Consider the following 118679-nt stretch of genomic DNA (forward strand, 5'->3'; position numbering starts at 1 on the left):
TAGTAATACATTTCTGTGTGTTTTGGATTTGAAATTTCACATTCTGGATAATAAAAAGTGGTACTGTCAGGGTGAGGAAGGCCAGGATGAAGCCAAGGTATCATGGCAATTGCTTGGCAGCTTGCCTCAGAGACCTTCAGCTGCACAAGCCTCGTGGTGTGCTCTGTCTGGGGTGAAATTCTCAGGTGTGAGTAGGACTTTGAACTTTTGTACTTCTGTCTCAAAATGAAATCAGGTCTCAAATGAAACCAGTAAAGCCCAGACAAGTTTTCAAGTTGGTTCCTGCTCTTGGGATTCCCTGGCACTCTGGAGTTTGAAAGCCTCAGCATGAAGGGAAAGCTAATACACATCAGTGGGAGAAAGGGCAGTGTTTTCTTCAGTGGCTCCAGACAAACGGGGGAATCAAACTCTTCTGAAGATACAGACGGAGTAGAGTGTGGTGATGGTCTCTTTGTAAAAGACAGAAATAGAAGTCTGCATTCAATTCAGTGTCTTCCCTAAGGACAGCCATTCAGAAAGAAGATGCTGAATTCTACGGCCTCCCTTCAAAGAGACAATAGACTAAAGCGGGACTGAAATGATGAACTGAAAATTAGATTTACAAGAGGTGCAAGAGGCAAGCAAAGGCTTAATTTTTGAGAGCAGAAGATAGTCCAAAATACAGCTGTGCTGCCAAATGGCCAGGTTTGGATATGTGTTTGACTCAGGCTGTCATTAATTAAGGTAGAAGATAAGAAAGCCTTGCGGGATTTGTCCTACTATTTGTGAAGACAACCCGCTGCATTAAGTGACTGACTAATGCCAATTAAGGGAAGGAGCAGAGCAAAGATGCAGTTCTGAGGGAAGAGGAGGCCTTTACAGCACTCTTTGACAGTGCTACACAGATAGACCCCTATAAGGGTTGAAAACTTAGGCTCTAGCACTGAGCTGTGTCTGGGATCTAATTACGTGGAGGAAAGGGAGAGAGGAGGTAATACCTTTGCAGTCAGCGTTGTAGAGCTTCTATCCATACATGCCTTCTTTACTTTGGTCATGTCAGCATCACACTGAGCTCTCTGCTGGAATTTGTGTGCATGTGAACTCTTCAAGAGGCTGAGGAGTTCAGGAGTTTTACCATTGCATCACATGACATCTGGTGCTTTCTTGGCGAGTAGAGTTGGTATTCTCATCTGTGGACATGACAGCTTGAAAGCTGTTCCTATTACTGATTTAGTGACGTTTTACAAAGTTGGTCTGCCTTTATGACTGCACACATTGCTTTCACCATCCCTGCTGTTACGGATGTGTTGTCTCTGTACATCGCTTTTTCAGCGGTGTGCAGTTTTATTTTATTACTTTGGTGCCTTCTTGCTTTTGGGTGCTGGCCTCATTTTGCCACTTGTCATATAAAATCCTTCTTTTTTTAACATTCCCTTTTTGCCTTCCTCAAAACTTGTTGCATTTGAAAAGATGTGATTCAGTGCACGCTTAAAAAAAAAAGAAAAATGATAATAATACAATCTCATTCAAGATTAACCTCAAAAACAAACCAATAGTTAAATGACTATTTGAGAAAGTCAGCTATATCTTGTTGAGTCCTGCAGCCCTTCTTGGTGCAAATATCTGGTGCTAGTAGTGCTGAAGACTGAGCGGTTCCCATTAGCGCTACCAGCTGTACAGTGGTTCCGTGACACAGCCCACACCTCCACAACTTCGGTCTAAAGAATCATGAACAGAGTTGGATAACGTGAAGCAGGGATGTAAGTTATGCAGCGACACAAAAGCTGTTGTATGACACGAAATGACAACACCAAAGCTGAAAATAGCTAGGTTTTTTTTCAGCTTTCTTCTCTATCATTTCTTTAGCTCTGTCATTTAGGTAACTTGTAACTCATTCTTCAACTCAGTCCTGCAAGACAGACTACTATATGAACCCGTAAGCAATATCCATATGTAATGCTGCTGCTCTCAAGTTTTCCTTGTAGGGGAACAGTGTAAATAGCTTGCAGCATGCAAAATTTTCTTGTTCAAACAGTGATAGCAAAATGTTCCTTTCATCTCTCCGAAAGCCTCTAAATTTTAAAGCTACTCAGCATGCTGCATTCTTTAGTATTTTTTACTCTGTCTTGCATGGCTTTAGCATTATGCATAACATGATGGCAGGGAGAACATCCAGCATTGGAGACAAAAGACTTAGCTCTTTCATGTAAGGACATTTAACCACAGTTGTGCTTAATACAATAATCTGTATTCAAGAACTGATTTTTGTGGTTCGATTAAGGTTAATGAGAGCTAGAGTCAGGTTTATTTCATTTCAGATTGAACTTGTATGCTTTGTTTTTGAGGAAGGAGGTGAGGTAGATTCTTACCCACCTGTTCTGCACACAGTGCGTACATTCGGCATGAGGATGTTTGAAAACTTGCTTGCTTTCTCTGCGAAAAGCCTGATGGTTGATATCACACAGATGACGTTGAGACAGGTGAAATGATGGGCATATTTCTGCCATGTACGCTCAATTCTGATTTCATAGGCGCGTGAGAACACTCTTCAGTTCGCATGACTCAGCCCTGTGCTGGGGGGGGAGCATGAGACAACCACTGGCAGTGTTAAGTTCCTCCTCTTTTACTGTATATCTCACAACAGCTCCCAGAAAAGACAGTCGCTGTCACTGAGATGCGTCCCTATGAAGGAAGACAATGCACAAGGGAGAAATTAAGAGTACCCAGCCACACCTGCTCTGGTAAAACGCAGTGTTTGGATAATCCATTCTGCTGTGTATGTGAAACTGAAGATCTCGTGTGTTAAATGGGTGCTGGTTTTTTTTTCAGTGCTTATGCTGTATATTCTAAAATTCTCATGGGTTTTCTCCATCATATATACAAGCGCTGGATTACATAATGTATATTATCCCTAAATTATAACCTGAAACAACAAGCAGAATCTGCATTTATTTTTGTGGTGCTGTGACTTACACAATAATCAAAGAGCGTTTGCTGCAGCTTCCATTCCATTCAAGCTGTCATATGTATTTTATCCTTTTCTTTTTTTCTTTTTTTTTTCTTCCTTACTGCTGCAGTCCAACTTGAGGGAAAAAGTGCAAACTTACAGACTATGCTCAAACCGAGATGCAAACATAGTGTCATCTGTTTTGCCTTTTAAGTTAAAATAAGACATTAGAGCAGGCTGCCCAGGGAGGTGGTGTGGTCACCGTCCCTGGAGGTGTTCAAGAGACGTGTGGATGTGGCACTAAAGGACATAGACAGTGGGGGTGATTTGGTGGTTGGAATGGATGATCTTAGCAGTCTCTTCCAGCCTCATTGATTCTATGATTTTGTGATATATACAATACACTATGTTGAAGCAGAGAAATAAAGATGTTTGTATACGCTGCAGGAAGATACATGTTGCGAATCAAATCCCAGCCTGGATGTACACGCTCATTCAATATCAGCTGGATTCCAGCAACAGGTCGTTGCTCCTGGGATTGGAGTCCCAGTGTGATGGTGTGCTGATAACTTTCTGTGATGATGTTACATACATCCCATCCTGCTGTCGGGGAGAAGTGGCACTGAGGGACACGTTTGGCCTTCTCATTACCAGAACTATCACCAGCCTGTGGTGCTGACCAGTGGAGCTGACATGAGAGCCTGTTCTGCCCCCCTGGACTCTTACACTGAGTCCAGAGATAAGCATGTGACAAAGCAAGCTAGGATAACATCTTGTGGCTTCCCAATAGATCAAAGCATTCATTTATCACCACTGTAATTCACCATGTTTGGGGCACCATGCCAGACTCCAAACTCCCAATAACTTCTCTCAAGAGATTTGCATGCCCTTTTTCTTTCCTGATGCTGAAATGACCGAGTTGTGGTCAGTATGAAAAATGTGGGGTCAGAGAACTAGTCAGTGTGACCTTAGTTCTGTAAATAACCATTAGTGCAGGTCTGGATGGACATAAAAAAAAACAAGATCTTGACTGTATCATCTGAATCTTCATCTCTAGATCTGACTACAGAGGGACTGGCGCTGTCCCAAAGAATCGATAATGAGATTTAGAGCCTCCCACTGCCCAGCTCAGGTTCAGCCACAGGCTGTCAGGACTCTGTTGTTCTCTGAGCTCAGTGGAGCTGCCTGAGAGCTTCCAGCTTAACCTGGGCTGGAGAGTGCACTGTGCTGGCAGTGGCCAGAAGTACAGCCCTGGTATCCAAGTGGGTGAGATTCCGTCCCCACGTCACTGAGGTTGGCATGAGTTTGCACCCTTCCCCTTCTGCCTGCAAGAAGGTGAGGGTGGCCGGGTGGCTATAAGGCAGGTTGATGGCAGAGCGGATGCTCCATGCCCTGTCCTGCTGACCCTGTGCTGTGCCACACTATGGGCAGCGTATCCCAGCCAGCCCGGTAGCTTTTATGGACGCTGAGACTATCTTTAAAAGTGGATGTAAAACCCTTTTATCATTTGGTTGCTTTTCCGAAGTATTACACAAACCCTCCAGGAAACCGTACTGTTTACCCTCATAAAAGTAGCTCTGACATTAGTCTGGGGATGTTTATTAACTAAAACCGAGCCTTCTAAAGAAAATCAGCTTTCATCTCTCTCTCTTTTTGTTAAATAAAGCAAAGCTTCAACCCCCCCCGCCCCCCTCCCCACACACGCACACGCACACACACACACTCAGTACTACTTTTGCTCTCCTTCATCCCGCTCTCTCGCAGCCGTGCCCAAACACTCCCGAGGTGCGGACACCCTCACGGAAGGGGCTGCGCGGGGCCGCGGCGTCAGCCGGGGGGTTCCGCGAGGGGGTGGGCCGGTGGGGGGCCGGCGGAGGAGGGCGCAGCGCCCGGCTCCAATCGCCTCCCTCTCGCACCCGCCGCGATAGCCACGGGCAGCGCCAACCCCGCGCAAAGCCCGCGCACGCCCCGCGCAAGGCAGGCGGCGCTGCGCCCCGCGCAGCCGGAGGCGGGAGCGAGCGGCAACGCTGCGCGGAGGAGCCCGGTGGGTCCATACGAGGAGCGGAGAGGCGTGGGGCGGCGATGTGAGGGCGCAGCCAGCGAGCGGGGCAGCCCCAGCGCCGGGGAGGCAGCCCGGAGCTCCTGTGCGTAGCAAGGTAACGCGTCCGGTCCTCAGTGGGGCTGCTTTCTGCCGTCTTTCCTTCTGGCTCAATGTTTCCCCATCTTTATCTTGTCTGTTTCTTCTCCCCCCGTCCCCCTTTTTTTTCCCCTTCATTTTCCTTTTTTCCCCCTCTCTTTTATATTTTCTTCTATTCTGTTTCCTTTTTTTCCCCTTTCTTTTTTTCTCTTTTCTTTTTTCCCCCTCTTTCCCTCTCTTTCATTTTTCTTTTTTTTCCTCTCTTCCCCCCTTTTCTCTCTCTTTCCTCCTTTTCTCTCTCTCTTTCCTTTTCTCTCTCTCTTTCCTCCTTTTCTCTCTCTCTTTCCCCCTTTTCTCTCTCTCTTTCCTCCTTTTCTCTCTCTCTTTCCCCCTTTTTCTTTCCTTGTTTTTCATTTCCCTTGTTTATTTTATTTCTCCTCCTCCTTTCCAGCCCCCCTCCCTTCCCAGTCTCTCTCCCAGGACTGGGTTAGGGGCAATCCCACCTCGCCCCGCTCCGGAGCTGCCCCGGGACGCTCCCGGCTGCAGGTGCGGCGAGAGGGGAGGGGGAGCCCTGGGGAGGTGCATCGAGGACACTCGAAGCCGGAGCGTGGGCACGGAGCAGCCGCCTCCAACTTTCCCGGGGCACGGGGGTTTCTGCGGAGAAGGTGCGGGCGGTGCGCGGCGAGCGATGGGAGCTGCCCCCGCCGGGGCTCCCGTGTAAGCAGCGAAGCCCCCTGGAGGGTTCCGGGCTCGGTGGGCGCTGCGGGAGAGGCAGCGGGCGCGGGGGGAGCGGGGCGGGTGAGCGGGCGCGGATGGTAAAAGATACGGAAGGAAGAACCCCAGTGGCTGGGACATAAATCAGGCAGAATATATGGGGAGTTGATGAGAATAGGTCTTTTCACCCTTAAAAAAAAATAGCCACTCTGGAAGAGAAAAAGGAGGCTGATTATTGGCATCCAGCTCCGAATCCCAGGCAGCTGATGCTGAGGGGAGCCAAAGGGAGCAGTTCTTCTTGGTTTAAAAACAGCAAGACAGTCTCTGCCAAAGATTGCTGTAAACACTGAATAAAGATTTCATTGTGGCTCGGTGTGACTAGAATAATTAGGCGGTTAATTGTTCATTCTGATCTTAAAGTGCAGCAATCAGTGGTGCACAGTAGGAAAAATACAGGGGAAAGAGAGGAAAAACAGCAATAGGAAAATGATAGGAATATGTATCACTTTTTCCTCTCCCGCAGGTTTTTCTTTTGAGACTGAGAGCACGTGGGTGCTGGTCTGTTTAGATAGAGAACACCTTTGTACAGCCAGGGCGTAATTGTGCTTTTGCAGCCACTGTGTCAACATCACTGTGGGCTGGACCAAATCGAATTATGAGACTTAGAGAAATCTCATTTTATGGAAATGAAATCTGAAGATGCCAGGAGAATGAATGTCTGAGCTCGGTTGACTGATAGCAATTAATGCATTTTACTTATGTGTACACTTTATTGCCAGCTCAGCAGGGATGCAAGCTAATGGTGCCAGCTTTTGTGCTGCTCCAAGACATTTTTCAAGCAGGCACACAACGTTTTATTGGTAAACCGTTCAGAGTTTTTAATGCTGTGACTGTGCCCCCCTTCAAATCGAGCTCCTTGCAGCGCTGACTCTTCTATGGTCGTCTAAGGAAAAGCTCTCTTGTTGCACTGCGAGCTGTTCCCTGTGAGGCAGTAGGAAAGCGCAACCTGCTTGTGCTTGTGCTGGGGGAGGCTGTAAGTTGTTGAGCAAGACGTGCTTACTAGCATTAGAATAGGACTCACTGATGGGAACTGAAAGATGGCACCACAGGCAAGAAAGGTTCTCTTTCCTATGCAGAATGCTTTTCCATATGTGTTAGTTCATGTCAGAGAAGCATGCTAATGGGTTGTCAGAAAAGAAGGAAGAGTGCTGTGTTTAAAAGAAAGAAAGCTTCGTAAGTTCGTAGGCATTTGAGCAAAGTGGAAGAGAGTTTAAAAGTCTGATTGTAAAGGAAACACATTCGTCCCTCACATGATTTCATGGACTTTAGAGAAGTTATATGAAAGATTCGGTCTGCTCAGAGACATCCATGTAGCCTGCCCATCCATCGTAAGAAAATACATAAAGGTGGATGGGTCAGGCAAGAGAAGCTCAGTTAAATATAATTTTCTGTCACTGCCCATACAGGAAGCATCGTCAAACAGAAACAGACCTTTCATTCAACTCTCAAAAGTAGAACAATTTGTCGTATATTGTTGAATGTTGAAGGTTTCAATCTGAACTTTGCTAGATTTCTGTGGGAAGAAAGGTGGAGAAAACACAAAGTGTACTGTCTTTCCAATGGTACAAAAAAGACACAAAACACTGCAGCCTTTTCTCCGGCCACAGAGTTTAGGGCAGCCAGGACAGAAGGGTGACTCCAGAGATTCGTCCAAAGTGATGGCAAAGAAAATCAAGGGGATATGCAAGTGCCATGGTTTAAATGTGCTTCACAAGCATTTTTATTAAGCTGTTGAACATTCGTTGTCCAACCATAATGATACTGGTATTCTGTCCGTGAAGAGTATTCCTGATTTAGTTGCAAGGTGTATTGACGGAAACTCTTCCAGGTATTTTGCTTGCTAGTACAGTCTGGAGAGGGATGTTGGTAGCTTTATTTCCACTGCGAGGCACCTTAGAGTGTTCTGCTCTTGTTAAAGCAGTTCCAAAAGCACAGTGATCAAGTGGTCACATAGGAGACTGCTCAAGCTTCTTCTTGTGATGTTCTAACAAAGAATGTTTCTAAAGGCCACGAAGAGATTTTCTTCTACAAAGATGATGTTAAATTTTAGAACAAAACATTTAGTACAGAACCATGATTTTGAGAGAAGTCTGAGGTGTATGTTTGTTTGTTTTTTCTTGCATTCCTAAATACAACATTTACCAAATGGCTCCTCTTTTCTTTAATAACATGAGATGAAAACATATTTTGGGCATCACAGTAAGTTGGGGAAGAAGCCTTTCTTGCATTTTTACAGCACGTTTAACAAAATACACAGAGAATTATACACAGATATTCAAGGAAAACACATGCCATTGAAATTTAGTCAAAGACTGAATAGTACCTTATACCTAAAAGTTGTTTGAAACGGACAGTACATCTTCGTAATAAAATTGCATTGTCACAGACGTAATTGTTATTCATAACAAGTAGTCTCACAAACAGATTCCATCCCTGTAAGTATTGAGTCTCAGTCAGGCCAATTATGACTAAATTACTGCATGTTCTCTGCTGTATCAACTAATTAAAGGGTAATTAATAAAATGATAATTTCATTCTATGGCAATGTCTACATCTGGTTGTCATAGCAGAGTTTGTTTGACATATGGTTAAATGGTCAGATACTACCTTGTATGAATGCAGCATTTGCATAGAACACCTGGCAAGCCTGAGGAATTTTAACTCTTAACACATTCATATCAAGAATCTGTATCCATGCACTATTAGATTTGCTTTCTCATTCTTTTCACCTGGTCTTCTTACACATTTAAGAAAATTTGGTTCTCCAAGTATATGTGAGTGACTCCCTTTGGTAGGGGAAGAGTGGGAAGTGAACTTGGGATGTTAGATTGGGAAAGCAAGGTAATATAGCACCGGATTGTCACTGCAGGAAACAAACTTCTGGTAGCAGACTCTCCATAGATCCCAGTATTCATGGGTGCACCCTCTAGGGAAAAGTGGGCTGGAATTTGCACAGAGACAAAATTATCTCTTTTGGTAGATTCAGTTGTATGTCGGAATAAAGGCTGAGGTTGTGGTCATGACAGCATGGAAAAATCTGCATTGCAGGCTTCCCACACTGTACCTGTCATCTACAGATACAACAAAACTTCTCTCCCATGGGACAGTAACCATGAAAGTCACACATCCTAAAAAAAAATATGAAAATGAAACAATCTTTTATCAAGTCAACAAACAATTCTGGTTTAGGCACTTGATGCTCAAGATCCTGCCTGCACATCTTCTGAAATACCAGTGGTTGAAGTCTTCAGGGCAGTCCATGCATATTTTCTCATACCTTTTTTTCTTTGTAAGTTTTATTTTCAGGGAAAATACGTATCTGAAGCCCCAATATTGCTGTGAAATATTACAACCAGTATTGTTTCAAAGTACGCAGAGGAATGCTTCTGTCCTTTAAAATGTAAATAGTAGTACTTAAACATGGGTTAAATTACTGTTTCTCATTGTGCTGGGTCAAGCTGGATCCCTGATAGAACTAAGGATGAGACAAGAAGTTGCAGACATAATGTTTTCCTTCTCTTTATGGAAAAAAATAATATAAAATGTGGGGAAATAACCAGTGCTTTTTCAGCAACTGAGCAAGGCAAAAAGGATGTAGTAAACTGCAGGAAGGCATGAAAGTCTGTCTTTTCCTATGCAAATGATCCTCAGAGAACAGTTCCCTCAGTGAATAGTCAGGGTGGCTCATCACCTCATGCCGTCAGGTGCAGAGTTTGGCCAGTGATGCTTATAAAGCTCTGTTTGTCTGTCTCTCTGAGAGTCAGAGTCCTGCTTCTTGAGAATTTCCAAGTGCACAGATATATCTCATTTTCATTCTACTCATGGAACTCATTAACACCTGGAAAATCTTTTATAGCATTTAACTGCATCAGATGCACTGTCCGGCACATGTTTTCTTAATAGTGCTTTCACTGTGGTATTGTCAAAGAACCCTTATGTCACAGCTGGGAACATGAATCTGTCGTGTCAGTACTGTACCCTGTTTGAGACAGGAATAGTGTATGAGTGTGTTTTATGGAGGAGCTGAACATGCCCATATACTGCATTAGTGGGAAAGAATGCAAAGCTTGTTCTCCTAAATAACGATTCAGGCTGGTGGTAGTGGAGTACTTTGTGCTATTTAAACACTGCTGCCTCTAAGGCATTGTACCTAAGGAAGGGGAAGTTTGAGGCGTGCAAGACACTCATAGTCTTCTAGTGGTGCGCATCATTTACATTTCATCGGGAAAAAAAAATTGCCAGGGGTTTCTAATTCTGCCGTGGCAACTTGTTTGAAACTGGAAGTTGATATGAAAGTCCTCACCCTGGGAATATTTGTTTTTAAAACAAGTTTGATTTAAATATATTTGGCAATATAAGAAGGAGGGGAAGAGAAGTAAATGTTTTCTAATTCTATATGCTTTTCATGCCCATTAAATCACTGTAAAACCCAGTTTTAAATAGTCTACTTTGTAGCTCTTTAATCAGCATGCCTAGGGTAATTAAAAAAGATAGAACTGTGAATACTGGCTGCAGTACATGTGGAAGACCTACTTTTTCAGAGGAATTTTTAACATAGTTACATACGTTTCATCGAAACATTAAATGCTTAAAATTCACCAGCTCTGACACTACCAGGCCTGTCACAACGATATGCTCCTTTGAAAAGTATTTGCAGACTTGAGCGACCATCACTGTTGTGAAGGTGCTAACTTGGGCCCTCACGTAAAGAATTTGTGCATGAAAGTGGCATTTTATGTAGTCATAGGAGATACTGGATTTTAAAGTGCTTGTCTTACTTTGAAAACTTAAGTACAGTTCATACGCTAAGAAATGTGCTTGGGCCCTGTCCCTGTCACACAGAGCAGAGCTCAGCGCTGCCCCTCCGCTCCCTGTGAGGCGCTGCAGCTGCCACCAGGCCTCACCTCAGCTCCTCTGCTCTGCGCTGAACAACCCAGGGACCTCAGCTGCTCCTCACATACCTTGCCCTCCCGACCGTTCACTATTTATATAGCCCTCCTTTGGATGCTTTCTAATAGTTCTTTGCCCTCCTTATATTGTGGCGCTCAGAGCTGCCCCCAGTGCCCTTTTTTTTTTTTTTTCATCAGGGTGGAAGTTTTCATGCTTTTGACCTTCCCAATAAATAGGTAATTGATGGAGCAAGCCCGGCACCAAACCGTGTAGGGCTGAAGTATGCAGCAGCCAGCAACACAGCCCAAGAGGTCCTGACAGTTTTCAGATTGACAGCACACTGGGGATGACTTATTCTACGTGATTCCTTTAAGCCTACTACAGTAGCAAATCAAAGGTAAAAAAAAAATGAGTCTACATAATTAACCTTCCTGCCTTGGTATTGTGACACGTAGTTAAGAGGCCTTGCAGTATGTAACTTAGTTACAGAAAAGCGAGTTAAGGATTGAGTGAAACGCTTAACTATAAATTTCCTTGCTTGTATGAATTTAATTTAGGATTGCCATCGTGATGTAGCATAAATTAAAATAGTGATAGCAGATCACTACTTGGAAAACCTCTTAAGAAGAACTTAGGTTCCTCACGAGGTTATTATAAATGGAGCGCCTTCTGTGTATTTAGCCCATTGCTGAAATTAGTCTGTCCTTTAATTTTAAGATACTCTTGAAAAGGAGAGAGGTGAATTAACAGGTGAAGTTTCACAGTGAGAATTAGGAGACCAACTTCTGGAAAAAAGAAAAAGAAGGAAAAAAAAAAAAAAAAAAAAAAAAGGCATTTCCAAAATGGTTTAGAAGTGTTTCCCAGCTGAAAATCCGAACTTATGTCCTCCAGTCCAAATGCTATGTGGAGGTCATTAACCATTCAAGTACATATTACTTCTTGCTTGAGTTGAAGGTCTTGCTTCACAGGGAAAACACTTCACGTGTTTAAGTGACAAAGAAGTATAAGAGAAATCAGCATGCCTTCTCAAGGGTGTATGAAACTACTTAGGGCAGAGATATGCCTTCCAAGGAAGGAGATTTGGGGAAGAGTATGGATCAGTGGTTTGTGTCTGTTTGAGGGGTTTTTCACCACTGTATGTGTCTACCACTACCATATCTCTTGAGAGGATCCATTACACTTATCTGTTTGGTTTGTGTTTCCCATTCGGACTTGCTGTACTCCTGTGTCTCCTTCAGGAAGTAATATGGAGATGCGCAGACTCCATGCAAGCAATTAGGGGTGCCAGCTCTTCATGAGCATCAGTCTCTAAGGCAAGGGAGAACAAACACAAGCTGTTAAATTTATTCTGATGGGAAGCCTGCTCCCAAGCACCCTATTTAAGGGCACCCCATGAGCAGGTAGGGTAGATCTTGTCAAGTGAATAGAAAGCATCTTTAATAGTGACAACAGGAAGAGCTACCAGACTCTTGGGAAGTCATCGGTGAAATACTGACCCAGACCAGTGCCTGTGGATCACAGTCTTGCACACGTTCCATCCCATCAGCCCTCCTTGGGTGGAAGAGCCAGATGCAGCAGACAAATTGCCCTGGTAGAACATGCTGAATGCCAGGCAGCTGTAGCAGAGGAGGCGCATAGGCACAGTGCTGTAAGGAGAAGCTGAAATCAGCCTTCAAGCAGATAACAAGAGAAGATCTGTCAAAGCAGCCTTTAAGAGTACAGAGAGCACATTGAGAGAAAACGATGATAATAGCAACAAAACCTTGCAGAAACTGAACAGAGGAAGAAGCTGCAGGAAAGCAAGAAAGCAGAAGATTTGAATAGTGAGGCAGAAAGAAAGAAATGGCAAATGTCTTAATAAAATAACAGACAGTAAGGGACAGATTGGATCAGTGACAGGTATGGAATTTGGCAGTGACTTGGAGAAGAACTAATACAAAAGGAAGACAAATAACTTGCAGGCTTGTGGACAAGCATGGCAGAAAGCAGAGCAGTTTGTGGTAATTAAGACAGGCAGAACTGCACCTAGATCTCACAAGAAGCTTCTGAGGTGAGTACTTGATATTGGAGGGGTTTTATAAGAAAATCAGGTTCCTTGTTTTGTGCATGAAATTTCAGGTAGTTCATCAGTAAGCCAAGAGAAAGGCATCTGTTGCCAGAGTGTTGTAGATACTAGAGTTGTATACATTAGAAATGGAACAATTGTATAGAAGTTCTGTACTGACTCATGGCTAAGCTCTTCCTGGTATTCTAGACTTTTGGAGGGTTAATTCTCATTAGGGGTGTTCAGGGGCACTGCTGTGGGCACGGTGGAACTGCATTCTATTACGTATGCTATGATTGAGGTATGGTATTTGTAATGACTCATGTATGTACATGGTACGTCTCAACATGAAAGATGTTAGACTCAGATTGGTAGAGGAGCTAATGATCAAAAGAGCCCAGCAAACCCACTCAACCAGCAACTCAGTTGACTGTCTATCTTTTTCTTGCCCGTCTGCCTGATATTGATCTTTAAGTGCCATCTTGCGTTTTGTCAGGCTGCTCTGTGGCAGTGGAAGGAGATTCCATTGAAATTCATTTATGTCATGATGACTACTAAACACTTGCCTATTAGTGAGATAATGAATGAACCATGGTTCTCAGCAGCGATACCCTGCAAAACTATTAACTTCCCCACTAACAAATCCGTATCTCCACAACGTTTGCTTTCTACCTCTGGGTTCTCCCAGAGAATTCACTCTTCACTGGAGAGGAGCTCCATTGTATTACCTCTGCGGTCTCTTACTGGGTTGCAGAGGTGTTTATACAGAATAACCATGCATAATGATGTGTGGCAGATAGGTATTTATTTTTTAACATGTATTCCACTCCTGAAAAATGCATTTTGAGTAAAATGTGTTTCTAGTTTTATTCCTTTAATTATGAGGTCCTTATTTTGCTGGAGCTTCAATAGTTACATCAAAAATAACTTAGAGAGTGTGCTACTTGTTTTCATGTGTCAGTTTAATAAAGCATTAGTGAAATGGTTCTAGATAACCATTTGAAATACTTTTTATCCCATTGATCTCATTCTTTGCTGTGATATAACTGCTTCAGTGTTAATATCTGCACAGTGGGCAAAATATGGTTTCCACAGGAGTGCATGATGAGTATTTTTGAAGCTACTATCGGGTCTGGACACTATATTCCCATTATTTTTAATGATCACTGAGCATCAAAATTCCTAAAGTAGCTACAGTTACTCACCAAATTGTCCTCAAAAAGTTGGTGGACCAAAACTGTTTTTATTCTGAGATAAATTACCTTCTTCCTCTCTCCAGAAGCTTACTAAGTTAATTATTGAAGAAGCAATTATCAAATGTCATAACATATTTGACTTGCTAGCTGTAAATATCCAGTCTATCACCTGTTATGTGCATTTATAATTTTCTTAGGTCCATTGGTCTTTCTTTTTAGGCTCCACAAGAAAGGGAACAAACCACTTCATTTCTGATATAAAATACCATCCCATGCAGGATAATTATTTCCTAGGAAGACCCCCCCGCATTGCAGGGCTTGAGAAGAGTAAGAAGAAAGTCTATCTTCCTATTTTCTCATATGTCAGTGATTGGTGTCATCTCTACCTGAAGAGATGGCTTTGGTTCTGTATGCTCACAGGCTATTCAGACACATGTCTGAAATCATTGCTTTGATGAACTTCTTTCTATGGTAATTTACTCATCAGGGTACCATTTTGCAATGTCAGACTGTTACTTGAAGAACATTTACATGACGTAGTGAAGTAGAATACAGATTAGAGTGATATTTTATACAGAGATTTTTCTTTACTCATTTGCTTTACTGCATATGTAGAGACCACTTGAAAAGCTTCCTCCTGCTGCATAATCCCACTGCCAGTCGTAACTTTAGAAATAGCCATCCCGTTCTCCTTCAGCAGGTTGGTAGCAATCTCTGTAAGGATAAGAAACAGAGCAGTGTAATGCTGCATAATCTACATGTTGAGCACTGAAAAGATCTCTCTGTCATCAATGAAAAAAGGCAGAAACTGTTTTTCTTGAAAGCTCAGTACTAGGTGAAAGTATTTAGAACACAGATAATATCAGAAAACTGCAGAGGAGGATACATTTGAAAGTTCTAGCCATATTGACCAATAAACAATTCATGGAAAGAGCGCAAACAAACCGTTAGAATATTTTAAGACTGTAGCTTCTGACAAGTATACTTTATTTATGACTTTGCAGAACAATCTTTTCCAGTACTGTTTATAGGATGTAGAAAAGAAAGAGAGGGGGAAGAGGGAGACCCAATGTTTTATGCTCTTGTACCTAGTCATGTGTGAGGTATTATGAACATCTGTAAGATAATCTCTATATTCCTACTTCACAAACCACTGGAACTAAAAGAAGCACAAAAATAGTGTGTTGAATGAGTAAAGAAACAAAGAAGAAGGAATAGTTCTGCCCTATCTGAAACTTGAATGATACCTATGCCAATAAATGAGAGCCTCAAGCAGAGGAAGCTGAGGCTGGAAAAGGAGACTGGGATGGAGTGGGAAAAGGGCCCAGCCTTAGCACAACTTCTGCCATTGCTAGACACGCTGTTAGCAAAAGTCAGTTCACTTCTGGTTGCATCATATATAAGGGCAGAAATGAGTTTGTTCTCAAGAGATTCTGAGCCAACAGGGATTCAGGTTACTTTTGGCTATACAGTGGATCTGGACACTACATGGGTTTTAGGTTTATGAGACTGGGCAGAAATAAAACTTTTATTAATAAAACTGTTACTAATAGCTATCATTTGTGTCTTAAAGGTGCCTGCAGGTGCTACATGTGATACAGACAGACTGCTGTGCTATACAAACATGTAGAAGGGCTTGTGATCCACATACCAGAATTGGGAGATGATAGTTCTGTTCTGCCAAACCTTAGATTTCAAAATCATCACGTTTGAGAAAGAAACCAGAGCCCTTAGAAAATGTTCAGACAAAAGAGCTGTCAGAGTATTTACATTTAGGAATGAATAGGTCAAGTTTTTGAACATGTTCTGGCCAGCACAATAAAAACACAAGGCAGAGAAATGAAAGAGCAGTCCCAGAAAACCACATGGGTCACCAGGGAGCAAAGGCAAGGGATGCTAACACTGGATTCAGGCCCTGGTTCCTACACCCATGCTACATCCATCTTCCTTGCGTGAACTGTTTCTGAGCCATGGGGCACAAGCCCTGTGGTGCAGGGGATGGCAGTGCTCTTTGCTTTGGAGACCCACCAGTAATGATGCTCTGTGTGCAAGGCCCTAAGGAGGCCGATGCAACCCCTGGAGGCCCTGGCACCATACTGTAGCCAAGGAGGGCTCCTTGTGTGGGGACACCTTCTTCCATCTGAACACCACTTCCTAGGGCAGCACTGCTTCCAACCCACTGCTGGAGAAAACACCGCTGGGGAAGAATGATACAGGAATGAACCCATCAGGAAGATTGTCACAATATCGTTAAGATTACTGGGAAGAGCATTCTTGCTTTAACAGAAACTTCAGCAGTGTTGGTTCACTGGATGAGTGTGCTTCTAACAAATCTGTCGAGCATGATAAATGGTACTCTCTTAATATTCTAATTTTACTGGATCTGATGAGCAGCTTTCGGAGTTCAGAGGCAGAAAAAGACTACTTGAAAGATGGTTCTTACAAGAAGCTAATTGCATGCAGGGCTTTCAGAAATAGTAGGTCAGTTCCTGTTCAGAAGTTGGGTGTCTGCACTTCTTAGTGGCAACAAAATTAATTCTTCTGGACTTGGGGGGGAAAAAAAAGGAGTACTTTGATTTTCACTGGTTAATGTACTGTTGTGTCTTACTTCAAATAACATTTTTAAGTTTTAAGCCATTCCACAAAGGAGGGGATATCGTTTCAAAGACGAAGGTTTGGTATAAAATAATTCCAGCAAAATTGATTGTATTATACTCACTATGTTTATATGGCTTTTGTAAAATACTGCTCTTTTAATGCTAATATTTCAGCAGTACGAATGAAATATTGCAGCTGAATTCTCTTCTGGACACATACATAAAAATACCATTTACACCAGTACAGCAGTGAAGGCAATTTGATTTAAGTGGGTTCAGATCCAGCCCCACAGGCCAAATTCTAGTTTTAATTACACCCTATCTATCTTAAAGATCCAGGATTTACTATCTCAGGACAGACTGGTGGTCTAATAGCTCTGGCGTCTTGTCTGGAAAAATGACCCATGTCAGATATTTCAAAGAAAGATGTAAAAGATCTTTACAACACAGCAGTATCTATGTTATTTGGCTTTAATACACTGGGTTTCATGGGATTGGTTACCCTGGTGAAATCAGAATTAATTTCACCAAAGGAGGGTCTTTAATAAGCAACTCATTTCTACTGGCTTGATGACTTCTGTTGTTATTTTTTTAATTAGCTTACTGTTATTGCTGTGTTACAGCGATGACCCCCCCCCCCCCCCCAGCTTGGAGGTTCCATCCATCAGAGCAGATCTTGCAGAGATTCCTGAGGAGGTTTCTACCTTTCTAGAGGGGTTACGGGAAGGTGTTTATACCCGATGTGCTTCTTGATGTCCAGGTTTAAAATAATTTTTGAAACCAACGTTATTGTGAGAAGTACGGTACACAGGGTTGCTTGTAGACAGTACTTTAAAAATCTGCTGTTTTGAAGAAAGATTAATCTGAAAAGATTTTCAAAGGCGTTCTTTAGCTAGACATCACACTGAGTCACTAGCTTGATAATAGTGTTCATACCAGGTATTCTGTCTTGATAGTCCCACTCAAACGATTCAAAAAACAAGCTATAATAAACAGCTTGGTTTGATCACAGAAGTGTCAAATCAAGTACTTTCCTGTTGGAAAAGGAGATTCATTAAATTGGAAAAGATTCTTAGTGAAAATTGACCTTCTGGCAAATTGTTCTGCAAAGGAAAATGTGGCTGACATATATTTTGTATTTGGGATGGGATTTTGCATCGGTGTTAAGCATCTTGAGGGTGAGATTGTCATGGTTGGTGGGGCACTAAGCATGGCTGGGGAGATGGATCCATGGGTTAGACAGAGACAAGTGAACCAAGAACATCGTCTCCCAGACACATCCCTTTAGATGGCACCAAGGAGTGATGCCACCACAACCCTCCTGCCCCTGGCACTCAACATTTTATTTCAGAAACTTCACAATGACTCATTTCACAGCAATTAAATGTTTGCTTCTTAAAACTGATTTGTTTTTAATGTTTATAGGAGGAGAGATTGCATTATTTTTGCATTTTATTGTGACTTGGGAAAAATACCAAATACCATAACTTCTTGTGAGACAAAAATACTGTTTTTCAATCTGATATAAAAATTGTATGGCCATAGTAAATATCTGTAATTTTTTTGTAATAGAAAAAAAATAATATATGCTGCTACATTTCTCTTCAAATGGTCCTTGACTAACTTAGACTTTACTGTGATAGTGAGGCTGCAGCTATCACTGTGTGTGCACGCATACAACTGGAGAGATCCTTGTCATCTGAACCCATGGATTCTCCTTGCGATGCACAAGACTGTCTCCAATATTAAACCCCTCCAATATTAGCATCTTATAAAAGGGAACTCTGGGAAATGTGTAAATTTAACATATAATAGAAAAGAGATTGAAGTAGCCCTCTGTAGAGGCTACTTTGTGATTGCACAAAGATTGGAGGGCTTCAGAATCAGCCCTTCCCAAGAGATATGCTCTTCCAGTGGGGTTAGGAGCCAGAAATTCCCAGCATTTCTTAGCTTCAGGACAGCAGAAGTGAGGATCTCCCATGAAAGAGGTCCTGTCTTTTTTGTTCACTGAAGTCTCATGTAACTAATCCATTAGTGCTATTTTTCTTTTTCTGTTGCTGATGTGAATTAAATCCTTACGTTGCAGTTCTGCCATATAACCATCTTCTTTTCATAGCCTTCTGTTTTTCTGTTTCCTTGTCTTACTTGATTATAGCCATAAAGTGGGCTTGCTATTATGCATGCTTTAGCATGAGATCATCCGTAGCATTCAACTGCAGAAGTAATGCTTCATGCAACCTGTGGAGAGAAAAAGACACAAGGTAGCAAAATGGCATTGGATTTGCTGTCCTTTGTATACTTCTTTCCTGATCTTTACTGGAGACATACAGTACGCTTTGAGTGTTTCCTGAGGGTTCTTGCCCCTCTGTCAACACATTTGTCCACTTATATGGTTCAAAACTTACATTGATTCTGTCTTGTCATTGTTTGGACGTAACCTATAGATGATACAACATTAATCAGGAAAAAAAAAAAAAATACAACTCAATGGAGTAGGCTTTACTGTGTATCGTGCCAGCATGTAACATAACAGAACAACAGGCACGTGATTTTGTGGGAGGGAGATGTGCTCAAAGTGGAGCTAGAAATAATTTTGCACATGAAAAGATGTGATTCCAGTGCATTATCATCTCTAGCTCCCTGTGACGACTTGTTTAGTTTGCACATTTCTAGCAACCATGATGAGGCTACAGTTTTTGTAAAGCCACCCCGAGACCTTGGCATTAATGCCCTCAGAAATAACGGCCATCGCAGACCTCACCTTCTCCTTGACAAGCAAAGCGCTGCTTTTTTATTTGCCTAACATTTGGCAGCATGTAGATTTAAAACAACAGAGTCCAGCCAAAACAAAACACCACACTGCATACCCAGTCCATCTTGTAAAGAGGATGAGAGGGACAATGCACCCCACATGGCAGATGTTGGTTGTTTAATCATCTGCAGGATGACTCTCAGATGCTACAGTGATGTATGACCCCATGGGGAACAGAGCAAAACAACCTCCATGCCCCCCAGCAGTGTGAGAAAAGGGGCCCATCTGAGTGTGGAAATGGGAAACCTGAAAATGCAACTAGGAGAGAATGCCTTGGTGATCCTACAGTGTACACATGTCCCTGTGCTCCCAATTGCATGGAAGAGCGATTAAAAGTGCCTTACTGGGTACAGATTCCATCCCTGTATGTGTGTGAGCATCACCCAAAGCATCCCAAGCAGTGTAAAACGCAGAAGTTCAAAGCTCTAGGATTCCTCTTCATTGCTTTTCTAGGTGCTCCCTCTGATCTTGGCTTTTCATCCCTGGCTTTATTTTGAAAAATATCTCTCCTGTTTCTTCACGTGTCAGGTTGAAGGCAGATTCCCTGTCATGATATTGAATGTCCATCCGCCTTGCTTTGCACATAGTTTACGTCTTCCTAGTCCGTCATGAAACTGAGACTTGAAGGAAAAGCCTTTCTCTTTAGCTGTCATGTCTAGTTGTGGCAGCAAACTGGTGTTTCATTGTAAAAGATGTTAATTTCAATCTGAGCTGTGGCTGTGCTGAGAGAAGCATAAAAGGAATTCTTGATTATCTGTATCAGTACCGTTGTCCCTGGGGACAGGCTCTGAATCTTCAGATCACATATGGCAAGAGTGCTGTGATAAAATATGCATCAATAAAACTTTGCAATTTATGATAATAAAGGAGTGGAAAGTTTTATACACTGTGATAATTATTCCTGACTGGTATTTTTTCCTCCCTTTCATTCTTCTGTACTACTCTGTTTTTAAGCCTTTTTCTGCTTGTTGTAGTACTGACTGCACCGTTGCAACTGTGGGTTCAAAACAAACAGGGGAGCTCTCCTCCTTCCTGGGTCCCTGACCTCCATTAGGCATCAGTCTGCTTGCAGGGCAGGAGGAATTTGCCCTCTCCAGGAAGGACCCGCAGTTCTACTCTGCACTCTTCTCATTCTGTAGTGGATGCAGGCACACGACATCTAGCATGAATTTCCAAGTAGCTTCTGAAAAGGATCAAATTATATTCCTCTGATCTTCTTTGCATATCTCATTACTGTAATCAATGAGAGATGCATACATTTGCATGAAGGTAGGCTTTATCCCATATTGCATGTCACCTGCATTGTTTTAAATGTATTTCATTTAAATGATGTTTTTAATCTTTTGAAGTAGGAAAAATAATGATGTGTTTACAGTCCTGGGAAGTAAACACTGGTCTATTAAATACCTCCAATATATTATCTGTGACCTTATTTTTTTTCCACAGCTGACAGTATTTTTGGTGGCCGCGGTATGAGAGACCTTGTCTTCAGCTTTGGCATACTTGATAGCAATTAATCATTTACCTTGCAACATGTCGCTCCACAGTGCAAACTGTTTGCATGCCTGGATTCTGACTGACTTCAAAGGGACTTCCACGTGTCGTGTTTACAGGCAACGCTCCTCTACTCAACACCCTCTCTGACATGTTTGCACAGCACCCAGCACAGTGGGACCTCCAGTTTGCTGGGACATCTAAGTGCTACTGTAACAGTCATTAGTACTGCCAGTCTTGTGCTTTCCCCTTTTGTTGTACCTTTCTCAGTAGTTTTCTTCAGCTGGCCTAACAGCAACAAATCACTTGTTTTTATCCTTTTTAAGGCTTTCTTTTCTCCACAATTAAGGATGAGCAGGGAAGCTACTTATGGGAAACAGTTTAGCTATCAAGAATGTGTTCGTTACTGACGCTTACTTGACTAAATTGTGTGCTCCGGTGCGATGGTGGCAAAGTACTTATCTTGAAGCACATGCTTATTTCCTATCGACTTCAATAGCACTTAATCACCTGCCTGAGGTTCAGCACGTGCTGAAGGGTTGTGCACACTGGGTTCCAGAAATCCATACTGATTCAGTCCTTCCCATTCAGCCTTTTTTCAAGCTTCTGCAGGTGCTTGAATTTCATCAAAGACAATGAGACTTAGATGTTTCGCATAAGTGCTTACGTGGACTTCCATGTCTTTAAAGTTTTGCTGAATCTAGACTTGCCTGATTAAAAGGTGCTCAAATGTTCAGCCGAAAGATCAGATCGCTTGTAGTATAGTAAGGCTACTTGCAGGTACTTTCTCATGCAGCTGAAGCACAAAAGACAAAATGTAATACTATCAGTTCTACTTTAAGGAGTGATGAGAGATTAAGGGTACCAAAATAATCATTTCTAATTATATAAATGGAAGGAGGAGGAGGTTAGTAATGAAAAGAAAGGATCTTGGGGGTTTTTTTTCTGCCTCTGTATTTGTGTGAATTAATAGGAACTGGAAGACTATTAGAAAGTTGATTGAATTTTGTTTCTTAACTTTGCTCTTTTTCATTAGGGTGATCCTAAAAGCAGGTGGCTTTCAATTAGTTTTGTTGACAGTGCTGGCTAATGTTGTAATGATCCTTGGGAGAGGGAAAGAAACGAGATTTATTGCGGAAGGGATAAGCTAGGCCAGGCAAAGAGACAGAGTACATAACCACTAATTAACTCATGTAGTCATTAAAGAGAAAAAAGAAAAGAAAAAAGGAGAAAGGAAAAACAACAGGCAACCTGAGAGAGGACTGTAAAGCATTTCTTCACTGCAGATCAGACCCCTGAGCTTTCGTTACACTGTGCATATCATATTAGATGGTATATGTGCGCCAATTGCATATAAATCACATTCTCCCAATCTTGCAAGTCCTTGTCACAGAGCATATTTAATTTAACATGGTAATATTTATTTTCTAAAGTTGTAAGTAGGCCAAAACATATCCAGTAAAATGAGCGTTCTGCCACAGCACGCTGCCTGACCTACGCTCCAGCAGAAAATTAACCCTAATTCATCTTCACGGTGACCCTATGCCAAATAACCATTTCAGATGCTCCATTCCTGCCCTTCGCTGACTTTGCTGAAGCAATTTTGCCTAATTCAGTTTGGATTTTTAATTACATCTATTCCATTCATTTGTTTCCACTTAAAACCATCGTGTTGTGCTTGGGCGACTTGTAAGCAAGCTTTGCTTGGTCTTAGTATCCTTTAGGGACAGACTCAAGCCAGAATGCGCATATGTTTGCTGAAACCATGTCAAATGGGAACGCTAATTCACATTTGAACCAGAAGGCTTTGTTTTCTGACACAAAGGGTCAAAGTCTGTGTGCTTATTGCCATTTGTCCCTTCCCTCCCCTGCCCTCAATCTCATCAGGATTATTTTAAATTCACATTATGGATGAGCATTTGTGCGCATAGTTGCAACTCACTGGAAAACAGAGGCCCTTTATTCTTCAAAGCACCTCTCCAAATGATGTGTTTGGGGCATCCCTCACAACCATCAGCACTTCTGTAGGGCTGATAGGGATTTTAGCCAGTCTGCAGACAAAGTCTGTTTTCAGATAGCAGGTAGAGAGACTGTGAGAGACATTACTGTCCAATTTTGTTATTCTTGATAACAATTAATAGGAATTTATTAAGACTGTATTATTTATTGCATCTGTTATTCGACTTACTAATGCTGTATTTTTTTCATTATAGCACAATATAGCTGGTTCTTCTGCTCTTCCCAAGTTTAACAGAGATTGTATCTGAATTCCATAGTGCTTTCTGCAGTTGTTAGAACTGGGCATATTTGGAGAGCAGTAAGGATGTGAAGTGGGAAGGCTGCAGAAAGGACACTGAGATAAGGCAGTCTGTGTCTTCTCACTGATCTCCTGCCAGGCATAGATCAAAATGTTTCATGACAAAGACTATCAAATTTCATTTATCTCTTGAATTCAAATTAGTCCTAAGAAGTTAAGGTATGGGAGGAAAAGGTGAAATGTATTTAAATTAATTTACCTTCTTTTTTTCCCAAAAAACTGTATTTATCAAATTCAGGTGACTTCTGGTTTTGATATTACACGGGTAGAGCTCAACTGTCATTTCTTAGCTGTAATACAATTCTGCTTGTGAACAAAACTTGGCCCATATGAGAACATATGGGAGAAGCAGAAGGTTAACGTTGGAGGGAAAGCACCTCTACAGGTGGCATTGTATTTAACTCTGCTGTGCATGTGCGTTGCATCCTGGCAGGGGACAGGAGCAGGGTCCCCCCTCTCAGAGCCACCTGGGGGCTGCTCCCAGAAGCAGTGAGGACAGGGCAAGGTCAAGGGCTGTGCCTCCGGCCCCTGTGGAGCCTGGGCAAAGTGTTCCACGGGCAGCAGGTGGAAGTTGACTGTCTGCAGCTTGTTCTCACCCCAGCACCATCCCAGCTCCTGGCTCTGGCATCTGGCAGTGGAGAGGGAGCCATGCTGTGGCCTGCTTTGCCTAGCGTCATAGCCTGATCAACTTTGCCTCACCACCAGCTGCCAGCTCCCTCTCCTCATCCAGGGTGCTACTAAAGGGATGGTGGGTCCTGGCTCACCATGGGGCTTTGGCACCTGTGCTGCAGTATTTGTGGCAGGAGCTAGGTGTCTGTGCAAGGCACATCCCTGTACCCATCTCCTCCATACATCTCACCATTCTCTGAAACTGTGCCAGCCTTACCCTGAGCATTCTAGCCTAAGGAAGGCAACAAGTACTGAAGAGAGAACGAATACAAAGAGAGTCACATACCAGGGATGTTGAGCGAACTAATGGTGCAAGTGTGCATCGGGCTGTGAGCTGTGTGAAAGTCAGGAAATTAGGGGAGAGCGAGGATCAAGTCAGGGCAAAGAGCTGGATCCATGCTGCTCCCCTCAGCACGGCCCTGTGCCTCTGGCCAAGGTGCAGGAATATGGATAACTGCATAAGTAGATGTGAAATTACAGGAGCCACCACAATCAAAATGTGCTTACCTTGGAGAAGATTCGAAGCTTTTGTGCAGCTTTACTAAATACAATTTGCAGAAACAGTGCAATGTTTTAAAATAATTGATGCTCACGCAATCACAAGCTATGATTTATCCTTAAGCATTCTCGTTCAATCAGGCTGCTTTGTGACTGACTGAAATATCCCCATATTGTTGCTACAAGTGTTTCTGTTAGCCTGGGTGAGAAATTCACAAAAATTCTTGTATTTTTTGCTGGTTTGTTTGTTTTATTTTATTTTTATCTCGACTATCCATCTTTCTAGCAGAAAGTTATTCTAATGTACACAGTGCTGGATTACTAATGCCTGCCCTAATGCTTTAATGCTTTTTTTGAGCACACAGTCTGTATTCATTCTTAGCTATGCATGCATCTTCTGGTCACATTAGATGATCTATTTTTCTTTCCTTTTTTTCTTCACGCTGAAGATAAAGTGAAAAGAAAACTGTGAGCATCCTGTGTATTTCATTGCGGTTCTTAATGACTGTACTTGTATTACTTTGCTAGAAAAAAAAAGAAAAAAGTGGTAGTACTAATTGTAAAAAGCTGTCTGGCTGCAGCATACAGGATGAAAAGTGTTATGCATTACGGCATTCGATTCTATTACACTGCTTGGTTGCAAAATTATATACTAAGTACATTAGTTTAGAATTAGAGCAGAATGTAAGTACCTAAATATTGAACGAGTTCTCACCCTATTTACTTCTTGTGACAAAGAAGTGGAGTTTTTTTACAAGCATCCATTAGATGTACTCTGCTGTAAAACTTCTGAGTTCTTAAGATGGAGGTAATTTTATGAGGTGTCATGTCATCAAGCACTGCAGGCGGTCTGCACACAAGGCATCACTGAGGACACACAGTCCAGCCTCCTCCTATTGGAAGGCGCTTATTGCAACTTTAATTGTGTAAGCAACGTTTCTAAGAGAAGATAGTAACTGTTGTAGGACCAGATGTTATAGCTGAACACACATTTGGACCCATAACTTTTATACATCTGCACCAGCCTATCTAATGAAGGATATTAGTTCCGCTCACAAGACTTGTTGCATGACACCCGTGCTACTCTCTCTTACTATACACTGCACTCTTCTGACAAGTTCCTGCAATAACACTGAAATCCTTCTGTGGGGACCTGGTATACATGTCAGAGTTGGGACAGGAAGATAAGACAGGTCTGCAGAAGATAACAATAAGGAGGGTTTTTTAAGTGACGTGGTTTATTTTCTCTTCCAAGATCAGTTGCAGGGTTTGAATGAAGAGTGTTCAAAATGAAGTTTTTCTAGGATAGCAATTCCACCTTGTGCTACTAATAATGGCCGGTCGTGGATCGTTGATTTCACTTAAGCAAAAAAGGACCTCTGAAATGTGTTCAGCTTTGCCTCAAGTGTTCGGGGGTATTTATTCCCAACTTACTGAGTGCATCTCATAAAGATGGATGCTAGTAAAACCAGTTACGTTGTGGAAGTGACTGGTAGACTGCAAGGCAATATATATTTTTTCAACTGGTTAAATGAGATAGCTAGATACCCTGACCTGTACATTGTATCAGCACAGGTAACCTATTGCAGTTCAGACTAATGGGTGATTCTTGCCTCAGAAAGGTAGCAGCGGGAACCGTAGGATCATTTGTGCTTCTTCTTCTCAGTGTCCTTAGCAAGAGAATGCCTTGAAGACATTGTGAGGAAGGACCATTACAGTGGAAGTGCAGAGAAGTCTCTTTTAACGGCAGACTTCAGTCATTGCCACTGACAGTCTCTGAACATGAAATGTTTGCTAATAAAGGTTGGACTGAAAATTATCAAACATATCTTAAGCATCAGGTCTGAATTCAGCTCCGCTGAGTTTGATGGGAATTTCAGCAATGAATTCCTTTGAAATATTATGCCCACTAATATAGGAAAGAGTAGACGATATCAGTGCATACTGTTTTCCAGGTAGAAAATTAGCTACCCTACATCCTGTGCTCCTATTATTTATTATTAAGGGCCGACTCTCAAGGGGTGCTGGTACAGAAACATACAGGAAGAAAAACCCTTTAGCAGAGAGCTTTAAACTGGCCAGTGACAGGCCCCTGTGGAAAGCTTTTTCAAAGAATTAACAACTTCCTACCGTTTTTGACCTGTCCAGAAAATAGTCCTAGATCCTCTTGTCAGCTTCCATATGCCACAGAAGCAGGTGTGGTGCATTCTTCCTCCCAAAAGCTTTGTATCCCAAATGTAGAGTAGTCCTATTTTTTACAGTACAAGAATAAGATTTATTTAAAATGCTATTAGATTATTGTGTTTTCTTTTTCTTTTTTAATTAAGACTTAAGAACTGTTTGTAAGAGATGCTGGGGATAAATTTAAATAATACTGCTTTTGAATTGCTGCAGGGGTCACCGTCTTGTTCGTGTATCATCACTTAGTTCTCCCTTGCAGTGCTTTATTACTGTTGTCATTAAATTCAGCAAACACGTAGACTGGTGTGGTGCTGGAATAAAAAAATATAAAAGCATTGGTAATGTTCCTATGAGCTGAGAGCCTGAGTGGATTCTGTATTCAGAAAAAGTATATGGGAAAGAGAAGAGTTAGGACAGCAACATCTCATGGTAATGATATTGTAATACTGGTAATGTACTCCATAGTAACATAATGTATTTTTTTTCCTTGAAGACAGGCACCTGAGGATAAATAGAATATGTTTAGATGCCTGTTAGGCTCAGTGTTATTAGATGCCAATGAGCAACTGGAAGTGAGCCCGCAGGAGTTATTTGACTGTAAACTCGAGTCTGCCCTAGAAAGACATTTCTTGTGTGAGCCATGGAGACGGCTGTGGGGGACCAGATTATGTGTGGTCCCAGGCTAACAGGGAAATATGAGCTGTGCACATGCAGAAAATGGGAAGTTAATAGGAAGACAGAACATTTTAGAATCTTTTAAGGCATGGGAAGATTCTTGATCACATCGTGCCTTGAGCATTGGCACTTTTGCATAGTGAAATATGTTAACTGAGACCAGGATATTTGATTCGGGGGCTAAAATGAACACCCTACGTTACAGATAGGTTTTAAAGAAAAATGGAAGATGTGGCTACTTGTCCTGATCACAAAAAGCAGCCTTTTAAATTCTGCTTCTTGCTGCAGAATTAATGGGCATGCACATATCTTGCTAGAATACTTTGAACTATATTGAAAGACAGATGTTTTATTAATCTAATTTTCGTTAGATGACTTTGAACAAAGTTGTAAAGGAAATACTGAAATATTTTTAATGAGATTATAATAATTTACCTAAGTAATATTAGTAAAGCAATAGATAATGGTGACAAATTACCATGGAATCTTTAGGTAGTAGAGATGAGGCTCACAAGAATACTGAATGAAGTCTCTAGGGACCACACAGGTAAAATAAATTCCTAACTTGCAGATGCTGAGAAGTATCCCATGGAGAGATGTGAGAGCTCTGGGACTTCTGTCATATAATTTCCCAGTAAGAAGTAAGCAGAGAAACAGTGAGTGCCACGAAATTTAAGAACCAGTTGCTGCAGGAGCAAAGCAGCTAAAAAAGCCTGGTGTCCTCAGATTTGTTTTCTACACTCATGGATGCCTGTTCTTCTACAGTACCCCTGTTACCTCTATTTTGGCTCCTATAGTCAGGGTCAGCCCCACAACATCTCCTTTTTGCCTCCATGTCCCCATGAGCTTCCAGACAAAACCAGACCCTTTCAAGGCCCCCAGAGATGCAGTCTATGACAAGGTCCAAGCCACTCATGTGCTAGACTGCTGGCCAAGGATCAAAGCATAACTAACTGGGGAGAACTACCTACAGATTTTCTCTCCATGGGACATCCATTCGAGTTTCTCTTCTCTTAGTTGTATTTTTACATTATATGTGCAGGACCCTCATAATTTCCAGTTCTGTCAGCTCTGAAATAAGCCAGCTGAAACTGGCTGAAATAGCAGAAATTGAAATAAGCCCCCGGGTTTTAAACTAATTATGTGCACCCTGGAAGGACAGACATAAATACAGAGCCACGTCTTAAAGAACATGCTGTGAGTACATAAGCTCCCATGGCCTCAGCTTTGGAAAGCCCATAGAGACCCATCAGTCAGTGCTAGGATTGTGCTTGATAACAGAGATGATCCTGTATTACACAGTGTTGTATAGACAATCCAATCCCAGATCTCATATGGGAAAACCTTTTGATAGGACAGGTATTTTCTGTGTTTTTGTGGCAGCAAGATGCTTTCACAGATGCTCATCACCCCAGGCTGCTGCATATCCAGGAGCTGACTGCTGTTTGCTTGCAGATAAGTCGACCGTGGGCTGTAAATCTGATGTACTGGGCTGCATCTGCAGAGAGACTGTGCCCACCATGGGCAGCATGCCTGCCCAGACCCTACCACACAGGCACAGGGCAGTCATTCTCCTCACGTAACACATATTTATCCAGAATAGTGGAGGTTTCCATTCAGCACTGTCCTTCAGCAGTCATATGGTCACTCTGTCACAGACAGAGGGATGGCTAAAATTATATTGTTTCATTATGAGACCATGCTTGAAATGGTGCAAGAATTGAAAGGGATAATATTTCCAGAAGGATGAGGGAACAGAGATCATCAGCAAGGCAAGAAACCCCTTACTTAAACTGAAGATGAATATTCCCCTTCTCTGTCGTAAAATGGAGTGAATTCAGGACTGGACAGTTTAAAAAATGAATGTGACGCGAGTCTCCCATATGCAGTAAAACTGAGACAGAAGCCTGACCCTGTTTTTCACTAGCACCCCATCCTCCGGCACTGTCTCTGTTCAGTTAAGGACACGCTTAATAAAAGATGCACGTTTCTGCTGTGGTGAATTTAATGGTGCTGAAGTCCATCCCACTGCAAGACGGTAGTTAAGTACCTGCTTAACTTTTAGCAAGTCCCCGAGTACCTGCTGTAATCCGCTCCTGGTCATCATCTCAAGTACAAAGACATCTGCCTCAAATGAAAGTGCATTCAACTGTGTGTTTCATTACAGATATTTAGGAGGTCTAACTGTTATGCAGTTAACGGGATAATGCACTACTTCATCATTTATTAATTATTATTGGATAACGGTACAACTAATGCTTACCCATAGTTACAATCTCTGCAATCTCAGTCGATTAGAATTGTGCTATACATTGATGATGCTGGAAAAGCTTTTGTTATGTAAGAATATGTGTTGCCAAAACTCAAACAATACCGTGGTTTGTTTTCCCTTTTCCAAAACTCGCAAAATAGTGCAGGGAAAGCAAAGCCTCTCCAACAACCTCATTCAATTATGAAATACTACGGAGGAGGTGTGGGAGGAGAACAAGAAGAAATACTTCCTAATGCTCTCGGTAATTAATTTTTTAGCCTCGAGATGAAGCCCGAAGTCCCTGACTTGGATTTGATGTTTGTTTAAATAGCGATTGCTTTTGTGTCCTAGAAATGATGCAACGTTATGTTGCCACATAATGCCCACAATCCAAAAATGACAGAAACTTTTTCAGACTGCTCACCTTAGCTTGTCCCTTTCAGTGACCATCACTTTCCTTCCTTTCGGGAACTCGCCTTGCCTCTCAGATAAACAGCCAAGTTCTCTCCAGAAAACATAGGGCTGAGTCATTAACTTCTTGGCATCAGTGACTGAATGCTCACTTGCTAGGCTCACAATAAGCTGGTGTACAAAGCTTTTCCACTTAGGCACTAAAGTCAAAGAATAGGGTATTCAGCTGATCTAATTACCTGTCTAAACAGGCCTAACTGTGTAGAAAAAAGACCAAGGGTTAGGTTTGGATCTGTGTTAAGCTGCTGAAAACTTAAGGGCAATCAGTAATGCTGCTTCATATTTAAATCTGGTTCTGTGTCTGCTTACCGCATTAGTCTGAATCGCAGAATCTGTAATCAGCAACCTGCAATTAACTTGCTGTGTTTGTGCCCTTCTGATTAATCATAACACTCCATATTATTATTAATGCAAACAGTTACCATAAAATATTTCTTCATTAGTTCTAGCTGGTCGGCTTTTTGATTCTTCCCTTTCCTACTGGAAAAAATAATTAGCCAGGAATAATACAATTAAGAATGATTTAAATCAATTCTATTAACTTGCTTTAATCAGTCATGTGTTCCTCAGTCTCCTTTAAGTCTCCTCAGAGAAGCTGCTTCTGCACCAGTGCTTCCTCAAGGACTGCTGCCTACTCTGCCTGTACCCCCTCCCCCTGTGACTGCACAATACAGAGATCAGTGGGGGCAGAGCCATGTAAGGCCCTGACCTTTAATTGGGACAAGGGACTTGGCCGGTCGGTGCTTGGGTTTGAATTACAGCCAGTCCTATTAGGCAGCCCCAACCTGAGCTACATCCTCCCCTTGTAATGCTTCCATCTGGCATCATCAGGCGGTGCGGCTTTGCAAAATGCCACAGTGTTACAAACCCAGCATGCAAACGGGCAGGAGCAGCCCCTTGGAAAGACAAAGGTTCGTCCTTCTCCTCTGTAATGGAAGGACGGTCAAGACAGAGAGCTGGATTTTGCTGGAGATGGGTGCAGTGCTGGTACCTGGATGGATACAGAGCCCAGAGCTAGGGCTTTTCTATTATAGCGCTGTAAATTCATACTATGGTGGCAGCATAAAATCATTGCGTTGCAGCACTTACATTTGCAGAGTGCAGACTTTGTCCATCAAACTTCTTCATTAGCTTGGATTAAAGTGCTCCCTTCCTTTTTCGCTTTACCCATTCTCTTGTTCCCCTTTCCTTTCTTCCCTTCACTTTCATATTTTCCTTTTCTCTCCACATAAGGTGAACCTAGCATATGGCACATCTATATGGACAATAACTTTATTTTAGAGGTTGTCAGAAGACATAAACCCTCTCACCTAATGTCCAGGGGTTCAAACACAGGCTACATAAAGGACAGAAAATAATGGTAGCCTTTGCGTGATGCATTTTGTCATTAGTTTTCAATTGGTTAAAAATTAACTGGTGTAATCAACTGGCTAAACTACTGTCTCAGTCACTGTTAGAACCGCCGCTTGCAACACTGGAGGCCTGGGTTCAAATCCCCCCTGTGGTGCAAGGGGTAGAACTGCCGCTCTGCTACAGTAGAGGGCTCGAATCCCGGGAGTTGGACTTGATGATCTCTAAGGTCCCTTCCAACTCGCACGATACTGTGATACTGTGAAGCATGCTGGCAGGACCACACAGGAGAACATGACCATCTTCTGCAAAGCCATGGGTAGAGCCCAAGACCCACATCCCAGCTTCTCAGTGGTTCTGGTCAGATCTGGCCCCTCAATAGTCCAGCAGGAAAAGGTCGAAAGGAAAAGCATGGCTAATCTTCTTATAATAGGGAGTGTGACACAGCAGAGGATGAAAACAGGGGTGGAATTTGCTTGATGCCTCCTCATGCCACCACCCAGGGATGTTTGCTTGGGAGAGTATTCAGTAGTTCTTCAGGGATTCTGGGGCAGCAGGCATGGAATAGGAAGCATTTTCTTCATGTACAGACAAAGCCACTTCGTTGCTGCTCTTGAGGGCTCCTAGGATTTAGGTTAAGACAGTGTCTTTTGTGATTATTTGAATATCAGTAGACATAGCATTTGATTTCCAGGAATTAAAGCTCCATTGCTGTTCAGGCAGCCTCCTGTCTTTTGTCTCAACAGTTTCTAAGTAGGACAGAATCCTAACTCCATTAATGTCTGGAGAAAGAGTTGTCTTTTGAGCCTATGCAATACTCTGAAAGCTTAGGGGCAAGTTTTGCTCTCATTAAACTGAGCTAAAGCAAGATTACTTTGTTTTCACGGTTGTTTTATTTCCCTGCACTTTACTTCCTTCACTCTTCTTGCTGGTTAAGTCAGATGTTCCTTGCTGGGAAAATGTGAGGTTAACAGGACATTTCCCAGAAAAAACATAGCAATTTGATAGAAGGCAGCAGAGAGAGAACGAACTGTGTGACTGAAATGAAATGGGTTAAAGGCTTTATTTCTGAGGAGAAAAAAAAAATGCCAAAAATTATAATCTTTCCCCATCACGGTGGAAGACATAGACATTATTATTGCTAGTGACATATGAGTATAGGAAGTTTGTAACTGGAGGCTTGCTGCAGCCAAGCTAAAAATACTGTTACTTAAGCAATTGCCTGTGGAGGGAGAGGCAGAAGCAAGCAGTAGCATTTTCATCTAAAGCAAAGTAGTCCTGCTGGAATGTGAACATAAGAGTACATCCCCTGCCTTGATGCTATAGTGGTCTGGTGCAGAGACAGAGCAGAGTGAACCCATGGTTAGGAATAACGTGGGAGATGGCTTCTGGGGGCAGTGTTACAACCAGCACCAACATTTTGGCTTTTCTCTCAGAGCATCTTTGCTGTATAATTCCAGAAAGAGTTCTTAACACCAAACTATGCTGCTGGCTCTCATGGCAGACTTTGCTGTGGAAGGGCAGCTAAGCAGACAGTGATGAGCCTGTCTCCACAGTCACTTGGCTCTCTTTCATTGTGCCCTCTTCTTTAGTTTTTCCTGCCTTAATTTCTTCTTCTGTAGCTTTAAGCTTATTCATTTTTGCCTTGAGGCCTGGCATTTCCATCTCCTTCTCTTTGACTCTGACATTTTCTTTTCTCTTTGCTTCAAGCCTGATTCTTTTTTTTTTTTTTTTTCCTTTATCACTTCCTTCAGCACTGCACTGCTGAAGGCAGGTTTTCCTGATGCTCAGGCAGCAACACAGTTTGTGTTGGTGATTCACAGTTGTTCCTGCTGTCTGCTCCCTGTCCCCACATCCACCATCACTGCTGCTACTGCTACAGGCTGCGCTCAGTGTCCCCATTCCCTTTTGCTGCCCTGCAGTGGCTGTCCCAGCTGCCCGCTGGCACTGTTCCTTGGCAGTGCCTCCTGCTGTCAGATGCAGAGGAGAAGGCTGATGGCCCTCCAGGAAGCCCTGACACCACACATGTCTCCCTGAAAGCAGACTTGCCATCTCACCCATGCTCATTCATCAGCAAAGGCAAAGTTTCCTTGCCTGGGGCAGGTAGGGGTTTGGGAGACTCATTCACACCAAGGCCTCTGGAAAATAGCTTCTGCTCCTTTAATACACCTTATTTTGGTCTTTTCTGTAGCAATGTTAATGGTTTGTTTTTCTTCTCACCTCTCCTGTGGAGACAGTCCTCTCTCCCATTTTGTCTCTGTGGGCTCTGCTCCTCCTCGCAGTGCGGCGGCTTTTTCATTTTGGCTTTCTGCCCACTTTCTCCACAGACACCTGTAAAAGGAGATATTTTATTTTCTTTGACCTGCTTGTGTATTTCTTTTTCCCTCTTCTCTTTTTGCAACCTTTCTCATAGAATCTTGCCCCCAGTTTTTACATGTGCTAAAGCCAGGAAACATTCTGCAGCTTAGGGTGAGGTGCAGCTCTTCCACTTCTGATCATAGGTAGTTTTGAGGCTACCTCAGCCCTGCCACAGACAGAACATAGAGCCTGGGGAAACTACAGCTTCTCTAGTGGTAAGGGCTTTGATAATAAATAACCCAAACAACAGACAGAAGATTTCAGAGCAAGAGATTTGAGCGCTCTCTCTTTAGACTGACATTGCAGTACTTCAAGAAACTGCCCAATGGGAGACCTCTCCATGCATCTCTGTACTGCTGTGCATCAAGTACAGCTCCTCTTCTACCCCTCCACTTTCACTGATATCTCTCCTGAACCTCCAAGCATCTCCATAAGCATGTCTTTTCCTGCCCCTGGAAATGTGCTACAACCACTTTTGCTTTTCTTGCTGCATCCTTCCTTAAATTCTCTTGTCAGCTGAGTTAACTTAATGATGCATAATAGTCAGGGGAAAAGGCTGCCTCCTACTTTTTTTTATTCCTTTCCCATCTCCTTCCACCTTTATGAGCGTCTTTTATTATGAGTTATTTGTATCAGCAATGTATTTCGTCCAACAAACTCACTTGCTCATTTCAAACGTGCTTTGATGATGTTGTATTCTTGTCATGTCAGATACAGTAATCCAGTTTGCATTCACGATTAGATTAGGAAAGACATGAAATACCTGAATTTGCAAAATTAGTGTAGATACTTACCATTTGGCAGCTTGTTCCCTTACTTCCTCCCCATCTCTCTGCTGGAAGCCCTTAATCCACAACTCAGATGCATCAGCTGATGCCACACTGTGAATCAAGAAAATGTCTTTCTGCATTGTTAATTTCTGTGGCATGATCACACCTCATGTTGTCTTCATAGACGTTTGCCATGGCATAACCTGATGAGATGTAACCTGTGCTCCAATCAGCAGCAGGGAGTCAGCATGCTGATAGAGCCTCCTAGCAGCCTGTCTGCAGAGAGCCTTGGGAAAGGGGAAAAAGGGAGAAAAGGCTGGCTCACCGGGTTCTGAGCTGGCTATGTTATTTGTGTGCTTGAAGCAGTCAGTGGGTTTTGGGCTTGGAGGCCTCAAGCTTTACCTGGGTTTAAATTGACTCCATTCCTGATTTACAACATCTTGTAACAGATTGTTAACAAGCTACCCAGAGAGGCTGTGGATGCCCTGACCCTGGATGAGTTGAAGGCAAGGTTAGAAGGGACACTGGGCAACCTGATCTTGTACTTGATCAAGTGGTTGGCAACACTGCCTGCAGCAGAGGGGCTGGATCTTGAAGATCCTTGAGGTTCCTTCCAACCCAAGCCATTCCATGATTCTTTGCTTCTATGATCATGTATTACAGGAACTGTGAAATGCTTTCTCATGCTTTCTTCTCTTTTTGGTTTAAATAAATAAATAAATTTGAAAGCAATCTTCCAGTACTTAAACGAAGCTTATAAGCAGGAAGGAAATCAGCTTTTTATGTGGATAGTATAGATAGTGATTGGACAAGGGGGAATAGTTTTAAACTAAAAGACAGGAGATTTAGATTAGATGTCAGAGGGAAATTTGTCACCCAGAGGGCAGTGAGGCAGTGGCCCCACCTCTGGAGGCACTCAAGGCCAGGTTGGATGGAGCCCTGGGCAGCCTGAGCTGGTGCAGGACACCCCTGCCCGCAGCAGGGGATTGGAAGTAAATGGTCTTTGAGGTCCCTTCCAACCTGAGACATTTTATGATTCTGTGATTCTATGATGTACCTAATCAGGATTCCCTGAGCCGCCATCCCTCCATTGAAACCCTGAAGGTTCTTCCACAGCGGAAGGTTCTTCCGCTGGCTATTTTCACTATTAAAATGCAGATACATTTCTGCTTTCCAGCGCTTTTGTATGATCGTTTGCAATAGAAATGAGCATAGCCACAGAGTTCCACCATATACCAGGAGATCATTCCTGCAGCTTTGTTTCTCACCTACATTTCTGCAAACATGATCTCTCCTTCCCACAGCCCCCCAAAAATTCTTGCAGCTCATATTCTGATCTCTTCCAGCACACTCCTTCCTGGCTAGACAAGAGTCCAAAGGCAAAAGTGAGAGAGGAAAGCCATGCCTCGTGCCCAGACCTTGGCTCTGTTCGCAGTCAGCGCAGAATGAGTGGATGGGGCACGCAGCATTAACCAACCATTAGTGGAGGGCTTCCACGGTGTTTGTTCATCAGCAGTAGCCAGGGACTGTGCATCTGAGGCTGTAAGTCTCTCGGGACTGCAAGTATTTCTCCTGTGTTTAATCCACTGGGATGCCAATCTGAGCTGCATTCGATGTATTATGGCAATACCATCCCAAAGTTGCAAACCTGTATACTGTTCTGCCAAGGAAGCGTTTTTTCCAAATATGCAGAAAGCTGCCAACTAGTTGTTTGTGCAGCTTAGTAAATTCTAGGTAATTTTCTTCTTAGAAGTGGAAAGAAAGTAGGGAAAAACAGTAAAGAAGAATAATCTGCAATTCTCCAGGCATTATGTAGGAATATTCCTTAGGAAAAGCAACAAGGGCTGCTCCTCACTGTCTGCAAAGCCCCTAGCAGGCATTGGTGGCAATGGTGAGGGAAAGCAGTGTTCCCAGGGGACAGCTTCTCTCAGCTGAGGATTCAGGATCAGGGCACTTGGCCAGCGTGCCCCAGGGTGAAGGCACAGTTGCCTTGAGCTCTTTGGTAGTAAAAAATGCCAGATGAGAGCTGGTTGGGACCCAGTGTGAGCAGGTGGGAGAGGACTGCAACAGACACGCTGCCCCCACGAGCCCCTGCTGCTCCTGAAGATGCATACAATGGGAGGCATCCTCTCCAGCCTGGGGGACACTGCTTGTCTCCATGTTTCCCAAGGGTCTTGGGGATACCCTGTGCAGCATGCAGCCCCAAGTTGTCACTGGGTGCAGAGGGTGAGGGAGTGATGAGGGCTGAGTGGAACCTGAAATAAAGGCCTCTCTCCATTTTCATATAGCTGTGTTGATACACAAAAGCTTGGCAACAATTTTTTTTTAAAGGGACTCTGTTACCTATTAAATTGCAGAAGACTGAATCCTTTGGTATTCATGAGGAAGAATTCATGAATTCTGTAGCAGTTAACTTAAAAAATGCAGCAATATGCTGAATGCTGATTACTGAGCTGTGTAAAAAAGGGGGCAAAATCAGAGCAATACTTCATTCTTTTATTTTCATTCCAAGCGAGTTTCATTACTTTAGCAGGCACAGAACTAACAGCCTCAGCCCCACACCTGATTTTATGGATTCTGTCCCATGTCCCGCTCTGTCTTCACTCACTGCAGTTTTCCCATACTACTACAGCAGAGATTGTAGGACTAAGCTGTGGAAAAAAAGCAAGGTGAGAAGTGGGGAGCCAGGCACATAGGTATGGGTTAAAGCATGTGGCTATGGTGCTCCTGAGGTGCGCTGAGTTATTCACACACCCGCTCTGCCACTTGGAAGTCGAGGGTGGTAAAAACAAGATGTTCAGAACCCATCTGGATGATTTCTCAGGGGGTGCTGTGTAAATGTGATAACCACCGCCAGTGAGAATAAAGCAAACGGAAGGAAAAATGGGGAAAAAAAAAAAAAAAAAAAAAAGAAAAAAAGAAAAAAAGAAAAAAGCAGGCAGCCTGGTCTTTGGTGGATTCACTGTGAGCCTGCCGTGTCAGGAGCCATTGTACTTATCGGCTGAAACCCGGCTGCCAGCCTTATCCCTGCTCTCCATCAGCCCTGAGACTGCACTGAGCAAACTTCTTCTGAAGGATTGTCGGTTTGTAGCCAGCGCCGGCAACGCGTCTCTGTCAGGAACAGTAATGCGTGTCGACAAGTGCACATTAATTTTAGATTATTCATCCTGACAAGGCTGTTGATTTGGAGGTTTGCTGCAACTGTTGGTTTAAACAGGCACAGAAGAAAGCTGGAGGCATGAGCGAAACCCAAAAGGGGACTTCTGGGAGGGGAGCTAATATCCTGATGGAAAGTCTTCCTAAATTTGTCTAGAGCTCAGCTTTGAGCTTGGAAAGCTGAAGTGAAATAGAGATGTATTTCAAGGTCTAGCAGCACAGGAGAGGTAACCATGGCAATTTAACCTATTCAGGCTGAGATAGGAAGAAGCAGGATAGAGTTCCTTCGGTCTTTTTATGCAGACAATGTTTCATGTGTGATAAAGTAAAGGTCGTCAGCAAATGAATAAAGGAAATGAATGAAGTGCACAAGATGAAGGTTTGTCCTGTGCTCCAGCACAGCTGGGGGGGTGTCCTACACAGTCCCTACAGCCAGGGATGGCAAAAATGCTATGTCAGATTTCACCCAATAAAGTTAAGGATAGAAATCCCTCCTGCATGAAGGAACCTCTCAGCCCAGAGCAGCTGCGGATGCTCCATCCTTGGAGGTGTTCAAGGCCAGGTTGGATGGAGCCCTGGGCAGCCTGGTCTAGTATTAAATGTGGAGGTTGGTGCATGCGGCGTGGGGGTCGAAGCTTCATGATCCTTGAGGTCCCTTCTAACCCAGGCCATTCTGTGATGCTGTGTGAATAAAGGATTTCAGCTTACATTGCCAAGATGAGCTCTGTGAGGGACTTCTCTCACAGAAGCATATGGAGAGAGGCAACTTGCTGATAAGTTCCGATCAGTGAGTCCAAAGGATTCATAGTATGCTGCAGAATAAAGTAGTCTGCCATCCTCACAGGTAAGAGGAGAATCTGTACAAGAAAAAAAAATGAGTGGAATAAACTGTGCATTCAGTTTCCATTGTTATTTTTGAGAAGATGCAAGCAAATATCAAAAATACAGGTGGCTGTGATAGCACTGGTTTACCTTGTTCTTACAGCGATGAGGAATTTCACAGCTGTGTGGCAGGAGGATGAGCAGAGCCTTGGTTCTGTACCTGCTGTCATCAAGCATCCCTACTTGCTTTTCTCTGAAGATTACATTTTTAATGCACGTAGCACAAGTACAGGCAACTCTTCCTTAACATTATCTTTTGATAACCACAGCTTGATGGCCGTCAGATTCACATAATCAACCAATAGTTCTCATCATGCATAAACTTTTCTATTATTAAAATAAACTTCCAGTAAAAAATGCACACTTTGAGACTTTCACACAGCAAGGACAAAGAGCTAAAACCACCATCCTCTTTGAAACTTCCCCAGCAAGGAGATGCAGCTTCAGACATCTTAAGTATTTAACGTCCTCCTAAAGAAATGTTTTAGCTCATGGACTGTTAATGCTCACAGTAATCTAGGGGTTTTCTTTGATAAGTACAGATCTGATCATTCCAGACATTCAAGTCTTCACCTCCAGCTTTCATTCATTCTTACAAAAGTGCTACTTTCTTGTACTGGGTTTGCAGGGAGAGATGAGGATGGTGTGCTGGCTTTGCAATGGAGGTTAGTAAATGTCAATGCTGTACAGTCTAGCAGAAATGACAACCGGTTCTCAAGAGACTGATCCTTCTGTGATTTTGGTTCTCAGTACCAAAACTCTCAGCAGCGGTCAATGATAGCAGGGTGTTTTCCCAGAGGTTGTGATGCTTCTTGTTGAGCATGCCCCTCACCTGGAGCACCGGTACTGCTTGAGCTCTGCAGCAGGAACAGTGCCAGGCACTGAGGTGGAGGAAGGGACAACTTCACGGGTAAAATGGTTACATGATAGCCATCTCTCTTCAGCAATGAAATTAATATTGGAGGCAGAATGTAAGCTAGTTCTGCCTTGGTGAAGGACATGAAGGAGGTGCTCTAGTTTAGGTGTGTATGGGCTGCTAACAGCCGCACACAGCTGAATGCCTGCAAAGACAGGCAGCATCTCGAGCTGGGTGGGCTCTCAGAGCAGCACTCAGAGCAGTGTCTCTGCATCTTTCTCAACAGAGCATGAGCGGCCCAAGTGAATAATCGGTTAAATACCATGAAATCCAACGATCCTCAGTCATCTGAATTCAGGTGAAAAACATGGGCTGAGCTAGTGAACCTGCTGCTGCTTCCAAGCAGTAACGAGCTTTCCCTTGTGCCAGGTTACAGAAATTACTCATGGCAGCCTGTGATGAAGCACATTTCCCCCAGTTGCTTATTCTCCTTTGCACACTGAAGTTTGTACCCAACTCCTCCTCCCCTCTCTTTGCCCAGCATGCCTCGTGCAGGCACTGGGACAGATGCAGGAAGGCCGAGGCCTTGCCACAAGCTGCACTTTATACTCCATTTGGAAGGCAGTTCCCCCTCAGATTGCAGCAGTAGTGGCTTTGGCTAGACCAAGAAATCTGTATTTTAAGCCCCAGCCCACTACAGCTAGCTCATTGTGAATGATTACAGTGTAAGAATGTGCTAGAAATTCAGGGAGGGGCAGAGTAACTGAAGATGATACATGTAAGGTGGAAGGATGAGGCTTGTGAACCCTTCCTTTGCTCCCAAGGAAAGCTAAAGGTAGAAATAGAGACTGGAGCTGCGGAGGGAAGGAGGTCTTGTAGGAAGGCCCTTGAAATCAGATAAGGGTAAAACTCCAAGTGAAATGTGAATTAAAAACTTCACACCCATCACCATTCTGTGTCCCAAATGCCTTATGAGCTCTTTAACATACCAGTGCTAGCAGAATTTTTCGTTTTCCTTTAGCCATAGCTGTTTCACTAAGATTAAAAAACTCTGGGATTTTCTAATATTTGAGTGTGTTGTAATTTTAGTGGTCATCCTTAATCTTTTTTTCCCTAGCACAGCTCTTTCTCTCATCAGCTTAATATTTAAACTGGATTCATTTTTAATGCTTTAATATGCAAACACATTTATGTCAAAATTGATTCAATATTTAAACTTGTTCAGTTTCAAACACATTTTATGCTTCAGCTGCTCCAACTTGTAGATTATTTCAAACGTGGAATTGATTCCAAAATTAAGCAGGTTTAAATGTTCAGTCAATTTATTTTAAAGTATGTGTGTGTTTTAGAGACCTGTATTGAGAAATGATAATTTTCTTTCCTGGTGCTTTTGCAGTTCACAGTGTGTCAGCAGTTTGAAGGCACGTACGGCTGGGTACGATTTGCTCAGAGTCTTAAGCGAGTCTTGCACAGGATGTACAAAATGGCAGGTGCCCACCGTGTGCACAGAGACAGTGGGCAGATGTGGAAAGAGAAACCATTTAACCTCAGAAACATGTTTGTGCCTGTCCAAAAATGTTTGGTGACAACTAGGATGGAAAACTTGACCTTTTGGCTCTGGAAGTCCTGTTTGAAATCCCTTATTTCTCTGTTTCAAAGCAGAGGTTTAAAGCCCATTTTCCCACTTATTCAAGTCCACATGGAATGTTCCAAAATGTATTATTAGAGCTCTAATTTTTATTGGTTTGCCTTTTATTTTTTATTTTTTTAAAAGAAAAAAAAAGCTTAAGGACCACTGAAATCTCTCCTCAGTCAAAGCATAGAGAATGGGAGGAGGAAGAGTAAAGTGAGATGTTTTGATTGATTTTTGTCCATTTCAGTGGTGAGGAGTGCAAAACTAAATGTGGCTTGAAGTAGTTCTTTTGTTTTGGTTTGTCTGTCGAAAAAACACCCTCAGTAAAACTTGATGTTTTGTAGCTGGCTTTTTCGTATAAAACTAGAAGAATATGTCCAGCTTTTCAGCTGGCATGACTTTCTCTGCAGTCTTATGAGAGAGAAAAACATACTGAGTGTTTGCAGAGACCTTTGCAATTTGATGCACAAGTGATACATCTTCATGGTAGATGGAGAAAACCATTTACTTTGCTGGCTGGTTTGTATAGATGACCAGAGGTGCTCCACTTCTACTGTTACTGATCTGGTATTAAAAACAAACAAACAAAAAAACCTAAAAAAGGTTTAGAATGTGGCTTGTTGACTGCTTGCAGCATTGCTAATGTTTTGTAGGCAGACTTTTCCTTGCAGCAGTTATTTCCTGCCCTTCAGAGAGTGCTAATTTTGCACATGCTGTTAAATAGTTCAAATCCAAAACAATAAAAGCTCAGGTAAACTACTTCTCATGTTGGTTCTAGTGTGAGAATGAAGAAATTAGTTAAGAGTTTTGGCTGTTTCTCAAGACTCCTATAATTTTAGTTCTTTTCTTCAAAATGAAATGTTGTGTAACAGAAATTAATGATGTAAATGAGCTCTTTTTTTTTTTTTTTTTTTTTTTTTTTTTTTCCCCATTCTCTTCAAATTTAAATCTCTGAGTTTTGAACATCTGAGTGCTGCCCAGCGCACATGTATTAGATGGCTGTCATTTCAGAATGGAGCACGTGAATGTATTATCACTATAATGGGCTCACACTAAGAGCTGACAGGTTATATATACTTGCCATCATCATCTGTAAAAAATAATAAGTAGGTTTCGCGTTTGCATAACTTTCTAGATTTGCATAAACTCAGTTCTTTTTGTGTCAGACACATTTTGCCTGAAGTTATATTTTAACAAAACCACAGGTAACAGAAGACAATTGCATGGATTTCTGAAGAGCTTAGGGGGTTTCAGAAGAACGCGTGTGCACACCTTCCCTGAATAAGTTACTGTGCCTTATTTATTTACAGCGTTTTGTTTTTCCTGCGAGGGACAGCTGCACCAACCCAATGAAAATATTCTGATGTTCAGTAGTACTGGAATCTGGGGGGAGATTAGGGGCAGCTGCTAAAGGGAGCCTGAGGCTTTTTCTATCCTACCTAGTTAATCATGCCTGGGGCTGCTCTCCAGCACTGAAACCAGTGGACACAAAAGAGCTTGTGAGACTGGGGAGAGTTCTTAGAATCCTAAAAGATGGGTGACTATTAAGCCCCATCATGACGTAATTTACTGAGGTAAAGATAGCCAAACATCTTACATTCTCAGAGCACACCCCCATAACTCCAACAGCAGCATGTGGTACCATGGGAATTTACTTTATTTTTCCAGAAGCGATATAAAGGCTCTTGGACTAGTAGCTGCTGTTCCCTGCAGCTCCCTTCTCCAAGGGTGCTGCATTGTAGTTCTGCTTGCAAATGGACTGCATCCAAATTCCCTGCGATATGTATATATCCTGCATCCAGCCTTCATGGCTGTTATACCCAGGAGCAGCTCAGTTCATCCAGGATATAGGCATGGCCTTACTTTGGATTTTCAGCACCTCTTGATGGAAAGCAATGGGTCAGCTCCACAGTGTCACGGTAGACCTCCCAGATGTACCCAGAACAAGGAGGAGAACGGGAGTGTCTTCATCCAGGAAAGAGTGAGTGGAATGGACTTGTAAAGATGGAAAGACTTTTCCTGTCTGTGGCAGGAAAGGCAGCCACTGGAAGCTCTGTCTGGGACTTGGTGAAGAGCAGTAGTCTTGGTTTCATGCCCAAATTCTCTTTTGCTGGATAAGAAGAATGTCAGTACTCAATCTGTCAGGAGGGAAATGTAACTAAGATGTATCCTGAAGGGAGATGGGAAAGCTACCTGGGTGTGAGTGCTTTGAGAAATTAGAAAAGTGTAAAACCTGCTGACAAATCACCGTCTGATGTAAAATTCCCATGAGGGGAAAAACAACTGAATTCTGTGTGGGTTTCAGTGGGTTAATGGGTCCAGAAATGCAGTGATGTTAACATGACCTTGTCACAGCTGATCATTAGACAATTAAATACACTCATGTTTTGGACAGAGAAATCTCAGTCTGCATAATACCATGGTAAACAACTAGCTTAAAATTCTATCATCCTTTATTAAATATGCAGAGTAAGAATAGAAAAATATTAATGCATTTGACATATAAACAGCAAACTAACTTAGTTTTAGCAGTGTACCCCATTTCCTTAAACTTTAGCTGTAGAAAGACCATTTGGGAAGCCTTTGGCTGATATTCGAGATTGTAGTAATTGTTTTTGTTAAGGAAAGATAAAATGTCAGGTGAGCTAGAGTGGAGCTGTTTTGTCATGTCTTGGCTCCCTGAAGACAAGGAAAAAATCGGATAAACAAGAACCCAAAGAAGACACAAAGGGCATCAAAGACAGCGAAAAATGGTTTTCGTTTCTGAGATGGGCTGTTGCTTGCAACGGCACTTATAGAGTGGTATGCACAGCACATACTCACATACTCTTCTTGGCCAGTTTAAGAGCTGGTGTCTTTGGAATGCTGTTAAGCCAATTATTTGGTAACTCCTTTTATACGCAGTGCAGCAACAAAAGCTCTCCTCTTAGCCAAGCACATTAAGAGTCACACAGAGAGACAGAGGCACACCAAAGTGCACACAAAGTATGTAAGAGTGTCCAGATTACACGGAAGGTAAAAGGAGAGTAAGGAAAAAGAAAAGGGTTGGAAATGGAAAGAAACACAATAGGGGACCATGAATTTGTTCATAATTCAATAGAGTTTTGCTAGACCTAGTCATGAGGCAAAATGCTGCTGATGTCCTCTAGATCTCTCTGACTTCTTTGGTTCAATCTCCTTGTTTTCCAGGACCAAGGGAAGTAAGGTCTGACAGTGTTAGGACAGTGATCAGAGGTGTCCCCATCACACATACTAACTGCTTGCTTGTATTCATGGCCTTAGTGTCTAATTATACTTCCTTCCAATTAGCTTTCCAAATATATCCCTCCTAAAAGGAGGCAGAATAGCATGTCTTCTCTTTATTTTTTTAGCATGCTGTTTTATACCATTGATTTCTGGTCTAGTTTCTCATGCCTGTTGCTCAAACTTCAGCAGAATTCCCATTCTTATCAGTTGGATACCTCATCGTTCTTCATGAATTTGGCTGACTATGTGCTGTTAATTTTGTGCAACACAATGAATCGCACACATGCTGCTTCAGGAAAAGTGGTTTCTTACTTACATATTCTCAGTTACTGTAAAAAAGACCATGACATGAAAAAACACAGCCCTACCAAATGTAAGAACCGCAAGTTGTAGTTGAACTTGAGCAGTTACATGGGTCTGTAGAGATTTAGAAGGAAGAGTCAGTGATACAGGAATCTATTCAAGACTCTAGTTTGACCCCTGTATTATCAAGTACATGTAATATATACTTGAGAAATACTCAAAGTCTGGGAGACCACGTAGTCTCCTTGATGGCTGTATGTACTGATGTGTGATCCAAAAGGCTGATCAGCTGCATCGCTGTGTCCATATTTCTCAAAGAAATCTACAGTGACCCAGAAGATGTCAAAGAATTAGACTGAGATGAACAAGGGAAATGTTAAAAGCTGCCCGGTGTAATATATATTTATGAAATGCACAATGGATTAGGTGATATGGACTGCTGTTTCATTAACTATACATATTGAAAAGAGATTTTTCTTTGCCTTTTAAATAGTTTTTTGTAAGAATAAAGAATATCATTACATCAAAGGAAATATTCATATAACCCAAAAGATCTGACATAAGCTCTCAAATGCCAAGCAACCCATAGACAATATTAGAATTCTGTGTCTACCTCTAGCCATTAATGCAAATCAGTAAAAGGTTCCAAAAAAATGTCAGCTTTTATGCTGTAATTCTGTGACAAAAGGACCTGAAGGCAGACAAAGTGAGTATGCCCAACTGATCACTTTTCACAACGGTAACATTGTCATTGGAATATTTTTTAAATGCCAAAATTTATTACCTCAAAAGACAGGGACAGACATCCATGCATTGAGAAAGCTTGAGATTCACTTTCCCCTTGAAGACGGCCTTGGGACATTCTGCCTTGCAGGAATGTTCCTCACCTCCTTGCCCTTATCAAACCTTGCTGTCACTATTTCTTTTGCTAGTGAGAGCAGCTTTGTACTTCTTACATTGCTAGTCAACTTTGGCAAGGGTATGGAGGTGATGCTGATTTTGGGATTCAATGGTGTCTTCTTTGGGGTTGAAAAATCAGCCCTATGAGGAGAGGCTGAGGGAGCTGGGGTTGTTTAGTCTGGGGAAAAGGAGGCTGAGGGGAGACCTTATCGCTCTTTTCCAGTATCTGAAGGGTGCTTACAGTGAGAGCAGGGCAAGTCTCTTCTCACTGGTGACAGGTGACAGGACGAGGGGAAATGGCCTCAAGTTGCGCCAAAGTAAGTTTAGGTTGAATGTTAGGAAACACTTCTTTACAGAAAGGTTAAACACTGGAATAGGCTCCCCAGGGAGGTGGTTGAGTCACCATCCCTGGATGTATTTAAGAGCTGTTTGGATGTGGTGCTCAGAGATATGATTTAGCAGAGGGTTGTCAGAGTTAGGGTACTATGGTTAGGCTGTGGTTGGACTTGATGATCTTTGAGGTCTTTTCCAGCCTGAGTAATTCTGTGATTCTATGATTCTCAACCTCTGCCTGTCTGAGCTAGAAGTCAGAAGTTGTATCTGCTTTGGAGCAATACTGAAGCAAATATGTATGTTATCACCATGAACCACATACTGCTTGAAAAATCTACACAGCTCTGGAAAAGACAGCAAGAACAATAAATACGAGGTTCCTATTCATATATACTGGACAAATAGTACAGAGCTTACAGTACTTTGGATGCTTTTCATTAATTCTTAATGGAGCTTACATTTTAATTCTATGAAGAAGAATAATCTTGAATTCAGTTTCTTGTTTTTCTTTTGAAAGGGAAAATCACACGCCAGCTGTAATAGAAATTCTAATTAACCAATAATAAGCTATCAGTATTTTTTCTAACAATCAGATTTTATGGGCTTGAAAGTTAAGTAATGAAGCAGGATCAATACAGAGAAAGAAATCAATATGCCTTGCATGCACTGTTTCCTAAGATCAGAACAAGCCCTTGGAAATGTCTGCAATTCCTCCGATATTGCCATGTATTTTAAATGCTGTGGAAAATCAGATGTACAAAAAATGTTCTAAAAACAAATGTAATCATAAATTCTCCTCTCTCCCCTACCTCCCATCCCCCAAATGTGCATTTATTTCCATTGCCTCAATCAGAAGAAAGAGAAGAAACATGCTGTTTAGTTCAGCAGAGATGATTCAGGAACTGGTGATGAAAATTGCTACAGACACAAAAAGACTTCCATATGAAGAGACAGTGAAAATCCTGAAGCTGTTTAGTCTGGAGATTAAACAAATAATACGGAGCATGATAGATGTATACTAAGTAATGAATATTATAGAGGAGGCAATTTAGGAACTCACAATCACCTTTTCTTTATAACATACAACAAACTGCTTAGAGGGGTTATCTTTTTTACCCAAGAGCACAGTTAAATATGAAATTCATTGACACTAGCTTTCACTGATGCTAAGAATCTAGTAAAAAAAAAAAAAAAAAAAGAAACAACAACAAAAAAACCTTAAGAATTTGGAAATATATGTGTATCAGCGTGCATACATAGCTATCGGTATCTATTGAAATACCAGAATAGCAGAAATATCTATTGATAACCTGGATCACCTTAAAAACATATTGGATCGTAAAGCTACATTCTTCCAAGGGGAGCCAAATGCTAATGTGATTTGGTCATGCATTTGCACAGGATCTTTGCACACCCTCTGAAATCTCTGTGACTGGACACTGGTGAAGCCAGGAGCCTGGGTGAGGGGTATCAGTGCTCTGTGCTGACTCAGCAGCAGTTGTACGTCAGTAAAATATAAAGAAAGTAGGGCTGTAAGGTCAAGAGGCCATCTCTTCCTGAACACAGGATCAATTATACCTCCAACTTAAGCCTGCTTTTTAAGATGTCCTCAAGTGGAGATACAAGAACCTCCCCATGTGGCCTGCCACTGTGCTTGATGAGGCACATCTGCACAGTGTCCTTCATCCATGATCCACCCCTCACTGACCTGACTGTGTAGGCTGTTCCCAGTGGGCACAAAGAAGCAGATCATGTCTTTCTTCTTCATGACACCATCTTACATTCTTGATGACTGTTACAATCCTGTTTCTTTAGTTCCTTCTTCTTCAGGCTAATTAGCTGCTGTTTGTTAAAGCTCTGCTCTGAAGCCACATTTTCCAGACCTCTAATCTGTCTCAGTGCCTGCCTCTGTCACTTCAGCTGCACACGCGTTGAATACGGACAAAAATGAACACAGCCCCACATGAAGCTTCCCCAGTGCAAGGTGTAATGAGAAGGGCTGTTCTAGATGTCTTGCTGTTTCCCTGTTCTTACATCCCAGTATGGTGCTTCCTTTCTTAGTACCAGCAGGACATTTTTGAGTCTTGTTCAGTTTGTGGTCTGTTACCACCTCTGAGCTTTTCCTATTGAACTGCACATTATGATTTCCCCCCAGGACAAGTGTGGCTGATTAACCCAAATAAGACATATACCTTACCTTGTTCCTCCCATGTTGCATCCACTGTAAAACAAGAAATGGGTTACTCATTTGGAATGTCTGAGTTTTGTAATATATCACATGAACAGAATAATATAAAGAGGATAATGAGTTGCTTGAAGACCTCTTGTGCACTCATTTGCTATGTGTAATTTAGCTTTTCTTATTTATTGCAATAGCTAATCATTTACTCCTAGCCCCCAGTAGCCAAGTCTGTATATGACTATACAGAATTTCATGACAATGTTTTTCAGTTTTGAAAAATGTGCTTGTGTGTGGATTTACCAAACAGAAACCAGAATGACTTCACTTTTGCATGTTTCACAGAAGTCAGCAATAGCCTTAAGGAAATGTGTGAGCTGACTAGTTTATTTCACTCAGCTGTTGATGATTATTTATCTACCAGGAAGGATATAGAAATGTATTGAATCATTAAATGACTGTTTTTACCACACATGAGATAAAGTTTTGTCACTAATGTAACAATGCTGTTTAGAACATACATGGAAATTCTCAGATACTTTAATGTCATGATAGGTGCTCAAAATGTAATAGAGGGACTATCAAGAGAACAGTTTTCCAGTAATCAATTAATCTCTTGAACTCAGGTTTTCATAAGTTACAACATTTGTTTTCTGATTTCCAAACTTGAATCTTTCTATTGTTTCTATTCTTTCTATTGTTTTCCAAACACTGGTAAATGAATGCCAGGGTTGCATCTTTGCTTTCCTAATAACCCAGTCATGTAATTGGCAAAGGGCATGAGGTTTTCCTAGGTAGATACATCAGAAAAAGTTCTGGTATAGCTACACCTATAGTTGTGCTGTTGTATTGACTGTTCACATAAGCATCACTTGCTGTCCAGTCTTATCAGAAGCTTTTATACTGACATGCTGGCAAAAGGACAGAGGTTCACGTAGTGTATGAGACTTAAAGTTCTCCAACCTCAGTGAAGAGGCAAGCTGAAAGATGCCTATATAATCACTGACTTCTGGTGTAAACCAATTTGGCAGCTAGCTCTATGGAAAACTTCAAATCTCCCAGCCACGAGTGTCACAATATGTCTCTGCTTTTCAGTCAACTCTGCTTATGTTCCAGCTCCAGCCTTGGGAGAAAAGCAGGAACTCCTGAGTTTGGCTTTCCTCCATGACCAGCTTCAAAGCAGCTGGAACCAGGAATATGTTCCATGGCCAAGAGAAGACAGAAAGCCAACCTCTCTGGGGTTCTATTATCATACTCTTCACAGAAAACTGGAGAGCCAGTGAAGAGCTGATCCGCTGAGTCATGCATTCATTTCTCTGCTCATACACAGTCGTGTGCCCTTCCTCAGCATAGACAGATGGCCACATTTCACTTTAGGTTTTAAATTTGGGGAAATTTTAAATTGGGTTGCAAAAATGGGACAGAGAGGGTGCCACTAGGCAGAGATACTCTTCTCTTTTTCTGCTTTATTCTCAGTTCCTGCTGATCTTGTAGCATTGATCTGCTACTTTTAATAAAAAACAGTTGTTTACCTCGCTCGTCTGGAAACTCATAATACCCTAATAAAGCAATCGCAAAAGTGCTGTTTGCTTTGTTTTCCATGAAAGCATTTCTCTCTCCATACTCCCCCTCATGTACAGGCAGACAAAGGCTGTTAACATACTGCAGCGATCTGGTCTCAATCAGGACCTTGCAAGCTAATTTTACTTAGTGGATCTTTGGGCACAGGGACATTTTAGACTTTATGCAAAGTGATTCTAGCCCCTTGTTTTGAGCATAAAGGTTCTTTCCTATTCTGCAGTTCCTTCTTTCTTTCAAGATCAAAAGGAGAAAAACAAAACAATACTTTCTTTTGTTCTTGAATCAATACAACTTGTAAAATAGAAATTCCTCCCCAAACCAGGCTGAATAAATTATGTCATTAGGCATCAGACCTCCACTTAGAGAAAATGTGATTCTCTGGGCTATAGAGGCCCAACATCCCAGCTGCTAAGTCAGATACTTCTCTAATCTGAAATAGCAACTCTGGGTAAATAGCGCAGTGGTGTGTGGTCTCTGTCTATTCTGCCTGCACAGCACCAAGCTGCAGACAGGTATTGGATGTATTTGTCTTCACAGTCTCCTTGATAGTTTGGGCAGTGCTCTCACCCACATTTCCCCCTGGAGCCAGAGGTAAGGGAAGCCATAAAGTCTGCCCGATATTTGGCAGTCACTCTGGTGGCCCATGGAAATTAAATTTCCCAATTCTGACACCAGAGCAAAACTCAAAACATTCATTCTGACTTCACGTAATGGAAATTGGAAATGTTAGCTATGAGCAACTTGAAGAGAAGGTGTGTTATTTTCAGAAGGTCTCCATGACTATGTTTTCTTCTTACCTTCAGGCTGTATGTGCCTTAATGCATGGGAAAGGAGGGAATGGAAGTCAGCTGCTCAAAAAGGACTTCTCTTGATAATTCTCAGAACCTATCAAGGGCAGGAACAGGCAACACATCTTAATCTGCAGTTCCCTTATAGTCCTTCCTTGCCTTGCAGTTGGCCTCAGCTCTATCAAATGAGAAAAGGGGTCATGAATGATTGAAGTGGAGATCCCAAGTTATTATTCCAAGAACCTGCTGGTCCTCTGTCAGGGATTCCTCTTACACTGAAAAGGTGTTAAGTAGCCCAGAGAGGAGGGGGAAGGAGAGGATTTTTCTTCTATTTGCATGTAACTTTATTCTGAAAAATTACCACTTAAAAAGAACACCTACTTGCTCAGGAGGTCTAACGAAACTCTTGAGTTTCTTTCACTGCTTTTTCTTCACTGTGCCCCGAAGACTCAGTACAGATAGGCAGACAGACACTGAAGTTTCTGTAATCCTCAGAAATGTTTTCAGACAGCTAATTAGTTGCAACCTGCCTTATAGTAATATGACCAGTAGAACTGTATATGGTGGCATAGTTTGGCCAGTTAGCCACCTCTGCTTGGTAGTTGTGAAAAAGACATTGCCCAGAAAGATCTATGTACAGTTTGCAAGGTCTACAGTCAGGAAACAGGTAGGCAATTACTCTCAAGCTGAACGTATTTTATGCAGAAAGTCAATGTGAAATAATAGATATCCATAGCGTGATTTTTGTTGTAGAATAACAGTGCATTTTAACTCCCAATTATGCTGTGAGACATAATAAAGGTCTTCGAGGTCTTCATATGTAGATGCTTTTTTTTTTTTTTTTCTTTTTCTGAATTTAATCATATAATTCTATCTACTATCATATACATAGGCTTAATGTTTAATTCATTAGGTCCCCAAGGAAATCTTCAGGTTCTACACAAAGCCATGAAAATCTACCTTGCCCACGCAGAGATCCTATTGTCAGGCCCACCTCAACACCTCTCCACAGCTAACATTTCTTGATTAGAGGAAAACAATATTAGGCCTCAGCTGTGATGTGACAGTTGAGCTATTTAAAGCTCCCCACTTTAGCAATTCAGAGTGATATTAAAACGTGCAATCCCTGGTAATTGAGATTGGAGTTAAGGACAGATCAATGAAGCAGAGGCAATTTGGAAATGGCAGTAATAATTATGAGTCCCTTTGCTTCCATGAAACATGAACTAGTGAATATCCAGCAGCGGCACAGGTGCTGCAAGATGAAGAAAGAGGAAAAAGAGAGCACCGGGGCAAAACCAAACCAAATTTAAGTCTGAGAAAGCTGCCACTTCAGGCTAAATCTGAGGAACAAGCAGAAATAGCATTTGCATCCTCGTTCTAGAGGCAGGATGAGAGCCAGAATTGTCCTCAGCATCTCTCTGTTTCACCTTCACTTGAGGGCTCAGGACAGCCTGGGATAGGTTTGTCTGTGTCTGGGTATTTCTGACTGCTCCCGGCGCTGAGCTGCGACCTAGGATCATGGAACTCTGCAGGTGTCTGGAGTTAACCAGTTTCCTGGAGCTCCCCAGGCTCCTGGTGGGCTCCACGTGACTCCCGCATACAGATGATGACATGCACAGTCCTCACCAGGATGTGAGGTAGAGAAAAGTAGGCTAGAGAAAAGTAGGCTGCTAAAAACAAAGACACAGGCATTGAGGGGAAAGAGGAACTGGGCAAAGTAGACCATGTGAAGAGGACAAGCAAAGACAAAGGGGTTGGTCATGGGTGGCAATCCCAGACCTCTTTCGCATTTTGCCAGTGCATCCTAGCATCTGTGGTCTACTGGAATTCATTTGCAGCTCTATGCCTTTTCAGATACACCATAGCGAAACCTCTTCAAAGCTGAACCATTCGGTAAGAGTCCAGTAAATATGAATGAGGAGAGTGTTCCTCGTTACAATTTTGCTTAAAAAACACCTACAATGACCTCAGTCTTGTGACCATCATTCCTTCCTCAGCTGCCTCCTTTAAGTTCTTTTCTCACTCACTTCTGTTCCTCTTTCTGCTTCTTTTATGTGATATTTTTGGTTGAGAGGCCATGAAAAGGAAAGGCAATAAATACAGTGTGTTCAACCACTGCCAAAAGCTGGAGTCACTTCACAGAGACGGAGGAAGCTGGGGCTTACTATGGAATCCTGAACATGTGAAAACTGAAGCAGGTCATCGTGGGGCACAGATCACAAGATGCATTGCTGCAGCCCCTTTGGATTTTCTGTTTCGTCAGTAAAAAGAAATCTTTATTAGGTTGTTCTTATTAAAAAAATAAATAAAAATAAGAAATAAAAAAATTAAAAGGATATCATGCTTAAATGATCTAGTGTGCTAGATTGGAAGCAAATTGATTTCATTGCTCAGAACCAATTTATGATAGTCTTAAATAAGCTTTCTTTAACAGGTGCAAATTGCATGCCTCAGTTTACTTGCTGAGGAATACAATTAAGCCAGCACAAAGCTGGTTGTGACTCACATATAATGAAATGAAAACAGTATCATCACCATTAAGCAGCAAATAAAGCTATTGATTCCTTTCACGCTGTCAGGTTCAATTCAATTGCATTTTTTTCTCCTTTTTGTCCTTAATTGCGCGGTTCATGCTGAATCCTCATTTTAATGCATGGAATGGAATGATACCACTACCTTCGTACCTTAGCATCTAAAACGCAAGCCTGCTGAGCCCCAGCATATCTTTGTTGGACTTAATTAAAGCCAGCCATGTTCACAGCATCTGATAAAGGCAGATATTTCAGTCCCGAGACTATTAGGTGTGGCAACACGGCAGATCCACTCCATGCACAATGCCAGGCTGTGCTGTACTCTTCCCACACATCCCTGGCTGAACGCATCACAAGTGACTTCCATTTAACTTACACAGATAAACCAGACCATGAGCAAATGGTGCATTGAGCCAAAGCAAAAGATAGGAGAGCAGGGAAGTGCTGCCTCACTCAAAATATGAAAGAAAAGCCCTGAATGACCTTGCTTACGAGGGCTATGGGCAGCAGGGTGCAAGGGAAGAAGCAGAGGTGGAGTACTAGGCGAGGGAGAAGGGCATCTCATAGAATTGTAGAATATCCTGTGTTGGAGGGGACCCACAAGGATCATCAGGTCCAACTCCTGGCTTCAGACAGCACTACCTAACATCTGAACCCCATGAGAACACTGACCAAACACTTCCTGAACTCTGGCACTTGGAGTCATGCCCACTGCCCTGGGCAGCCTGTTCCATGCTCGCTGCCTTCTGGTTAAGAACTTTTCCCTGTGGACTGGGCTGCCAGATGTATGCAAGGGTAGGGGCTTGTTGTACCTGTTCTGATGAGCAAAGCATGCTGTATAGTGGGAAGAGGGGGGAGGTTTTGTTGATCTTTTTTTTTAAAACAACAACAATACAAATCAGCTGAATAGCATATTCACTGGATATTGTTCAAGCAGCACTTTTCCCTGCTTGTGGCCAGTTTGCAATAGATGTATTCATGCTGAAGGCAACCATACTCTGTGAGCTATTCGTGAAGTGCTTTCTTAATATGCATCAGTGGCAGATTTGGTCCTGGCTGAGTAACTGTGTTGAGAATGGTCTAGACTAATGCTAGTTTTCCACTTGTGACTTTCTGATGAATATGATTTGTGACGTACAGACCAGTTCTACTCTCTTGACTCAGACCTTCCAAAGTGATCTCCCTCAGCTCCAGCTCCTGCAGCACGGTCTTCCTGCACCACTTGCTGTGAGCCAGGTAGTCAGTGCACTGTAGGCAGCGAATGCTGATTATCCAAGAGGAGACGTGTCTGGGTGATGTTTCGCTTCTGCCCAGATTCACAGGGATTTCTAACACAATTAGGGGAGTATCAGGTAGAGTCTCTTTCACAAGAAGCGGTGAAACATTTCCTCTGCCTTTCCAGATGAGCATTACAGAAAAGGTGGAGATTAAAATAAATCCCCTGGCACAAATTCAAACAAACTATACCTGCCAACATCTTAATTAGGGACTGAAGATATTGTATTGAGTGAATTTGTGAAGATATTGACTGCAAAATGAACAAGAAAGAGCCTCACAGGGCTCGTTTCCTTACAGGGTCCTAGGGTCAGTGTTTCTCATGTTCTCTATGGCAACTTCTCTAACACAGAAAAATCTCACCATCACTTCTACCCTACCTTTTTTCATGGCACAATTTACCCAGTTGAAATACTAGGAAAGTTGATGTTGAAATACCATTCTCACTTGAGGTGTTTTATTAAAAGAATATTTCAACTCTAAAGAGAATTATGATTGTTAGATTGCTACTTGAGTTTTGTATTTGAGGTGTCCTTCATCACTTTATAGAAGCTCCTTGAGTCTGTGGTACTGCTGTGGGACCCACCTTCAGTGGCACTTAGAGAATTTGTGTTATATATATACCATGAGTCATAGAATCATCAAATCGTTAAGATTAGAAATGACCTCTAAGATGATCTAGTCCAACCACCAACCCATCCCCACTATGCCCACTGTCCATGTCCCTCAGTGCCACATCTACGTGTTTCTTGAACACCTCCATGGACAGTGACTCCACCATCTCTCTAGGCAGTCTGTGCCACTCTTTATGATAAGAGATTTTTTCTAACATCCAACCTGAACCTCCCCAGCACAACTTGATGCCCGGACCTCTTGTCCTATAGCTGTTACATGGGAGGAGAGGTTGACCCCCTGTAGCCATGCTAAATCATGGCTTGAACCAATGATTGAGCACCCAGTAGGATGGCAGGGCCAACTCAGCGGAGCTCAGGTGCATGCAGTGCAGCTGAGTGACTAGAAGGGGTGGAATCAGGATGCACCCCTTCTCAGACCTCATTGAAGGGTTGGCAGGTGAGGGTATCTCACTTGAAATTCCTGCCTACCTGTGGCCTTCCAAGGCTAAGCAGCTATTTTTCTTCATTTTTGCAACCATGGCTGCCTCATTTGGGCTTGTCCTCATTTTCTGCAGCTAAAGACTTTGCTACCCTGCTGTTATTTCTGTACTTTCCATCACATGATAGTGTTTCCCCCCTAGTTTGTTACAACTTCCTTTCACAAAGTATGGAGAAAAATTAAGGCTGATGGAGACTCCTTCAGACTTCTGACGATGCCACCTCTGAATTTCACAAAACCGAGTTTCAGCTTTGTAATGATCTCAGGTTACTTTTCCTTGAAAAGATTAATATTGATGTTTGTTATCAGTTGTCATCACCGCTGTTTTAAGTTTCGCCGACAGGCTAGAAGAAACACGTGGCATAAAATGCTTCTAATTTCCATTTCATATCCCATATAGGTTTGTGTGAGCATTGCGGAGCCTACTTCCATTCTCTAAACATACATCTTTTGCTGAAAATGCAAAACAGAAAATAATTGCTGATTTGGGGTCTCACTTTTGAATGGGAAGGCTTTAGGTTTATGTGGGCTTAAATTTCCTGCAGTATTGTAATAATGCAGAAGAGTTCGATGAGATTAATACAAGCGCGTCACCTCTGTGATTTCCTGCAAAAGCACACAGATATAATTAAGCTTATATTCCTTTCCTGTATAGGCAGGACATTTCTTACTCTGTAGATATTGACTTGAACATCTGTGTGTGGGTCAGGGGGAAGGAAACAGCTAAAAACATACAACAAAAAACCCTACTGTTTTAATCTGCATTATGGCTTTCATGTCTCTGCTTTGTCTGTAACACAAGTTCCTTTTCTCCAATTTTCACCTCTTCTTTCATCTCCCATTTTGATTTCTATTGCAGTATGTTAGATGTTGAATTAAACAGAAGCAATGACTCGCAAACTTTCAGATGCAGATGATAAAGCCAGCACCACCAAATGAGAATTTCCCTTGGTAGGCTTGTTTGCAGCTTGTGTACTGCTGCTTACAGCTGTTTCAGATGGTCTTTCCCCACCATCTGCTTGGGAATGGCTGCAGGGGGGTTGAGATGGTCCAGTGCAAGGCAGAACTCCCCACTTTCCCTGCTGCATTGGAGGGTCACACCCACCACAGCCACAGAGGTTGCTCAGTCGAGCCTTCAAGTGATAACATTAGAAGCATCAAGTTATTTTGTTTTTTTCCTTTCCATCAGATTCTCCAACTCAGTGAATCATTAATGTGGTTTAGAATGGAAATGAAAATGCCACAAAAGAGCATCTCATTGCAAGATGTCTGTAAAGATATACAAAAGGATCTTTTCATAGGTAATTATTCAAACCATTTCATATAACTGTCACAATTAAAAGGTCACTAACTTTTACCACACAGGTCTTCCTGAAGATGCAGCGTTGCTGCTATCTTCTAAAAGCAAGAAAATACTTTGCTGTCATGAATGGTTATCATGGATTCATCGAATGACTTGGGTTGGAAGTAACCTCAAAGACCATCTAGTTCCAACTCCCTGCTGCGGGCAGAGTTGCCCACCCCCCCACTAGATCAAGCACTAGATCACCGATCATACAGCTTGGCTTTATCTTATCTTAACAGAGAGGATCAAGGTGACTATCCTGATTGGCCGTGTATAACCTCATAACAAATAGTGGTTCTTTCCCTGCTGAACTTGCACTCACACAATGATAGACAGACTGTATCTCAGGCATGTCATCTTTTCCTGGCAATAATTGCAGTTACAACCTACAGTGTTCCTGCTATATTTCATTTCAGATTTTAATTGCACACTATCATTCTCATTCCAAATTAAGATCTCAGGGCATATTTTAAACTGTAAATACACATTAAAAAGATGACATTTATTACACAACTGCTCAAGCAACATGTATGTGGCACATTAAAAAAGCAGATATACTTGAAGAGAAGTTGATATACAAAGTTGCTGTGCAAAAAGAAGTCCTTTGGGTATATCACATATAATCCTCTTCCTTATCTGCTATAACATCTTCTCTGTCAAACAGAGTTGAAATTGGCTAAATGGATTCCAATTGTATTAGATGAGGACTGACAGGCAGTAAGAAATGACTGTACACCCTTTTCTTTGGGAAATCCAACTAAAATCCTTTATTCTCAAGGTTGACGATACAAGTGCTATTACTCCCAGCAACATGGTATGATTTACAGCCGTATTTTTAAGCTGCAAAGCTACAAGAAAAAAAAAAAAAGTGAGGCTACACAGATGTTTTCTGAGACTACCCCCTTGCTAGCAAAAGAAGCCCTGGGCATCCCTGAGTCCTCTGAACATCTGCAGAGCCTCAGGAGATTACATATGGGCATAATGGGTGCCAGCAAATATTGCATGCCATCCTTAGAATCAAATGTCAGTGTCCCCATTGCACTGTAAGCTAAGTGAACCCTGAGAAGCAAAAGAAAGGAACATTTATTTGCACTGAAAGGCTGCTAAGTGTTTAGAAGTCCAGCGGAAGGTGCAATAACATGGTTTAATAGTGATAGGACAAGGGAGAATGGATTTAAACTAAAAGAAAGGAAATTCAGGTTAGATGTTAGCGAGAAATCTTTCATTCAGAGGACAGTGAGGCCCTGGCACAGCCGTCCAGAGGGAGACTTACCTTACTAAGGTGCATGATAACTTTTTTGCAGCCACATTGTCTGCTTCGTCTAAAAGCTGACAGAGCTGAGGGACCTTAAACAAGAACATAAATACTGTTCCAAATATCTAATTTCAAACAGCTTTTGGCATGTTATTCTAGTGTTTGTGCTCAAGCTTCAGTAGTGCTAAAGATGTTTTTGTGGTCTTCTGGCTTATGTTTCAATAGATATTGTTGAAATTCATGCAGTGTTCATTATTAGTGATTATTCCTTACTGAGAACACTTGTTGAATGAGCCTTTCTCCTGCACTAGTAATAGGTGGTTGTTTGGTGCTGATTTAATGATGCATAGCATCTTATCTCCTGCTGAGACCAGAGCTCACAAGAACTGCCAGGGATGTTCCTGTTGCGAAGTTAACATGGGCTGCATATTTCATGTGCTGCTGAGGCGTGCAGCCAGGCTGGGTAGTGATCAAACCCCATAAGATGCACATATCTCCAATTTTCCCATGTAACAAAAATCTTGTCATCTGTTGACATAAAAGACTGAGATAACTGCTCTGTGACCCTATATAGTTCTTCAGTCTGGACAGATGAGACAAATCTAAATAATTGAGCATGAGCTCCTCTGATTTTCATCATGTTAATGCAGTGCCACATCCAAAACATAAAACAATTTTGAAGTTACTGTGCTTATCTGCAGCTTGCAGTATTCATTGTAATTTCCAGTCCAGAGAAAAAGAAAACGCTAGCAGATTTGGATTTATACAGGGTCAACTAGATGGGGTCTTCCAGCTCACCTGCAGCAGCTTTGTGCTCTGCCTTTCAAACCATGATTATTTTGGAAACTACTGTTTCCTGCTTACTGGAAACCAGTACTTGGCAGCTCTGGGTTGGATGAGAGTTCACAGCATGGGGTATGAACCCTGGATGAACTCTCTGACTGGGACAGGGAGCTGTGTTTGCCAATTCACACCACAGGACAAAATTTGCCACAAGTGTCCCAGCACTGACTCCTTCCTCCAAGCAGGAGCCGGATCACCGTTCCTCTCTAAGCTCTCCTTTATGGGCAGTGACTAAATTACAGTAGAATGTTTTACCTGATGTTAAGCTAACTTAAAGTAAATGTTCATGTACATCTAGGTACACACACACATTCACAGACACGTTTCATCTGGTGACAGGATCACATCCATCACCATATCTCACCTCAGTGCTTGCAGCCTGTAGCCCAGGGTCTCACTTCATCCTTGTTCTTTCTCAGTCCTGCAAGGAAAGAAAATTCCAGCATGGTTTTACTGAGTGGAAAGCTTCTTGCTGCCTCCTGTTCAGAACGGGAGACAGACAATGTTTACTCTGTTGTGATTACCACTGTAAAAGATTCTGTTTTACAGCTTAATCTTATTTCCTTTTAATAGCATCTGTTGGCAGAATTTAGAAAAAGTGAAACAACAGGAGACCACTCACCATCTCATTCATAACAATATAATACCAAGGCTTCTTTATTGCTGTTCCTATATAGAGTGACTGCAGTTTGCATTGAATCTACCTGAGATTCACAACTTCATTTCCAGCTAACTATCTGATTTTTAGTGTTTTTTTTCCTTTAAAGCTTTATTTGTTAATGCATTTTTCTACAATTATGCCATGATCACTCCTAAGTGCGCAGTTTACATTGAACAGAGTCATTAAGCATTACTGCCGGGAGTTGGTTGTTTCACATGGTTGTGAAGAGATCTTTGTGTTTAGACCCAAAACAGCTTTGCAGGGCAAAAATATATTTAGCTACAGGAATCTCCAGTTGCTATTTTTGTTGACGTCAGTAGTTAATAGGCTGGACAGCCTACAGGGTAATTTTGCAAACAGCGTTAAGCAGTTCTGTGCTCAGCAGAGATTTCAGCATCCTTGCTGTGCATGTACAGCATATGTGTGCTGTAGTGGTGGCTTTGAATCATGCTTGATCTGATACAGGGGCTTCATTGTTCTCTAGAAGCTATCAACAGTGTCTTTTTCCTTTACTGCTCTAAATTCATCCCTAGGTGAGGAAGGGATTTTATATTCACAAAACCTTGTTTCTACCTCTCTGGTAAAGATCTTAGCCAAGTTTGAATAATAAAAATAAAATCAAATAAAAAAACCTATAGCTCTCTTAACTACTACATGTTTACAGGTCAGGTGGGTACATTATCTTTTGAGGAAAGCATTAGTATGTGTAACATTAGTGATGAATAATTAATGTACAGTTATAACACCTTTCATCTTTATGGATTTTATATGGGCTACAAACATTGAATTTTCTCCAGATCACCTCTGGAATAAGATGGAGCAGCAGTTAGAGTCTGTGTGCTCTCAATTGGTCCAGGAACCAAAGATGGCTGCTACACACAGAGGAAACAACAGAGGATTTAGCTATGCAGAAAATTCTAGCAGGAAGCAAGCATGTAGCGATAGAGCTTAGCAGTGTGTCTTGAACATGTAATTAGCTGAATGAGAATTTGGAAAGGACGCACAAGACTTCACTGCTGCCCTTGTTGAATGGACCACTTCATCTTTTAAAGCCTCACATCAGCAAGAGCTCATTTCAGTGTCCTATTCAGAAGAAAGAACATACCATCTGCAGAATTAGCAAGAAATATCTGTGACAAGTGGGTTTTCCTTAGAGGTTTCCCAGTCATGACATTGTGCAGCCCTTTCCTAGCTTTAAAAAGGCTGGGAATCATAATACAGAATGACATGAGTGCTTAAAAGCTGATACAGGATACAACCAGGAAGGGTCCTGTTTCTATTTGGGCATTAAAGTTTGCCAAATCAGGAAAAAAGGAATTGTTATGAAGAAAGAAACATGAGTGGCCACAATGGCCTTCAGAGAACTCTGTGCTCTGAGCATGAGGTCAGCAGACATGAGACTGCCAAGGTGCCACTTCTGCTCTTACACAGTGCCAACAGCAAGACAGGAGGTCCTCTACAGGCAGGAAAGTGTGTTAGATTGTCTGATCAAAAGAAAGCCAAGCTTCTTTGGTCCATCGTTCAAAAATAAGCAAATTAGGCTGCAGAGGGAAAAGCTATTTTGGATCCATTTGCAATCGAGGCTAGTCGAAAGGACTGATGTATTAAGCATTTGCAGAGCAGTTGGCAGGGTAGTGAATATGATGGTCCTCAGGCCCCACCTAAGCCACAAAGGTCAGGCTGCAGTCGATGAGCATCCAGAATGCCGTAATGGTGTCCTGGCTGCATTAGAAGCCTTTGACAGCTACAGAGAAGTGATAAAAGACCAACAGACTTCAGTTCTGCAAGGTAAACATGGATGGCTTTAGAAAGCTTTGTTCACTCGCAGCCTCGTAGCCAGATGAGATCTTGTGCTTTTTGAAGTCATTGGTTTTGTTCCCATTTGGTTCAGCAGGCCAGGCAGACTGAGTGCCATGACAAGCAAAGTAAGACCTGTGTTCCTGAAGCTTTGGCAAGAGGTCTGTCCTGGTCAGGTGAATGTATGTCCATTCCACAGGGAGCACGTTCCATTCTTCACTGCATATTGACTTCAAAGGTCAACCCCAAATTCACCCTGGCATGCAATTACTTTCAGATCTTTGTTTTTCTGCAAAAAAATTACTTGCTATGAATGCATTTCCCTATTTATGAAGAGAAAGGTCACATTCATCCTATATTCAGATTTCTCCAGCGTGGCACTAATTAAAGCCAGTGACAATCTAGCCCATTTTATAGACATTAAATCCCCTTCACTGATTCCTCCTAAGTAAGGAAGGTTTCCTGAGTAAAAACAATGATGTCTGAAATTGATCCTAAAACCTCAGTTCTTATTTTGTTTGCAGGAATGTATGTTTTATCGACTTCGCTGTGTTTTAAAGAGGGAAGCAGAAGCTTATTCGCATAGGGTTCTAAAAATACCCCTTTCCAATGTAAGCATTTGCCCACTGGATGGTGACTGGCCATTACCTGCCTTGATTGAAAAGAACTGCTAGAAACAAGAACGTGTGGGGCTAAAATAGTGCAGAGTTTCCAAGGTGTGTGCTTCTGAAGTAGTTGAATTTGTGGGCTTATGACTGTTAAAAAGTCAATTCAGAATGGATTTGTCGTTCCAGATTTGCTGACTGTTCATAGTTTTTAGAGATGAAAATCACACTGTAAAACTTCCACATTTCCTTCTTCTTCTTTTTTTTTTAATGGAGAATCTAATGGAAAATGAAGCTGTTAAGTATTTTTCCATAGTTTCCTCCAGAGATCTTTAAAAATGATCTAAAATTACAACATCTATTTAAGTAATTAGTTCAGTTATGGGCTGTTTAAGAAACAAAATTGCTTATCTAAGATAAGTTGGAGAAGTTATCAAGGTCAAAAAGCCATTCTTGGGACTGACATTACAAACTGAAAACATGACTTTGCATTTTATTTTTTTTCAATCTCTCTGATATTCCATAACGATTTCCCTCCTTTTATTATGTTTTTGCTTTTGATGTTTGATGTTAGAGTGAACTGATCTTTATAAAAGACAGTAGCAAAATTCTAGCGCTTTCTTGAGCAAGCCTAACTCTTGTCCTGAGTTTTATGCCAAATATCGTTTAGAATAATTTAGGTTGGAAAAGACCACCGAATTCAACCATCAACCTAACACTACCAGGTCCACCACTGCACCACATCCCTGAGCACTAGGTCCACACATCTTTTATGTACTTCCAGGGATGGCTACTGCAATGCTTCCCTGGCCATGATACTGAAGAGGATCTCTAAAGAGTATAAATTGATTTGGCCTCAAATCAGTGTAGTAACCTGTGCCATACTGCTATTAGTTACAATTGTAAATGCTCTTCAAAGTTCATAAAATCTCTATAATGTAGACCCTTCACTTCTTTGTTCCCCCCAGAGAAATAATCCAAATGAAAATTTTATGTCATAATAATCTCAGAAAATGTGATATGGTTCTTGAGTTGCTCTACTTCATCTTCTGGGTTTTTAGCCATTTTGTTCAACTATAGGTGTAAGTATGTAACTGTGTCACAGTTTGAAGAGTTAATCACGTGGCACCCCTTCATCCCCTTGGGAAAAGCTTGGGGAAGGAAGAGGAAGAAACTCAATTGAGATAGGAGAAACTAATTTATTAAAAAGAAAGTGAGATAATGCAAAATAATTAAGAATAATAAATCAAATGAACCAAAATGAAATCATAGGAGAGAGAAAGAGACTCAGTCTGAGTCTTTATCGGCAGGCCCTGCACAACTGTCCTTCTGGAAAAGATGAGAGAGCTTCCCCCTCACCTGGAATTGGGAGATCACATCTCCCAGAGCCAGAACTCACGTGAAGTAGCTGAGTCTGCTACAAGTACAGTAAATGAGAAATGCACCCAGCACTGTGCTTAAGCATCAGACAGCTGGCTGCATGATGCCATGATGTGGAATACTGATAAAACAAGGACACCACGGTTTCAGATTCTCTGCTGTTCCCTATTTTGCAAAAAGGACTAGTGATTTTGGCATCTTCTCATTGCTCGTGTGAGATGAAATACTGATACCATATTATTCCTGCTTTGTAAATGAGGAACTGAGTCACAGAGGCCATTGTTTTTGCATGCCCTATTACAAGCTGCGTCAGATTTTTTTTTGTATTTTATATTTAGAATCCATGTTTCATGAGCAGCAAATGGGCAGCGGTTTGGCAGATCATATGAGAGAGTGGTGAATCTTAAACCCAGAAAATGTAGGACAGGTAGGAGATGCCTGAGAAAAGACTGGGTTAAAGGACAGTAGCTATACCCTCTCATCTAACCACGTCTTCCAAATCTGCTACAGATGATGTAGAGGCTTTACAATGCAGTCTCTCTCTCTTTGCTCTTAGAAGAGAACCTTGCTTTTGCTCATCAAATTATCCCATCGCATCTCTTTCCACATTCATCCTTTGGTCCCTTTTTCTGCACCACACCAGCCTTCAATTTACTCCCTATTTCCTTATTGCCTTTAGGTCCTATAGGTCCTAGTGTTTGCCTCCTCTGTTTCATCTTAACTTCTATCCTGGCACAGTCATGCATCGGGTCAGTGATTGAGGATGCCTGGGGAGGTTCTCTATGTGAATAGTTGCTGAATAGTACAGAGAGAAAAATAGAAGGAAACCTAACATTGAGTACTTCTGGTTTTTTGTTGTTGTTGTTGTTGTTTCCACATTAAGTTCTCATTGACTGTGGGAATTGGACAGCCTGACTGAGGGAGAGTGGTTACTGAGAAGTTAGTTTACAGTGAATGATGGTTTTTAAGAGCTTGACAGACAACAGTATGCTGAAAAGTGTTTGACATACTCTCATGTGATAGCAGTAATCATGCTGGCCAAGAGAAGATCCTAATACTTCTCACTGGCATTCATCAGCCCCAAAAATTAAAAGTCCCTTTCAAATCTGATGGTTTACATATCTCTCTGTCAGACACTGGCAAAGAATTCATTTCCACTGCATGGCTTTGAGTGTATCTTTGCCTGGAGAAAGCACTTTGAACTCACTTTATCTCATCTGCAAAAGAAGATGATAGCTCATTGCTATAGAAAATATGTGTCTGATAACTATATTATCTCTTAAAACACTCTTTTCAGCCCCAGACAGTCAAATGCTCACCACAGAGGCAAAACAGAACTCTCCTCATTACTTTGCTTCTCTGTAAGAGTTAATTCTGCACTTCATGACACTTGCCTATAGACTAAGGCACACGGTGGGCCTGCTGGGAGGGACTGTGTAGGGAGTATGAGGGGGAAAATCAGAACTTCTTATACACTTCTTGCCATGATACGCCATGTCTGTCTTTTTACACACAACATTCCATTCTGCTTTTCTGGGCAGCCCAGTCCACATAAGTATGACCAGAAATACTCCTTTTCTTAATTCTGCTTGCCACAATGGGGATTATATGGGCTGCTCTTAATCTCCAGCTCATTTTTTATTTGTCAGATCAGAAGGATTGGCTGGGTCCATAGAGCACATCACCACCCCACTCCTCAAAGCAGTGTCCTGCCACTGCTGACTGCAACATGACTTCATACAAGCTGTATCCAATCTATTTGTACGCTGCATTGTCACCTGTTAAAATTGGTCTTGTTCCTCAGTTTCCTCCATTTTCAAGCTGAAAGGAGAGAGGAATAGATAAGCCCCAGTTTAATTTGTTCTGGCAATTATTGGAAGTCTCCCACAGAGAGAGAAGCCCTTGCCTATCGGTGCAGAATGACTTACAAGCCATACGGGCCCAGACAAAAGGAGACCCTGCTTTTCTGCAAGGCTATTCACGCATGTTAGACATATTGGCTGAGGAACCGGCCTATTCGAATCTTAATGGGGAAAAAAGAGAGAGAAGAACATTAGGAAAAGAAAAGAAAAAAGAATAAAAGGAGAAGGATAAAAACTATAAAGTGAGAGCTGGCATTGAGGGCTTGAAAACAAACTGAACTGGTGAAGAAAGGGGGAGAAAACAGATTTGACTACCTAGTCTGGTAGATAACTACACTGCAACTGTTTGTGTTTCAGAAGTAACAGAACAGTGCCGTTTGTACAGGTAAAGGTTACAATAAGATTGATTTTGAAACGTGAATTGGAGATGTGTGTTTTGGAGCCGGCGTACAAGCTAAGCTGCTTTTTTTCCCTCCCTTTCTCTCCCTCTCCTTCTCTCTCTATTTTTGCAAATCAGGATTCAGCATTAATTCAATCCAAATGAAAGCGTTAGGGAAAAAAAAAAAAAAAAAAAAAAAAAAAAAAAAAAAAAAAAAAACCTTTGAGAAGCATTTTAAAATACAATTTCCTGCAAAATGAATGTGTAAGTTTATTAAAAAGAAAAAAAAAAAAGAAAAGAAAACGCAACGTACTAGTCAAAAGGTGAAAGAAATATATTACATGATTATGGAGGAAAAAAGAGGTTATTTAAGGAATAGCTGAAATGGCAGTTCCTTTAAAATTGCGGTGTGGGTGCCGTTGAAATGCAATGACAGTGGCAACTTTTCTTTAAGGCTTTTTCCTTACACTCTGCTCCTGAGAAGAGGGAAGAAGTGTTTGTGGAGCAAATCACTTTAAATTCCAGGTAGATTTCTTTTTTCCCCCCTGCCTCTGGATTAATTTTGTCAGTTTATCCCTTTAACAGTAACTTAATGGTAATTCTCATGGCTAGTTGGCTTGTCTACACTGAAAATAGCTATCAGAATGAAATGTCATAGTTTGGTCATTGACATCCCAGGAATTTCTTATTGCTTTAATAAGCTGTTACAGAAGAAGAGCTGTAATGTTAGCCTAGGAAATAACAGACCCCCCTTGTTTTTAAAGGAATTGCTGGGACTTATCCAAAGCTCATCACATTGATTGAAAATGCTGGATTTGGAGCTGATGCATCGTTTATAGGGATTATAACCCCTGCCGTTGTTGTTGTCTGCAAGAGAAATTTGAGAACATACAACACTAATGAAAATCTGCCTTCTTTTTGTTAATGGTGATTTCTTTGAGGAAAGATTAAAGAATTTCTGACTGATCAATGCTTCAGTTATACAAGTTAAAAGTAAAGTTTTAGAACAAAATTATGCTGCCAGATAGTTAGAAGATGCGTGTGTCTTTCTAGGGAAATTAGTTCTTAGTGCAATTAGTGGCCATTGTGTCTGAGCATTAATAGCCTGGGGCAAACATAATAAACCAGTTCCTAACTGTTGGTAATGACAGATTTCTCAGGGATTATTACTTAATTAACGATAATTTGAAAGGATGGTTCAGCTGAGATGAAGCGTTCATTTATATCGCATATCTAAACAACATAGATCAAAAGAGCACGTAGTCTGTTAAAGTTTCTCTTGGTCTTTTGGCTTCATTTTTGTATGTCTGCTTGCCTGCCTACATAAAATATTATTTTTGCATCTGAGCAGCTTTCTTTGTAGGTCCATATAGCAGTAATTGGTTCCCCTTTGGATATAAATGCATTGTTTTATCGTCATACTGTGTCTTCTGGGTCTATGCAGATGATGATGTTAATTGGAAATGCTAACTTGATCGGGAAAATACCTCCCACACCCACGCTTTCCATCCTCCCCACACCAGAATGGGGCAACTGTTTCCCCAACACATGCATTATTCATTCCCAGCCACCTCGACATGAAATGTTTGCTATTGTTCCCACCATCCACCCACGTAGCTTATGTTCTCTCAGCATCTTGAGTGAATGGCTTCTGTATACCTCACCTCATGTATTACTGGCCTCATTCACATACTAGTGCATCAGTTGAGAAAGAGGCTAGATCTTCAGACAAAGACTGTTCTGATTGGTTTGGGGTGATGTCTTTTTTTCCTTGAAAATTACCACATACTATAATACAAATGAAACTTTTTCTTTAGAGCCGATTGTGTTAAAGAGAACAAAGCTGCCGAAGTGCCTGTTGTGCTGCCCAGGAGCTTACGAGGGAAAAGCAGTGATAAGCTGAGCTGCCATAGCAAATGACAGAAGCACAGAGTAGTACAAACACAGTGAAAGGTATGTTGTAACGCTACTGTTTCTTTTTCTCTTTGCTATAACATACACTTTCTGTACAGCTTCTTGTTGAATATGATGGATTGATTGAAGACTGAGAAGTTCTAGAAAGCCTTGTATTTTTGTGTTGGTAAGAAACAAATGCATCTGCTGTGTTCTCCAGGATCTAGACAAGTTGTCTAAAACAATTATTGAGGAGTATTAAGTAGCTGTCTATTGCAGTCATTGGTATCCATATAAAAAGCTCAGGAATAATTCCATTATTTGCTCCTCAAAAGTCTGTTCAAGGAGGCTCTAATTTTACACCCATGTATTACTTAGGAGTGACAGTGACAGTGACATGGGCGTGCTATTCTTAAACAAGTTGTAAAACTCTTCTAATTGAAAAGTTGATTTGTAAAATAGGCATTAGACCCATACATTTCTATTGGTGCTTTCAGAAAATTCCTGTTCAAAGAGCTAATCCGCCTGTCTTGACTGTCTAGTTGGAAGCTTGTATTTGGAAGTAGATTAGAATTGCACTCGCAGAGAGCTCTGACTTGTGCAGTGGATCAAGATTGATTACAGTGACACCAAATTTCACTTTTATTTCAGTAGAATTTAAAGATTTCTTTAGTTCGCATAACATCAAAGGTGTCCTTCTAAATAAATATCTTGCAGTGCTCTATCTTAGGGCATATTTTATTATGTACAATATAATCAGATTGATATGGTATTGCGTCAGAAACAGCACATGCTGTTTTGAAATGTGCCTTGTGGGAAAACAAAATAGGGAATAAATAACAATATATGTGTTTGAAAAGAACAGTTAGAGTGAGTGAAGCTCAGTTATGCTAATTAATAGCATTGGACAGGCGCTACAGCTACTCTTGGAATACTGAATGAGTGTTAAACCAGAAATCAAAAGTTTTATCATCCTTGACATATTTCTTTCCAAATCACTGTACACATTTCTTGTAGTTTATTCAATTTTCCTTCATAGCAGGATGATTAGGGACTATGGCTACAGGCTGCACTCACTGAAATTAGTGGAGTTGGGGACTGTCATCAGACAGTCTCCTGTGTCTTTTAAGGAAAGTTGCAGCAACAGGTGAAGACCTTCACAAGCAGAAGAGCAGGATTCCTTCACACAAGGAAATATGCACTTCCCTCATGTGCAGCAGGACAAGGAGCAGTAATTGTTCTCCTTAGTCAAGGCCACTTCTTCAGATGCCTATCCACCTCCCTGCCCCACGTGTTGTGGTGACGCTGTCACAGGGGGACCAAGACCTCCATGGGCCAGAGCAGGGTGCTTGCCCTCTGCCCAGGGCAGTGGCAAGAGAGTTCCTATCAAAATAGCTGTGGAAGGGGTTCTTCTGGGAGCCTGTTCCCTCTGGGGCAGGTGGAAGGTGCAGGGATCACGGAGGGTGCCATAGACAAAGCAAGGAACAAGCAGAAAACCCTGTTCCAGCTTTGAACATTGTTGCTTGAGACTGTCACTGCAGAAATGGGGTAGCCCAGGCTACCTTGTCTCCATGTCACACCAGCAGTCTGCAATGCTTTCCCTATTCAGGTTTTGCAAGATAGCTCTCTCCTATTTATATACTCCTAGCAACGCAACTTTTCACTGTGGCTTCCTAAGCCAGTCATATCCATTGGTTTATTACTCCGCTTTCAATACTTATCTAAAAATTAGCAACAATCTAGATCTTAATAAATAGATCTTAATAAAATCTGATAATTTCTTCAGTGTGACTGAAACCCTGGACCTAGAGCTGACCCGGAACTGTCCAAGTAGTTGTGGATGTGAGCTGCATATGAGTTGGGTTTGCCCTTCCTAGGATAACAAAACTATGTGTATTCATGAGTATGTCATATCCTCTAGGGAAAATGGACACCATGCATTCCATAAGTGTCATATTATATTGCATTATATTACTTTTATAGTATATTTTATTTTATTATATTATACTCTTTTATTTTAGGTGGATGAAATATTGATTAAGAAATCCAGTCCCCTCCTATTATGCAAGTGGAGATCATTCTGACATTAAAAAGCAGAAAATTTCATTTAATCTCTATTTTGCTTATTATCATGTGATTGGCAGGAAAAGTATTTCTTGGAGGAAAGATGTTTTAGTGGCTGGAGAAGATGTGATAGATTTTTGACAGGTAATGCTATGAATTTATATTGCACTTCCATCCCAAAGTATGTCACAGTTACATAAATAGCACCTGAATAAAATTTTTGTTTCTTCAGACCTATTTTGTGCCTGCAATTATTCATTGTTGCTAATGAGACAGTTAATAGGCTAATGGGCACAAATGATATAATATAAACATTTAACTCTGCCATCTGAATGTCAAAGCTGCCTGTAAAGTATGCAGTTAGGAACTGTAATTCTTTTCTGTGCCTGTTCAGAACCTGAGGTCATATCTTCATGTTTCCATTCACCTGAGTATGCTGAAAGGTGCAGATGAGCAAAGCAAGTAAGATTTGTCCTGTGCAAAGTCTGTACAAGTCTAAAGGCTAGGCCAGAGTCTTTTAGGGAAAATACAGTCTTGGGCACAGAAAAGCACTGTTCTTGCTTTTGAAATATGCACATCCGAGGTTGAATGCAATAATTTGGAGTGCTGTTGTAAGACTGTATAGGCCAGAAGTGAATCAATGCCAGCTGTAAGTGAATTTAGACAAACAGAAAAGTGAGCTTACAGAAGGTGAGAAAGAACATACACTATTACTGTAAGTTACGATCATTTTTAAAAGGCAGAAATAGCTACGGTCTTCTGTGCCTGAACTAATGCAAAGTCTGCATTACTCAGTGTGTCCCCCGATGTTGTACAAGATATGATGGAGTCACTGGGGCTCAAACTTTGTTTTACTGGGAATATGTTGTACTTACCAGGAAGGATCAGTTAATTATTTTCACTTGGATACTTTGACTCTGAAACTTATTCTGAGAAGGGAATCAATAAGAAAAGTGTGTTCTTCTTACATAGGGATTTGGAAGGCAGTGGAGAAGAATGGTCTTTTACAAGCTATGGGGAGTTCTGCCTAGCTATCATTTTTATATTAACTTGAGCTTTCATAAAGCTTCAGTTAACACATACAGAAACAGAAGCCCCTTCTGAATCAATACAACATCATTTGATGATCATTTGATGAAACAAAATTACAGCCTTTGTGCAGTTATAGGGATTGCAGAATACTCTGTTACACAAAAATACAGAGAATGAGGGTACAACCTCAGAGATAATCTAAAAAAAATAAAAAAATAATAATAAAAAAAAGACATTTTGGCATACAAGACTCTGGGTCTAATCTACTTGTCATCAGAACACTGCAGTTACAGAAGTGGGAGCAGAGTACTGTTGAGGTGGATGCACCTGTTCCCAGACAGCCCCACAGCACAGCAATTGTTCGCATATGCTTAAAAGTATCAGCCATGCTTCTACCACTAAGACAAATTTGTTTATTTGAGCACTAGCACAGTAGAGGCAATTCAGAGCACATGTGGATTCAGTGTAACAGGAGGAAGCAAAAGGGTGAAAAGACCCAAGCGAGTGGTAGAAGAAGACTGAGACAAAATGAGTACTCACTTGTGTTGTTTGTTTGTTTGTTTTTACGTTGTAAGACATGATTTTGTATGTTTTAGGGTCATAGAAATATAGGACTTTCCTAACTTCCTTCTGTATTTTGCTTCTGATACAAGATCAAAAGTCACCAGAACAGAAGCTGTGGCATACTGCTTTTCTGTGCTGAGGATGCCAGTATAAGTGCTTCATGTACACAACACATGCAAGACACATGGTACACTGTTAATACAGTGAGAGCAGCATTTTCCTCCTTCACCACAACCCATGCACTGGGGCTCTGACTCCTATTTGGTTTGTAGTCAGCTCTTTTCTTACAATGCTGATTCCTAGGCTATTATTCACTTCTATATTCCTGGGCATTTGATTTAGCCGTTCCAAGGCTTGTGTTTTCAATTTGCCCTTATTGAATTTTCTCATATTGATTTCTTACCCTTTCTTCAGTTTATCATGATCATTTTTAAGTCTAACCCCATCTTCCTGAGTGTTTGCAGCCTCTCCCAGCCTGATGTCATCCTCACATTTTACAACTGTACTGCATCATCCGAGGTGTTAGTATAAAAACTTAGTATAAATGAATAGTCCTGGACATGAAACAAAGTCTGGCATGGTCATTTGTTGTTCTCTCCCATTAGCTGAGATGCTGAGCCATGGATAGCGACTCTTTGAGTTCTTTTCCAGTCTCTTATTTCACCTGGGCCATATTGCCCGTCTTGCTTTTGACAATGAATAGTAGAGCTTTGTAAAATATCTTACAGAAGTCAAAATGTGTTTTGCTTGTTTCATCTTGCATCTACTAGGCTGTCTTAACAAAGCAAGGGAGATCAGGTTGTTGCCAGTGTGCTCTTCATAAATCCATATTCACTGTTCCTTACCACCTTGCTATCCTCTAGATACTAAAAAGCTGGTTGGTTATTCCAGTAAATTTCCAAGTACTGAACTTAAGCTGAAGGATCTGTAATTAACTGTTGACTCCCCAGCAAATCCATTCCTCTCACCTCACTTTAAATGTAGATTTTTATTTCTCTCAGTCCTCTAGGAACTCATTCATCTTCTATAAGAATATGAAGATAATCACTAATGTTTTGGCTATTGCTCCAGCTTGTTTCTGAAGTACCTAAGGGTAAATTCCATGTGGACTGATTGATTTTGCAAGAGATTCCAATAAGAAGGTGGTTATGCAGCCTGAGAGGAAGCAAACAATATCTAGATATCCCATTAATTTTTCACTGGACACTAGATGAGGCTTTGGCCAAGACTGAGCTATGCTGGTGTAGTAAAACTATATTCTTCTTTGTGCTTCTCCCAGACTTTAAAAGAGAAGATGGGGTAAAGGGTGGAAAATTTGGAAGAAATGGCAGGTGATATTTTCACTGCTAGATATTTAGAGATGAAATAATTCTAGTGTCAAAAGGAAGAAAATAAAACTCACACTTCAGTGTCTAAACTGAAGGGTCAGAAAGGAATTCTTACCTCTTACAGCACCTCACAACAGCACAGCCTTCTTTTTCATCATTATTAACTAAAGATGATGTATCAAGCAGGCTCATACTATTGACCTCTAAAAGCACTGGTGCTTATTCTCATTTCTCTTTGTTTTCCTCTTCTCTTCCTTTCCTTGTCTAAAATTTCAAATACAAAATATTTAATTAATTAGATTTCACCCACAAAGAGGAAGAAACAGTGAGATCAAGGATGGATGTTACATCTTCATCTGCAAGCAAAGTTTTCTTGAGCAGCTGACTTCCAGGTAAATCGTTTAAGTCTGCATGCACTTGTCTTTCAAGTTTCAAACATTTTCCCAGCAATCCATCACGTGGTATCTAAGAAAAATTCCACTTTTCCTCCTTTCCTCACACTTTCTGCAGTTAGTATTTAACTTGTTCCTAACCAGAAGCCTACTCCATTTTCTCTTGGGAAGTACTATCCCTCCAGCTTCTTGCTGTAATCCTCTTTACTTCTATTAATTACAGCTATTCTGATGCCAAGTTTCTTTTGTCAGAATTTCCTTTGCTTCTGAACTATCACATCCAAAGAATACCACAGGGAACTTTAACTACTTGGAACTACCAGTTATTGGCAATTTCAAAAGGCAAAAATCTCAACATTCAGAGCAGAGATCTGGTTTGGAATCCTCATGTCTTGAAAAGATACAGCGCAGTACTGAATAAAAAATGTAGATCTACAAGTAAGATAGAATAGAAATAAATAAAATAAAACCACTGACTGCTGCAGTGCGTACATGAGCTAGAAGCTAAGCTGCAGTCTCATTTGAGAAGTTCTCCGGCAGTATATTTCGCTTCCCTTTTATACATTTTCTGCATTTTCTTGCTCTTCTTTGATGACATATTAGCAGCTCTGCCTGAATTCTTGAGAATTTAGAAAGAATCATTAAGTTCTTTGAGAGATCACATTAAGAAACTGCCCACAGTGGGAGAAATGGGCCTTGATATCTCATGCAATTATTGGCAATTGAGTCTTTCTCTGCTTATACGCTGTGTTCAGGATCAACAGTCCTTCATATCCTGACTGATGTCTCTGTATTTAAAAAGAAGGAATTGTGCTTAGATATTAAAGGGGACCAAAATGACCTGCTTGTGACCACCAGTGAAGAATAGCAAATGGAAGCCATAGCCTACTTTCAGGTCCATACTTAGAGTTTAAGAAACCCAGACAGAGGAACTAATTCATCTACAGTACTCAGCTTCTGACAGGGGAGGGGGCTGGGAAACCTGGGAACATCTCCCAGCAGTGGATTATGAAGAAGACAGAAAATAGATAATGGAATCATCTTCTTAAGAGGTACTCTCTGTGCATGTCACATTTTCATGGGTCAATTAGTTAATACCTCTCATACACTCCCTGTGGAGACTGCAACAATTGACTTTGAATACTGAAATCTAGCAGTTGGCATGCAAAGCATATGAGGTTGTTTTTCAGATTTTATGAACGTTATTCTTACCCTATTCAAACAGATGTGGGGCAAATGAGGTCAGCAGATTTTTGTTCCTTCATTTTTTCAGTCTGAAAGTGTCCTGTGAAGGCCAGGCGCACACATTCTGTATTTCTAGAAACATTTTGAAGCTGTGTGATAAGAACAAGGTAGCACTAACAGTTCGTATAGGAAAAGGCTTTAAGTAACTCTTCTGTTTCTTTTGCTGGTTTCATTTCATAGACAGCAGCTTAAAGTCAGCGTGGAAATGATCATCCTCTTGGTTTGTAGCATGTCTTCATGTTCAGACAGGGAAGTCTGTGAAGTCAAGACAAGGTACAGCTGCCAGTGTTGAACAGCTGAAACAATGTCATACTCAAGAAATATGAATTAGAGGAAAAATGTTCACCTCTTAACAGCACCTGCAGCTATTCTGAAGCTTCTTCTAAATGAATACAGAGACAATTTTAAGTTAATAAAAAAAAAATATATATATACCAGTGAGTATATGCGCTTATTTTGAGAAATGGCCAAATAATGTTTTCTGGCTGAAAATAAAAAAACCCCATTCAATTCTTTGCTTTCAGCAGTTATTCTTGGATGTGAGATGTTTTGGGTCTAGTTTTAATGTGTCAAAATGCTGTATGAAATACCGAGCTAACAAGGAATGCAGTCATTATGAAACTAGGAAGTTGTCTTCACCAATGACAGCACATTGGCTCTAACCTATCATTGCTTTCAATCATCATGCATGAGTAAAAATATATACCTGAAAGACCTCTATCTGCTTCAGACAGACAGCTGCTTCCCTTATCTGTCTCCAGATAGGAGATAACTCTTTTTTCCATCTTCAGCACTTAGCGGGTATCAGTGAGCCTTATCATTTATCCAGCAGCTCAGGGATAAGAAAGAGTCCAGTTTTCATTGCTGCTTGGAAATCTGTCATATTCTGAGAACTTGCATACCTGAAGTGTGATGTTTAGTAGCCTAAGGAGATGATTTGCTACCACAGCCACCATGTAATACAGACAGGGAAACTTCAGGTTTAAAATGCATTCTAGGTGTGCAGCAGGAATGTGTTTTATCTGGTTGCAGGGGAATGAGAGGTCAGGTTAGAATCCACTCGCTCAGGACCTGGAAGAGGGAGACACAGGGGCAGAAGGAAGTAAATGAAAATAAAGAAAGAAGGAAGGGGCTGTTGATATATATATATATATATATATGGGATTGTAACAGCTGTGAGTAGGTCCTACTCTGGCCATAAGTACTCCAATGGCTGGGGCACCAAGTTGTACCACTAAGCTATGTTCCTTCTGGCCTCAGCTTGCAGAGATTGGGTAGGCACTGCAGTTTTCAGAAGGGAGGGCAGACTCACCCAGCATTACCATCTCTTCTTCTCTACACTGGCTCTCTAACATGCGCCATCTCTTCAAACTACACCTGGCCTATCCTTCTCCTTCCTTTTTGAATTCCTATATTCCTATATTCCTATTTTAGAGTTCCTATATTTAAAAATGTTACCTGTTTGAGAGGACATGAACATCAAGTAACAATTTAGAGTTGCCTGCATACATTTTTTTTCATGACAGCGTGTCAAAAGCAGTCAGAAGACAGTTTGAACTAAAGTGAATCTTGTATTCATAATGAAAGCTTATTTAGTGTGCTTTCATATATATTATACATTTTTGCATATCCTTTATTGGACAGTAGTATTTTATCTGGGATTTATTTGAATTTTCCAATGTATTTGTAGTGCCTCATTTGTTCCTATTGAGGCTGACCTCAGTAGAGTCAGTTAAACCAGCATTTGAAATTCTATCTGCCTTCTCTCCTGCTCTTTTACTATAGTATTTACAGTACCTCCCACTGAGTAAAAGCTGTGTATCAGATCTTCACCTGATGTAAGTTATCAGCATCATTTTATTTAGAAATGTTTACTTTGTGACTCTGTGCATATTTCATTCTTTTTGATCTTTTTATGAGCCTGTAACGATGGGGCTGGGATTTATACGATGGGATTCCCTGTCATTCTGTGGGATTTTTTGCTCTGACTGCACTCTGTAGCTTTGAAGCACTTCAGATCTTGAGTAAAATGAGTTCACTGATGTGTCCCAGGAGACACTGTTGACTGGTCTGCGGATGTAATTTTATGACAATGGATTGTATTGTGATTTAATGTTTATGCACCATATGGTACATTGTCAAGTTTCATTGTATTTATGAAGATCTCAATAAAGTGAAGCAAAAATAAAAATACATATTCAGGCCCAGTCTATTTTCAGTAACAATCTCCTCTGGGTCTTTCTTTTTAAATTGAACTTGCCTAGTGATTATAACTAGGGCTAATAATAACAGTAAGACTGTCCTGGGCCAGGGATAAAACATACGCAGTTCTGGAAGTAGTGCACATTCATTTAGGACTGTAATCAGCCTGTTGAAAGGTACCTAATGTAGGTACTGAAAGCATTAGGAACTCCAAAATGAGTCAGGATTATGCAAATTGTCATAGAGATTTTAGAACCTAGTTCAGTGCAGGAGAGTAGTCTTGGAGGCTGGTGTTTAGGCACCTTTTACAGGATGTCTGCCTAGCAAAGAACACAGCTTGCACTTTCTGACCAATGCTCGTGTTGGTTTATTGCAAAGGCATCTGACAACAAAGCCATGAGCAAGTAAGGGTACAGGAAACTAAGTAGTTAGCTGAAAACATAAAAGAATAATATATTTGATAAGGGAAAAAACAGAATAGCAATTATACCCCCATCTTGGGTTCAAAATGTCACAATAAATTAAAGGAGCAGAATATATAGCTCACTTGAAGAGTTCTTTTCATTGAACTTCAGTTTCTTCCTACTGGGTTCATTAAGGTTGTTTGGATTCTTTTGGCAAAACAGCATGTCCCCCGCTCTTTAAAAAGGTGTCATTAAGCACAGAAATAATTTTCCATTAACATATTATTATTGCAGCATATGTACTGCCAAGTAGCATTTAAATACATGTATTAAAAACATCACATGTATTTGTGTACTTATGTATGGATAAAGTGGAGGAAGGAGTTTAAAAGCTATTGCCTCTTTCTTCCCCATTTTTCACTTTAGTATGTCTCCTGTAAATGAACTGCTTCTGCTCTCGGCATGTGCCTGCATGGTATCCTGTAAACTCTTCAGTGTTGTGTATGAGTGCTAGGTTCATACAGCAAAATCCATTAGAAGGACTAGGGATAAAGGATGTAAGCATGTAATTAATTTTATGAATGCAAATAGTCCGCTAAATTTCTGGGAGACTACTTGCTCAAAATGGCAAATTCACTAAGCATGCGTGTAAACCTTTTCAAGTTTCAGCTTTTTAACTACAGAACCCTTGGCATTTATGTAAATATGTATTGAGCACAATACATTTCAATCCCAGTGGAACTCTCTGCTTGCTCACATGGTCATCCTAACTATTAATATCTTTATCCTTTCTTTGGAAGTGCTGTTCTCTTCAGAATTAACACAATAAATGTGTCACTCGCAAGAAATGCTAGAAGTTAGTTCTGGTGCATATTTCTCTTTCCTTTTCATCTTTGACCAGAATAAGACATTCAATTGAGAACAGTTTAATTACAGTACAAATATGGAGGGGTGGTGGAGTCTTTAAAAATGGAACATGAGCAATATCTCACAATTGGAATGAGCCTGTTTTACTTGCAGAGTATGTGCTAAAAGAGAGATTTGTATTTGAAAAAGTGGGAAGTGCCTTGTGCCTCTTTTGTGTAGAACAATTAGATGGTTCCTTTGTGTTGTATATATGCCACCAGTTGCATGGGGTTCAATTAAATCTTCATGGGTCTTTATGAAGCCAAAGGCCATATTTGTAACTGTTGACTGGCAAGAAAAAGGATTTTCATCAATGTGTTCAAGGCAAGTGCAGGAAAAGAAAGTAACCTAAACAACTGAGCTGGTAATCAAATATTTATCACAAAAGAAGGGGCAAGCAAGGAGTTCACTTTGGATCAGGGATCTAAACAGCACAGATGCCGCTAAGCTTATTACAATAGGGTGCTCTACTGTGAGTAACAAACTGTGTTCTGAAACGCATTTTAATTTTTCTTGAAAAATAAAATACCCTCTGAATATTGTGGACATATTCAATCTTCTTAGGCTTAATAGTTTTTTTGTGTGTACGAGTAAGGAAAATAAGATTTCCCTCCTTTACTGCTTTGAAATCCTTTGCCCATCCCCATGCTGAGCTATGAAACATGAGTTTCTGTTATGTATTTTATATAACAGGGAGAAGTTCATGAATTCTGTGTTTGCAGATATAGTTATGAACCTGTTTTGGAGAGTTCCAAGGAACAACTTGCATTAAGAGACCATTAAAGGTCTTTATGAGTTATGCTAACAAGCACCTTCCTGTACTATCAGTTCCCTTGATGTTCCTGCAGAGAACTACCCTGCCTGAGGCAGAACAGACTGCCTAAATGCCCGTGTCATCCATCTGTGGCAAACAGCTTCAAGGTCCATGAGGCCTCTCCAATGAGGCTAGAGACTCTACCAAGTCAGCACTATCAGAGCATATGGCTATCACCCTGGCCAACTGTCATAGCTACAGTCCAGGTGACTCCGTACTCATCCATCACACTCAGCTGGTGAGGCAGCCATTTGCACAAGTCCTCTGAAAGACTCAGTCATCCACGGCTTTTAACCGTACAATTCAAACCCCAGCTTTACCCCCCAAAAATACTGTAATACTCCTTCAGCTTCAGAGGTAGAGGAGCTATTTGTGATTAAACTCTGTTGTTCATTGTAGTATTGGGCCTGCTTGCTAACAGTTTTGGAAAGGAATAAGACACCAAAAACTGAAAATCAACTGAGCCACCTCAGTACTAGTTGTTTCCATGCTTACAAAAATATATGACCATGTCACTGTGGGCTGGCATTAAATGGAGAAACTACTGTTACTCAGAGAAGAAGCCTCTTCTACAAGACTTCATATTACTTATTGGTGTGTTTCCTGTTAGTGTCCTACACTAAAGTAGGATTGCATTGGGAATAGTAAATGCTCTTTATAATTTTGCTGCTGGGGATCACAATGTTGAGCATTCTTTAAGAAAGGTACTTCATGGAACTGCATGACAGTGCAGAGTGACCTTCAAATGACAAAAGCTGTTTTCATAGACAACCTGTAATAATGCACATCCAGAGGAAAAGCATCCTGATGTCCAGAATTCTTCTGCTATTACCTTACTACAGGTATACTGTTAATTCTTTAAGTTTATATATTCATATCTCAATACTACCTTGATTGAGGGCTACTGACCTTCATTGGCAGAATTTAATTGCAGGAGACAACTGGCAACATTAGTTCTGAATTCATGTTTGGGGCATTCACCTATAACATAATTCTCATTGCCACAGGAAATGGTTCATCATGCTGTGTCATTACTTTTCTCATACAGAGAAAAATGTAACTGACTTGTACAGGAGATGGAATTCTAAAAGTAAAACTCTAGATGGGACCTCAGCCAGTGGCTGTCTCTGCTTTCCCATCCAGTGGCACAGTGGAGGCAGTGTTGTGTTCCCTCAGCACATGGGGAGAGGTGGTGGGAAGCCTCTCCTCATCTTTATTCATCAGTAAAACACAGGTTGTCAAAAATGTCCCCTTAATTTGGTTGAGAAAAACATGTTCTTGACAGCATACAAAGAGCACGGTGTACGTACCTCTTATGAGATAAGGCCTTCAGCTTCCTTTCCCCAGTGTAAACATACTTTGGCCATCAGGAGCTAAGGACTTGCAGGACAGAGAGAAGCAAGCACTCCGTGCACTACTGTTGAACTCCTTCGACTGTGAGCATTCAGTAAAAGCTGAACCTTGCCCCTGCCTTTCACACAGGTGCCGGTTTCTTCATGAAATGACAAATACACAGAGTTTACTGTGGTCCTTCTGGGCTTGTACTGCTAAGATAAATCCCTGTTCTTTGCCGTTTCGAACAGCAAAGCCAACATATGTAGCTAATATCTAAACACGTAGCAGTTCTGTAAATTGCTGCGCTCAGAAGAGATCTACCATGTTCTGTGTTTATAGTTTGTCTTTTCTTTGTTGCACCTAACCCTAGGTTTAAAACTTTTCAAGGTAAGCACTCAGTAGTTGTTTGTTATGCTTCACAACTGTATCAGCTAGCAGCACTGTGTAGTTATATTCCTTCAGGGCTTTATATTTGGAAACATCATTTTGTGTAGAAATCAATCTAAGACAGTTATTTTGAGTTTACTTTCCTTGAGGACAAGTATTTCAGAATTAATCTGTCTCCTCCAGATTTCAGTGAACTTTTGAATTAAATTCCAATTTGCTAATTCTGCAGATAGTAGAGATTTCTATGGGTCCCAGGACTCCTGTTATACCAACTTGGATGCTAGAAGTTTTTCTAATGCTCTCTTCTCTGTCGAAAACATTGTACTGTCTCAGTCATCACTTCAAAATACTATGGTGAAAAAGTTTGTAATACTTTCTATGATATTGAACTCATTCAAGAATTTCAATTAGGAATATTCGACAGATGTCTCCTGCTACTTTTTATTTCCAGGGGATTGAACGATTAATTAAGGCAAAAGACTTAACTATGGAACGGCAGTAAAATGAAGTGTATGCTACTTTCTTAAGCCTCAGAGCCCAGTATGTCTTTCCTAATGAGTCCATTTGTCTTGAAAAGAATTGAGAACAGTGTTCTGAAAAAGAGCAGCAACAACACTCAGCCCGTAGAGGATGTATGGAGTGTTTTAGAAGAGTAATTTGAGTGCAGTATCACATCATTAAACCCAGCATAACAGCGAAGGAAAGGGCAGCTACAATCCATAGCCTGGACTGAGGTCACCGACTAATCTGACTTTACGAGTACAAAAGATCCCAGTCTGATGAGAAAGTGTCCTCTGATAGAGGTCAGCATTCCTTAGCCAAAATGGGTCTTTCAGGCTGGTGGAAGGAAAGTGTGTTAGGACGTATCACACAATAGCATGTGACCGTCAGCACTCTGAAACCTTTTGTGGGTTATAAAATGATTAACTGACCATTCAAATTCTAGAAATGTTGCATTTGTAGCAGCGATCAGCTCCTCAGAGGGGAGGCAGCAGAGTGTGAAACCTGAATTCAAGCAGCAGGGAAGGTTTAAAGTACAATTAAAACCAGAAATAACTTGCAGCTGCTAGAAATGAAATTCAAGGTTGGTAATGCAGCAGTATATGTATTTAAGTAGACATGTTTGCGTCCACGTGTGTGTAATGACAATGGCATAGTTTTCAAACAACAATAAAAAAAAAACTGTTGTCAAGAAGTGTTGGCCAGATATAAATTTCCAGAGTGGGTAGTATTAAATATTCTCTGAGGACTTCTGGTCATAAATATTTCTAAAGAGTGTGCGCTTAGCTCATGCCAATCAATACTATAAAGAAACACCGTAACTAAGTTAGCAAAGTAGAGAGCTCTTACTGACGGACTGAGTCCTGGTGATTCTTTTATCTGAGTTTCCAGTTCTGCTGCTTATATGGTAATAGTCTTCATAGTTTCAGAATGTGTGCATCCTGTTATTATATTTTTATATTGAAGATTAAATATTTTATAGTATATTTGCCTATTGAGGAAATTCTTTTACCTTGGGGAAAATACGATCCTGCTATGAATTTCCTTTAACTTTACAGGAGGCTGCCGTTCTCAGAACCAGGATCTCTCTTGGACATTTCAAAGGACTTACACACAAGACCTGCTTTCTTCTCAAGGGACCCGAGATACTGTGTTTTGACTTTGAAGTCAGCCCTAGTATACGGATGTGGACTTCAGGTAGAATGAGCAATGCAAAGAACTTGTTTGGACTTGGGGTCTCCTTGTATTTTTGGGGACTGATGGACCTAACTACAACTGTGCTGTCAGGGAGTGCCAGGCCCTTTGCTGAAGGGCCAGAAGACAACCTGTCAGACAAGTTGCATCAACGTATGAAGAGGAGCTGGGTGTGGAACCAGTTCTTCGTTCTGGAGGAGTACACAGGAACAGATCCTCTTTATGTTGGGAAGGTAAGAGCTGCCCCAGGATATCTGGTAGAGTACGTGCATCAGTGTACATGCAGACCGTGGCAAAACGTGGAAGGTTTCTCTAAGTGCATTTTTATTCCCTTCCTTCTGTCGGTAAATCTATCCACATTAATTTCACTTCAGCCCCCAAGGACTCTTCACCAGTGTCACCTTTAGCCGTGAAGAATTTCCTTTTCAAGGTGCTGTCAATATATTTGCCTATTTCAAAGAGATCTGCTGTAACCATCATCAGCTGTAATTGAGGCAGCGTTAGAAAGTCTGCAGTGATCTTTCCAGGGACTCTTTCAATGTCAAGACAAAGCAAGGTTGTATTGACATGGGGGGATTAGGAAGGAAAGGAAGTGTTTGTGATCATGCTTCTGTCTGTGATCAAGTCAGCTGGAAGATGAAATTCACAATCAAATGAAATAGCCAGTATCTCCTGAAAACTGACATTTTTTGTTTTCTGCAAATCTCTGGGGTCAGAGTATTTTCTTTCTTACCACGGTTTGACCCCAGGTTAATTATGTGGACTAGAGAGAAGTGGAAGGGTAGAGGGACAGCTTATTAAATACAACAATCCTATTTTCAGACCCCTTGCACACTGAGAATATATACATCAGTACAAATATTTGTAAAATTGACTGCTATGCTCACGCTGTCTACCTGGCAGCATTTTGAATTCACTTTACCTCCTCAAAGAACATGCTGATGGAAGTCAGGCCTGTAATGTCTGCCATCACAACGCACCTTGCTGTATCCATCCTCCTTAGTCTGCTTTCCCAACATTTGTAAAGACTCTGAACTATTTAAAGTATCGACCTGCTAATCAAAGTATTGAGCGGCTATTCAAAGGCCTATGGGCAGCACTAAGTTTGCATTTCATTAAAACCGAGTTGACAAATCTGGGAAAAGTGGGGAGGGTTACTGTAGTGAAGTGTTTGAACAACGCAAATGAGATTTTACATGTCTAGATGATGAGTGCGGCCTAAATATAGGTAGATATGACAAACTAGGCCAAGAAATGATGCCAGAAAACAATTCCTTTAGATTTCATCACTTTCCTTCCAAGCTATCCATCTGCAGAAAATGAATCACAAATCCAAAGGCACATTCTGGACTAGCATTTATCGTTTTACAAATCCACAGAGTTAAACTGAGCCTTCAGTCATACCAGTATAAATCAAAATGAATGCACTGGCTTCAGAGGACCTCCTTCCAATTTATCCTTGTGAGACTGACAGCAAGATGTGTTCTCCTTCCTTTCTCCCACAGCAGTGGTATTACTAGTGATTGCCATCAAATGGGATGACATTTGTCTTCATTCATCTCTGCACCTAACTTTTCAGCTCATGAGATCTCTATTGATTAAAGATATTCTTATTTTCATGCAACTTATTACTTTGGAACAATGACCAAACACTATTTTGCATACTCAGTTTCATCTGAAATGAATCCAGACTTGCACTGTAAGCTGAATTTCAGCTACAAGCAGTACTGGAAGAGATCAAGTCCTCTTTGCTTTAAACTTGTGGTATTAGGAGCGCAAAAATGTAGCACATTCAGCAGGACTCTTGAGTTTGTTCCCACTCAGTTCTACTGAATGGGGTTAGCAACAGTGGCACTACATGGTCTGTGTCCACTAAGTAAAGTGCCAAGCTGCCATGAGTGATCTCTTTTCTAGACCACAGTAGGGGCAAGCTAGGGCTAATTAGCTCTCAGGGTTAACATTAGACCAGTTAGCCTCATGTACTCCCAGCCTGCTGGCTAGCTTGTTCCAACAGCCTCCTGCATCCATTTCATGTACACCAACCAGCATGGAATTATGCTGCCAAAATGGCCTTTGGGGTACAAAATCTCATCCTCTTCTATTCCTAAACCAAGCACAGAGCAGTGTGGTGAATGCTGCAGCAGTTGCCAGGGGGAAGGGCCTCCCTTCTCCTCAAACAGCTGAAGGCACAGACCCTTGGAAGGAGCTGCAGCCTACCATAATCCATCACCACAGCTGCGTTCATGCTGTTTGCACCTGAGGGATCCTCAGGAAAGGGGTCAGCAGGGAAGAGGCTGTGGGCTGAATTAATTGTTCTGGCAGGATAGAAATTCTTCAGCCCAAGCCACCCCAGGCAGGCTCAGAAATATCTCGTGCAGAGCTGGGTGGCAATGGAGAAGGACTGCAGGCCCATGGTCTCAGTGCAAGCACCAGCCCTTGAAACTGCCCTGGTTGCCTGCTGGACAGACAGAGTCTCCTCTGACCTCTACCACCCACAGCACCCTGCAACATCCTGCTTGCCAAGCCTTGCTTTCATCTGCCTGCTTTCCACAGCCTGTGGCAGATGGAAACAGCGTACAGTGTTGGTCCAGATATATTTACTTCATACTCTAAAGGCATCCCACAAGGGAGGAGCTCCTCTGATGCTCTTTTGCAGCTGTTTCTGGCTAGTTACGCACTACTCAAGCAACCTCAAAATAGCTTGAGCCTAATATGATTTTCAGGGCTGCTATAAAAATTGTACTTTCCTATGTAAGTCATGGAGCAAAATATCTATTGGGCAGGGAAATGAAAGGAAACTTCCTGAGATGAAATCAGTACAATTTTTGCTTTTCTCCGGTGCTCATTATTCTTATATAAAGTGTTTTAGCTTCAGAAGTTTCCATGTCACAGATAAATATGAGGCTAGAGCTTTCTTATAGGTAACTACTGTTAGCTAGTGGGACAAACTAGGTAAACCACAGTCCCTGCACATGCTGTAGCAGTATTTTCCACATTTGTCTGACAAACTAAACTGCTTCTATACTTGAATTGGAGACAGACTTCACTGCTTTGCAGTGTCAGAGCCTCCCCAGTCCTATTTCATAGGAAAGAGGCATTTCAACCACAGCAACTGAATGAGCAAATAAAATGCCTTCTTTCTACAGACTATCACTACATATCAACGAAGTGCTCTCATGCATCTTCACAAATTCCCCTGCAGGTGCTACATCCCTGGAGGCAGAGACGGGAGAGCACATCGCAACCCATTCAGTGGGTCTGCATGAGTCCTTCCCTGTGCCACCCTTAGCAGCACCACTCTCTTGCATGTGCTCTTTGCCTTAATTGAGCCTCATAAATCTTTGTACCATCCTTATCAAAAGAAACAGCTCAGGTCGTCACAGGTAGAAATTTCTTTAATACGGAAGAGAAAGTACTTTTGAATTGTTCCTACTTCTGAGTCAGTCACGTGGCAGCACAATTTATTGCACCACCCATAAAATAGAGCCAGCTTAAAGCCCCATCACCTTTCCAGCACAGTCACTTCTACATACATTCCACCATTGTGATACTGGGTTTGTCAGTGCAGTAGTGCGAGCTTCAGTTTCTGTGGACACCTCATTCTTTCCAATTTATTACAGTCTGTATTGATTAAGTCTTCTGCTTTCTTCTTTGCCATGTCTTCAGGCTATATGAGAAGCTACAAAACTGCTTCTAGCATTTCTTATTGCCTAGTCTTAACTGAGACCTTGGCTAAGGCTTTTAACAAATCGCAGTTAGACAGAGATCTTCTTGTACTCCTAAATTCTTATCAGCATGCCGTGGTTGTTCCTTGTTTTTCTCCCTACATAAATATATTCATTCCAAACAGGGCTTTTAGCAGAAGGGGTAACTCAACTCATCAGTTTTACTCAATATTTTCTTCCAAGTCTTTACAACTTTTCAGAACATCTGCTATTTTTTTTTATTTTATTTTTATTATTATTATTATTTCCTGTTTAATAATGACTTCCTGATGTTCCAAAACATGTTTTCTTCCATCAGGCCCAACTCTTAATTCCCCAGTCAGGTCTAACATCTGTATTGGTCTGAGCGGCTGTACATACTCACCAGTGCACTTATGCACCAAAACAAATGCCTGAGATGTAACTTAGTGGTGCTGAATTAATTTGAAAACCTACATAGGTTGCTCTGAAAGTAATGCCTCCTATTTATTTCCATGCAGACTACAATGGATGCAGAGAGCGAAATAACACTGTTTGATAGAGCAAATTCTCAGCTACAAAACATTATTTTTCAGCATAGTCACCACTACCAGCTATGCATTTTCACTAGCAATGAACAGACTTGTATGACACATGTAAAAATCTGAACTGGTGGAGGTGACCCACTGTTTCACAGCTGCTATGAGGACATGGTTGCTGAAACACAGCACCCACTGCCTCAGTGTGCTCACATCCACTGTTTGGTCTTCCTAAACATTCAGCAAACATCAGTGAATGTCAACGGGTGCCATTTTTTCCACATAGAGGAATTCAGACATACTTCCATGTCAGATGCCATTTGATCAGACTGCCCCTCTTATGCCATCTGTCTCAAGACAACAAAATGTAATGGAATATTGGTGGGAAGGTTCAACCTATACTGCCATAGCACCAATATGTGCCTCTGACTTTCTGTACCAACATAGTAAAATAGGAGGCATTACTTTCAGAGCAACCCTTGTATAACAGCATCCTCCTTATGGAAGTATGCTGTTTATGAGCTATGACAATGATAATCTCTGAGCTATGAGTGTTTAGGGCAAATAATGGCAACCACTGTTGTTGTGTTTTTTTTTTAAATTTATCACAAAATGCTGTTTCTTGAAGATGTGCCAGTTTGCAATTCTGGCACCTGCATGAGAAATAATACATATGGCAGTCATCTAAACATAACTGCTTTGCCAATTGTTTCTGGGCTTGTTCCTCCTCCACTGAGCTGATACATCACCTGAGAGCTGCCAGCATTCCTCCAAAGGCCCAATACAGAATTCTCAGATACAGCGGTCACTGCAGAGACTGTGAGCAAAATGATGAAATGAAGAATCAATTACCTGACAAGACAGTTGTCACAATCTGTGCCTTTAGCTCTTGTAGCCTCTTTAGAGTTCAGCTGTGGCAGATGGGTTCCTGCCTTTGACAGTGGTTGTCACGGTAATTGTTGAAGATCAACGTGCCGCCAAAGTACTCTGATGACTGAGGGTTGGTTGGTTGTTTTGTTTTGTTTTATCTATTCTTTATTCATTTCCAGATACGATAATCGCGCTTCAAAACAACATCCACACCTCAGCTGTTCCTTTAAGTCCCTTTTGATTGTTGCACCTCAGTTCTAATACCATCCTGTTGGTTAGGACTGAAACAGGTCCCTATTCTGTGGGCACTGGTCAAGACTTTATGCTCTGTTCCTCAAAACCATGGAAATATGAGCATACTGTTAAGCACCCAGACAGCATGAGTGAAATTAAGTGTTCTGTTTGTCTTTTGATAGTCATCCCAGTATTTTGGAGGAACCAGGTGTTTAACAGAATGGTATTCCCTGAGATGATTTGTTTCTGTTTCAGATGATAATTTGCACAGCATTTACTTTTACTCCGTTCTATTGCATTCCCAGCTATCTGTGGCTGCTCAGAACTAATTAGCAGTCATGCAATAAATCCATTTGCTAATTCCCTAGAATTTCTGGGATGCTTCTCATCTGTATATCCTACCACAGACACAATGAAACGTTCTTTATTGATTACCTTACCTACAGCTTGACAATAATTCTCTCCTGAAGATGTAATGGTCCAGGTGAGTTTTTCATGCTTTTCATGGGAAAATTTCAGGGGACGTTCTTTAGAAGATGTCTGAATGATGGCACTCGCTCAGTAGCTCTGCCATCCTCCTTTCTCCTTGATCACAAAGAAATTTACTTCATCTGCCTGATATTATGCTACCCCTGCAATCTCTCTCTCTTCCATGAGCAAGCGTTGTCTATATTTTTGCTGACCTCTCCACCAGACCTGGCAGTGAGTCCTTTTCAATGGCCACTGCAACCAGGCAAAGGATGATTCTTGAACTGACTGATATTTGAAAGAGGCACAGGGGCTGTTCCTTCATTGTAAAGTTCGGTAAGACCAAAATGCTTATGTGATCAGTATCTGTTGGAAGCTACTCGCTCTGCTCGTGTTCTAACTGAATCCTATTCCTTTCCACAGCTCCATTCCGACATGGACAGAGGAGATGGTTCCATCAAATACATCCTCTCAGGAGAGGGAGCTGGCATCGTGTTTACAATTGATGATACCACGGGGGACATTCATGCCATTCAGAGACTGGACAGAGAAGAAAGATCGCAGTATACCCTGAGAGCACAGGCTCTGGACAGACGAACAGGCCGGCCAATGGAACCAGAGTCAGAGTTCATAATCAAAATCCAAGACATCAATGACAATGAGCCCAAGTTCCTGGACGGACCATATGTGGCCTCTGTTCCAGAAATGTCACCTGTAGGTAAGGCAGATTTTGTGGTTTGAATCTCCGAAACATCAGTTCTATGATTCTTTGGACTCTGTCTTGGCTCCTTGTGAAAGCTGCGGGGCAGGAGATCTTCCTCAGGGGTGTCTGGCTGCTGCAGGAGGAACATAGGCTTTGCACCACCAGCAGGTGGGCACCTCTGAATGGAAAAATGTGGAGGGGAACTGGAGAGCTGAAGAAAGGTGTAATTTGAACATGCCCTCCGCAGACAACTGGCAGTAATGTAGTGCCTCTTCTCCCCTGCCCTCAGATGGTAGTAATAGTAATGACCATTACCAGCCAGGAAAGTATGGTTACAGAAATCAGTGCAAGTTCATACAGAAAGCTGAAATGCTGTCCAGGAGTCCTTGAAATTGTATAGACACAATGACAATTTTTAGCAACATTTTGCCTTATAGTCCTGTATGCCTGCACTGAACGCAGTTCAGTCGATCCCAGAGATCCAGTACTGTTTGCTCTGCACTTCTACAAAGTGAGATCATGTCAAAGACAGTCATTATTGCAGCATAGCCAGAGGGCAAATAGCATCCTTTCTATCTTCACTTCAGGATAAAGCATTATCCCATTATCATATAACAATTCTAATAGTCACATTAAATACTCTTTTTTACTGGATTTTTTTTCTTTCTTTTGGAGAGGTGCGTTGCCTTTTGGCTTGGTGGCATCATTTCTGAAATAATACCAAATAAATCACGTCCTGAAGTTACAGATATGCTTCAAGTCCTCATTCTTCAATATAATGTTGGCATAGAGCTGGAAACAAGTATCAAATTCAAATATTCCATTCAGAAGTAATGTTACTTAATGTTAGCAGGTAGCTTGAATTTGTGTTTATTTTCCAGTGTGTATCTAGTAACACTAGATTTGTTTCTAACACAAAACATTATGTAGAAGGCTAAATGCATTCGTAAAGGCATCGTCTGACATTTTAAGGAGTCAAAACTCTCATATATTTCGAACAGTTATGTCTCACCTTCTCCTTGTTCTTGATAAATTACATCACCTACGTGCCATTATTAGCTTCAGAGGAAGCAGACCTTGAAAACCAATTGAAGGAAAAGTATATGCATCTGTGCAGGGCCCAAAAGGCACGTTAGCAGGGTGTAATCTTCAGTCCGTGCAACGTAAATTGCAATGCTACAGAGAGATTATCAGAGAGATGCATCCATTCATGCTCAAAATTTGTGAGCAATTTCCATTCCTTAGTCAACATACAGCACCCATGGACCTCCTGCAGCCATCAGCGATTAGGTCAGAATTTCTATAGACATTATTTGAACTGATTTCAGATAACATTTTAAAGCAAGAAAGGGGGAAAAGAAACAAGTAGCATGTTACTAGTAACTCCCTGCAAACTAACACAAAATACAGCAGTCCTGCAGCTGTGATCCATAGAGTTCTTGCTCTTATTATATCTTCTTAAAAATGCTTGCTGAATTTATGCCTGCTAATTCCTGTAGTGCTACTGAAATACAGAAATACAGGTACAAGCAATGAATACAAACACTGCCAGAATCAAATGGAGAAATTTGGTGTGGGAAAACTTGTCAGAAATTTTGACTTGGTCTGAACTGTGTACTTTTCGAAATAGCTCTTTATCCCACAGGGTCTTCCTAATTTATTTCTTTGTTTGTTTATTTATTATCAGGCACCTCTGTTATCCAGGTGACAGCAACAGATGCTGACGACCCAACCTATGGGAACAGCGCAAGAGTTGTATACAGCATTCTCCAAGGACAGCCATATTTCTCTGTGGACTCTCGGACAGGTATGTTATTTTGTTTGGGAATGAGCCAGTGTGGAAAATAAAAGTTTTAAGAAGGAAGAAGAAGAGGTACATCATGACTGTGGACTCAGAAATACATTTCCATGGCTTGGAAACTGAACAAGGCAGCACTGAGAGGTGGTTAAAGCAAGAATGTGGTAATGAACTCCAGGAGAAGGACACTGCAGCAATATGTTCATCTGAGTGGTCATATTCTGCTGTTAAGGAATTGGGCTTGTTTGATGCTGTAAATATCTTTGTTAGCTTCTATCACTGCTGTGATGTCTTCAGCAGATCTAGTTGGTAACCAGAATTGGAAAGTGCAAGTTGAAGTATGTAGTGATGTGGAGCAGTTTTACCTAAGGGTGTTCTTGTTAATAACCTTAAATTTATCTCCAAGACAATCTCCCTGTCTTGCTTGTTTTCTCTCTCTTTTTCTGTATATATCTAAGGATTATATCCAAAAGAGGAATCTGACAGGTTTTGACAGTTTCTAAAGGGCATCTGTAGTGCTAAGGTCAGAAACTCATAAGATGATAGTCTCTGCTGAGCCCTAGGGAACAAAGTAGGAAAAAAATCACTATGTAATCCACTTCTGAAAGTTAGCAGTTTCTGGTTAGCAGGTGTATAACCCAAAGACAGTGTGCATGTGGCAAGCCAGCTCTGTGCTATCTAATTAAAGCAGTAATATTCATTTTGTAATCAGGTTATCAAACGTGGAAAAATAAGGGCGTAATCATCATTTTTGTTAAGTACTGAATGATTTCTAGGAAAGCAAAGAGGTAATACTCTGCTTCAGATCCAGTATTGATTTAACAACTAGAGTGCAACTTAGGCTAAAGAGAAGTCCTTTTAGTCCAAAGTCGTGTCCTTGATTGCTGTTTAGCCCAGAAAAGATCCTCTTTCTCCATTTGGAAATTTCCCAGTCTCTTAGACCTGCATCTCTGTACATTAGATCCAGAGCAACCTCAGCCCATTTAAGGGTGCACACACTTGTCATTCAGAAACTGCTTTTTCTCCATCACAGGTGCAGGACTCTAGACAATTTCTCCCGTGCAAACTTGCCTGCAGGATTTGATAACCAACAAAATGTGATTGCCCCTCTCATGTTCTTCAAAAGCAGAGATAGAGCATAAGCAATCACCAGTTCCTTTGTAGTGATGCCTGATGATTAAAGTACCTAGGGGTGTGCAGGTCATTTCAGTGCACTCCTCTGCCAGCAGCCCTTGGGATCCTTATCCCTCACCTCCCAACATGGCCTAGCTCAACACCGCTCCTGTCCCTGTTCTGTCATTCACCTCATGGATTTTGCATTAACCTTGATGTAAACCAATTCAAAGGAAGGCCAAGAGCCTCTGTCCTTTTTCCAGAGTACTTCTGCAGCCTGTTCATGACCAAATTCCCCTAGAAGGTTAAAGATGTGGATTTAAGTCCCGTCAGGCAGTAGGCAAAGGTCCCTGATTCTCCCACATCCTGAGAAACCATTTGGCTGTTATGAAACAGAAAGGACATCACCTCTGCTCTTTACTATTTTTCAAGTGCCGTTTTCAATTTGCTGAAAGCAATAGTACCAGCACCCAATTTTGGAGAATGTGAATATCTGAGCCCTTCCCATAGCCGCATAGGGGGCTTAAGGTTCACCACCATCCTCAGCATTCCTTTGCCAACCAATTGTGTGCAGCAGCAGCAGGAGGTGCATGGCCCCTCCTCCAAACATTACACAGCAATGCTGTGTATCCAGGTGCGGGGGGCCCTTTAGAAACCTGCATTTTTCTTTTTGTGAAAAGCAAGCCAATGGTGTGCCGGGCTTGCCAAGAAAAGCCAAACCTGTTGGAGTAAGGGGGACCTGGGGCTAGGAGCAGAGGGCATGTGGGGATCTGAATGGCTGTGATCAATGGTGTGCTGGACCACGGGTTCCAAATGCAGGTGCTGATGTCTTTAGATCTAGCTTGCTCTCTTTCAAGGAGGAGAAATTCCCAACAAAATATTTGCTAATAGAGAAAATATGTTCCAAAATGCTACACATTTTCACCTCTTGTTTCTATTACTGAGGAGTTGAGGAGCTTCTCAACTTAGCAGGATGAGACTCTTAAGGACTTCAGACAGCAAAATTAAAATAGCCCACTGTGAATTGCCTGGTCCTGGTCGCTATTTCTTTCCTTTTACATACAGCGATAATTGCCAATGCAATATCCTTTTACTGCTTTTTTATTAAACCCATACATTGTTTGCCTGCTAAAAATAAAGACTCCAGCTGGCGGTGCACCCTGCGCGCTGCTCCGTGCAGACAGGGTGGGTGCCTGGGGCTGAGGGGGTGAAGGGACACCCCAAATGCAGTCCGAGTGTAGCCATGGCTTTGGGTGCTGCAGCGCCCGGCTGCACGTCCTGCCCCGCCGGCTTCTGGCATCCTCTATAAGAGAAGTGCTGCTGCCACCTCACGTCCTCTCGCAGTAGTGTCACCCGAGGAAGGGGACGGCCAACCTTCCCCACCCCCCTTCCTCCCGCCTTCCCATAGAATTAGGACACTTGGGTAGGAAAAGACCTTCAAGGTCAAATTCTAGTTGCCCCCGGCATGGGTGCTTATTGGACTTCAGTCAGCTTGTCCCCAGGAGACTGCATGCAGGAGGACACTCTGGAAACCTCTGTATCTTTCCTCTGATCCCATTACTTCTACCTTTTATGCAGACTTTCTTTTTTTTTAGCCTGAGCACAGCCATAATTCAGCGTAGCGCACTGTGTTCCCACAGTACTTCTCCAGCTGCCATAGAAGGCAGCGCTTTTAATTTTGAATGGACAGCCTGCCCCACATCTGATGCGTTTTAACCGGGCTCCTTTAAAATTCACGCCTTCTGTTGACCTAGATTTAATTTGGGTGAGCTTTACTGTGCCAACAAAGGTGAGACTGAGTGCAGAGTCTGGTCTGATGCTTTGTGTAGGGAGCACGCTGCAGAAGCAGGACCACCCTGCCTCGTTTGTGCACTAACTGCTGTCTCCTTTGTTCCCCAAACCACTTCCCCTTTCAATCTCACAGGCTTAATTAGGACAGCTCTGATGAACATGGACAGAGAAGCAAAAGAGTACTACGAAGTGATTGTCCAGGCCAAGGATATGGGTGGACAGCTGGGAGGATTAGCTGGAACAACCACAGTCAACATCACGCTCTCTGATGTCAATGACAACCCACCCAGATTTCCACAGAGTGAGTACCCACCCTGTCAAGATGGCAAAAAGGGCAGCACTGCATGACTGCTGTCTGCTCCCGTTCCAGCTATTTGCAAACCCGGTGTGGCAATAACAAGAGATGAGCAGAATTTCAGATCAAAGGAGGAACTTTCCCTCAGAAAACACCAAAACGAAGCTTCCAATAGTTTGTCTTTCAGAAGAGATTTCTGTCTGCCAAAGTCATCAAAAGCAACCTGTTTTTCGCAGGGTGGAAAATTAATTTAAGGGACATTTAAAAAAGAGAGAGGGAGAATGAGAGCTTTTGTGTTCCAAGGCTGCTCATGGCCGTTGCCTTTGGCTGCTAATAGCTGCCCTGATTCTCTCCTTGCCCTATCTCTAAAAGGCTGTCTGTCAAATCAGGGCCATGTGGCAGTGCTGGAAGTTGGAAGATAATTCATTCAACACCGCAGCCAGGCCACTGCAGGGAGCGTCTGGTCACTGAGTTGTCAGTGTCACACAGGCTGTCCCACAGGCTGTTCTCCAGTAAAGGTACCCCTAAACCTCAGCAGTGTACAGCTAAGCGATAAGAAATGCAACAGCAACAGCCAATGCAATGTGAAAACAGACACCTCCGCTCTTAGCAGAAACATCGCTTTGTCTGTACAAAGTCTTAAAGCACGATTTGCAATCTTTTGCTCTTTAGTTTTGCCATTTTTCTTATCTGGATGAGGAACAAAAGCTCCTGCAGTTCTTTTTGTTGCTCTGCTTCTTCTCCATCTGTTTCTACATGTGGCACTGATATATCAAAACGCTCCACAAAGGCCGGCAAGAAGCATCAACTTCTACTTTCCTTCCCCTTTGAGAACAACTTATTGAACACGTCATCTCCAATTCTGTTTGGAAAATGGCGTGAATTGTAACTTTGATGTCAAAGCCCGGATTAAGGAAAATGAGAACAAATCAGACCCTGCCCTTGGTGTTAGTCTGCCTTGTAAAAGCACAGTAATTGGATGGAGGGAGTGCAGCGAGGAATGTTCAGACATAAAGTAGGATGGCAGGACTGTATTTAAGAGAAAGCATTTCTGTTTTTAAAACGCATGGTGTTAAAATGCACACTTTTAAAATAGCAGTTCTTTCATTCGGTGCTAAGCAAATGAGTGATGCGCTAAATGTGCTCAAGGACAGGTTTGTAGGGAGAGGCAATACGTTTTAATAGAGTACCTATTAAATTTGGGAGAAAGAACAGGCAAGCTTCTGTGCTCTCAAAGCACCGCTGAGGGCTGAAAAAGAAGTTTGTGCAGACTTGGGGAAGGATTTGTGGTGCTCAGCGTACGTGTGTTTACTCCAGCTGTATCTTTCCCACTTACTGTGTTTCGTATCCTGCTATAGATAATAACTGCACCACCACCGGTGCTAATTGCTCAATTTTTTCCACCCGAAGTTCCTGGTTTTGGTTTTATTGCTGTTTTCAACAGAAAACTCTGAACAAACCTGTTGATAAGACAAACACCTGCATGAAACATACCCTGGAAACCCAGTCTGGCTGTGGTCTGTTAAAGGCGATCGCATCGTGCTGTGTCCACTCTGGGAAGGGACACAGAGATTCCCATCAGACTAGGGGTATCATGACCCATCTCGAGCTACATTTTGAATTACCGTGTAGTTTCTGGTTCCTTTTCACAGCTTGTTGTTCTGTTTCTCCCTGCTTCTTGTGGCAGAGCACTACCAGATGAGTGTGCTGGAGTCTGCTCCCGTCAGCTCTACCGTGGGCCGCGTGGTTGCTAAAGACCTGGACGAAGGCATTAATGCAGAGATGAAGTACAGCCTCGTGGATGGAGATGGACTGGATGTCTTTGATATTAATACCGATCCTAATTACCAAGTTGGCATCATAACTGTAAGAAAGGTAATAAAGTTTCCTTTTTATGGTAATTTATAGCTAGTGGTCCTGGTTACACTTTAAGTGTGCGGTATTCCCTTATGCATGTAGTAAGTTGGTTCCCACTGCATGTCCCCTTTCCTGCTGTAAAACAACATTTCTTTAACATTCATTGCTGAAATATGAGAGCAGACTGCATTCCTAGGAGCAGCCTTTAAAAAGTGGGGACAGCGTTAGCATAAACATGTCCTTTCCCACCAAAGGAATATTTGGATTCACTATTTATCTACTTAAATATTCTCTGTGGGTTAATTATCCTACAATGCAAGAAATTAGATCAATATTTGCATTTGAACTATACACATTTTTCACTCCGGTGTCCCACAAACAATAATAAAGCATGCCTTAGAATTATTTATAAACCAATAAAACCCAGGCAGTGTTTTTTTTTAATTGCTGCTAGAAGATCCATAAATGCTAATTAGGCTGGAAGAAGCTGTCTCTAAAATGGCAGCTGTGAAGCTGCTAGTGCTCAGTACTGCAGGCTATACAGAATGGAGTAGACCTTTCTGCTTAGCCTCCCTGCTATAGGATATTTATTCTACTTATCTTACATAAGTGCAAGAAGTACTTCTCGGTTATGAAATCGTAACCATATTTCTGAGTAAGTGTATGTTTGATGTACCAATAAGGGAATATATATTTCCTTTAAGTAGCCTGGGACAAAAATGTACACTAAAATGGGAGTACACCTGGGGTTGATTTGACCCCACAAGTCTCTGTGCCCTACAGCAAAGCATTTAAGCATATATTTATGGTCACCTCTCTACAACTCTTGTTCATGTGCACTGTGCCCTAAAGTTAAGTGCGCGCTTGAATGTTTTGCTACAACAAAATAAACACTGAATAAGAACTCTCCTGGAATTTTTCACTTATTTATTGATGAAATAAAGTGGTTTATGTGGAGTACATATGTCAATTAGTGTGACTTTGGTTATCCTAACTACAGTTTACTAGGTGTTAATTTGTACCAGGAGTGCTTATAAAAGGTTTATGACATCAATCAAGTTGGATATGTACTGACATCACACTGCTCAATCCATAAATGCCTCTAGAACGTTATCTATACCTGACGCTGTTTGAAGTGTTGTGGTTATCAATAGCCAAACATTGGAAAGTTGTCCTTTGGAGCCACTCAACCAAAACCAAAAATCGTCATGCAATTGGTATCATTAAAAAAGAATGTCACAATAAGGGGAAAGAGGGAGAGAGAACTTCTAAAACCAGAATGAATTTGTTGAAAAAAAGGCATCTGTCCTTTTGGCTGTATCCTTGGCAGGAGGCAGCCTGCTTTGCCCGCCTCATGGAGCCGTGTTGGAAAGAGGTCAGAATGCACCCAAAGCGGAAGGTACACGGAAGGTTCAGAACTCTAAGCCATGGCTGACAATGAAGGAGGCCAAAACAAACTGAGGTGGTCTGAGCCTGTCACGTGTTCAATTTTTCTTTTTTTTTTTGCTTTCTAATTTGAGCACCCTAGGCAAGTATTTCCTAACATAGTTTGGTTTTATAGCTTTTAAATCTCTCTGTGATTTAACTGCTTTTTTTATAACAGCTTTTTGGTTTACGTGCAGTGTTTCTCACACGATCTTCTTCGTGTGAGAATCCAGGAGATAGAATGGCCTCCTTCCTGGTATACGTTCAGGCAGCTTTGCGTTGCACGCTCCTTGCCAGATGGACAATAACTATTGCTTGATCATGTGAATATAGTTTATTGCTATTTTATGATGCATAAATACGCAACTGGTAGACCATAATGACTCTGTACTAATGGGTAATATATTTGTACACCTAGTTAAATCTTTGCTGACAAGTGCAATGTCTGCAGTAGTCACTGATTCTCCAGGAGAATTAAGTGCAGCAGGAATGTAAGTTTTGGATCATCTGCTTGTACCTCCATTTTCTTGTCCAGCTCCTTGCCCTTTCTAGTCATACATCTTCAGAGTGAAAAAGCTGAAAGGAAAAAGCAAAGTTTTTGGATGAGAACAAGAGTGGTCTTTCTGGAGTCTGAATGGACTGAGAGTGCATGGTAGTTTCACACACGGCACTCCAATGCGTACGAATGCAACCACACATTTTGAAAGCCATCCGTGTAACAAAAATGAGTGTGATATCCCATGGAGAAACCCTGAGAATGGGCACATTTCTTTCCTGGTACAAAGTCTGTCCTGGTCAGCATCTGTGTTAAGGAAATCCACTTGTGCTGGCTTTCAGCATTAAAACTCCCTGAGATACAGAAATAAAGGGTTGTGATCATTTAATCCCTGTATGATTGCTTGTAACTTCTGACTACTGCTGGAAAAATATGGCTGTGTCCTCTGTAAATTGCACTAAATTGCAGTGAAAAAGTTCCATGCAGTCATTCTTGTCAGGTTTTCTCTTATTGGGATTGGACATTAATTGCACATTAAATATGAAATTGTCCATTTAAATGTAAGCAGGCTTTAGAGAAGCTCCATTTAATTCGGGGATCTGTGAAAAGGAGCACAGAGGGAAATTAAAGATTTATTCATTGAAAATTTCAGTGTCAGAATCTATTATTTCCAGGATCCCCAAATATATAACTTTATCTAGAAAGGAAGTCTAGATCATGCAAGTACTAACAGATAAAGCTCATCTCTTCTTATGCGTGACCTGGAGCCTCCTCATCATGACTGCCACCAGGTCCATTTCTGAGGAACCAGCTCATCACATCTTTACCTGTTTTCAGGTGCTTCCAGACTACCTGTTTCTGAACTGGTTTTTGTTTTTTTCCCCCAGAGTAGAATGAAACTGAATCACAACACGAGGGCGGTGCAGCCACTTTTGTTTTCATTATGGCGAGAAGAATGAAAGAATACATATTTTAAAGTGACTGCAGTATGAATACATATTGCAAACTGACTTTTTTCAGTTCAGCTGTCAAAAATAATTAAAAACAAGGTGCAGGCATTGCCACCGCCAATACAGCTGTCACTCAGTGCTCTGTCTCCACCTGCAAATATTAATCCTTATTACCCTTATGAATAAATCTCGTGGTAGAGATAGCTTATATGAGAGGGTATCTTTTCCTTCTGAAAATTAGAATATGGACTAAATCATATGATTATGATACAATTTTTCTTCCTAGCCTTTAAGCTTTGAGAGCAAGAAAAGCTACACCTTGAAAGTCGAAGGTGCCAACCCCCACCTGGAGATGCGCTTCCTGAACCTGGGTCCTTTCCGAGACACCACCACTGTTCACATCAGCGTGGAGGATGTGGATGAGCCTCCTGTGTTCGAGCCCAGTTTTTACTTTGTGGAGGTGCCTGAGGATGTGGAGATTGGGGCCACCATACAGATTATTTCTGCCAAGGACCCGGATGTGACCAACAATTCAATCAGGTCTGTTTTTCTTTGTATGTCCCCCAGGAGTGTTCCTTGGTACCTCTGGTTGATGGATTGGTGATGGGGCTGACACAGGATGGGTGGGAGGGACTCTTTCTTTCCAGCCTGCTATAATCATCAGTGAGTTTAATCATACAAGATCTCATACTACACGGGTCCTGGTTACAACTAGCAAAGCAAAGCAGGAGCTCACCCTTGCTTTTTTCTGTGGCACACGTAGCTAGTATTGCCATGAACTGGTCAAGGCAAGCCCTGACAGTGTACATTAAAAACAAACTCCAGACCTTTGTGCTTTTGCTGGCACAGTCTGACACCAAAACTGACAGCATTGCTGAGAATCTGCTGTAGGACTGAGGGGAAAGTAATGAGCTCACTTCTCTCTTCCCGTTCTGTTTCAAAACCATAGCTGTGTGCAACCTGTCTTTGTCAACAGCTCAAATGCACAGCTACATTTGGAGTAGTTGGAATGCATACTAATAAGCACACATGAGCCACTGAATTATATAGTGCCTGGTCAAAGCTGCAGAGCTAAATGTACCTGTAAGGAGTTATGGAAGGTAAAAGGTGTATTTAAAGCCATGGGAGCTACAAAGCTACAACTCAGAAAGAAGCCATTGGGGCAGCTTTGTGTGAAATCAGTACTGTTTTCCATGGTGGCTGCTGAGCCAGCCCAATTTATTAGAGAAAACTGATTTTCTCTGAGGCCAGCCCACATACTGGTTTTTACCACCTGCAGAAGCTCCAGGTGATTGCAAGTTATTAATCCCAGCATGTCAGCTGCTCCTCTCACCTGAGAAATGCTTTAGGTGCTGAACCAGAAGCTGTGTCAGTTTGGATTCCGAATAGTCTGCACTCAGGTACCTGTACTCAGTACTGGAAAATACTGGAGAGAGTCATAACACTGAGTATTGAGAGTCTTTGAAGAAAGGGAAGTCTGTATGAGCAAGTCAGCTGGGAGGTGCAAGCATACATAAAGCCTGTTTTTCTTGACGTGTTACTGCTGTAATTAAGTTTTTCATCTTTTCTACTTAATATACCTACTTTTTCTACCGACATTATAAAGCTATCCTACTTCTCATGACATTGTCTCAAATTATTGAATAAAACCAAACTGTTATACTGGCTGCAGCACAGCTTCATTACCCTAAACTTTTTTTTCTGCCTGCATCTATTTTGCTGATTGACGCCTAGCATTATTCAGACACTGCAGCACAAACAACTTTGCGCTTTTTGCCTCTAATGTGGTTTCCTCCATCCACACCAACTCTGTGCTGTATCGGTCTGGCTGTGTTTTGGGATTGCTCCAACTTCACTTTGCACAGGATAAAACAAAATAAGAGAATCCCAGACAGCTATCTATCTCGTTACATAAGATGGAATACGTCTGAAATTGAAACTGAGACCTGACCCTTCCTTTGGCCTTTTTTCTCAAATACAGAGGTCAGGTTGTATCTCAGGAAGACTGATCACACATGGGAACTCAAGGCCTCCTCTTCCAGCCTCCAGTATCTGGACTCCCACACAGTAAACTTCTGATTGCTAGAAGTGCCCCATGACTGTTGTCAGGGGATTTAGGAAGATTACCTCCAGAGTACAACAGAAATGAGTGTGTCGGAGCAGGCCTTATTAATGGGACAATATGCATGAAGAATCCAGACTAAGACTCCACCTGTGCTTCTTGACACCAGTGATTAATACTGCACCACTAGTCACAAGGCTGTATTCAATTTCATATACTCATTGGCCTTAAACTGTCAGAGGGAAATTCTTTTTATAGCTTCATGCAAAAATAATTATTATAGCAAAATATAGCAACCCTTGTACATATTTCCAAACTAAATCACATTCCTCAGAAATCTCTTTATTTAAGAGGAGGTACAAAGAATTGGTAGGGAAAGGGAGGCAAGCCTGCCTTTCCACCCTCCTTCATTTTTCTGAAACAGCATAACCTAACAGTATTTTAGATCCCAGCTTAATGCTTCGCTATATAAAGATTGAGCTGGCATTCTCGTTCCAGTGAATGCACTTATGCTGAAAGGAGAAAATTCAGACAGCAAGCCCCGCTCAGCATCTGTTATGACTAATGCTTTCAATTCGCATCAACTTTGAAGAAAGAACTAAGAGAGAAGAAGTCCGGGCTCTGTTCAAGTCTGTGGCATTTGCATAAGCACACGGGTAGCTTTTGCCAGAGGATCTCTTGCCATGTTAACATAATTAGCTAGGAAGGCGACTTGTACAAACTGTTGGTAAGGGTATTTGAAGCACATAATTGAGTATGTTACACAGCCTGCAAATGTGTCTTTGCCACCAGTCTTGGCATCTGCTGAAGGAAAACTTGATGACTGATGGGAAAAACCCTGACATTCACCTTGCAAGGACAGGGCTCTGTCAGTAGGGCAGTTCAGGGTTCAAGCGGAGTTAATTCCACTGGAGGGAAGAGAGAATGTATGAACAAGAGGAAGGGAGCAGTTCCTCCTCATCAGCTTAAGTGGCCAGTGAAGGAGTTGGTGTGAAGTCATTTTCAAACAGTCTGAATTGTGCCCGAGGGAAAGGTATAATTATTTTGCTTAGAAAAAGAGCTTGCACTCCTCACTGACAGATTTTCTCTGTAAAGCAGATGTTCCCATGCTGAACTGTGTCTTGCTTTGAGGCTGCTTCCTCTAAATCTTCCTGTCCTCCAGCTCCATCCCAGCAGTACTCGCTGTTACGTGCCATTAGCCATGCAAACTACTCATTTTTCAAGTGTCTTGCTCCATACCTATAGAAGTCACTGGGGCACACAGCTGAGTTGTGGATTTGCTATATAGGATTCCCAGTATTCCCACTGCTGGAGTACTTTGTTGAACATAGAATCACAGAATCATTTGAATTGGAAGGGACCTTTAAATGCCATCCAGTCCAACTACTCTGCAATGAACAGGGACACCTACAGTGAGATCAGGTTGCTCAAAGCCCCATCCAGCCTGACCTTGATTGCCCCCAGGGATGGGGTTTCCACCACTTCTATGGGCAACCTGCACCCACTCTAATTGTAAAAAAATTTCTTCCTTATATCCAATCTAAAGTTCCCTTCTTTCAGTTTGAAAGCACTGTCCTAACACAGCAGACCTTGCTAAAGAATCTGAACCCTTCTTTCTTATAGCCCTATTTTGGATGTTGGAAGGTTTCTATCAGATCTCACAGGGGTTACAAAATGCTTTCAATATGTACTCTTGCAGGTACTCGATTGACAGGAGCAGTGATCCAGGGAGGTTCTTCTATGTTGACATCACTTCAGGAGCACTGATGACTGCAAGACCTCTGGACCGGGAGGATGTTTCCTGGCACAACATCACTGTGCTGGCCATGGAGCTGAGTAAGGAGAATGCAGACTGTGCACAGATTAACGAGATGTAATAGACAAAGCAGCCTGAAAGACCAGGATTCAGTAATTCATGGGATCTTATGTATTGAAGGGGAAGTGGTACTGAGTTACTTCTCAGACACCAACAAGCCGGTGCTGTATTTTATTTATTTCTTATGCTCCTTTTCACAAGGTGGTGGGAGAAGTAGAGGCTGGCAATTAAGCGCAGAGTGCATTGTCTTCTTTTTTCATTAGTATTCTAGGGATTTATTTAAAACTCTTCCTGAAATATGTCTCTGTGAGAGCTCTGTTTCTCCAGAAGGACTGGGCAGGTGCGAAGGCTGTGCAGCTGCCAGAGCTGCCAGTCCTACCTGGTAGGACAGCATGGTGCAGGGGCTGGCAGGCAGCAATGATTCTTTACTAGTGGGTTGCTGTTGAAAATCTGCTCTGGGCCAGTAGTGTGTGAGTGGCATCTCCATCTGCTCTCTGCATGGATGATTTGTGGAGGGTGCTGTGGGATCCTCTTGCGCAAAAACCCCACAGCAAATGGAACTTAATAGACTCTCAGATTTTACAATGAACTAAAGCTCAGCTCAGGATTCACCCCCTCCAGATATTTACAAGGCTGTGAGAAGAAGGAGATGCTGATCATTTTATAGCAACACAATAAAAACTGGTACTCAGTTTGCAATACTTACAAATGTGAGCTTAATAAAGGAGCTTACGATATATGTGCAAATAAAACAAAGAGTTCACCCAGTCTTCACCTGAAATCTCTCTGTTCCACATAGATTTTGGTCAGGATTTCAGTTCATTGGTGGAGAGGCAGCAGTCTTCCAGAAGCTTGCTGCCATAAGCTGAGCCATTCCTCATCTCTGAGGAAGCTTCTGTTACATCCAGGCTGCACCAGAGATGTGGAGCAGTTTGAAAGGAAACAAATTGTGAGAAGCTGTCCCAAACCCAACCCATCAACTAAATTGGCAGGGGGAGTATTTCACAAGAGTCGGGGAATTTGCCACACATTTCCATGCTAGAACAGCCTACAAAGCCTTCCTGTTGCATTTTTAGTAGCGAGAGCGGCTGGTGACATGATGGGATCTCACCCCATCTGTTTCAATGCTAGTTTTATTTCCAGCCACTGATGGTCATCACAGTTCCGTGTAGACGCACACTGCCATGGAAGTCCTTAGAAGCCGCCCCTGTAGCCGCACCACAAAGCAAGAGCAGTCCAATGATGTCTTCCTTTTACTCCCCCTCCCTGCCTCCTCTGCCAGTTTTGCACTGTACGTGTGCAGCACAGTATCTTAATTTAGCTTCAGAAATGCCACAGCTGTGCACTCCTGAAGCTTTTAGTTTCAGAAGTCAGGTGAGTATTGTTGAGTATAAATGGAGACGCTCACGTGCCGCAGTGACAGGTGTGTGAGCCAGACATGTATGGGTATGTGGGAAGCCAAAGGTTGAAATAATCTATCAGGGAGAAACAGTTTAGTTTAAGAGTATTATCTGAATGACACAGTGCAACACACATTATGGATTTTGCACACTGAACTTTCAAGAAAATTCCAGAGTGTGAGAAAATTATCTGAACACATCATTTTATGCTATAGAGTGAGATGTATTTGGAGATCTATGCATGACATTCTCCGGCTCAGACAGGCTTAGTTTTAAAGAAATTTCTAGATTTTTGCTCCCTTTCTTAACCTCCTAATCATGATTTTCTTTTTCTTTTTCCTCTTAGAGTTTCATTTTATCTTTCAATGAGGGGAAAAAGTTGTTCTGGGGGCAGAAAAACACAGTAAAATAAAACGTACTCTGTGGCTACCGAGTTTGGAAACTGTGAAGAGATGTGAAATGATGTCTGAATATACTGGGCAAGAGAGCTAATGAACCAGTGGACAGAAATATCACAAATGATGTCATGCAGAATGTGAAATTTTCATTGCAATTTTAAGCCTCGCTGAAAGCTTTTCTCTACCACTTCATGTGTTTATTGAGTTTTAACCCCCTGTGCAAAGTAGTAAAAAATCTTGACACAATATTTTTGTGTTCAAGGAATATAAATTCTCAGCAGAAAGATACCTGAAATGCAGAAGTGCTTGTTTCCAACAAGCTCCAAATAACAAGCCTGTCCTTAAAAACAGCCTCAGCATAACTCACGCTACCGGTGCGGAGACTCAACAAGCAGCATTTGCCAGCCAAAGCTGTGACTGCAGGGCACTGTCTAAAACTTTTACTATAGAAATAGTCCGCTTTGACTGAACCAGCTTGAAGCCTTTTGTATCCAAAGGAATTTGAAAATGATGTGACCAGATGGAAAGCCAGGATAGATAGAGTAGCATTTGCAGCTTCACTCTGAGTCATACGACACAAAAGTGACTGCAGTCTCTAATGGAACAAAAGTAATTTAATGGGAATCGGTAGCAATAAGGCTGCTGTAGCTTGTCAGCAGAGCAGGGAGCTAGCCCTTTCCCTTGCCACATTTTGCCTTTCCTCACATTGTCCCTCCTCCTTCCAGACAACCCCTCACAGGTGGGCAGTGTCTCCGTCACAGTGAAAGTCCTGGATGTGAATGACAACGCGCCAGAGTTTGCGAGGTTCTACGAAGCTTTTGTTTGTGAAAATGCCAAAGCAGGACAGGTGAGAAATGCTGGGAAGGCTGGGGGCTGTCAGGGGGCAAGGCTGTGAGAAAGCCTCTCATCAGACAGGATGAGCATGGAAAACAGGGCTTGCCTAACCAAACATTGCACCTGAGCTCTCGTGAGCCTGTGCTGCTTTCTAAGGGCAAGCACATCACACTGATATGTGCATCATATAGAGAACCATTTTTCTCTCCAACAGTAGTTTCCAAATTCACTGCACAGTACATTTCACTGCTGAAATAAAGCCTGCCCTTGGGCAGGTGCCAGCAGGCAAGCAGCCAGTGTTTCCTGTAGGAGCAAGGAAGAGAGGACAAGTGTTACAAGAAGTGCCATGGAGTCATCCCAGCCTGTGTATGATCAGCAAGGCTTATTTGTAAAAGACCCTATTTATAAGAGCCTTAAGCACCTCGACTTACAGGAGCTGGACATAATATGCTACATCAGCTTCAAAGGGTGGCCGACTGAATCCATTCCGCTGTGAACTGAAAATTACAGAGAATCATAGTTAAAACAGGACTCCCAGTTCCGCACACTGTGAAGCCACATCTGCAAGCAAGCAATCATGCCTCTTTGCATCCAAAGCCCCTTGAACATGGTCTACCTGTGTCTCACATGGACAGGAACTCTCCCATGCTGATCTATTGCTGATTGCTGGTGGGATGCAACCTGCTGTTTCACTGCCACAATGGGGACCTACATCTCCAAATACATGGCTGACAAGCATAGTGGAAGCACACAGATGCACAACTGATTATGAAGAAAAAATGACAGTAGCAATATCAGTGTTCGTTCAGTTGGGCTCTTCCCAGCTTGCTATGAAGCAGAATGAAATAGTTGTTCACTGCTGGGGCAACCAGCTCACTAAAAACCACATACAGGATAATTTCATCCTACTAACTTAATAAAGAACATAAGGAATAGAAATCATTGCCCAGACATTTTCCTGGTTTCGAAAGGACAATGTCAGGTTGGATATTAGGAAGACTTATTTTCTGGAAGAGTGATAAGACACCGGAACAGGCTGCCCAGGGAGATGATAGAGTCATTGCGTTGGTGGTGTTCAAGAAACATGTAGGTGTTTCACTGAGAGACATGGTTAGCGGGAATGGTAGGGATCAGGCAGCAGTTGGACTAAATGGTCTTAGTGGTCTTTTCCAACCTTAATAGTTCCGTGATTCTAAGCCTCTGTAAGTGAGTTGACAAATCTTTTCTTGGATTTATTATTGTCTTAGTTTCTTTCCTTTGTTTTATTTGTTGCTCATACAAAGCATCTGCATGGTTGTGTTTTCTTTCTTTGTTTTCCACTGACTTTTTGGAAAAAGCTTAATTAGAGTGATAAGAGGAACCAACCTCAAGTCCTTTTCTACCTGCAAAATGAAGCTGAAAATATGTATGGGCTTTCTTACAAGCTCCCTAAGGCATGGTGTATTTTCTGAACACCCCAGGTTCTCAAAAGAAAAGGTATGACAAAAGCTAGACAGATGGGGGAAAAGCATCTGTTATTTGAACTAAATTATCTCCTCCTTTGTTAAAAAGTGATTTGCAGAGTGATAGCAAAATAAAATGAAACCTGCAAGGCAGTTTTATCCCTGGTTGCTTATATTTACATACATAAATATATATAATTCTGATTGTTTACTTGTTTATGTATGTGATGTGTATTTGGCTTCTCACCTGTTTCTGCTTTGTTCTCATATTGAGCAGCTGATCCAGACAGTGAGCGCCATTGACCGGGATGACCCACAGGAGGGTCAGCACTTCTACTACAGCTTGGCTCCAGAGGCTGCCAACAACCCCAACTTTACTCTGAGGGACAATCAAGGTAATCAGAGCAGACATGGACAGTTAGATACTCTAATTCCTAATGTCCAAATTGGGCTCGAGAGTCTGTGACTTACAGTGTGTGATAAGACTGCCATTTCAAATAATACCGAGTGACACCTGCTCCTTAAAGGCAGTGATAAAATGACAGATTATTTAATACATTTGAAGGTTATATGATATTTTCTCCTCTATAAATATTCTCTAGCAATAGGCCCCCTTTTCTTCTTTGAGGAAATGTGTCAGTGTTTTGTGCAAATTCGGGTCTTGTGGTCAGGCCGCAGGCATCTTGGATTACTGGAATGGAAATTGCATTCGTTCAAAAGGAGATGCTTAAAGGTAGGCTAGAAACTGGAATGAGGATACAAATCTGAAGGGAATTACGTTGCTCATTTTTGTACTCTTGTTTTCTTCCAGGCACCGAAATAGAAGTTTCTCATATTGTTCCCATCTTCTTCCCCAAGCACTTTTTTTCTTCCTCTTTGCACATCCTCATTTATTGCCTAGGGAAGGCAGGGAGGTGGGGAAAGATATCAAGCCTTAGGGAGTCATTTGGAATACAGCTAAATGTCTATGTAAAAAGTTTCAGCAGAAAGTGAAATACCAGTGAGGAGACTCGTGGCTAAGGGCTGGCATTTGTGTATCCTCACCAGTGGAATTCACTACTTTTAGGGAAGTTTTGGTGGTTTTGGAGCCTGAAGGAAAACTCTGTTGTGAGCATGCATTCACATGATTCTAGCTGATAGAAGATCTTTGTGGGCAAACAGTGGTGCAGAAGTGAAGTCCACAGCTGCCTTCGGCAGAAAAGAGGAATGACCTTGAATAACCCAGTGCAGAGCACCGAAAGTTGATGTGGTGTCAATAGGAGCTTGCAAAGTACTACAAACCTGCAAGGAATTCTATTATAAATGGGGATAGAGGCACCTGCTGCATCCGTGACCTGTCTCCAGGCGTAGTGCTGATCACAGGAGCACACATGCCTACTTGTCACACTTGTTTGTGTAAGCCCCCATCTGTTCCTCTTGCAAGCATATGAAAGAGTAACCTATAGGCTAATAAACAAGCTTCTTCCATCACTAACCAAATATATCTTAAAAGATGCTACTTGCAGAGCCTGGAGCTCTCCTTCACAGCATGCTAGTGCTTTTACGTCCCAAAACCATTCTATCCTTTAGAGTCCCTGAAGTCTCACCACACCATTTCTTGCATTTTTCTCTCTCATTTTCTCTCTTTTGTTTCTTTTACTTTTGAACGTGTATTGCCAAAATAAATTAGAGGATAAAACACGACCATTGCTAAAACGTTTGGCAGTGTAGGCTCATTCTGTCCTGAAGGCATTGTTCTAAAAAAGGAAACACATAATTCCCACCATCAGATGCATTTTTTCTGTCTAAGGCCATACGTGCTGTAATTTATAGTGACAGCAGTGACTGAATGGCCGTGCCTCCTGCTTTCTGTAAAACACCAGTTTTCCAGAGCTACATATCACAAGAAGCGGAGGGTGTTGTTGGTTACAAATCTGAAATAAAAATGTGAAATATCATATCACCGACTATTTGAAATATACACATTAAGGGTTAATTTACTGCCTCGGCAATTTGGAGTGCAGTAGTTGTTTCAGTACCAATAATTTATATTTATATTTTCATCTAGGGACCACTAAGCACTACATAAATTGTACGACTTAGTCACCGAAGGCAAAGATATACTGCATGTCACAGGGTGGCAAGGAATGGATCCTGCCTTGCTTGTTGCAGCCTGTGCATCTAACCATGAGACAGCAATGCTTTCCTGGCTGTGGGAAGATGCTATTCTGATCAGCTGTTGTGCTAATTACTTGGTTGTGCCATACAGCAGTAAGAAAACCTGAGAGACATGAAGCCATCCTGGCAACAATGAAAACTTTGGTTTACAATGAGTAACAAATAGATCACAGTTCAAATTCTGATGAGCTGCTTTACATATTTCTTTGACCCTTGTATTACAGTCTCTGAGAACTACTTTAGGCTATTCATTCTCCCAGTATCTCTGGCAGCCAGAGAAATCCTATTGTCTCCACTTAGGGATCTGGGGTGAGGAGAAATTAATCTACTTATGTGCCTGGTTCCCTTTGAGTTTGGTAAGATCAGTGGGCAATAGTCATGTGAATATCTGCAAAGATCAGGGCCTGAATTACTTCTCAAGGACATAGAGGGAATACGTGATGAAGCAGGGAACTGAGCTGAGTTCTCCCTTCTCTTTGGTAACTGTTAGAGGGCATCAGTGAGCTGTCTTTGTCCCACTTCTAAATCCAGGTAAGATTGTGCTGGGAAAGAGTTGATAAAAGAGGCTTGCTGTACAAACGGGATGAGCAACAAAATAAGCTTACCAAATATCCAGACTAAATTCTGAGCTGGTCTCCTGTTGGCTCTTACCTGCTGCCCTCCATTTGAGGGCAACAGGAATTAATGAAGAGAATTGTCACTTGGATGGGTGCAGGCATTGGTGTCATACCACCATCAGGACCATCAGTGGAAGTCTCTAGAAGTCTTCTCTCTTGCATTTAAATTAAAATGTCAGGGAGGAGAGGCTGTAAGGCTTGCTCTCACAAGCACACCAGTCAGAATGCTCACGATAGTTCTCACGTTTGCACCAATTTCTGGGGTGCAGGGACACACATTGTGCTCTACAGTGCCTCTGCTCAGTGTGGGAGCTAACTGATATCATCCAGTCCTCTGTGAGACAGCAGTGCTATACTGGAAGCTGGATGCAAAAGTACTGTGCATTCTTATTGTGCTTTTAAAATTAGTTTATTTTTAATATAATGAGGCTGTCATGTTCTCCCAGGCCCTGTTCTGTTGTTGGCTAGGATTTAGCAGATATCAAATTTGGAAGAAGATAGTGTATTCCAGTTTCTGCCTTGCTGCACCATATTCCATCATGCAGCTTTGCACTGCAGCAGCACATCAAATGGCATTGGCTTCTGATGAGTCACACAACAAGCTCTGGCACCAGCATATTGCCATTGTGGTACAACAGGTACAGTGATTCCTTAGGGATGATTTATGTAGATGCTTGCCTAGTACAGAGCAAAGCAAAGCAAAAGGGCTGAAACATAATGCTGACAGACATCAAGGGAACCATCCAGCCAAGAATATTTAGGATCCATGTGATAGGATCAGCACATCACAGCAAAATTATGCACATGTACACATATGTATATATTCTTCGATATTTGATTACAGAAACTTGTTTCTCAGCCTGGAAGAAAAAAATAAATAAAAATAAAAAATAAAGAATTATGGTTAAAAACTCTTGAGGTCTCTCACTAAGGGATTTTGCACAACTTGAATCACATTCACTGCCCGTGATTTCTTCTACAGGCAAAGTATGGGCCAGCTCCAGAATAATGAAGTCTTTTTCCTTCACAAAGTGCAGCTTCACATAAAATGAAGGTTTGCTGTCACCTGAGTGAAATTTATGACTTCTGTTATAAACCAGTTTAAAGAGCGTGAGTCTTTCACCCAGGAAAGAGAAAGGCAACCAAACCACTACACTGTTAAGATGACTGAAGTGCAATATAAATCCAGACATTTTGTCATTTTCTACCCTTTGGACTGCTTTTTCTCATGCAACGACAGGCCAAATAATGAAAAGATGTGGTGTTGATAGCTGTGGAGCATGTGCTGGAGGGCACATAGCCTGAAGAAGGAGAGAAAGCATTTGTGTGCGTCCTGGGAGGGGGGTCTGATCTCTGCTGGGTCCTGGGACACAGTGCTGAAATTGTGTCTGAATCTGTCACACCTGCTGCACTTGCTCAGAGAAGCACAGCCAATTGAAGGATGGTAAAGTCAGCAAAAGCTGAAACATCATCAGTTTTAAGCAACCTTGGGGATTTCATCCTGCATCTGGTGCTATAATTTGGCAGTTCTTCTCAAAGCCCCAGCTCTTGGGATCCTATGATTTAAGGATACTCTATAATTTTGTTACATATTCACATACAGACACAGGTGCACTTCAGTATTTTACGCTTTCAGAGCAAAAGCTTGAAATGTCATGGATATACAAGGCATGAAAGATCAGGAGACTGCTTCTAACCACAAACTATGGAGCCAGACACTCGCGTATGCCAGTAATACCTGATAGATTTGCAGCACAAAATATGGAACTCGCAGCATAGTTTAAGTCTGGCAGGGAAGTGTGAAGAGTCTAGTATGAGTTTGTATACGTTCCCTAGTTGACTGTATATCAGGCTCCCAATCTCACTCCTAAAGGCCGTCAAATAATTTCTGATCCCACTGATTAACTTGCAAGTCAGTCAGTCTCTGCACTGAAAAAAAAATCACTGAAGATTTAAATTTTAGCAGAGAGTTGACACAGAAATAATAAGGAATCATAGAATCACAGAGGTGGAAATTAAACAATCAGTTGTTTGTATGGTGGCTTTTTTCATAGTCTACTTGTGATTGCATTTCTTGATGGCTCCAGGCAGTCATTGTGCCAACCCAGCAAGGACCAGCTGATGGGCATCCTGCATGTCCAAGCACGGCACATGTATGCTGGAAACAACCTAAAGATGCAGATAGACCACCTATTTTGAACCCAGGGAACAGGAAACAAAACTAAGTAGTAAAAGAAACTGCATGAAACTCAAATCCCAAAAATCCCACAGCAACACTGGGCATGGTCAGGGTTTGTAGGTCTACCAAAAGAGAAAAAAGATCCTTTGTTTTCCACCTATCTTTGCTGACCCAGGATTTGCAAACATATTTATAAGATGTGCCAACTTTCCTGCAGGTTCTTTTAGATACCCTGGTGGGTCAAATCACATTGGAGACATTCAATTCAGCCCAAAGTCTCCGAGGCCACAAAGCTTAAAAGTCAGTACAAGCAAAATACATCAATCTCCAAAGGATTTGCCTCGGCGTTTCTGAAATAAGACTTGAGGAGAACAAATTCCTGAGTCCATTCTCCTTCTCACTAGGAAACTCAGTGCACAGTTTGAGGAATTTGAGGGAGAAGGTATACAGGAATACAGAAACCACTGGGAAATCCTGACATTAAATATGTATACATAGTCTTGTTCTTATATATATATTATATATATATATATGTATGTGTGTATATATATATATATCCCCAAATATATGTATTCTTATATATATATAAGAACATAGTCCTGTTCTTATATATATATATATATTTGGGGGGAAAGCCCCAGATGAAGGAATTTCCCTTGACATGAAAATTAAAGACAATCTCCTCTTTGGTCACTCTTTTACTCCTTTGTTCCTGCAGCATCATTTCAACCCAATTTGTTTCAAGTTCTATTAAAAAACAGGTGGCAGAATGGTCAAGTTAAATCAGAACAATTTTGACAATGACAACAAAGTACTCTGACTTTTTCCAATGGCAAAAGTGCTGATGAAATTGCACATATTTCACTGAAAAGATGTTTAGTTGCAAAATTTTCAACTCACTGCTCTTTAGGATAGCCAGCTGTCATTTTTGTTGTTTTTTGCTCCTTTGTTTTCTTGTTGCCTCAAGCAGATGGGTACACCATGTATCAAAAACCATAACGACAACCTTGACATGTCTGCAAGGGTTATACACCAGCACCTACAAAATGGTGGCGGCTCTTAAGAGCCACGTCTAGAAAAGGAGCTGAGCAAGAACAAACAGGGATAACAAGTTTCCTTCAACTGTTCATTTCCATCCTGCCTTCTGAGAGCTCTTCTGGCTAAAACTGAAGGCTGTGAGTTTGCTCTGGGCACTTTACGTCAGAAAGGGTAACAGCAAATCATAAGGTGTGCATGCCTTGCAGGTTTTGAGCTATGGCCTCAGAAGAGACTGAAATAAGGGAGGCAGAGGCAAAATGCTGATCAGTGACAAATTAATTTTAAAAAAAAGGATAAGGAAAAAAAAAAAGGGGGGGGGGGGGGGGGAGAAAGACAAATGCATGTGGGTCTAGGGCTGATTATTTTTTTTTTTTTTTAAACCTACTTTTCTGATGAGTATATTTGATCTTTTCTCTCCGTTTATTTTCCACCCATAGACAACACAGCGTGGATTTTGACAAGGCGCTCTGGTTTCAGACAGCACGAGCAGAACATCTTTTACCTCCCCATCCTGATCAGCGACAACGGCCGCCCTGTGCTGAGCAGCACGGGCACGCTGACTGTGCACGTGTGCAGCTGTGATGAAGGCGGCATGGTGATGTCCTGCAATGCTGAGGCCTACGTCCTCCCCGTCAGCCTGAGCAGAGGGGCACTCATTGCAATCCTCGCCTGCATATTTGTCCTTCTAGGTAAAGCCTTGTCTGCTTCTTGAGAGGATGAGCTCTTCTGTCCTGACCAGGGGGCTGCTGATCTACCAAAGATGAAGGATACAAATGCACACTCACACACATGCATGTATATATGTTACATGTAGACACACATGCACATAAAGGGCCAAAACAAGGAACAGATGCAATTGGCACCATATGGCTTCAGATAGGGGTATAGGGGTGGGAAAAAAATACAGCCTGCAAATATTCTGTCTGATCCCCATTGTGCCAGGATGCCTCATATGGCCCTGCTATATGAGAAGAAGTATGCCAAGAGGAAGTAGAAAGCTGAGCATCTTCCTTGTGTTCTCTCTCCACAATCGTATTTCATCTTTTTTGTTTGTTTGGGGTTTTTTTTTGCCCAGACCTTCTGTTTCCCCTGTTAGCTTTTAGTATCAAAAGAACTTCTGTTCAGTCTCTTGACTTGTGAGATATTAGTTCAAAACACATTCTCACTGAAATTTCAGAGGGTCAGTCTGAGGAGTAAAAACAAAAAAAAACAAACTTTAAATTCTATCTCTATAAAGGAGTCTAGATGCCTCAGCCTGAACTTTCAGCATTCAGAACACTTGCTGGGTTTCAGATGAACATACAGTCACCAAGTAACAGCGCATTTTCTGCAGGGAAGACCTCTTGGTACCTGTATATGCTAAGAATCATCTGTATCTCAGTACTGATGAGCAACTAATATTAGTTCTGCTCAGCCCAAAGCAGCATCTTTCAGATAAAAGCAGAAATGCTTTGAAGCAAATGAAGGAGTTACCTCAGCCATTTGCCATGTAGGGAGATACATCACCACAGTGCATCTTCCATCATGGGCTTACCATTCCCCCACTTACATCACATGCAGTGCCCAAACCAAGAGGCATTCCTAAAACAGGCTGTAAAACCCTGCTACAAAACAGGGAAAAAAGAACACACATCTTTGTGGAGCTGTGTTCTGCTGCAGATAAGTAGTTACTGATACTTGATCTGGCTACCTTTAAAGGATCTCAAGTACCACACTGCAAACACTACTGGGTAGACTTGTCCCAAGTGTGACCAAGAGTTAAGACTTAAGGTAAGCTAAGGGACAGATTAGCAGGATCTCAAGACACAGATTTCAGGCAGATATTTGCATCCCTCAACCTGCAAACATCACAGCTCTTCATATCCGAGGGTCTGCCTCGGGCATAAAGACTTTGCAAGATCTGCCCTCTTACTGATGGCCCCATGTTTTGATTGCCTCCCACAGTTCTGGTGCTCCTCATCCTCTCCATGCGGCGCCAGCGGAAGCAGCCATACATCATTGACGAGGAGGAGAACATCCATGAGAACATCGTCAGGTACGACGATGAAGGCGGCGGGGAGGAGGACACTGAGGCCTTTGATATCGCCGCCATGTGGAACCCACGGGAAGCCCAGCTTGTGGTGAAAAATAGGCAGGACATGCTCCCTGAAATAGAGAGCCTCTCCAGATACGTGCCTCAGGCGTGCATCATGGACAACAATGTCCACAACTATGTGCTCGCCAAGCTGTATGAGGCTGACATGGACCTCTGGGCTCCTCCCTTCGACTCCCTCCAGACATACATGTTTGAAGGGAACGGCTCGGTGGCAGAGTCACTCAGCTCCCTACAGTCGGTGACAACAGACTCAGACCAGAGCTACGACTACCTGACGGACTGGGGGCCGCGCTTCAAAAAGCTGGCCGAGATGTATGGTGCCACGGACAGCAGCGGGGCCCTGTGGTAATGGACAAGGAATTGCAGAGGGGTTTCCCTGTGAAATGGTGTCCGATTAGATCCATTCTCATCAGATGCTTCCATGGACGTGGGTGAGGCCTCCTAAAATAGCAATACCGTGCTCCAATGAGAATGGGAAGAAGAGTGTGAATGAAGGTCTCTCTGGATCAGCTTTACTTGGTTAAATTAAGTCATTTTTGAAACAATGAGAAGCAGAAGCAAGAAAGTTTTTCCTGTTTTTCTACAGAAAAATTGGAAAGCTCCACTCCTGGAGTATAATGACACTGCTCTCTTTCTCCCTCCCTCCCTCTTTCTCTTATACATGGCAGCTTACTGAGCTCTGTATGTCTGGGTTCAAAGACCTGTAAGCACCAATTGTAATCTCCAACTCACAAAAGACTGGTTCCTCATTGGTTATTTTTCTCCATTATAGTGGGAGAAAGAAAGAAATAAAAAAGACATGTTTGCTAATGAGAGAATAATTAAAAAAAAAAAAAAAAAACACAAAGCAGAAAATTGAAACTGAAATCTCAGAGGGCTCTTTGTAAACTAAACCCCCTTTCTCTGTTGCTAACAGAGTCCTTTCCTAAACCTTTGGAAGCAAGGCTGAGATTTTTCTTCACCTGGCTGAGAGAGCTGGGGAAGAGGCTTTGACTTTCTGCTCTAGTTTAATGGCTGATCTATGAGTCATTGACATTAATACTAATCCATCTCCTATTGAGTTTGTGTAAATTTATTCTCCTCTCGGCTCTTTAAAACCATGACACTGCTAAACTGCTCAGAACGAAAACAGAAAATCTGCCTCTTTTGCACTGTAGATGTCTCTTCCATGTGCCAAATGTGAAGATTAGATTCTACCAATGAAAGCCAAATACATTAAAAAAAAGAAAAAAGAAAAAGCTATATTTGGTAACTACATGGGTTAGATGGGCTTTCCTAATCTGTGTGAGGTCAATCCAAGGGATGTTTACATACTGTAGATAACCTACTTGAACAAATGCAGTATTATAGACCAATAAATGGATGTAAGAAAATTACATGTATAAGTTTTGTATATTTGTTAATTTTGGTAATAAATATGATGTACTGCATACAGTACAGTACCTTAGCACCTCTTTTAATAAAAGTTAAACAGAAGGGAAAGTCTGATGGCAATTTATTGACTACCTTGCAAACAGCAGTTAGTGCTTATCTGTGGCTTTATTGTCACCTGCCTCGGGCATTAAGAAGAAGAAATGGTTTGTCAGCACTGCACCAAAGATACAAGCCTTCAGTCTGTAGGTCTGAGCAGACTGCCTCCTGCTTTTATTGGCATTGGCTTGGACAGTGCCCTTAGCAGTGAATCAGCCCACACCCTGCCCATCGGAGTAGTTAACACTTCTGACCCAAGGAAGTCTGTTTGTTTTTGATTATTACAGTTGGGTCACTAAGAATCTTGGAAACTAGTTACACAGCCCCAAAAGAAGCTCATGCCTTCAGAAACATGACAAAACCATCCACAACACACAGTAGTCGTTCATGGTCCGTTTTACTCTGCAGATGAAGTTTTGAGCCTGAATCTAATCTTGTTTGCCTGTATAAATGGGGACAATGGAAAATTACACTAATGCAAGTTTCACAAAAGGTCATAGAAAGCTTCTGGAAGCAGTACAGTCTGCAGTGGCATTTGCTGGTTACTTTCTAGCTAAGAACCCTCTTCATCTCAACTGGAACTGAACTGGAACTGAAGCTTTACACCTCTGGAGAAAATGCACTGAAATATATGTGATAATGATTCTTTTACTCATGCAGTAGCACTTACCCTCCCATACTGGGTTCATTTGATAACACTATACAAAGAACTGTAACCACTGTGATCAATAAAGTCATGCATAACAGAATCACAAAATTGTAGGGATTGGAAGAGATCTCCAGAGATCATCAAATCCAGATCCCCTGCAAAGCAGGCTCCCTACAGCAGGCTGCACAGTTAGTCATCCATGCAGGTCATGAACATCTCCAGAGAAGGAGGCTCCACAACCTCTCTGGCAGCCTGTTCCAGTGTTCCATCACCCTTACTGTGAAGAAGTTCTTATGCACATTGTGTGGAATTCCCTATGCTTCAGTTTGTGGCCATTTCCCTTTGTCCTATCACCACACACCACTGAAAAGAGTCTGACCTTGTCCCTTTGCCTCCTGCACCTTAGATATTTATAGACATTGATCAGATCCCCTCTCAGTCATCTTTTCTCAAGGCTGAACAAACCCAGTTCATTCAGCCTTTCCTCACAGGGGAGATGCTCCAGGCCCTTTATCATTCTTGTGGCCCCGTGCTGGACTCTTTCCAGGAGATCCCTGTCTTTTTTGTATCCGGGAGCCCAGAACTGGATACAATACTCCAGGTGATGCTTGACCAGCGCAGAGCAGAGGGGAAGGATCACTTCCCTTGACCTGCTGGCCATATTCTTTTTAATGCACCCCAGGATGCCATTGGCCTTCATGGCCACTGCTGGCTCATGGCCAACCTGACATCAACCAGGATTCTAAGATTTAGCTTAGCAATTGACAAGGCCATGTTCTCCTCTAGCATCTGGTATCAAAAAAGAGCACGGTCATGTGGGTCTTTCTGTGAAAATGCAGCTATGCATGAAAAAGCAGGCTATGAATTTTTACTGAATTTGGTTTCAGAGATGTTTTCTCAAGAAATTGCAGCTCTATGAGATGTGTCCAGGGCCCAGAATTTTTCAGAGCAAAACACAGAACTCAAGACTGACCAGGAGAAGTGAAGGCTTGAAACCTTCCCCAATGATCTCAGCACTGCATTTCTTTATCTGGGCTCCCTACCAACACCTTGAGGAACAGCTGTAACTCCTGTATCAGCCAGAAACAGACGACGGGATCTCATCTTGCTTGGCTGGGTACTCATAATGCTGCCCATGCTTCTTCACAAGGGTGTACAATCCAGCAAGGAGGTTATGACTGCCTGGATATATCAACCACCACCACATCTACTGTTCAAATAGACACAATGCAAATACAAGTTGGCCAGTCTCCCTTTTAAATAAATACTTGAGGCAGGATGCAAGATCACACTGCTAGTCTGGTGCACAGCTGTGGTAAAGACTTAGACCTAATGCCAGTCATCATTCTGTTATTAATGCATCCCTATCTACAAAACGGGGATAATGGCCTGCTCTGCATTAGCTATTCAGCCTGCAAGGCCAGGGGAGCAGCTCTCATTCTGTGCGCAGACAAGGGCTACTGATATGCTAATGGACTGGGCCAATGGCATCAGACAAAAGGATCCTGGGTCCCACACTCCAGGAAAAGAGGAAAGGGGAAAGGTAGGAAGATGGGTAAAGATGAGAAAAAATAGTGGCCACCAACTAAGGAAAAAAAAAAAAAAAACAATTTACAAAAAAGAACAGCAGAATATGAGAGTACACTATATTACAATATATTTGGAATTGAAGCAAATCAGTCAAATAATTGAGGGATCCTGAACCTGAAGCCCTCACTCATGCTGAACACCATGAAGCCCAGGCGTGCTGGACATGGACAGAATGACAGGAGGCACAGCTATCACCAACAAACAGGCAGCTATGGGAGCCACAGCTCCAGCCATCATTCAGACCATGAGTTGAGGCACAGACACGATCAGACAACTCAGGGAGCCACAGCTACTGCCACCGATCGTACTGCTGTGGGAGACACAGCTATGGCCACCACTGAGACTGCTATGGGAGACACCAACATGGCTACCAAACCAACTGCTGTGGGAGGCACGGGTATGGCCACCTATCCGATGGCCACAGGAGCCACAGCTACTGCCACTGATCCAACTGCTGTGGGAGGTACAGCTATGGCCAGCACTGACACAACTAAGGGAGAAACAGACATGGCCACCGATAAGACAACAGTGTTTTACCAGATACTCATTGTCTGTTCTCTGCAAATAAACTTTGTGCTAGCATCTAAAATCAAAATATACCTGTGGTGTAATTCCTGATCAGCTTGATGCCATTAAACAAACAGAATGCCTGTCTATAGTATCATTACTGGAAATAAGTCATCTCTCTTGCTGCCTTTGGCTTTTAAATCTGACCTAGTTTTGGCTGTTATGTTTCATGGAGAGAATCTGTAGATGCCACCAATGCTAACTGGTACATTACAAACACTGGAGTACTTCCCTTTGCTGAAGATGAGCAAAGGGACTCAAAGGTGCAGTACAATTGCACTATTACACATAGAGGTCCCTTCCTCCCCTCGTTTCTTTTGACTTCCTTAGTGCTCCACAGAGTTAATTACAGAACCATTGAATGGCTTGGGGTGGAAGGCAACCTAAAGCCCACCCAATTCCAACCCCTCCACTGTGGGTAGGGTTGCCCCCACCAGCTCAGTCTGCCAGGGCCTCATCCAACCTGGCCTTGAGTGCCTTCAGGGATGGCACGTAAACAAAATCCACCCCAATCCTACAACAGCTCCAACAGTATCACTCTGAAAATGGAAGAAGCTCCACTTTCC

General features: G+C 41.8%; 1 protein-coding gene across 7 annotated transcripts; it reads left to right on the plus strand.

Moving 5' to 3' along the window:
• Nucleotides 1-4859: 4859 nt before the first annotated feature.
• CDH20 (cadherin 20) lies at nt 4860-115302 on the plus strand. Of its 7 annotated transcripts, none has more exons than XM_072329139.1 (14): nt 4860-5082; nt 5515-5780; nt 67134-67269; nt 81442-81810; nt 87795-88089; nt 89762-89881; nt 92910-93077; nt 94759-94946; nt 98086-98339; nt 101561-101697; nt 104201-104322; nt 106029-106146; nt 112180-112431; nt 113687-115302. In XM_072329139.1, exons 4-14 carry the CDS (start codon nt 81568-81570, stop codon nt 114184-114186), a joined length of 2397 nt encoding a protein of 798 aa, XP_072185240.1. In that variant the 5' UTR covers nt 4860-5082; nt 5515-5780; nt 67134-67269; nt 81442-81567; the 3' UTR covers nt 114187-115302. The 7 variants fall into 7 exon arrangements, with proteins under 7 accessions (XP_072185240.1, XP_072185239.1, XP_072185244.1 ...); XM_072329138.1 differs by having other exon boundaries at nt 5515-5728; XM_072329143.1 differs by lacking the exon at nt 67134-67269 and having other exon boundaries at nt 5515-5728.
• Nucleotides 115303-118679: the final 3377 nt, after the last annotated feature.

Source organism: Excalfactoria chinensis, chromosome 2 (assembly GCF_039878825.1).
Source record: "Excalfactoria chinensis isolate bCotChi1 chromosome 2, bCotChi1.hap2, whole genome shotgun sequence".
Taxonomy (NCBI): domain Eukaryota; kingdom Metazoa; phylum Chordata; class Aves; order Galliformes; family Phasianidae; genus Excalfactoria; species Excalfactoria chinensis.

Coding starts and splice junctions, on each gene's coding strand:
- CDH20 (XM_072329139.1), top strand. CDS start 81,568: ATGTGGACTTCAGGTAGAATGAGCAATGCAAAGAACTTGTTTGGACTT. Junction 88,090..89,761: donor TCCAGAAATGTCACCTGTAG/GTAAGGCAGATT, acceptor ATTTATTATCAG/GCACCTCTGTTATCCAGGTG. Junction 98,340..101,560: donor GTGACCAACAATTCAATCAG/GTCTGTTTTTCT, acceptor GTACTCTTGCAG/GTACTCGATTGACAGGAGCA.